General features: G+C 40.3%; 5 protein-coding genes and 1 pseudogene across 6 annotated transcripts; 2 read left to right on the forward strand and 4 right to left on the reverse strand.

The window, feature by feature from the left end:
* Positions 1 to 12,418: 12,418 nt before the first annotated feature.
* On the forward strand, positions 12,419 to 13,354 carry LOC133256619 (olfactory receptor 1J21-like). The gene has a single exon (XM_061431396.1). It carries the CDS (start codon positions 12,419 to 12,421, stop codon positions 13,352 to 13,354), a length of 936 nt encoding a protein of 311 aa, XP_061287380.1.
* Positions 13,355 to 20,171: 6,817 nt separating this feature from the next.
* On the reverse strand, positions 20,172 to 40,639 carry LOC133257506 (olfactory receptor 1J1-like). Its single transcript, XM_061433443.1, has 2 exons — positions 40,051 to 40,639; positions 20,172 to 21,116 (listed from the first exon to the last, which is right to left on the reverse strand). The coding sequence occupies exons 1-2, from the start codon at positions 40,552 to 40,554 to the stop codon at positions 20,172 to 20,174; spliced, it is 1,449 nt and encodes a 482-aa protein (XP_061289427.1). The 5' UTR covers positions 40,555 to 40,639.
* LOC133257505 (olfactory receptor 1N1) lies at positions 32,962 to 61,851 on the forward strand. The gene is made up of 2 exons (XM_061433442.1): positions 32,962 to 33,466; positions 60,914 to 61,851. The coding sequence occupies exons 1-2, from the start codon at positions 32,962 to 32,964 to the stop codon at positions 61,849 to 61,851; spliced, it is 1,443 nt and encodes a 480-aa protein (XP_061289426.1).
* A 5,662-nt stretch (positions 61,852 to 67,513) lies between these two features.
* Positions 67,514 to 68,546, reverse strand: LOC133256620 (olfactory receptor 1J4-like; annotated as a pseudogene).
* Positions 68,547 to 75,598: 7,052 nt separating this feature from the next.
* Positions 75,599 to 76,540, reverse strand: LOC133256566 (olfactory receptor 1J4-like). Its single transcript, XM_061431356.1, has one exon. It carries the CDS (start codon positions 76,538 to 76,540, stop codon positions 75,599 to 75,601), a length of 942 nt encoding a protein of 313 aa, XP_061287340.1.
* Positions 76,541 to 90,324: 13,784 nt separating this feature from the next.
* Positions 90,325 to 100,985, reverse strand: LOC133256567 (olfactory receptor 1J4-like). 2 transcript variants are annotated; one of them, XM_061431357.1, is made up of 2 exons: positions 98,624 to 99,130; positions 90,325 to 91,267 (listed from the first exon to the last, which is right to left on the reverse strand). In XM_061431357.1, the coding sequence occupies exons 1-2, from the start codon at positions 99,118 to 99,120 to the stop codon at positions 90,325 to 90,327; spliced, it is 1,440 nt and encodes a 479-aa protein (XP_061287341.1). In that variant the 5' UTR covers positions 99,121 to 99,130. The 2 variants fall into 2 exon arrangements, with proteins under 2 accessions (XP_061287341.1, XP_061287342.1); XM_061431358.1 differs by lacking the exon at positions 90,325 to 91,267 and adding an exon at positions 100,978 to 100,985 and having other exon boundaries at positions 98,111 to 99,121.
* Positions 100,986 to 109,246: the final 8,261 nt, after the last annotated feature.

Consider the following 109,246-nt stretch of genomic DNA (forward strand, 5'->3'; position numbering starts at 1 on the left):
CCAGTAATTTCACATCTGGGGTATTATCCAAGTAATATTTATTTGAAAAAAATTATATAAATTTATTCCATAGAAAATGAAAACAGTAATTTAAAAAGAGATATACACATCCAAATATTACAGCATTATTTACAATAGCCAAGATATGGAAGGAACCTAAGTGTCCATCAGTGAGTGAATGGATAAAGAAGATAATTGTATATATATCTGTGGGTGAAATGGGTAAAAGGCATCCAAGGTGTAATTTTCCAGTTTTAAAATAAAGAAGTCTTGAGGGTGTAATGTACAGCATGGTGACTATAGTTATTAATAATAATACTATATTGCATATTCAAAAGTTGCTAAGACTGTAAATGTCCACATCACAAGAAAAAATATTTTTGTAACTATGTATGAGGACAAATGTTAACTAGACTTATTGTGGTGATTATTTTATAATATATAAATATCAAATCATTATGTTGTACACCTAAAACCAATATAATATTATATGTCATTATACCCTAATTCTAAAAACTCTTATAAAAGTATAAAACAATTCTGATAAAAAACATCTCTTTTTAAAAACCTAAAGAGCATATTATCTTTCATGGTAACATTTTACGCTTGCCTTGAGAACCCCATGAACAGTATGAAAAGGCAAAAAGATAGGACACTGAAAGATGAACTCCCCAGGATAGTAGGTGCCCAAAGCTGTGAAAGATTGAGGGCAGGAGGATAAGGGGATGACAGAGGATGAGATGGTTGGATGGCATCATCAACTTGATGGACATAGGTTTGAGTGGACTCTGGGAGTTGGTGATGGACAGGGAGGCCTGGCGTGCTGCAGTTCTTGGGGTAGCAGAGTTGGACACGACTGAGCAACTGAACTGAACCAAGATTTTTAATGAGACAAAGATTAATAATTTTTACTGTACTTTCCAACCAGAGCCTTTATACTAGTATGATAAAACTGGCAGTGCTCAGATCAGATCAGATCAGATCAGTCGCTCAGTCGTGTCCGACTCTTTGTGACCCCATGAATCATAGCACGCCAGGCCTCCCTGTCCATCACCAACTCCGGGAGTTCACTCAGACTCACGTCCATCGAGTCAGTGATGCCATCCAGCCACCTCATCCTCTGTCGTCCCCTTCTCCTCCTGCCCCCAATCTCTCCCAGTATCAGAGTCTTTTCCAATGAGTCAACTATTTGCATGAGGTGGCCAAAGTACTGGAGTTTCAGCTTTAGCATCATTACTTAATCTATGAACATTATAATCTCTACAACATAGTTTTGGTCAGATTCTCAGTCACGGCTACTCTGCAAACACCCAAGGTAAAGGGAAATGCTTCTATTTAGGGTGCTGTAAGGGCACTCTGATGCTTGTACTTATATTTAGGTCTTTGGGTTTCTTGCTTGCTTGTACATACTCTTTGGGTAGTCAGAATCAGCAATCCCACCCCATAAACATTGTGATTATTGTGTTACATTAATGACTCTATGCCATAGTGAGCTGATATTCCAATGCTTTGTCCTCCATCTCTGTTATGTATCCAGCCACCACCAGTGATAATTTGAACAATCAGGATGCTGCTGCTGCTGCTGCTAAGTCGCTTCAGTCGTGTCCTACTCTGTGCAACCCCATAGACAGCAGCCCACCAGGCTCCTCCATCCATGGGGTTTTCCAGGCAAGAGTACTGGAGTGGGGTGCCATTGCCTTCTCCGAATCAGGATGCTGCCATATCCCAAAGGTTATCTACCACTTCTTGTCATGAAGGTGATTCAGGTGCTTTTCAAATATATGAGCAACCCAATCTCAGAATTCTGGTTTTAGTCTGTCTGTCCTTTAGCATGGACAATGCGTGCTATCAATTACTATTTTATGTAGTGTCCTGACAACAAACAATTATACACTCAGTTGGTGAGGAGATACCATTCATAGTTATGAACACAGAAGATGTGAAAGCACTGTCAGCATAGTTAACGCACTTAGTCATATCCAACTCTTCATGACCCCGTGAACTGTAACCTGTCAGCCTCCTCTATCCATGGAATTTTTCAGGCAAGAATATTGGAGTGGGCTGCCATTTCCTACTCCAGGGATCTTCCTTACCCAGGGATCAAACCTGTGTCTCTTGCATCTCCTGCATTGGGAGGCAAATTCTTTACTACAGCACCACTCTTAGTATAAGCCATGAGTATTCTAGCTGTGAGCAAGAGGCTACTTGAGATGAACTACAGCCTATAGGTACAGGACAAAGGCAAAACACACCCTACTCTGGCAGAGAAGAGGAAATCTCAGCCTCAAATCTCCTCCCATGGGTTAAACCTACAAGAAGTCAGAGGCCCAAGAATATCAGAAACAAGAAAACCTAGGTTTGAAATGACACTGAGATAGAAGGAAATAGTCCTAAATGTTATTGTTTTGAAAAATATAGAAAATAACCTTCAAATATATATCCAAAAATTCAGAGAAAAGAAAAATAGGTAAGTCACCTTGGGGCATGTATACTAAGTAGCTTCAGTCATATCTGACTCTTTGTGACACTATGGACTGTAGCCCACTAGGCTCTTTTGCCTATGGAATTCTCCAAGCAAGAACACTGGAGTGTTTTGCCATGCCCTCCTCCAGGGGATCTTCCCAATCCGGGATTCAAACCTGTATCTCCTGTGACTCCTGCATTGCAGATGGATTCCTTACCACTGAGCCACCTAGGAAGCCCCAAGTCACCTTGGTAGCAGTGTTAAATAGTTTAACTTGAGATGGAAAATCAGTCAAAGCAAGTGAAATAAAGTGAAATGTTCAGAGGGAATTGTTACAATCTACTGCATAAAGAAAGGCAATGCCAAAGAATGCTCAAAATACCACACAATTGCACTCATCTCACATGCTAGGGGCTTCCCTGGTGGCTCAAAGGTTAAAGCATCTGCCTCCAATACAGAAGACCCAGGTTTGATCCCTGGATCGGGAAGATCCCCTGGAGAAGGAAATGGTAAACCATTCCAGTATTCTTGCCTAGAGAATCCCATGGATGGAGAAGCCTGGTAGGCTACAGTCTACGGGGTCACAGAGAGTCAGACACGACTGAGTGACTTCATCTTCACCTTCACCTTCACATGCTAGTAAAGTAACTGCTCAAAATTCTTCAAGCCAGGCTTCAGCAATATGTGAACTGTGAACTTCCAGATGATCAAGCTGGTTTTAGAAAAGGCAGAGGAATCAGAGATCAAATTGCCAACATCCACTTGATCATCAAAAAAGCAAGAGAGTTCCAGAAAAACATCTATTTCTCTTTATTGACTATCCCAAAGCCTTTGACTGTGTGAATCACAATAAACTGTGGAAAATTCTGAAAAAGATGGGAATATCAGACCACCCGACCTGCCTCTTGAGAAACGTGTATACAGGTCAAGAAACAACAGTTAGAGCTGGACATGGAACAACAGACTGGTTCCAAATAGGAAAAGGAGTACTTCAATGCTGTATATTGTCACCCTGCTTATTTAACTTGATGCAGAGTAGATCATGAGAAATGCTGGGCTGGAGGAAGCACAAGCTGGAACAAGATTGCTGGGAGAAATATCAATAACCTCTGATATGCAGATGACACCATCCTTATGGCAGAAAGTGAAGAAGAGCTAAAGAGCCTCTTAATGAAAGTGAAAGAGGAGAGTGAAAAAGTTGGCTTAAAGCTCAACATTCAGAAAACAAAGATCATGGCATCTGGTCCCATCACTTCATGGCAAATAGATGGGGAAACAGTGGCTGACTTTATTTTTGGGGGCTCCAAAATCACTGCAGATGGTGATTGCAGCCATGAAATTAAAAGACGCTAACTCCTTGAAAGGAACGTTATGACCAACCTAGATAGCATATTCAAAAGCAGAGGCATTACTTTGCCAACAAAGGTCTGTCTAGTCAAGGCTGTTGGAGAAGACTCTTGAGAGTCCCTTGGACTGCAAGAAGATCCAACCAGTCCATCCTAAAGGATATTGGTCCTGGGTACTTTGGCCACCTGCTGCGAAGAACTGACTCATTTGAAAAGACCCTGATACTGGGAAATATTGAGGGCAGGAGGAGAAGGGGATGACAAAGGATGAGATGGTTGGATGACATCACTGACTCGACGGACATGAATTTGGGTAAACTCTGAGAGCTGGTGATGGACAGAGAGGCCTAACCTGCAGTGGTTCATGGGGTCGCAAAGAGTTGGATACGAATGAGTAACTGAACTGACTGACTGACTGCGTAATTAGTATTTACTTGTGTCCCTCCAAAATTCATACATTGAAACCTATTCCCCAATATGATGGTATTTAATGTTAATTAGGTTATGAGGGTGGAGCCCTCATGAATGGTATCAGTGCCCTGTAAAAGAGACCCCAGAGAGCTCCCTTGCCCCCTCTGCCAAGTCAAGACACAGCAAAAAAGATGACTATTTATGAACTAGGAAGCAGGCTTTCACCAGACACCAAATCTCTAGCATCTTGGTCTTGAACTCCCCAGCCTCCAGGACTATGAGAAAACAATTTTTGTTGCTTAAGCTCCCCAGTCTTTGGTATTCTGTTATAGTAGCCCAAACACATTAAGATATGCTCTTATCTACAAAAAGAAGAAATAAGATGCAAGGTGGCCAAGATGGCAGAGTAAGAAGACCCTGAGCACCTCTTCTCCCACAAGCACACCAAAATTACAGCTATTTACTGAGCAGCTATCTAAGATAATGACCTGAAGATTAGCAGGAAAGATTTTCCACAACTAAATATATAAAGAAGGAAACAGTGAGACAAGAAGGAGGGGAAGGGATGTGATATTGTCAAAATCCATACCTCTGGAGAGGTGACCCACAAAAGGGAGGATAATCACAATTGGAGAAGTTCTCCCCTAAAAGCCAGGAGTCCAAGCACCACTTCAGGCTTCCCAGCCTGGAGGTTCTGCACAGGGAAGACAGGCTCCCAGAACGTCTGGCTTTGAAAGCCAGCAGGGCTTGCATGTGGGAGAGGGCTGTAGGAAACAGAGACTCTACTTTGAAAGGGGACATGCTAAATCTCACATGATCTGAGTCCCCATGCAGAGACAATAATTTGAAAGGAGCCCCTCAGATTCATTTGTGGATCTTGGAGAACCTCCCAGAGAGACAGGACTCCATCTGGGAGCACAGAGGCTGGCAGCAGCCATTCGTAGAAGCTTGTTCTACCATAAGAAGACCAGTGCTGGCAAGTGCCACGTGGGGGTTCTCCCTCTAGTCCATTAGCACCAGAGGTTTACCCAACCACCAGTCTCAGGTCCCCCAACAGCCAGTGGCCTAGTTACCCCCACAAGTGGGCTGGCAGCAACCCAGGGATGACAGTAGTTACACCAGACCTGGCCCCATCCAGCCCCACCCAGTTGGAGCCAGCAGCCAACATATGAAGTAGAGCCAGGCAGCCAACTGGCTAAGGGAACAGTCTTACCTACAAGTTCCCTCAATAGCCAGTCCTTCCACAGCAGAAGGACTCACACAGCCCACATAGGCGGCATCCGTAGAACACATAGCTTAGATGGCTGGGGGGTAGCATGCTGTTAGGCACTTAGTGCATGTGGATAGTCCTATGTAGGATTACTTCTCCAATACTTGGAAGCATAACCAATGTACCTAATACATAGAAATAAATACAGAGAATTAGGCAGAAGAGGAGAAAGAAGAATATATTCCAAAAAAGGAACAAGACAAAGCCCCAGAAGAAGAACTAAGGAAAATGGAGATAAGCAATCTAACAGATAGGGTTCAAGGCAATGGTCACTGTCATTTAATCACTAAGTCATGTCCAACTCTTTGTGACCCCATGGACTGCAGCATGCCATGCTTCCCCGTCCTTCACCATCTCCCAGAGTTTGCTCAAACTCATGTCCATTGAGTCAGCAATGCCATCCAACCATCTCATCCTCTGTCACCCTCTTCTCCTCCTGTCCTCAATCTTTCCCGGCATCAGGGTCTTTTCATATCAGATGGCCAACGTATTGGAGCTTCAGCATCAGTCTTTCTGATGAAAATTCAAGGTTGATTTACTTGAGGATGGACTGGTTTGATCTCCTTGCAGTCCAAGAGACTCTCAAGAGTCTTCTCTAACACCACAGTTCAAAAGCATCAGTTTTTAGGCCCTCAGACTTCTTAATGGCCCAACTCTCACATCCATACATGACTACTAGAAGTGCCATAGCTTTGACTAGATGGACATTTGTCAACAAAGTGATGTCTTTGCTTTTTAATACACAGTCTGGGTTTGTCATACTTTTCTTCCCAGGAGCAAGCGTCTTTTAGTTATGTGGTTGCAGTCATCATCGACAGTGACTTTGAAGCCCAAGAAAATAAAGTTTGTCACTATTTCCTTTTTCCCCATCTATTGGCCATAAAGCGATGGGACTGGATGCCACGATCTTAGTTTTTTGAATGTTGAGTCTTAAGCCAACTTTTTCACTTTCCTCTTTCACCTTCATCAAGAGGTTCTTTAGTTCTTCTTTGCTTTATGCCATTAGGGTGGTACCATCTGAATATCTGAGGTTGTTGATATTTCTTCCAGGAATCTTAAAGATGATCAATGAAATTAAGAAAAGAATAGATGAACATGGTGAGATGCTTATGAGTTAGAAAATATAAAGAAGAGAAAAAAGAATACAAAACAGATCTCAAGAGTACAAAAACTGAAATAAAAATACACTAGAAGGAATCTATAGATCAATAGATTAGATAATACAAGAAAGTGGAAATTACCAAGGTGAACAGAAAAAAAAAGAAAAAGAATTTTTTAAAATGTGGATGAGTTAAGAGATTTCTGGGACAACTTAACGTTCACATTATAGGGGTCCCAGAAGGAAAAGAGAGAGAGAAAGAGTCGAGAACTTATTTAAAAAAATAATTTCTGAAAACTTCTTTTACCTGGGGAAGTAAACAGATATCTAGATCCAGGAAGTACAGAGACACTATACAAAGACACATTATAATTAAAGTGACAAGAATAAAAGATAATGAGAGAATGCAAAAAGCAACAAGAGAGGGCTTCCCTGGTGGTTCAGTTGTTAAGAATCCACCTTGCAATGCAAGGGACACCAGTTCGATCCCTGGTCCGGAAAGACCCCACATGCCTCAGAGCGACTAAGCCAGTGCTCCACAACTGCTGAGCCTGTGCGCCAGAGCCCATGCTCTGCAATAAGAGAAGCCACCTCAGCAAGAGCCCTGTGTACTGCAGTGAACAGTAGCCTCCCTCAGTGAAACCAGAGAAAGCCTGCGTGCGGCCATGAAGAACCACTTATAGTCAACAATCATAAAATAAATAAATCTTGTTTTAAAAATCAGGAAGAGAAAAGCAGCTAGTTATGTATATAAGACTAGCAGCTGATTAGTCAGCAGGAGCTTTGCAGACCAAAAGGAAGTAACATGACATATTCAAAGTTCTGAAAGAGAAAACTACAACCAAGAGTACTATATTCAACAAGTCTACCATTCAGATTTGAAGGAGAGACAAAGAATTTCACAGACAAGCAAAAGCTAAAAGACTAAAATGGCTTTCAAGAAATGATAAAGGGACTTCTCTAAGCAGAAAAGACCATAACTGGAAAAATGAAAATGACAAAAGGAAAAATCTTGTTGGTAAAGGCAAACATAAAGTAAAAAAAAAATATGTAAAATGGGCAGCTAGTGACACCTGTCATTAAGCACAGGAAGCTCAGCTCAGTGTTCTGTAACACATAGATGGGTGAGAGGGGGGTGGGTGGGAGGGAGGCCCAAGAGGGAGACGATATATACATATATATATATGTATATGTATGTGTATATATATATATATATATATATATGTAGCTGATTCACTTCATTGTACAGCAGAGGCTAACACAACATTGTAATGCAATTCTAGTCCAATAAAAATAATAAAATCACCAGACATAAAGCTGGTAGAAAGAGTAAAAGAAAAAGCAATAGAATCATCTATAGTCACAATAGGTAGTTCAGGGATGCACAAAATACAAGGATGTAAAATACGATGCAAAAAAATTAAATGTATCACATATGATATTATACGTGTTTCAATGCCATTCTCCCAAATCATCCCACCCTCTCCCTCTCCCACAGAGTCCAAAAGACTGTTCTATACATCAGTGTCTCTTTTCTGTCTCGTATACAAGGTTATTGTTACCATCTTTCTAAATTCCATATATATGCGTTAGTATACTGTATTGGTGTTTTTCTTTCTGGCTTACTTCACTCTGTATAATAGGCTCCAGTTTCATCCACCTCATTAGAACTGATTCAAATATATTCTTTTTAATGGCTGAGTAATACTCCATTGTGTATATGTATCACAGCTTTCTTATCCATTCATCTGCTGATGGACATCTAGGTTGCTTCCATGTCCTGGCTATTATAGCCAGTCCAGGTTCGATGCACAATACTGGATGCTTGGGGCTGGTGCACTGGGATGATCCAGAGGGATGGTATGGGGAGGGAGGAGGGAGGAGGGTTCAGGATGGGGAACACATGTATACCTGTGGTGGATTCATTTTGATATATGGCAAAACCAATACAATATTGTAAATTTAAAAAAATAAAACTAAATTAAATTTAAAAAAAATTAAATGTAGTTGGAGGGAGTAAGAATGCAGGGTTGTTAGACTGTATTCAAACCTAAGAGATCATCAACTTAATCATAATGTGTAAACGAACTGTAGTCCATTCCCCAGGGTCCAGTTGTGGTGACAAGACATAAAATCCCTCAATCTTTTGTTCAGAGAACAAGAATATTAAAGTGTTTCTGGTGTTCTTGAAATAACATGGAATCCAGAAACAAGAGACTTCAGTTAACTCACTCAAGCTCCAGTTTGGTTTGTTATAGACTCTGAAACACATTTTCCCCAATGTCAACTGAGAAAGCAAAAAGCTCTGTGAATCACCAAGTTCCTAAAAGTTGCTTTGTGGTTATTATCCATTATACCTCTGGGGTGAACTTTCCTATTTCCTGCTGTCAACAGACAGTTCTTCCCTCAAGGGAACCAAAGACAATGAAGGAATTATTTCCCATTTGTCTCTAGACAGGAACTAGCAGTGGGGTTTCCCCTCCCATCCCCAATCTGGTCCTCTCCATTATTCATAAATTTAAAAGCCACTCCCATTGCTCAGGGGATATAAGAAAATGTGTGTCAGCACGTTTATCTTATTTGGTTTTGAACTCTGAATTCTTCCCTTCGCAAGGCTTCTTCGATATCCTTAGAGCCTCCACTGTCTCAGTGTACAGTTTGTCTTCTAGAGAGAAATGGAAGAACATTCCCATGCCTTGTAGCTGAAGGTATATGTGCTAACCACCTAAGAGGCAAGAGTAGGAGCAGAATTTACTCAGTACTGTGATACATGTTCAGAGAAGGCAATGGCACCCCACTCCAGTACTCTTGCCTGGAAAATCCCATGGACGGAGGAGCCTGGTAGGCTGCAGTCCATGGGCTTGCTAAGAGTCGGACGCGACTGAGCGACTTCACTTTCACTTTCATGCATTGGACAAGGAAATGGCAACCCACTCCAGTATTTTTGCCTGGAGAATCCCAGGGACAGAGGAGCCTGGTGGGCTGCCGTCTATGGGGTCGCACAGAGTCGGACACGACTTACGCGACTTAGCAGCAGCAGCAGTGATACATGTTTGTGTGTGTGTCTCCAATATGTATTATTGATCCCTCTTGTAGTTCTACCACTTTTCTCACCAGCATATAACAGACAGTTCCATGTAGAATAATCTATCTCAAACTGATCCTCTAGCCAATCTTTGAGAGGGTAGGGAAAACTGTATCTCTTCTTACTTATCTTTCTTCCTCATTGTTGTCTTTTTGGCTTTTCCTCTAAATTTTATCCTAAATCTGTGATGATCTTCATTTCTGCTGTTATGATTCAGGTGTAAGTAGGTATTCTTTTGTACCTGAACTACTGCAATAACCTCCTGTTAAAATTTTTGCTAACACTCTTGCCTTGCTGTTAATGTAATCTGTTCTCTATCCAGTAGCCAGCATACAACTTAGAATTTTTCATCCACTCCTTTACTTAAATATTTTCATCAGTGTCTATTGCTCTGAGAATAGAATCAAAGCTTTCAATTACAGCAGAAAAGGTCTTAAATAAGCTGACTCCTAGATAATTCTCCAACCATGTAAGTTTCCTGTGCTTACATTGCTCCTGAATTTTACCTATTCCTCAAACACCACAGTCCTGTATTATCCAACCTAACTACAAAGCCTGTTTTTATAAGCTTTATTCAACAGGATTTTTATTATCTAGAATTCACTTTAAAGAACCCGTAAGAACAGACTTCCTCACCACCTTAGCTTGTAGTTTAACAAAATCACTGCAGATGGTGATTGCAGCCATGAAATTAAGACTCCTTGGAAGGAAAGTTATGACCAACCTAGATAGCATATTCAAAAGCAGAGACATTACTTTGCCAACAAAGGTCCATCTAGTCAAGGCTATGGTTTTTCCAGTGGTCATGTATGGATGTGAGAGTTGGACTGTGAAGAAAGGTGAGCGCCGAAGTATTGATGCTTTTGAACTGTGGTGTTGGAGAAGACTCTTGAGAGTCCCTTGGACTGCAAGGAGATGCAACAAGTCCACTCTAAAGGAGATCAGTCCTGGGTGTACTTTGGAAGGAATGATGCTAAAGCTGAAACTCCAGTACTTTGGCCACCTCATGCAAAGAGTTGACTCATTGGAAAAGACTCTGTTGCTGGGAGGGATTGAGGGCAGGAGGAGAAGGGGATGACAGAGGATGAGCTGGCTGGATGGCATCACCGACTCGATGGATGTGAGTCTGCGTGAACTCCAGGAGTTGGTGATGGACAGGGAGGCCTGGTGTGCTGCAATTCATGGGGTCACAAAGAGTCAGATATGAACTGAGCGACTGAACTGAACTGAACTGATTACTATCATGAATTTTAGCCTCCAATAGCATTTCTAGGAATTTATCCTACAGATATATAAGCTAATGTGAAAAAGGCATTTGAACAATGTTACTAATGAGGTATCATTGGAAATAGTAAAATATTAGAAACAATCTAAATGCCCATAGACAGCTAGTTAACACTTTTATTGTGATAAACTGATTAGTATTAGGGTAGTAATAATTAGCAACACTGAATGTGTAATTCATCTAAGGTAATAATATTAAGTAAATAGGATTTTTTAATGCAGTAAATTGGGGAATATAGAAATTGTAGAGATAACTTGAGTCAAATTGGGAGAACTGGTAGATAATGCAAACTTCAGTTAACCCCCAGCAGAAAAGATGAGTTCTGTTGTGAGATACTTTCTCAGCTCCCAAAGAGAGAGAGAGCTTTAGAATAAATGTGCTTATATAGTATACGGATTCTATTTTTCAGTCAACAGACCAACCACCATGTTCTCTTTCTCTATTATTTCATGAGCATTCACATGAACAAATCTAATTGACATGAAGAAGAAAGAAAAATGATAATGTTAACAAAGTGTTAAAAGTGTTAGAATACAACAAGGAAATATCAGTTATGAATCACTGGCATATAACTTAGGTTAGGACTGTGAAAGTTATTCAGTAAATTATATAGGCCAGATACTTAAGATGAGCTTTTTTTTTTTTTTTTTGGCAGATCCAGGACATGATTGGAAAAAGCCAAAGCATTTACTGGTGTTTTGAAAACTTGAATAAAATGATCTGGTTAGAACTGAGGGAATAAGTTTGGAATTTAAAAGGGAAACTGTTTTTTTTTTTTTTTCCTCCATGTCCCATGAAAATCTCTCTACAAAGAATGATGGCAGATTGAAAATCTTGAGGAATGGAAAGGCATTTTCTTAAGAGAAGAACTGATTATATTACATGGTGTGTCACTTGATCTTTTATGTTATTGACAAAGACTTCTGTCTTTAGTGCCTTCATTTGATCAGTTACATGTTTTCACCAAGTCTCCAAATCCCAATTTCTGGGCGATACAGAGCAGTCCATTGGTTTGTCTCATCTTGATCCAATCCAATCAAAGTATAAGCTAAAGTGTGTGAGAGGCATGTGGAAGGTTAAGAAAGGCCAACAGACCAATTGTAGAGTCTCTACTAGTATTTCTAATAACTGGTTACTGACATAGCCATGCAGGCTAATATTGTATTAATAATCTCAGATTTCTGTTATAAACTTCTGAACTCCTCAGGTTTGAGCCTGATTTGATATAATAATAATACTAATGTTATGTGGTTTCTCCAAAAGAAATAGTGCTGGTTTCTAGGTGGACATTTTTATCCAGACCATCACTAGTCCATAGTGGAGCAAAGAGCATGAGCCATTCAGGTTAAGATTCACGTACTGACTTGTTCCAAAGTATGTTTCATTATGTGATAGTCATAATGATTTCTCATGCTTCCACATTTTCGTCTCTTTTTTTCATCTCCAGCAAAAGAGACCATGGGGAGGGAAAATCAGAGCAGCATGTCCGAGTTCCTCCTCCTGGGGCTCCCCATCCAGCCAGAGCAGAAGGGTGTGTTCTTCGCCCTGTTCCTGGGCGTGTACCTGGCCACGGTGCTGGGCAACCTGCTCATCCTCCTGGTCATCAGGCTGGACCCTCACCTTCACACCCCCATGTACTTCTTCCTCAGCCACTTGGCCTTCACTGACATCACTTTTTCATCAGTCACAACTCCAAAGATGCTCATGAATATGCAGACACAGAGTCAATCCATCTCGTATGCTGGGTGCATTTCCCAGGTGTATTTTTTCTTAATGCTTGGGTGTCTTGACAGCTTTCTTCTCACCTCAATGGCCTATGACAGGTATGTGGCCATCTGTCACCCCCTCCACTACATCACAATTATGAGTCAGAGCCTGTGTTTCCTGTTAGTAATTGTGTCCTGGGTCCTGTCCTCTGCTAGTGCCATCTTACACACCCTCCTCCTGGCCCATCTCTCTTTCTGTGGAGACAATCTTCTCCCTCACTTCTTCTGTGACCTTGCCACCTTACTTAAACTGTCCACCTCAGATACCACAGTCAATGAGCTGTTTATCCTCACTGTGGGAGTGGTGGTCATTACCCTGCCATTTGCATGCATATTGGTCTCTTATGGTTGCATTGGGGCAACCATCCTTAGGGTCCCCTCCACCAAGGGACTCTACAAAGCCTTGTCCACATGTGGGTCCCACCTCTCTGTAGTGGCTCTGTACTATGGAACAATTATTGGACTGTACTTTTTCCCCTCATCTAATAACTCTAATGACAAGGATGTTATTGTGGCCATATTGTACACTCTGATCACTCCCATGCTAAATCCTTTTATCTACAGTCTGAGAAATCAGGATATGAAAGGAGCTCTGGGAAATATACTTAGTAGAGGAACATTTTCTTAAGGATAACCTTTGTTTCCCTATTAATTGAATCCCACACACATGCTGTGAGTATCCTTTCCTCTCTGATTAGTTATTTCTTAGTGAGTCTCGATGTGGCCTTCTATCTTCAGTCTCTGCTTCAGCTTGGACATAGCTTTCTTCTCTGTTTAATTTTTTGCTCATTATAGAGAGGGAAAGATTTTACAAATATACCTGCACAACTACCATTTCCTTCCCCTCTCCTTTTTTCTGTGGTATTCATTGTTCCACAAACATTGAAGAAAAAATTTTGTAGTCACAACTCTCACTATTTTGGTGAAGGGGTGTGGATAATTTACAGACCTTATGTAACAAAGCATTTTTCCCTTCTCAAGATAACAAAAATATTATTTCTGGTTGGCTTGTGATTTTATTTTTAGTTTAATTCCATAATACATTTATAAGTTCTCTTTTGAGTGACCTTAATTAGAAATCTAGTATTAATTCTATCTGTAATTTCTTATCAAATTATTACTATGGACTCTGTGGGAGAGGGAGAGGGTGGGAAGATTTGGGAGAGTGACATTGAAACATGTAGAATATCATGTAAGAAACGAGTTGCCAGTCCAGGTTCGATGCGCGATACTGGATGCTTGGGGCTGGTGCACTGGGAGGACCCAGAGGGATGGTGTGGGGAGGGAGGAGGGAGGAGGGTTCAGGATGGGGAACACATGTATGCCTGTGGCGGATTCATTTTGATACTTGGCAAAACTAATACAATTATGTAAAGTTTAAAAATAAAATAAAATTTAAAAGAAAAAAATTATTACTATATTTTTACTTTTAAAACAACCTCCTGTTACATTTTTAAAATCCCTATCTTTTAAGCTTTCATTGAAACATTTCTTTTTCTGTGGCTATCTTTTTTTCACAAATATAATTATATATATTTAAAGTGTACAATGTGAAAATTTGATAAACCAGACAACAATAAATGCTACATGGCATCACTTATATGTGGAAACTTTTTTAAAATGCTGATTTCATAGGAATAGAGAATAGAATGGTGGTTACCAGGGGCAGGGAGTAAAGGGAAGTGGGTAACGTAGGTCAAATGGTTCAAAGTTTTAGTCTGAAGAAGAGTAAGTTCTGAGGACCAAGTGTAGTGTGATGACTAGTTAATAACATGGCATTGCATACTTGAAAGTTTCTGAAGATAGTTCACAAGCATTATCACTACACACATGAAAAGATTAACTAAAGGAAGTGATAGGTGTGTTAATTATCTTAATCTTGGTAATCATTTCACAATATATATGTATTTCAAATCATCACATTGTGTACTTTTGTTTATAATTTCTTATAAAAGAAACACTTATCTGTATTATTCTCTATGGCTTTTTTGTTTATTTTCAGCATTATGTTATTATGAACAATGTAGCAACAAATATTTTTGTGCATTACTTATTGTGTATAAGCAAGAGATTATGTACATTATATACTCAGAAGAAGAATTATTGGATTGTAGATGTGTATGTTCAACTTAATTATCACTGCTAAATCTTCTGAAATAGTTGTACCAAGAAGTCAATTTGAAAAGACTACATACTGTAGGATTCTAGCTATATAAGATGCTAGAAGAGGCAAACTGTAGAGAAGACAAAAATTTCAGTGGTTACCAGGGGTCCAGAGTTTGAGGTGGGAGAAGGATAAATAGAAGAGAGGGGATTTTTAGGGCAGTAAACTATTCTGAATGATAATATACTAGTGCATACATGTCATCATATATTTTCCAAAAATTTTAAAACTGTACAACACAAAGAGTGAATTCTAAACATAACTATGAACTTTAATAAAATATATCGATGATGGTTCACTCATAACAAATGTACCAAATGGATGTAAGATGTTTATAATTCTCTCCCCACATAAGGGTGGGGGAGAAGTTCCTGGACATTTTCTGCTCAATTCTTCTTAGACCTAAAACTACTCTAAGGAATACTCTATTAATTTTTTTTAAAGTTATACTAATTTAAAACTCCATTGTCTGAATATGAGAGTCCCTAATATTTTACTTCTTCAACAATAAGTGAAGTGAAGTTGCTCAGTCGTGTCTGACTCTTTGCGACCCCATGGACTGTAGCCTACCAGGCTCCTCCCTCCATGGGATTCTCCAGGCAAGAGTACTGGAGTGGGTTGCCATTTCCTTCTCCATTCTTCAACAATACTTGATACTAATAAATTTCTAAAGTTTTTGCAATTCTGGTGAGTAGAAAATTATATCTCATTGTAGTTTTACTTTCTATTTTTCTGGTAATTGATGACATAGAGCATCTTATCTTATGCTTATTGAATGTTTGTGGCAGAGACGGCTAGCTGTCCACCAGAATTTCTGATCTCTTTCCCAACTGTGAAGCTGGCTCTGGGAGACAGCTGCCACATTTCCTGCTAATCTGGGTGTGGCTCCGTGGCATGTCCTCCCCACTGGAAAAGAATGTGTGCTATTTCCTGGCTGGAATTTTAAAGAAGGATGTGTGTCTTCTCCATTGTCTGGAAGCAGATTTATCTGCAGTCCTGAGAGATGGGTGGTCTTGGTCCCTCATTTACCACATAGTGAAATGCCATCTACCCACTAGAAAACCCACTTTGCAACATTTGAGCAGCCATCATTGTCCCTACTGGTACAAGATTTTCTTCTGTGAAATAAATGATTATGTCTTTTCCTGCTTTTCTGTTGAGTTATTTCTCTTTTTTAATTGCAGTACAGATGGACTTCATATAATCTTGAAATTAATCCTTTGTCACATTTGTATATATTGTAAATGCTGTCCATTATTGGAAGCTTGCTACTTTTGCTTCTTACTTTCTATCCATGTCTTAATTGTAAAGTGATTTGAGTTATTAACGTATCATTTTGTGATTTGCGTTATTGACTTTAAAGTGCTTCCTTGAGAAAGTCACCCTGAAAATGGCAACTGTTGTATTTTACAGACAACAAGAAAGGGATGTGACATCAGAAAAAGTGTAGGGTCTGAAGAAAGGTGGACTCAGATTTTTTGTCAGCATCATGAACGTGCATGCTGCTGCTGCTAAGTCACTTCAGTCATGTCCAACTCTGTGTGACCCCATAGACGGCAGCCTACCAGGCTCCTCTGTCCCTGGGATTCTCCAGGCAAGAACACTGAAGTGGGTTTCCATTTCCTTCTCCAATTCATGGAAGTAAAAAGTGAAAGTGAAGTCACTCAGTCATGTCTGACTCTTAGTGACCCCATGGACTGCAGCCTTTCAGGCTCCTCCGTCCATGGGATTTTCCAGGCAAGAGTACTGGAGTGGGGTGCCATTGCCTTCTCCATGAATGTGCATAAATAGTAGGAATACCCCACTGTAATATCCTCTAATACAATTTACTATAGGTGGGTTCAACATTAGGTGGGTCTGCCTTGTACAGGGTAGAGTTGTTTAGCAAGATAATCTACAACAAGACAGTTATGGTATGTGGGTTAACTGACTGTTACAAACATCACTCCGGTGGGGGATGTTGAGAGTCAGGGGGGCTGTAGGTGTGCTGTGACAGGGGTATATAGGAACTCCATGCTTACACTCAATTTTGCTGTAAACCTAAAACTTTTCTTAAACAGTAAGATCTATGATTTAAAAAAAAAAAAAAAAGACAGTTATGGTACTGCAGTGTCAGTGTCAATGTCTTTCAAACTCAAACATCAATTAATATCAACTGAATACACATGGACACTGGATGACGAACAGCTGTTATGTGCAAGGCATTGTCCAGAGTCCAGGGGAGGTTCGTGACTTTGGAAAATAGCAGCAACTGAGTGTCTAGAGTAAAACCCATGCCCCTGACCTTGTTAATACAGCACAAGAGCCTGAGCTAGGTGTCATCAGAATAGAATAATAGAATATCAGTAGTATATCTCTTGCTAACAACTGAACAGGCTTCAGTTTTTGTAGCACTTTGGACATCCATGCCTCAGTAGTGTTTTGTTCTAGCATTTGGTAGTATATTGTGTGATGTTCAGTGTGGTTTATATGAAATATATCTGAATTTTTTAAAAGCAAAAAAAGGTCTTCCCTGACTCATGTACATAAAGATAGTGTGACATTTATGTAGAAATTAAAAACTTTGCCTCTAGTTCTTGTTATTTTTTGGCTATACCACATGGTTCGTGGGATCTTAGTTCCCTGACAGAGATCGAACTGTGGCCCTGGGCAGTGAGAGTATGGAGCCCTAACTACTGGGTGCTCAAGGAATTCCCTGCCTTTAGTTCTTAAAACACATGGAGTTGTTTTTAATGCAGTAGGAAATAAAGATTTAGTGTAATGTTTCTTCATAGTAATAAGGAACTTCTAAAATTTAATTTTGAAAGAGTTCATCCTTTCTTCACTACTCTACGATAGATGTCCCTGACTAAAATTGAAAGTATTTCAATCTGGCAATTTCATCTCTATGCCATAAAATAGACTCAGATAAATGACGAGTAATTTTGATGTGGAAGTATCCCATAAGGATTTGCTCAGAAGAGCAGAACAAAGGTGCTTGCCTAGCCAACTATTGCAAAGCTGGAGAACGAAGGTCAGAGGAGAGGTCCTTGAAGGTTAAAATAGCCACAACTAAAGATTTCAGCCTAAAATGCAAAATAGATGGTTTTAAAAGTTTGATGGTTAGTAGCTGAAAAATCTCAAGAAATACTGACAAACTCCTCAAAATGTCTCAACCTGCTGCAGCCGTGCAGGCAGCTTTTAGAAGCCCACTGGGAAATTTCTGTGCACTTCACTTTTGCCTGTGTCTGCCTGTAATGTAATTACCTCCAGAAAGTAACACCTTCTCCTTTTCTGCCTTGTAAATTTCTTATGAGTTCTCATTGCAAAGCATTAAACTTGAACAATACAAAAAGGAAAAATCTGGAAATGTTTTCCAGCCTCACCATTACAAGGAGGGGAAGACTTAGCAGTGGGTGATGATGATGCTAAATTCGCAACAGACAGTCTAATAGTGCATAAGGACAAGAAAGGTGGGGTGGGATAGGAGGCTGCAAGTCCTAGGAAGAAGGTGAGGGATGTGTGATTCAAAACCACCCCAAATGAGCCCATTTTAGACCAGCTAACCTTGTGTCTCAGCTGGTAAATAATCCCCCAGCAATGCGGGAGACCCAGGTTCGATCCCTGGGTTGGAAAGATCCCCTAGAGAAGGGAAAGGCTACCTACTCCAGTGTTCTGGCCTGGAGAATTCCATGGAGTATACAGGTTTCAAAGAGTAGGACACGACTGAGTGACTTTCACTTTTCAAACTGCAGCTGGCCACAGAAGCATGAGTGAGACCAGCCACATCCAGAGAAACCGCCATTCTGAACTGAATCAGCCAAGCCTCAACCAACCCTCAGAATCATAAGTAACATAAACATTTTCTCCAAAAGAAACATCTTTACAAAAACCTCTCATGTCCTCCTCTTAGCACTTTTAGGATCTAACAGTCGAGATCCTTAGCCTCCTTCTAGTTTGGGAGTCTCAGGAGTTATGAAATTGATTATTGGACATTTCCTATAAACATCTTCACTTTATGTCTTCCAACTCACTTTGGTACCTGGTGTCTATCAGATCTTGGTTCCTCAGTGGAAACAGCCAGTTTGTTGTCCTGAAACACATTGCCCCCTCTACCAGTGATCATCAGGGTGAGATAGAATGTGTACGTCTGGATAATTCTGATTTGTTAAGTCTCAAGTAAAGAGACATCTTCTCTAGGAAGCTTTTCATGTATCCTCTACCACTAGGCTGAGCTAACTATTCCTCCTCAGGACACAGTGTCCCGCATACATGACTACAGTCCTTGACAATTCCAATGCAGGAGATGCAGGCTCGATCCCTGGGTCGGGAAGATCCCCTGGAGAAGGAAATGGCAACCCCCTCCACTATTCTTGCCTGGAGAATCCCATGGACAGAGGAGCCTGGCGGGTTACAGTTCATGGGGTTGCAAAGAGTTGGACATGACTGACCAACTAAACAATAACAACAAACCACTCTGGAGTCAGACAGCCAAGTTTCAATCCTTCTTTTCACTGTGATCCTAAAGTGTTCTCCACCTCTTTGAGCCTGAGTTTCTCAACGTGTCTCTGAGGGTTGCTGTCGGGATGAAAGGAGAAGATTTTATCACATAGTAAATTCTTTGACTGGCACCTGAAACAATAGAGGTGACATTTATTTTGTTGTTGATTATCTGCAAGGGTCTTGGAAGAAAGTAAGTGTGGGTTATATTCCTGAAGGACAAGAGAAGTACATTTATTATGTGGGAAGAGAAAAATCGAATATGTTCTGGGGAACTTCCCTGGTGGTTCCACTGCAGGGGATGTGGGTTCGATCTCTGGTTGGGAAACTTAAAAGAGCCTGCATGCCTTGCAGTGTGGCCAAAAAAAGTAAAATAAAATTATTTTTCTTTCCCTGCAAGTTTTAGCAGGACTCAGGGTCTCTGGATGCCTAGGTGTCTGGGTGCAGGAGGAACCATATTCTCACCAAAATGGAAAATTCTTTAGATACAGGGATGTGAACATTCAAGCACATTTTATAAAACTTTAAAATCTGGGGAAGAGCCAGCCCTGACAGCTTCCATTTAATGGCACCAGCCAAAGTGACATAGCATCCTCAATGTCCAATTAACCAAGAAAAGAGCAAATTAAGTTCTATAAAGCATATCCCACCTTATTATTCCCCCAACAAGTATAAGAATACTGTCAATAAAGATTTCTGAGTGACAGCTAAGAAAGGAAGACAAGGGAGCCATGTTTTCAATAATTTGTATTTACATATAAAAATAGAATCACAGGGACTGTTTATAAAGGAAGAGTAAATATCAGTTGGAAGAATATGTTCTCTTGCTCAAGAGTTTTCTCAAGGCCCCTTTCATGTCTTTATTTCTCAGGCTATAAATAAAGGGGTTCAACATGGGAGTGACCACTGTGTACATGAGTGAAGAAATTATGTTACTGTCATTGGTGCTGTTTGATGATGGAAGAAAATATACACCAATAATTGCCCCATAGTAGAGAGTCACTACTGAGAGATGAGAGCCACATGTGGACAAGGCTTTGTAGATGCCCTTGGCAGAGGGTACCCGGAGGATAGTGGCCCCAATATGGCCATAAGAAACCAGGATGCATACAAATGGAAGCATAATGGCTGTTAACCCTGCAGTGAAGATTACCAACTGGTTGAGGGAAGTGTCTGAGCAGGACAATTTGAGTAGGGCAGCCAGATCACAGAAGAAGTAGGGGATAGTGTTGTCAGCACAGAATGACAGCCGGGCTAGGAGAAGGGTGTGCAAAAGAGCACAAGCACAAGCAATGACCCAGGATCCAAGCACCAGCGTGACACAGACACTCTGGCTCATGATGGTGGTATAATGCAGAGGGTGGCAGATGGCCACATACCTGTCATAGGCCATCGTAGTGATCAGGAAGCTGTCCAGATCAGCAAGGAGTATGAAAAAACATGTCTGTGAAAGGCACCCTGCATAGGGGATGGATTTGCACTTAGTCTGCATGATCACGAGCATCTTAGGGACAGTGACAGATGAGAAAGTAATATCAGTGAGGGCCAAGTGGCTGAGGAAGAAGTACATGGGGTTGTGGAGGCGAGAGTCCAGCCTGATGAGCAGGAGAATGAGCAGGTTGCCCAGCACTGTGGTCAGGTACATGCCCAGGAACAGGGCAAAGAACACGCCCTGCTGCTCTGGCTGGATGGGGATCCCCAGGAGGAGGAACTCGGACACCCTACTCTGGTTCTCCACGGTCATCAGCTGGAGGGGATTAGTAGGGAAAGTTGAAGGGAAAAGGTGAATGTCTTGGGATACTAAGGTGATCATCGTGGCAGAGCATGATAAAGATGTTCTTTTGATTTAGGGAAGGTCTTCATCGATATTTTCTTATATTTGTACCATATTTTGCTGGATAAATGTAGCAAAAGTGTAGGTTTCTTTCTCAATCTGGTGCCAGACTCTGCGAACGACAATATTTACAGTTAATTTTTGTTAAATACTATCCTTATTCACTGTTCTTATAGCTTCCGTGTAGTAACTGATGTAATATTCTTCAGAATGGGAGCTAGGTAGGCACTATTAATATTATTATTTACACTTTCCAGATGGGGTACCTGAGGCAGACAGTCTCACAGACCCTGAGGTAAGAAGGGAAACTGGGATTTGGACCCAAGCATGTCACTAGGAGTCGGACACGACTGAGCGACTTCACTTTCACTTTTCACTTTCATGCACTGGAGAAGGAAATGGCAACCCACTCCAGTGTTCTTGCCTGGAGAATCCCAGGGATGGGGGAGCCTGGTGGGCTGCCATCTATGGGGTTGCACAGAGTCGGACATGACTGAAGTGACTTAGCAGCAGCAGCAGCAGCAGCAGCATGTTGACTTCAGAATTTGTTCTCTGGAAGCAAAACAAATTATTTGACATCAGAAATCTCTTTGCCCTTCATAATTTTGTATGTAATAATATGTTTAATTCTGCATCCTCTTCTTTTGTACACCCTCCATGATTACTTCTAATTTGTTCATTGGTTGTAGATCCAGAATCTATCAAAGACAATTAATGCATACACATTGTAAGTTTGTTGATCAAATACAAGATGTCACATCCAATTAAAATTTAATGGCAGCCTCTTTAAGAAAATTACATCAAGGATCATTGGAGTGCATGTGTCTTTTTTTTTTTTTTTTGATACAACATTTAATCCAAATTAAAAGTTTCCATGTATTTAGAATATCCAGTTTTCTTTCTTTCTTTTTCTTTTTTTTTACTTTACAATGGAGTGCATGTGTCTTTTTGAATTATGACTTTCTCAGCATATATGCCAGTAGTGGGATTGCTAGGTTATATGGTAGTTCTATTTCTAGTTTCTTAAAGAACCTCCATACTGTCTTCCATAGTGGCTGGATCAATTCATATTCCCACCAACAGTGCAGGAATGTTCCCTTTTTCCCCACATCGTCTCCAGCACTTATTGTTTGTAGATTTTTTGATGATGGCCATTCTGACCAATGTGAGGTGCAGATATAGGGAACAGACTTGTAAACACAGCAGGAGAAGGAGAGGGTGGGATGAAACTGAGAGTAGCACTGACATATATACATTAGCATGTGCAAAACAGCACAGGGAGCTCAGCTTGGTACTCCGTGATAGAGCGGTGGAATGGGGTGTGGGAGGAGGCTCAGGAGGGAGGGGATATATGTATACTTACAGGTGATTCATGTTGTTGTAGAGCAGAAACTAGCACAACACTGTAAAGCAGCTATCCTCCAATTAAAAAATAATAAATACATTTTAAAATACTAGTGTGAAGGAGGAAACAGATCAGCAACAGGGCTGCCACTGTTGGGGAATTGGGTGAGGAGCGTGCTGTGATGGGGGAAGAATAAACAGTGGTTTGGGAACAACCAGCAGGTTGTTAAAAGGTTGGACAAGAAAAAAACCAGAAACTTACATAAGGTCTTGTTCAAGACCCAGGCTTAATCCTAATCATTCAGGGGCCCCATGTTATTTATTTGCTATACAGTATGACAATCAAATAACACTCTAAAAGCCAAATGTAATTTTTAAAAGGAATTCTAGTCTTTTCCAGTGTCTCTAAAATAGCCTATGAGATATTTATCTACTTACCCAAATCAGTATTTATCCAAATTTCTATGAATATTTTAAATAAGAGAAGGTAAAAATTCACTACAGCCTATCAAACATTATTATAAAGCTATACCAGTTACAACAAATGATATACCTTCAGAAGCACAGATCAGTAAGGCAGTGGAGAGGAACAGAGAGTCTAGAAACAAAGACACATTTATAATGAGGACATGGCCTCATCATCGCTCTGTCAACTGGATTCCAAAGGACACCATGTACCACCACTTCCCCACCCCCAGCTGAGTGAAGGAACAGTGTATTAACAAACCAACCTAATCCAGTAGCCGAAAATCCATGTCAAATGATGTGATTTCAATGATTACAGCAAAGGAGCCAATGATTTCCCAATAATGTGGGAATGAGATGTCAGATTACCATATCTAAGAATTCTTTACCTTTAAGTCTCTTGAGAAACCTATATGCAGGTCAGGAAGCAACAGTTAGAACTGGACATGGAACAACAGACTGGTTCCAAATAGGAAAAGGAGTATGTCAGGGCTGTATATTGTCACCCTGCTTATTTAACTTATACACAGTACATCATGAGAAACACTAGGCTGGAAGAAGCACAAGCTGGAATCAAGATTGCCGGGAGAAATATCAATAACCTCAGATACGCAGATGACACCACCCTTATGGCAGAAAATGAAAAGGAACTAAAAATCCTCTTGATGAAAGTGAAAGTGGAGAGTGAAAAAGTTGGCTTAAAGCTCAACATTCAGAAAACTAAGATCATGGCATCTGGTCCCATCACTTCATGGGAAATAGATGGGGAAACAGTGGAAACAGTGTCAGACTTTATTTTTTTGGGCTCCAAAATCACTGCAGATGGTGATTGCAGCCATGAAATTAAAAGATGCTTACTCCTTGGAGAGAAAGTTATGACCTACCTAGATAGCATATTTAAAAGCAGAGACATTACTTTGCCAACAAAGGTCCATCTAGTCAAGGCTATGGTTTTCCCTGTGGTCATGTATGGATGTGAGAGTTGGACTGTGAAGAAGGCTGAGTGCCGAAGAATTGATGCTTTTGAACTGTGGTGTTGGAGAAGACTCTTGAGAGTCCCTTGGACTGCAAGGAGATCCAACCAGTCCATCCTAAAGGAGACCAGTCCTGAGTGTTCATTGGAGGGACTGATGGTGAAGCTGAAACTCCAGTACTTTGGCCACCTCATGCGAAGAGTTGATTCATTGGAAAAGACTCTGATGCTGGGAGGGATTGGGGGCAGGAGGAGAAGGGGACAACAGAAGATGAGATGGCTGGATGGCATCACTGACTTGATGCACATGAGTTTGAGTGAACTCCGGGAGTTGGTGATGGACGGGGAAGCCTGGCATGCTGCAATTCATGGGGTTGCAAAGAGTTGGACACAACTGAGCGACTGAACTGAACTGAACTGAAGTCTCCCAGAAACAGATGAAATATAGTTTGCTACTTAGTCCTAGAGGCAGAAGCTTTTCTGGCCAGATTTCTACCACCTCGGACCCAACCCCAACCCCCAAATGTTCATGGAGTGTGGGAAATGAGCAGTGCAGTACTCTTTCTAATATTCCCAAGATTCAGATTTTGGGGAACAGTTTTTCTTGGGGGAACATGCAGAGTTATGCCTGTGTAGTGTGATTTGCAGATCAACATTGAAACTTCTGTATCTCTACCCAGAATTCCACCCTTCACAGGCTGCTGGTACCTAAAATTCTTTCAGTTAGATAAAAACTTAAAGGTTCCAATTATAGATTAGGTTTAGAAATAAGTAATCCTGGGAGAGAGAGCCACAGGGATTCATTGAGACAGAATGACTGGAAATTGTTCATATTTGGGGGCCAGATTTGGGTGGCTGAACAAGGGCACTGACCTCTTCAGACAAAGTGAGGAGGGATAAAGTGGGGAAGTGTAGGAAGAATAAGAGTAGAGGCTGTAGACACTGAGGTCAGTTTACTGTCTTTCCAGTTTGGATGAATGTATACTATAGGGCTAGAAATAGCCAGATTGTTAACAAAATCTGATCTGGCACTTGATTTGCACCAGGTGATTTTCAAATACTCTTTACTTCTTCCCTAAACTTTTCCAAATAGGTATTCAGATCCTCATTAGAGAGGTGAGCATTGAATACAAAGGTATTCAGATCCTCATTAGAGAGGTGAGCATTGAGACTCAGTGATAAAACTTGCCCAGTCTTATAGCACTAGTATATGGTGACCCTGGGATTTGATCCCACGTCTACCTGGCTTCAAAAATCATATTCTTCCCACTGTATTACATGCCTTCATTAACTATATCCTCAGATAAGACAGTACTTGCTGTCTAAGAATATTCAAAAATACCGGGAAGTAAATCAGAAAGTTTGAGGATGAGTGGAAGATGTGTGGTTTCAAGATAAGTGCCTAGATGATCATGTCAACGGTACTGATAATAAAATTATAATAACAATCATCTTTTAGCCACATATTTATATAAATATAGATCTTATATTTATAAAAATAATCATCTTATAGCCACATATCTATGTAAATAACATGGACCAGCTGCTGTGATGTACTTTATATCGCATCATATCTAAAAGGACCACAAAAAGGCATCATTCTCACTTAACAGTTGGAAAGTTGGACTTACAAGTGTAAATAATTTGCCATAAATCATTCAGCAAGAAAATGATGGACAGATCATTTGGTTCCATATTTATCTGATTTCAAGCACGTGTTCCCAGTCACCATGCTACAATGACTCCAGAAAAGTCAACTGACAGAAAAGAGACATCTGGATGCATATTCCTCAGTAAAGAGAAAAATGTGAGATCTGTTATTTCCCCCAAAGCTTTTGAGTGGATATACTGCATCAGTCCTTACATAAATAATCAGAAGTGAATAGAGAGACTAGAAGGCCAGCTACTGAATTTATAAAGACAACTGCTTATAAAATGAATTTCTCAGGGTCCCAGTACAAAAGCAGATCAAATTCTGATCAGTATTTTTCATAGACTACCTAATTTCTATCAATAAGTGAAAGGTTAAGACAATTATGGTAAACATCTATTGGAAGTAACATCCTGTGGCCGATAAAATGAATTCATTAAACTTATAATATGATTTTTGAAGGAACATAATAGAAAGCTTCCCAGGTGGCACAGTGGTAAAGAATTCATCTGCCAGTGTGGGAGACACAGGACACTTGGGTTCAATTCCTGGGTTGGGAAGATCCCTTGGAGTAGGAAATGATAACCCACTTCAGTATTCTTGCCTGGAAAATTCCATGGACACAGGAGTCTGGCGGGGTACAGTCCGTGGGGTCACAAAGAGTCAGACAGGACTGAGTAACTGAGCACACACATGTGTTTACTACTATTTGCAAAAAAAAAAAATACTGATTATATTATTATTATTAAACCTGGAAGGTTTTGCTCTCAGCTTGCATGCATGCCAGATATCCATTGTGAAAAAGAGAACAATTTATTAAAGGGCAAGGTATAAATGCCAAGGAATTATGGTTGTTATGCCTAACTAAGTTATTGAGATGACACAACAAAATTATAAAAGTGCTAAGCACAGTATAATCATCTTCCAGATTTTGTACCGGACCATTCATTCATTCACACACACACACACACACACACACTACTGAGTGAAATCTATAAATACCACCCTTACCTAACTCAGGAGTGATGAATTCAGATACTCTGAGCTCAAAGGTATGACATGACCAAAGTGACTTAGCATGCAGCATGCAAGGGTATGAACTAATTTTTAATTTTCTGTCCAAAATACTTTGATCTGGAGAAAGGAAAAAGTCACGCACTCAGTCTTGAAGTGGGAGGAGGTACACTCTTCTTTTCACCAGATCCAAGGCAATGACAAAGGTATCCATTTTTAGCAGCTAGGTTGGGACCCAGGAGAACAAGGGTGTCAATTTCTCGCAAGGAATAATTTGGGAGTAATAAATGCACTTTTCTTAACCATTCCCAGTAGGCGTATCCTCTCCAGATACTACAGATAGTCGATTCCTTTGGGAATACAAATGAGGACTCATTATTTCAGATTCATTTTAAGAATGTTTGCATCTAGGGATTTATTTAACCCTCTCAATCATTTTTGAGGTAGATAGTAGCTTTCCCATTTTATTGCAATGCATACGTTCTTGGTCGCTCAGTCATTTCTGACTCTGTGTGGCCCCATGGGCTGTAGTCCACCAGGCTTCTCTGTCCATGAGATTTTCCAGACAAGAATACTGGAGTGGGTTTCCATTTCCTCCTCTAAGGGATCTTCCCGACCCAGGGATCAAACCCGCATCTCTTATGTCTCCTGCATTGGCAGGCGGATTCTTTACCACTGAGCCACATGGGTAGCCCTTTATTGAAATGAGAGTGGTTCAAAAGAAAATGATCAAATGAGGATTCAAACACAAACGAGCTAACTTCACATCTAAAGCCCTGTTCCATTGCACCATGATGCCTCTCTTCTCACAGTGGGCTCTGAATAGTGTGAATTTCTTCCTTCCACATTCAGTCTGGAACTGGGAGGAAAGTTGCTATTAATACTTGTCTCTGGGGAATAAAGACATTTAACAAAGAATCATTCATTTCTTCTTCTCAGAAATGGAATTTTTCCTTCTTATAGAAATAATTATACACCCGTGGTGGATTCATGTTGATGTATGGCAAAACCAATACAATATTGTAAAGTAATTAGCCTCCAATTAAAATAAATAAATTTAAATTTAAAAAAAGATATAAATTATAGACTCTTGACTCTTTTAGAAGAGTCAAGTTCACAGGAGAAGCTGCAACAAGATGGAATGATGGTTCTCAGGGGCTGAGGTTCAAGTGAAACGAGGAGACATAAATCAATAGACATAAAATTTCAGTTAAACAACATGAATAAGTTGTAGAGATCTGCTATAAAATATTGTATCTGTACAACAATATTATACTGTATACTTTAAAACACATTAAGAGAATAAGTCTCATGCTAACTGTTCTTATCACAATAAAATAAACATTAAAAATTAAAAAAAGAAAAAGAAATAATTGACTCCATACAGGGATTTTTGGGTGGTCAGTTGTGACAAATAACAGTAGTTGGCACATAATTAGGGCTTAAAATATATTCTTTAGCCATAAGTATTAGTGTGAGAAGCCATCAGTGTCAGAAATCTACTCCATTCAGACTGGCAAAAAAAAAAAAAAAAAGAGATACAGAATCAAGTGGAGGAGATAGCATTTTACTCAATATTTTCCAACAGTGTTTGTGTACTCATTGATAAAAATATCGTGTAACTACTATGTGTCAAGGGTTTTGTGAGGGACTCTGAATAAAGATTTGAAACCACATTTCTTTTCTCTAGAAGAGCTCCCGATCTACTGAGCAGGAGAGAAAAAACAGTGCGTGTCAAGTGTTGTAACAAAAGCAAGTGATGAGAGTTATGGGAGCACAGAGGAAGGGTGCCAAATCCAAATTCAAGGAGTCAAGTAAGGTAGGTTTTAGGAAGTTACAGATAAGCAGAGACCTAAGACAAAAAACAAGTAAAAGATGCCATGAAAGCGTGAAGACAGAGCACTTCAGAGAGAGAAAAATAGAGGAACAGGAAAAGGCATGGAAAAGAGAAAAGGCAAGAAATTCAGGAAACTATTCAGGAAAATTGAAAGGCTGAAATGTACACCTCATCAGGGGAGGAAGTTCAGGATGTGGCAAGAGAAATTAGCAGGAATGAATGGTGCAGAACCTTGGAAGTCATGTTGAATTATTTGCACTTTTCTACTCTTTGCCCTGTACTGAAAAAAGCTTTCCTTAGGATTATAATTAGGAAAATGTCGAATTGTGGTATAGTTTTAAAAGATAATAAGTAGTTATAGCTTAGTTTCTATCAACAAGTGACGGGTAAAAGTCACTGTGGTATACTCCCATTGGAATATTATGTAACTGTTAAACTGATACTTATGAAAATCTTATATGTCATTTTTGAAATAACATAATAGAAAATTTGTATATAGGCATATTTACAACTATTTGCAAAGATGCAGAGTATTATTTTCTTAAAACCTAGAATCATGTGCTCCAAAATGTTAAATAAAGTATTTTGTTGTTGAGAGCAGAGACATAAATGTATTTTAAAAATACTTCTGGCCATAATATTTATATTACCCTGCCTTTCCTTTATAAGTATTGAAAGTATTAGTTTTGTGAACATGGGAAAGGGAGAGTCCAGGAAGAAAAATCCATGGGTTGAGAAACTTTAAGAAGTGGAGAGGGACTTCCCTGGTGGTCCAGTGGTTAAGAATCTACCTGCCAACACAGGGGACACAGGTTCAATCCCTGATCCAGAAAGACGTAACATGCCACGGGGCCATTAAGTCTGAGAGTCACAACTACTGAAGCCCAAGTGCTCTAGAGCCCATGCTCTGCAACAAGAGAAGCCGCTGCAATGAGAAGCCCAAGCACTGCAACGAGAGAGTAGCCCTTGCTCACCACAACTAGAGAAAGCCCATATGCAGCAGTGAGGGCCCAGAAGAGCCAAAATTAAATAAGTAAACTAATACAATTATGTAAAGTTTAAAAATAAAATAAAATTAAAAAAAAAAAGAAGAGAAATGCAGGTTGAATAAAAGACCGTCAAAGATCATCTCAAGCTGTAAACACCACTGTGTCCTGTGTACCTCACTCCTAATGATCGCTAGTGGCACAACAAATGATCATCTTCTTCAAAAAGTCAATTTCAAAGAATCTGAAGCTGTTAAATTTTGAGTCAACTTTTCTGGGTCGTGTGTGTCAACATCCTTTCCCACTTCCAAGTTTGTTTCCATTGTGGGTTATTTTTCATCTATTTTCTTTCCTTCTTCCCCTCCTTCCTTCTTTCTTCCCTTCTTTTTTCCTTCCTTGAGAATTGTTTTTATTTGATGTAACCAAACCTAAGTTTGTCAAGAAAGCAACAAAACCTCTAAAGAAAAAACTGCCTCTTGCCAGTTTGCATTGCATGATGACCACTAGAGAGATTAAACACAAAATCATTTCCTTTGGGTTACCTGGTGGGTATAGCCCAATAAAAGCCTTTTGAGTGGGATAGAGTTCTAAGTTCTCAGACACCACTTGGTCATTTGGCTACCTGGACCTCACTGGAACCAGTAATTTTTTTAAAAATAACTCTCTGGAGTTTATCTTACACCAAAATGTGAATAAAGCTGGGAAACAGAAGCTGAAACAGAAAGAAGACTGAGGGTGCCTGAGATTCTTCCTCCATTGGTTCATTCTATAAGATTCCAACACAAACATCCTTCCCATGGGACAGATTTCCTAGAGGAACCAAGGGGGAAATTGGGCAATTAACCCAAGTCTGACGGACATCTTTAAACTGTAAACTACAAGTTCATTTCCCCATCCCCTAGGGTTCCTTCCTTGGCTAGTTATACTTCTCAGTTCATAAATGTGGGGCTGGTAGACAGGAGTGAGAGTCTGAGCTTATAGCTTTTCTTTTTGATGCTCAAGAAATGTTGATGGCTTTGGAAGCTGATATTCAGGTCCCCTAAAGACAATCTCAGGACATATTTATCCACCTCACACTGGGTCATAAATGCACTTAAGGTCAGTACTGGGGACAGAATGGATATTTTTTTTTCTCTGCAATATGTAAGTTAAAATATGGGTATGGATGAGGAGAAATCAGAAAGCTGATTTGGGCATGGAAAAGGGAAAGAGAAAATAAGAGAGAGTATGGAGAAGGAATAGAGACTTGGAGTGTCAAAGAATGAAGATGCAGAGGCAGAGAGAGTAAGAACTGAGAGAGAAAGTAGGAGAAAATGAAAGAAAAATAAAGTGAAGGTGGGAACAGGAAGAGAGAAAAAAGCAAAAGGAGAAAAGTGAATCAAGAGATAAAACAGAGATTCAGAGAAGCAGAGTCTTTCAGGAGGAATTCTACTTGCTTTGGGTCCTGACAGAGTCCAGTTGCTGAATGCAGGAGAACGGATGTTTTTGAGTCGCCATTGTGACCAATGGCAAATGCTTCCAATGAGATAGTAACCTCATGTCCTTACATACTAGGTAGGAGTTTGTTCTGTGAAGCTATTGTTTTTTGTGGTATACAAGGTGAAAGTTAGGGAAGGACCCAGGGATTTTGTTTCACTTTGGTACCCAAATAACCAAAGTATTTGAGTATGTTTGAAATCCTCCCATTATTGGTATAACTGTTTCTTATTTCCACTCAAAGAAATTGCCACAAATTTAGTAACTTAAAAAGCCCACATATTTATTGTCTTACAGCTCTGAAGGTCTTTGACTTGTTGGCATTTCTCCTGAAGACTCTAAAGGAGAATTGTCTCCATGCCTTTTCCAGCTTCCAGAAGACACTTGCATTCATTGCTTGTAGCCCCTTCCTCCATCTTCTATGCCAGGAGCATAATGTCTTAAAATCTCTGACAAACTTCAGCTTTCCACTTCTACATTTAAAGACACCTGTGGGCCCACAAGATAATCCAGGGTAATCTTGTATTAAATCAGATGATTAGCAGCCTCAATTCCACCTGTAGCTTAATTCCTCTCTTGCCATAGACACAGGTTCTGGGTACTAGAACATGGACATCTTTGCAGGTTACTATTTCTGCTTACAATCACCAACTAGAAAGTGTATTAAAAGACAGGACCATCTAATAAGGAGATGAAAGTTTGGGATACAGCTAATATTTCACTTACTTTGGCATCTTTTGATAATAGTCCTTATTTTTTAATGAGATGTTATTATGTTGCATAGAGAGGAAAGGGAATGTATTAAAAATGATATACTTTGTATATATAGGGCTTCCCTTATAGCTCAGTTGGTAAAGAATCCACCTAAAATGCAGGAGACCCCGTTCAATTCCTGGGTTGGGAAGATCTTCTGGAGAAGGGATAGGCTACCCACTCCAGTATTTTTGGGCTTCCCTTGTCTGCCTGCAATGCGGGGGACCTGGGTTTGATCCCTGGGTTGGGAAGATCCCCTGGAGAAGGGAAAGGCTACCCACTCCAGTTTTCTGGCCTGGAGAATTCCATGGACTGTACTTTGTACACTTTGTATATATGATGCTACATCATCCCTTAGCCTTCTGTCTAGAAAATAAACCATAAATAAATTTGCATTAAATATTTGCTGGGAGTCTGATTGGTCTTTGATTTCTTAACATAACATAGGATCCCAGAGAATGTACAACCACCAAAGGGGAGGGAGTCTAAATGACATCAAATGGAAATCTGTCTTTCCAGGAAAGATGGAACAGAGATGTCAGCAAGGTTGAGGATGATGGGGATGAGGAAGAAGAGATTGGAAATGTAGGAGACACACATAGATTTCTTAGGGTCTCTAAACCATATTAAGGTTGTTTCACTTCATCATAAGATCCATGGGAATCCTTTGAGAATTTTTAAACAGGGGAAGTCATCTAGGTTTTCAAAAAAGTAATATAGGTTTTTAAAGGAATCTCTCTTTGGCTGCAGGAGGGAGAATGGATTAACATAATCCAGAGTTTCTTAAGGACGCTCTCTGAATTGAAAAAAATACAAAATATGTGTATATGATGAGTGCTCTTTAGCAAATACAATACTTTTTTTTATCCTTTCATATGAAAAGTATAACTCCCATACAAAATTTAACAGTGGTTGTTGAAGTCAATTCTTCTAAAGGTTGCTGTGCAATGGTTGATGATCCTCACCACAGAGCACTCATGGGGCAGTAAAATGGCTGTGTCATCATGTACTCACCCTCAGTGACACAGATACATGAATGCTATTTTGCTAGTGAATCAAGAAAAGATGGCTCTCTTTAACGTCCCTCGTTGGTAATTTTTTCTAATTCCCTTATGTGTCAACGTATAAGGAGTATATAAGAAATACGTTGTTTCCTACTTCCCAAAATCAGATATATATTTTTTACATGACTGATAAAATTATTTCAGAGACCTTCATATTCTCAACCATTCTTCATCTGCAGCAGACAGGAGAGGAGCATGAGGAGGGAGAACCAGAGCAGTGCGACCGAGTTCCTCCTCCTGGGGCTCCCCATCCGGCCAGAGCAGCAGGGCGTGTTCTTCGCCCTGTTCCTGGGCATGTACCTGACCACGGTGCTGGGCAACCTGCTCATCCTCCTGCTCATCAGGCTGGACCCTCGCCTGCACACCCCCATGTACTTCTTTCTCAGCCACTTGGCCCTCACTGACATCTCCTTCTCATCTGTCACTGTCCCTAACATGCTAATGAGCATGCAAACCCAGGATCAATCCATGCCCTATGCAGGGTGCATAGCACAAATGTATTTTTTCATATTTTTTACTGATCTGGACAGCTTCCTTATTACCTCCATGGCGTATGACCGCTATGTTGCTGTATGTCGCCCCCTTCACTACACCACCATCATGAAGCAGGAGCTGTGTGCCTTCCTAGTGGCCGGATCCTGGATCCTGTCTGGTGCCAGCTCCCTTTCTCACACTCTCCTCCTGACCCAATTATCCTTCTGTGCTGACAACACCATCCCCCATTTCTTCTGTGACCTTGGTACTCTGCTCAAATTGTCCTGCTCAGACATCTTCCTCAATGAGTTGGTCATGTTCACAGTAGGCGTGGTGGTCATTACTCTGCCATTCACATGTATCCTGGTATCTTATGGGTACATCGGGGCCACCATCCTAAGGGTCCCTTCAACCAAGGGGATCTGCAAAGCATTGTCCACGTGTGGCGCCCATCTCTCTGTAGTGACTCTGTACTATGGGTCAATATTTGGGCAGTACCTCTTCCCAACACTGAGTGATTTCATTGACAAGGACATCATTGTGGCTCTCATGTACACGGTGGTCACACCCATGTTGAACCCCTTTATCTACAGCCTTAGGAACAAGGACATAAAAGGGGCCCTGGGCAAACTCTGCAGTAGAGCAATGTTTTTCTTACAGTGACACCCAACTTTTATTTAAATCAGAACCTCATTTTGATTCATCTCTTGTATTGGATTTTTCCATTTGAATATAACTCAAAGCTTTAATGTCGCCAAACCCTAAGAAAAATGATGGCATGTTGTATTTACTTGACAAATGTTCATTGACCAGAATTTCATTCCCTTATTAGCAGTACTCTCCTGGTGTGGAGAAAAAGGAAACCTCTGCACTGTTGGTAGAAATGTAAGTTGGTTCAGTAGGTATGGAAAACAGGATGGAGAATTTCCATATGATTTAACAATCCCACTCCTGGGCATATATCCAAACAAAACTGTAATTCAAAAAGATATATGCACCCCTATCATGTTCATAGCAACACTATTCACAATAGCCAAGACATAGAAACAACCTAAATGTCCAGCAATGTTTAGATGAAGGGATAAAGAAGATATATATATATATATATATATATATATATATATATATATATACATTGGAGTACTACTCAGCCATAACAAGAATGAAATAACACCAGTAACAGCAACATGGATGGACCTAGAGATTATCAATTGTACTTACATGAAGTAACTCAGAAAGAGAAAGACAAATACATATGCTACCTTTTATACATGGAATCTAAAATATAACACAAATGAACTTATTTATGAAACAGAAACAGACTCACAGACATAGAGAACAGACTTTTGGTTGCCAAGGAGAAGAGAAATGGGGGGAGAGATGGACCAGAGGGTTAGCAGATGTAAACTACTATATATAGAATGGATAAACAGCCATATCCTATTATATAGCACAGAGAACTATGTTCAGTACCCTATGATAAACCATATAGTAAAGAATATTTTTTAAATGTGTATCTATGCACAACTGAATTACTTTGCTGTACAGCAGGGATTAACGTGACATTGTAAATCAACTATACTTCAATAAAAATTTTTTAAAAAACCCAGTACTCTCCTTTGGAAACAACTTTTGATCAGAAAATGCTATATTAATTTTATTACTTATTTCTACAACTTGGGGGCATTAACAATACAAAAATATACAGGTCATTTAGTTATCTTTTATTTGAGGAGGATTTTGGAAACCGATATATTTTAGGCCCATAGTTTCAGGATTTCACACCCCAAGAATCTAAAGAATTACCTATATTATTACACTACACTCTTATGCAGACAATGCAGGATTTTCTTTTTGTCTTTATGGGTCTATTAAATCATAGAATCCAAACTGTCACTTAAATAAAAGGAAACGCATAACTTTCTGCCTGTGGTATAAAATGTTACAAAAATAACTCTGATGATAGGGGAACCTGGAGGAGATCCAGACTGGCCAGGAAGTTCCCCTTTGCCAGCACAGTGTGGTTGACATTGATTAGCCCCCAAACACAATCAGCAATGAAAGCACACTTAGTGCTGGCCTCCTTTGTATGTATACTGAAATGCACTAGATTATCCCAGTGCATAATCTCTGAAAACATCATTGACTTTTGTTAATATCACTGCAGATTCAGCACTCTCTATCCTTCCTGGACTTCTTGCTTTCCCAAATAAAGAATGAAAGCAAGGCTTTTCAAACTTTAACATGCCTAAGAGTTCCTGGAAAGCTTGTTAAAACAGAGATTCCTGAATCTATCTCCATGAATTCCAATTATGTAGTTGTGGGACGAAATCCAAGAATTTGCCTTTCTAACAAGCCCCCACACGATGTGGACACTGCAGATTTGTGAACAATGGTTTGAAGATCAGTGAAAAACTAAACTATGGAAGTGGTGGGATGCAGGCTTATAACATCTTCCAAGAATTCTTTTTTTTTTTAATTTAATTTAATTTAATTTTATTTGGGTAGAGTGAAACAAGAGAACACTTGGATTATTTGGGGAATAGAGGAATCAGTGGTTCATGGTGATATTTTCAGATTAATTCTAGCTACAGTAAATTCCTTTTTTCAATTTCTAATAGAAGAGGATCTTTCCTGAGCTATCAGATTCTCTTCTCTCTTTCACACTCACTACAGACATATCAGACACTGCTGATTGTATATTCAATGAAAAAAACCCAAAGCTTTGAAAAAAATTGCATCCTGTGTTCATTGGTAGCTTCTTGTTTACATTAAGCTACGTGGAATTTCAGTGTGACTTGCAACTTTGCTAATGTCACTCAAAAACATTTTAATATTTTATTTTTTAATTTATTTTTCATTTGGAGGAACACTGCTTTACAAGGTTGTGTTGGTTTCTGCTGTACAACAATGCTAATCAGCCATAATTATACATGTATCCCTTCCCTCCTCTCCCCCATTTTAATATTTTAAACTAACAGCTATTTCACATATGCTGCCAAAAACTGTACATCTGTTATAAAGAATTAGTTGATTTCAGAGCATCTGTACCTCCACAAAGGGACCTTTGAGTTCTTTTTTAATAATTAATTATTTTTGGCTATGCTGGGTCTTCATCGCTTTGCATGGGCTTTCTCTAGTTGCAGCAATCAGGGGCTATGCTGTAGTTGTGGTGTGCAGGTTTCCCATTGCGGTAACTTCTCTTGTTGCAAAGTACAGGCTCTACGCACATGGCTTCAGCAGTCGTGGCTCAGGTGCTTAGTGGCTCAGGAGCTTGTTGCTCCAGGGCAGGTGGAATCTTCCCGGACTAGGGATCAAACCAGTGTCCCCTGTATTGGCAGGCAGATTCTTATCCACTGGACCACCAGAGAAGTCCCATTTGAGTTCTTGACAGGACACTAAAAATGTTTTGTTGTATGATGCTATTCATGTTTAAAAGCCCTCATCTACCTTGCCATGTTTCTTGACACAGCACAAAGGATAGGACTTGTCTTGAGTCCAATATTACAGGCACTGAGGCTACTTTACCCATCTTTTCCCTTTCTCTTTGTGTGTATGTGTCTGCCCTATGTAAAATGCAGTATATTTATCCAATTTTGTACATAAATATAAGACTAATTAGTATGCAACCAGCATCTGGAGTGACATTTAAGGCTAAGGTGATGTCCCCAACTCTAGTCTGTTTGAGGTATGAAGATGGAAGTCAGAAATTTTGGTAGAAGCTTAATATTTGATACACATGTAGTATATTTTGATAGCAACTTTCTTTTATTATTCATTTATTTCATTCTTTAAGCTCTGATTTAGGTAATCCCTTAGGTGAATGGGGCTTCCCTGGTGGCTCAGAGGTTAAAGTGTCTGCCTGCAATGCGGGAGACCTGGATTCAATCCCTGGGTCAGAAAGATCCCCTAAAGAAGGAAATGGCACCCCACTCCAGTATTCTTGCCTGGAGAATCCCATGGACGGAGGAGCCTGGTGGGCTACAGTCCACGGGGTCACGGAGTCGGACATGACTGAATGACTTCACTTTCACTTTTAGGTGAATGAAGACAATCTGGCTTTGTTGTCTCTCTTTCCATGGGGTTCAACCTAGACTTCCATTCTTCATGTATTTTTATGGATATTTTCTTTTTTTTTAATTTAAATTTATTTATTTTAATTAGAGGCTAATTACTTTACAATATTGTATTGGTTTTGCCATACATCAACATGAATCCACCACGGGTGTACACGTGTTCCCAATCCTGAACCCCCCTCCCACCTCCCTCCCCATACCATCCCTCTGGGTCACCCCAGTGCACCAGCCCCAAGCTTCCTGTATCCTGCATTGAACCTGGACTGGCGATTCGTTTCTTATATGGATATTTTCAAAGTTCATGCTTCTCTTTTCAAATGAGCAAGCCACAGGCACTGGGGAACTAAGACAATGGAGCTCTTTAAAATAGATGCTTTGGAGATATGAAAGTAACCTTAATCAGACAACTGACACAAGACATTTCAAGTGTAATATAATTGTTAATAAAGTTTCACAATGAATCATTGTGTTAATTCAATAAGAGATCAACTAAAACTTAAAAATTGTAAGTGGATTGATGTATTGATGCTGTGTACATTCTATGTATTGATATGTATAGAGGCAGAAATGTAGATATTACAATACAATAAAACTAAATTATTATAGAAAAGGAAAGCTATAAAATACCATGTAAAATAAGTCCCATTTATGTAAACATAAAATGTTATGAATAAAAACCATTTTAGAAGGATAAAAAATGAATAACAGAAGTGTGAAGTACTGTGTATCCTTTGTTTTCATGTCTATGTTACTGTATTTGGATTTCCATCATAAATCAGATTTAATTTTAAAAGCAGCAAATCAAAAAAGAATTTCCACTTAGGAGAAAAATCCCTCTTCACTTCCCAAGCTGTGACTTAACTAGGAGAAGCAGTAAGCTGGAATAAATACTCAGAAAATATATGATGGATTGAATTGCATTTGTTTCTAGTTATTCTCTCGTCCTAGTGATTCTTTACATAAATAGTGAATTCTAGTTATTATTAATGATAGCTCTTGTGTATTAAAATGAGCAATTAACATCACTAGTAGAACTTAAGTTTCTAGTCTTATTTCCTGAGAAACTATTAGTTCTTTTTAAAACAGCTTTATTGAGGTATATTTGACATATAAACATTGTATGTATTTAAAATGTACAGCTTGATATTTTGGTAGGTATATGTTGGAAATCATCACCATAGTCAAGTTAATTAATGTATTTATCACCTCCATATAATGGCCATTTTATTTTTGTATGTTTGGTGAGAAGACTTAATTCAAGAGCCACCTTCATAGTACATGACAAGCGCACAATACAGTGTCATTCACTGTAGTCATCTTGCCGAATATTTGATCTCAAAAAACTCACTCATCTTGCGTAACTGGAACCTTGTACATTATGCTAGGTGAAATAAGTCAGACACAGAAAGACAAATACTGTATGATTTCACTTCCTTGTGGCATCTAACACAGTCAAATCATAGAAGCAGAGAATAGAATGGTGGTTGCCAAGGGCCCAATGAAAGAATGGAAATGCCTTCTTTGTTAAACACCTAATTTTTTAATGTCTTGATAACTTTCCCTTAAGTCAGTCTGAAAATAGTGGAGTCATTCAAATGACGGAGTTCAGTTCAGTTCAGTCGCTCAGTCGTGTCCAACTCTTTGCGACCCCATGAATCGCAGCACGCCAGGCCTCCCTGTCCATCACCAACTCCCAGAGTTCACTCAGACTCACGTCCATCGAGTCAGTGATGCCATCCAACCATCTCATCCCCTTCTCCTCCTGCCCCCAATCCCTCCCAGCATCAGAGTCTTTTCCAATGAGTCAACTCTTCGCATGAGGTGGCCAAAGTACTGGAGTTTCAGCTTTAGCATCATTCCTTCCAAAGAAATCCCAGAGCTTATCTCCTTCAGAATGGACTGGTTGGATCTCTTTGCTGTCCAAGGGACTCTCAAGAGTCTTCTCCAACACCACAGTTCAAAAGCATCAATTCTTCGGTGCTCAGCCTTCTTCACAGTCCAACTCTCACATCCATACATGAACACAGGAAAAACCATAGCCCTGACTAGACGGACCTTTGTTGGCAAAGTAATGTCTCTGCTTTTGAATATGCTATCTAGGTTGGTCATAACTTTCCTTCCAAGGAGTAAGCAACTTTTAATTTCATTGCTGCAGTCACCATCTGCAGTGATTTTGGAGCCCCCAAAAATAAAGTTTGACACTGTTTCCACTGTTTTCCCATATATTTCCCATGAAGTGATGGAGAGCAGGGGCTAATTCAGATACCAGGATTGGCCATCACTGTCATGATAAAAAGATGGTTTTCCCACTGCCGAAGAGTTTACTCAAAGCCTCATTCATATCTTTATTCCTCAAGCTGTATATGAAAGGGTTCAGCATGGGAATAATCACCATATAGAGAATGGCAGCCTTGCTCTCCCTCTCCGCAGAGTGAGTTGATGGAGGAAGTAAATACACACCCATAAGAGACCCATAGAAGAGCAGGACCACTGTGAGGTGAGAACTGCACGTCGAGAAGGCCTTCCACCGCCCTCCAGGAGATGAGATGCCAAACACAGCCCAGGAAATGCGGACATAGGAGAGGACAATCAGCAGGAGGGGAGCAGTGAGGAACATGAGGCCCATGGTGATGATCATCAGCTCATTAATGCGGGTATCTGAGCAGGCAAGCTTCAGGAGAGCACTGGGATCACAGTAGAAGTGGGGAATGGCCTTGTGGGCACAGAAGGCCACACGGGTCAGCAATAGTGTGTGTGTCAGTGCAGGACAGTTGGTTAGCGCCCAGCATATGCTCAACATTAGTGCACAGAGCTGGGGACTCATAGCTGTGCTGTAATGAAGTGGCTGACAGATGGCCACATAGCGGTCATATGCCATCACTGCCAGAAGTAAGTTGTCAAGGCCACCAAACACGAGGAGAAAATACAGCTGTGCAAAGCACCCAGAATAGGAGATGCTCTGACTCTGAGTATGCATGTTGACCAGCATTTTGGGGATGGAGGCAGAAGTGAAGCAGGCGTCTGTTATTGATAGGTTGGCCAGAAAGAAGTACATGGGAGTATGGAGGTGAGGGTCAGAGGTGATGGCCAGGATGATGAGCAGGTTTCCCATCATAGTGACCAGGTACATGCCCAGGAAGATGACGAACAGGAGAGTTTGCTCCTCTGGCCACTCAGAGATCCCTAGAAGGAGGAAGTCTGAAAGGGTGGTTTGGTTCACTCTGCTTGGTTTTCCCATCCTTTGTAGTTTTGCTATCTGTGCAGATAAAACCCTTCCACGTGTCAATATTTAAGTATTAGATCAATTCACAGATAATATCTGTGTAGCCCAAACTGTTTCAGGAAAAAAAGAAGTGGTCCTTGCCCATGAGAATCTCTGGATGCCATTATGATGTGAGAGAAAACACACATGGGACTTTAGAGAACCGGCAAACCAATACCCATGCAAACTGAACCATGCCTTCATAGCTGTATATAATAGGGTCCTTAGGAAAGTGATCAGTTTGACCAGAGAAGTCCATGTTGGAAATTGGAGGAGATAAGAATTGAGCATATCCTTAAAGGCAAGATTGGAAAAGTCACTTTTGCTCACCAAGTAAAAAGGAAATGCATGATCTTCCTTGCTGCCCCTCCCCCAACACACACCCCTTGACATACACCATAGACAAGATAATCTATTTCTACTTGCCTCCTCAATCCCTAGAACTTGACCTCACCTATTTAGCTCCACTCCCTGTACTCTTACCTTACTGGAAGCACAGATATATGGGCTGAGGCCAGGGAGCGTCTGTGATGTTCCATTCTCTGTATCCACAGTAGACAAACAAGACAGGGCTGCCAACCCTTGACCCTCATCACTCTCTCTCCTTTTTCCCTGAACTCTTCCCCTATTGCACATCTAGACATTTGAAAACTGATATTTCTCTCCCCCTAGCCTCTTGGACATGAACATGATCAGTAGCTGTTTGTAGATGCTTGCTATGTTCCAGCCAACTTGATGGCACTGTTTTGTTCTTTCAAGTCTGGTAGGTATTATTCTCCTCCACAATTCTGCAAATGGTGCAATTGAGTCTTAGAAATATTTGATGTACTCAAGATCAGAAAGCTAATGAATGTGATTCAACAGCAGGTGTGTCTGGCTCCAGTGTCTGTGCCTTCCATTGACACTTGTACTCTAAATCTCGGATGTTTCTTTTCAGCAAAGGGAAGGTAGAAGGAATCAGTGTCTGGTTCTCTGGGCTTAAAAATGGCCACTCTGATCTTCAGTTCTCCTAGGATTTAGAGCAAGCTTGTATAAGATGTCATTTCATGTCCTCCCTAACCTTATTAGATTTTGTCACTGTATTAGTACTCCATTTGTTCTTGGTTTATAGAGAGGCTTCTAATCCTAGGCAGACATTTAGATCAGCTACCCTAGAAACTATTGCCCGGTACTTGGGCTGGAAAGGGAGGTGTTTGTACAAGTGTGTGTGTTTGTCCCCTACCCTTCCAGATTCTCTCACCTATCGGAGCATAGGTTGGTTTCAATCATTTTCAGATTCTCCAGTTCCCTCTTGTGGGTGGGAAGTTCACAATAAGGAACTCCTTGAGACCTTTCTGACCTTGTAAATCTGGGGTCTATTGAGTCCAGGAGTCACCAGGAATACCTGGAGTGTATAATGCATTTTTCAGACCTGGCAAGACAGGAGCCTTTCTTACGGTTTTAAAGATCCCTAGAACATCATCCCCAAAGTGCTCATTAGAGCCAACCTCAGTGTCCCTTTTCAGCCTATTCTCTAGCCATCTCTGCTGGGGTCCTGGGAGAATAGAGGACATCTCTTTCCCAGGGGTTAAGCTCTCAGATGGGGAACTTGGGGGTGAGATTCTGAGGCCTTTAGCTGGGATGCTATGCACTCCAGCCTGACCAGCAGTCCTCCTGGGAACTCTTGCCTCTGCCCTGGACCATTTAATGCCCGTCCCAGGTTCTAGGTTAAACTGGATTGAGGGAGACATTAAGAGCTTAAAATATAATGGTCCTGCTGGTGATTTCTCTAAATGGACTGTAGCCTGCCAGGCTCCTCTAACCGTGGGATTATCCAGGCAAGAACACTGTAGTGGGTTGCCATGCCCTCCTCGAGGGGATCTTTCCGACCCAGGGATGGAACCCACATCTCTTATGTCTCTTGCATTGGCAGGAGGGTTCTTTACCACTAGTGACACCTAGGTATTACCTCTCTAAACAGAGTAATGCTAAGAAGCAACTCCCCCAAGTCCTAAACTTTCAGTTACATAAGGCAGCCTATGTAGAACACACCAGCCATAATATCTGATACATAACCACAGCAGAAATGTAACATCTTCAGTATTGTCATTAATACTAGTAGTACTGGGACTTCCCTGCTGATTCAGTGGTTAAAATTTCACCTTCCAGTGCAGGAGGCATGGGTTTCTCCCTGGATAGGGAGTTAAAATCCCACAAGCCTCAGGGTCAAAAAACCAAAGCATGAAACAGAAACAATATTGTAAAAAATTCTATAAAGCCTTAAAAAATGGTTCATATAAAACATCTTTTAAAAAATACTGTAGTCCTTACTGCGCACTTTCATTAAATGATCTCAAGTAATACAAGTTTATTAGGATAAAGAAATATTGTTATCCCTACTTTACAGTTGAGAAAACTGAGGCCCAGTGAAGATAATGACTTGACTGACTAAATGGAGAGGATGGAATTCCAATCTAGGTCTCCACAACTCTAGAGCCCACATTTTTTTTTTTTTTTTTGAGACAGATAGTGCAGGGTGTAGTGCTGGCAGACTGGAAAGGAGAGAGAAGTAGAAAATCAGAACTTGGATGGAGACCTAGAGATGGAGAGTGTACACAGGGAAAGGGAAGAAGGAAAAAAGAATGGAGTGGCTTCAGTCCATGCACTTAACCACCATAGTTTGTGCCAGTACCATTGCTGATTTTTATTTCAGTTCAGTTCAGTTGCTCAGTCGTTTCTGACTCTTTGTGACCCCGTGAATCCCAGCACGCCAGGCCTCCCTGTCCATCACCAACTCCTGGAGTTCACCCAGACTCATGTCCATCGAGTCAGTGATGCCATCCAACCAGCTCATCCTCTGTCGTCCCCTTCACCTCCTGCCCCCAATCCCTCCCAGTATCAGAGTCTTTTCCAATGAGTCAACTCTTTGCATGAGGTGGCCAAAGTACTGGAGTTTCAGCTTTAGCATCATTACTTCCAAAGAAATCCCAGGGCTGATCTCCTTTAGAATGGACTGGTTGGATCTCCTTGCAGTCCAAGGGACTCTCAAGAGTCTTCTCCAACACCACAGTTAAAAAGCATCAATTCTTCGGTGCTCAGCCTTCTTCACAGTCCAACTCTCACATCCATACGTGACCACTGAAAAAACCATAGCCTTGACTAGATGGACCTTTGTTGGCAAAGTAATGTCTCTGCTTTTGAATATGTTATCTAGACTGGTCATAACTTTTCTTTCAAGGAGTAAGCATCTTTTAATTTCATGGCTGCAATCACCATCTGCAGTGATTTTGGAGCCCCCAAAAATAAAGTCTGACACTATTTCCACTCTGTCCCTATCAATTTCCTATGAAGTGATGGGACCAGATGCCATGGTCTTAGTTTTCTGAATGTTGAGCTTTAAGCCAAATTTTTCACTCTCCTCTTTCATTTTCATCAAGAGGCTTTTGAGTTCCTCTTCACTTTCTGCCATAAGAGTGGTATCATCTGCATATCTGAGGTTATTGATATTTCTCCCGGCAATCTTGATTCCAGCTTGTGCTTCTTCCAGCCCAGAGTTTCTCATGATGTACTCTGCATAGAAGTTAAATAAGCAGGGTGACAATATACAGCCCTGACATACTCCTTTTCCTATTTGGAACCAGTCTGTTGTTCCATGTCCAGTTCTAAAAAACTGTTGCTTCCTGACTTGCATATAGGTTTCTCAAGAGGCAGATCAGGTGGTCTGGTATTCCCATCTCTTTCAGAATTTTCCACAGTTTATTGTGATCCACACAGTCAAAGGCTTTGGCATAGTCAGTAAAGCAGAAATAGATGTTTTTCTGGAACTCTCTTGCTTTTTCCATGATCCAGAGGATATTGACAATCTGATCTCTGGTTCCTCTGCCTTTTCTAAAACCAGCTTGAACATCTGGAAGTTCATAGTTCACATATTGCTGAAGCCTGGCTTGGAGAACTTTGAGCATTATTTTACTAGCATGTGAGATGAGTGCAATTGTGTGGTAGTTTGAGCATTCTTTGGCATTGCCTTTCTTTGGGATTGGAATGAAAACTGATCTTTTCCAGTCCTGTGGCCACTGCTGAGTTTTCCAAATTTGTTGGCATATTGAGTGCAGCACTTTCACAGCATCATCTTTCAGGATTGGGAATGGCTCAACTGGAATTCCATCACTTCCAGTAGCTTTGTTCATGGTGATGCTTTCTAAGGCCCACTTGACTTCACATTCCAGGATGTCTGGCTCTAGGTCAGTGATCACAGCATCATGATGATCTTGGTCGTGAAGATCTTTTTGTACAGTTCTTCTGTGTATTCTTGCCACCTCTTCTTAATATCTTCTGCTTCTGTTAGGTCCATACCATTTCTGTCCTTTATCGAGTCCATCTTTGCATGAAATGTTCCCTTGGTATCTCTAATTTTCTTGAAGAGATCTCTAGTCTTTCCCATTCTGTTGTTTTCCTCTATTTCTTTGCATTGATCACTGAGGAAGGCTTTCTTATCTCTTCTTGCTATTCTTTGGAACTCTGCATTCAGATGCTTATATCTTTCCTTTTCTCCTTTGCTTTTCGCTTCTCTTCTTTTCACAGCTATTTGTAAGGCCTCCTCAGACAGCCATTTTGCTTTTTTGCATTTCTTTTCCATGGGGATGGTCTTGATCCCTGTCTCATGTACAATGTCATGAACCTCAGTCCATAGATCATCAGGCAATCTAGCAGATCTAGTCCCTTAAATCTACTTCTCACTTCCACTGTATAATCATAAGGGATTTCACTTAGGTCATACCTGAATGGTCTAGTGGTTTTCCCTACTTTCTTCAATTTCAGTCTGAATTTGGCATAAGGAGTTCATGATCTGAGCCACAGTCAGCTCCTGGCCTTGTTTTTGCTGACTGTATTGACCTTCTTCATCTTTGGCTGCAAAAAATATAATCAATCTGATTTCGGTGTTGACCATCTGGTGATGTCCATGTGTAGAGTCTTCTTTGTTGTTGGAAGAGGGTGTTTGCTCTTGGTCAAGAAAATGACCAGTGCATTTTCTTGGCAAAACTGTATTAGTCTTTGTCCTGCTTCGTTCTGTATTCCAAGGCCAAGTTTGTCTGTTACTCCAGGTGTTTCTTGACCTCCTACTTTTGCATTCCAGTCCCCTATAATGAAAAGGGCATCTTTTTTGGGTGTTAGTTCTAAAAGGTCTTGTAAGTCTTCATAGAACCATTCAACTTCAGCTTCTTCAGCATTACTGGTTGGGGCATAGACTTGGATTACTGTGATAGTGAACGGTTTGCCTTGGAAACGAACAGAGATCATTCTGTCGTTTTTGAGATTGCATCCAATACTGCATTTCAGACTCTCTTGTTGACCATGATGGCTACTCCATTTCTTCTGAGGGATTCCTGCCCGCAGTAGTAGATATAATGGTCATCTGAGTTAAATTCACCCATTCCAGTCCATTTCAGTTTGCTGATTCCTAGAATATCGACTTTCACTCTTGCCTTCTCCTGTTTGACCACTTCCAATTTGCCTTGATTCATGGACCTGACATTCCAGGTTCCTATGCAATATTGCTCTTTACAGCATAGGACCTTGCTTCTATCACCAGTCACATCCACAGCTGGGTATTGTTTTTCCTTTGGCTCCATCCCTTCATTCTTTCTGGAGTTATTTCTCCACTGATCTCCAGTAGCATATTGGGCACCTACTGACCTGGGGAGTTCCTTTTTCAGTATCCTATCATTTTGCCTTTTCATGCTGTTCATGGGGTTCTCAAGGCAAGAATACTGAAGTGGTTTGCCATTCCCTTCTCCAGTGGACCACATTCTGTCAGCCCTCTCCACCATGACCCACCCATTTTGGGTGGTCCCACATGCATGGCTTAGCTTCATTGAGTTAGACGAGGCTGTGGTCCTAGTGTGATTAGATTGACTAGTTTTCTGTGAGTATGGTTTCAGTGTGTCTGCCTTCTGATGCCCTCTTGCAACACCTACCATCTTACTTGGGTTTCTCTAACCTTGGGCTTTGGGTATCTCTTCACAGCTGCTCCAGCAAAGTGCAGCTGCTGCTCCTTACCTTGGACGAGGGGTATCTCCTCACAGCCGCCCCTCCTGAATTTGAACGTGGAATAGCTCCTCTAGGCCATCCTGTGCCCGTGCAGCCACCACTCCTTGGACGTGGGGTTGCTCCTCCCAGCCGCCGCCCCTGGCCCCGGGCATGGGGTAGCTCCTCTTGGCCACCGCCCCTTGGGCATGGTGTCCTCCCGGCTTCTGCCCCCGACCTCGGACGTGGGTTAGCTCCTCTCGGCCATGCTATGTGCGCTGGCGCAGCCGCCCACGCTATGTTCATGAGCAATATCACTGGTACAGAATAATCTCATTTTCTATGTGAAAATCTCATTTTCTCTGTGTGTGCCTTTGGTTACTAGCAAGATCAACTGTTTTTTTCTTTTTCATTTGATTTTTAACCATGAGTAATTATTCTTCAAATTATCCTTTTAATATATTTGTCTTTTTCCTACTGGGGTGTTTGTGCTTTTAAAATGGATATTAAATGCAATAAAATAAAATTAAAACATTTTATTTGGGGTGTTTTTTATGTCCTTGCCATTGAATATTTATAGAAGTTTTTAAAATTAATTAATTTATTTTAATTGGAGGCTAATTACTTTACAATTTTGTGGTGGTTTTTGCCATACATTGGCATGAATCAGCCATGGGTGTACATGTGTCCCCCATCCTGAACTCCACTCCCAGCTCCCTCCCCATCCCATACCTCTGGGTTGGCCCAGTGCACCGGCTTTGAGTGCCCTGTTTCATGCATCAAACTTGGACTGTTCATCTATTTTTATAGAAAATTTTTAAATTATTTTTTAGTCAAAATTGACAGATATTTAGCTTTGTATTTTCCCCATTACTTTTATACTAAAAAAGTACTTTCCATCCTGTAGATCAAGGAAATTCCATTTAGTTCTTTCTTCTAGTTTTAAACACTACACTAAGTTTTTCATTTACTTGCAATTTATGTTGCTGTGGAGTGAGAAAAAAGTATCTAGCTTTACTTTTAATTTTTCACACGTAGCTAGTTTGATTGAGGGCATGAGAAGCAGGTGACAGAGGATGAAATTGGATGGCATCATCGATTCAATGGACATGAGTTTGAGGAAACTCAGGGAGATAGTGAAGGACCGGGAAGCCTGGTGGGCTGCAGTTCATGGGGTCACAAAGAGTCAGCAGTCATGACTGAGTGACTAACAGCAGCAACAGTTTTATCAGTACCACTTTTTAGTAACTCACACATTCTCCATTTGTTTGTTGGGTCTGAGCACCTATACCTGGCCTTTCCATATATGTCTGGGCTACTCACAGCACAGCAGCGGGCTTCAGAAGTGGGTCATTTTGAGAGCAAACCATCTAAGAAGTCATGATGGAAGCTGCAAGGTCTTCATAAAACCTAGCTTTGGAAACCTGAGAATCTCATTTTCACTGTCTTCTATAGAGCAATCAATCACTAAGGCCAGCCCAGTGACTAAGGGAAAGAAGTTAAGCTCCATCCCTCCATAGGAAGTATAGGAAAGAATTTGGGACCCTCTTTCAATTAGCACAGCCTGACTCAAATTATTTATATTCTTGACTCAAATTATTTATATTCTTCCCAGATTCAGAATAGACTTGTTCCTTCCGAAAAGCCTCAGAATCCACATGGACTACAGACTTGTCTAACTCAATGAAACTATGAGCCATGCAGTGTAGGGCCACCCATGATGGACAGCCACCCAAGATGGATGGTCATGGTGGAAAGTTCTGACAAAACATGGCCCACAAGAGAAGGGAATGGAAAGACACTTCAGTATTCTTGCCTTGAGAATCCCATAAACAGTAAGAAAAGGCAAAAAGATAGGAACTGAAAGATGAACTCCCCAGGTTGGTAGGTGTCTGATATGCTACTGGAGAACAGTGGAGAAATAACTCCAGAAAGAATGAAGAGATGGAGTCAAAGCAAAAACAACACCTAGTTTTGCATATGATTAATGATGGAAGTAAAGTCCTATGATGTAAACAACAATATTGCATAGGAACCTAGAATGTTAGATCCATGAATCAAGGTAAACTGGAAGTGGTCAAGCAGGAGATGGCAACAGTGAACACTGACATTTCAGTAAAGTGAACTAAATCAACTGGAAAGGGTGAATTTAACTCAGATGACCATTATATCTACTACTGTGGGAAAGAATCCCTTAGAAGAAATGAAATAGCCCTCAAAGTCAACAAAAGAGTCCAAAATACAGTATTTGGGTGTAACCTCAAAAACAACAGAATGATCTCTGTTCATTTCCAAGGCAAACCATTCAATATCACAGTAATCCACACCTATGACCCAACCAGTAATACTGAAGAAGCTGAGGTTGAACAGTTCTATGAAGACCTACAAGACCTTCTAGAACTAACACACAAAAAAGGTCGTTTTCATCATAGTGGACTGGAATGCAAAAGTAGGAAGTCAAGAGATATCTGGAGTAACAGGCAAATTTGGCCTTGAGTACAAAAGGAAGCAGGGCAAAAGTTAACAGAGTGTTGCCAAGAGAACGCACTGGTCATAGCAAACACCCTCTTCCTACAGCACAAGAGAAGACGCTACACATGGATATCACCAGATGGTCAATACTGAAATCAGATTGATTAATTACATTCTTTGCAGCCAAAGGTGGAGAAGCTCTATACAGTCAGAAAAAATAAGATTGGGAGATGACTGTGGCTCAGATCATGAACTCCTTATGCCAAATTCAGACTTAAATTGAAGAAAGTGGGGAAAATCACTAGACCATTCAGGTATGACCTAAATCAAATCGCTTATGCCTGTACAGTAGAAGTGAGAAGTAGATTCAAGGGATTAGATCTGATGGACAGAGTGCCTGAAGAACTGTGAACAGAGGTTCATAACATTGTACAGGAGGCAGTGATCAAGACCATGAAACTGGAGTACAGAGTGAAGTAAGCCAGAAGTAGCAGATGGTAACAATAATGTGTACGAGACAGCAAAAGAGACAATGATGTATAGAACAGTCTTATGGACTCACATGTATGAAACGAGATGCCAGAGGTTCGATGTGGAAGTTGGGATGACCCAGGGTTCAGGATCAAGACCATTTCCAAAAAAAAGAAATGAAAAAAAGACAATATGGTTGTCTGAGGAGGCCTTACAAATAGCTGAGAAAAGAAGAGAAGTGAAAAGCAAAGGAGAAAAGGAAAGATATACCCATTTGAATGCGGAGTTCCAAAGAATAGCAAGGACAGATAAGAAAGCCTTCCTCAGGGATCAGTGCAAAGAAGTAGAGGAAAACAATAGAATGGCAAAGTCTAGAGATCTCTTCAAGAAAATTAGAGATACCAAGGGAACATTTCATGCAAAGATAGGCACAATAAAGGACAGAAATAGTATGGACCTAACAGAAGCAGAAGACATTAAGAAGAGGTAGCAAGAATACACAGAAGAACTATACGAAAAAGATCTTCATGACTGTGATAACCACGATGGTGTGATCACTCACCTATAGCCAGATGTCCTGGAATGCAAAGTCAAGTGGGCCTTAGGAAGCATTCCTATGAACAAAGTTAGTGGAGGTGATGAAATTCCAGTTGAGTGATTTCAAATCCTAAAAAATGATGCTGTGAAAGTGCTAGACTTAATACGCTAGAAAATTTGGAAAATTCAGCCATGGCCACAAGACTGGAAAAGGTCAGTTTTCATTCCAGTCCCAAAGAAAGGCAATGCCAAAGAACACTCAGACTATGGCACAATTGCACTCATCTCACACACTAGCAAAGAAATACTCAAAGTTCTCCAAGCCAGACTTGAACAGTACATGAACCATGAACTTCCAGATGTACAAGCTGGTTTTAGAAAAAGCAGAGCGACCAGAGATCAAATTGCCAACATCGGTTGGATCATGGAAAAAGCAAGAGAGTTCCAGAAAAACATCTACTTCTGCTTTATTGACTATGCCAAAGACTTTGACTATGTGGATCACAACAAACTGTGGAAAATTCTTCAAGAGATGGGGATACCAGACCATCTCATCTGCCTTCTGAGAAATCTGTATGCAGATCAAGAAGCCACAGTGAGAACTGGACATGGAACAACAGACTGGCTCCAAATCGGGAAAGCAGTACATCAAGGCTGTATACTGTCACCTTGCTTATTTAGCTTATATGCAGAGCACATCATGCAAAATGCCGGATGGATGAAGCACAAGCTGGAATCAAGATTTCTTGGAGAAATATCAATAATCTTAGATATGCAGATGACACCATCCTTATGGCAGAAAGCGAAGAAGAACTAAAGAGCCTCTTGATGAAATTGGAAGAGGAGAGGGAAAAGGTTGGCTTAAAACTCAACATTCAGAAAATGAAGATCATAGCATCTGGGCACATCACTTCATGGCAAATAGATGGGGAAACAATGGAAACAGTGAGAGACTATTTTCTTGGGTTCCATAATCACTGCAGATGATGACTGCAGCCATGAAATTAAAAGATGCTTGTTCCTTGGAAGAAAAGCTATGACCAACCTAGACAGCATATTAAAAATCAGAGACATTGCTTTGCCAACAAAGACCCATCTAGTCAAAGCTATGATTTTTCTAGTAATCATGTATGGATCTGAGAGTTGGACTATAAAGAAAGCTGACACCAAAGAATTGATGCTTTTGAACTGTGGTGTTGGAGAATACTCTTGAGAGTCCCTTGGACTGCAAGGAGATCAAACCAGTTAATCCTAAAGGAAATCAGTTCTGAATATTCACTGGAAAGGCTGATACTGAAGCTGAAACTCCAATACTTTGGCCACCTGATGTGACAACTGACTCATTGGAAAAGACCCTAATGTTGGAAAAGAATGAAGGCAGGAGGAGAAGGGGATGACAGGGCTGAGATGGTTGGATGGCATCACTGACTCAATGGACATGAGTTTGAGCAAGCTTCGGGAGTTGGTGATGGACATGAACACCTGGTGTGCTGCAGTCCATGGGGTTGCCAAGAGTCAGACATGACCAAGTGACTGAACTGAACTAAAAAAGCCTCAGAATCTCATTCCATTGCAACATGAGGTCAAGGTCCAAGATCTTGTCATCTAAATGAGGTCCAAGTGGAAAAATGTCTCCTTAGATGCACCCCTCTATGTATTGTTCCTTTCAGTCTGAAGACCTTGGACTTAATTTCCTCTACACATATACCCAGTACAAGAGTGATGCAGACATGGGATAACTACAATGGAAATCATCTGGAAGTGGGAGAGTAGACAGGGAAGCAAGCGGGAAACTCAAACCTGTGTTTCATTCATTCTCATTGCTGCTGATATTCATTAATGGAAATTACCATAATTCATCTAATCTATTGTTGATAGCTATTTAGGTGATTTTCAGTTTGGTATTTTATGAATAGTGCTGCTATAAACATTTTTATCCAGACCTTTCGAGGAATGTGTGTACACATTTTGGTTGGATATATGTTTAATAGTAGAATTTGGGAATCCTAAGGTTTGCATGGTTCAGCTTTAGTTTTTCAGAGTGATTGTTCTATGGTGTTGACAGTGGTTATGAGATTCTGGTTGCTCCAATCTCACTAACTTTTGGTACAGTCTTTTTCATTTTAGCTATTCTGATAGATGTGTAGTAGTAACACATTGTAGGTTAAATTTAAGCTGTCCTGATGACTAATGAGGTTGAAAACATTTTCATGTGTTTTAAAAAATATTTGATATTACATTCTGATATATTTTTAAATGTATTTTGGAGTTTCTTTCTATTCCTTGATTTGAAAAGGGTTTTATATATATATATATATATATATATATATATATATATATATACACACACACTGGTATACAATATTTTGTGAAATGCATGCATGACACATGTCTCCTTCTTGCCTGTGTGTTGAGTTTTCACTCTCTTACTGGAACCTTTTGAAAAATAGAAGTTCTTAATTTTATTTTTGTTTTATTTTATTTTTTTAGAAGTTCTTAATTTTAATATGGTCCCACTTATTTATTTACTTTCAGTTAGTCTGTTTGTGTCCTATTTAAGAGATAGCTGCATACTTCTTTATTAGAAAGATATTTGTGTTTTCATCTAAAATTGTGTTGCTTTGTCTTTTATTTGTATATGAATGTAGTTGGAACTGATTTTTTATACAGCATGAGGTCAGGATCAAATTAATTTTTTTTCATTTGAATATCTTATTAACTGATAATTTTGTGAAAAGCATATAAATTTGAAGTGCTAACTACAATGAATTTTGTACTGGAACTGCCTGGAAGCCCTGTGTTTATAGAAGGAGCTGTCGATTTTGAGTTTCACTGTAGGATTATCTGGCTGGGAAAACTTTCGGGGCAAGGCCAATGCCAGTATCCTTAGTTATTTTCTGCTCAGCTACTTGAATGTCAAAGAAATTCTTACACTATTCTGTATTCACGATATAGGTCTTTAGGTTTCAGGATTCATCATTTGGTGTTATATAGACATTACTTTGCCAACAAAGGTCTGTCTAGTCAAGGCTATGGTTTTTCCAGTGGTCATGTATGGATGTGAGAGTTGGACTGTGAAGAAAGCTGAGTGCTGAAGAATTGATGCTTTTGAACTGTGGTGTTGGAGAAGACTCTTGAGAGTCCCTTGTACTGCGAGGAGATCCAACCAGTCCATTCTGAAGGAGATCAGCTCTGGGATTTCTTTGGAAGGAATGATGCTAAAGCTGAAACTCCAGTACTTTGGCCACCTCATGTGAAGAGTTGACTCATTGGAAAAGACTCTGATACTGGGAGGGATTGGGGGCAGGAGGAGAAGGAGATGACAGAGGATGAGATGGCTGGATGGCATCACTGACTCGATGGATGTGAGTCTGAGTGAACCCCGGGAGTTGGTGATGGACAGGGAGGCCTGGCATGCTACAATTCATGGGGTCATAAAGAGTCGGACACGACTGAGTGACTGAACAGAACTGAACTGAACTGATAGTCATGTATATATTTTTCTGGGCTCCAAAATCACTGCGATTGCAGCCATGAAATTAAAAGACATTTACTCCTTGGAAGGAGTATTATTAAAAAGCAGAGACATTACTTTGTCAACAAAGGTCTGTCTAGTCAAGGTTATGGTTTTTCCAGTGATCATGTATGGATGTGAGAGTTGGACTATAAAGAAAGCTGAACACTGAAGAATTGATGCTTTTGAACTATGATGTTGGAGAAGACTCTTGAGAGTCCCTTGGACTACAAGGAGATCCAACCAGTCCATCCTAAAGGAGATCAGTCCTGGATGTTCACTGGAAGGAGTGATGTTGAAGCTGAAACTCCCATACTTTGGCAACCTCATGCGAAGAGCTGACTCATTGGAAAAGGCCCTGATGCTGGGAAAGATTGAGGGCAGGAGGAGAAGGGGACAACAGAGGATGAGATGGCTGGATGGCATCACCAACTCGATGGATATGGGTTTGGGTGGACTCCAAGAGTTGGTGATGGGCAAGGAGGCCTGGCGTGCTGCAGTTCATGGGGTCACAAAGAGTCAGACACACTGAGCGACTGAACTGAACTGATAGTCATGTAAGGGCTTCCCACGTGGTGCTAGTGGTAAAAAAAACGCCCTGCCAATGCAGGATAGGTGGGTTCCCTCCCTGGATCAAGAAGATCCCTTGGGGAAGGAAATGGCAACCCACTCCAGTATCCTTGCCTGGGGAATCCTATGGACAGAGGAGCCTGGCAGGCTATGTTATAGGGTTGCAAAGAGTCAGTCACGACTGAAGGACTTAGTGCGCATGCACGCGTGCACATGTGCGTGTGCACACACACACACCCACACACACACACACAGAGTCATGCAAAAGGCTTCCCTGGTGGTGTTAGTGGTAAAGAACCCGTCTGCCAATGCCTGGTGGCTCCGACGGTAAAGAATCTGCCTGAAATGTGGGAGACCTGGGTTCAATTTCTGGGTTGGGAAGATCCCCTGGAGGTGGGCATGGCAACCCACTCCAGTATTCTTGCCTGAAAATCCCTATGGACAGAAGAGCCTAGTGGGCTGCAGTTCATGGTGTCGCAAAGAGTAGGACAGGACTGAGCACCTAAGCACAGCACAGCCAATGCAGGAGACACAAGAGAGTTGGGTTTATCCCTGGGTGGGGAAGATCCCTTGGAGGAGGGCATGGCAACTCACTCCAGATTCTTGCCTGGAGAATCCCCATGGACAGAGGAGCCTGGAGGGCTACAGTCCACAGGGTTGCACAGAGTTGGACATGACTGAACTTAGCATGCATGCACATAGTCATGTAATTCTCGTTTTTGTATATGATTCACTAATCTGAATTTTATGTGACAACTCCTAGTCACAACTTCTCCAGAAAGTAAAACTACCAACTTCTGCTTGGATAGAAGAAGACAGTATTCCAGTAGTGAGGAGTGAAAACTAGAATCTAGAGATTCAGTCTCTGAAATAGCTATCACCTCTGAGTTTATTTCATATACCCAGAGCTCCCAGGTTCTGTTTTTTTGTGGATTCTTCAGTATTGACAAAATTGATTATTTTATTTCATCTACCACCAGCTTAGTATCTAGCTTCTTCATGTCTGTTAACCCACTCACCACTGTCAAAGATAAATTACACATGTGGAGTTAAAGAAGCAAGGAAGATTTTATTCAAGAATACTGCAATTGAAGAGACAGACTGAAGTCAATTCTGCTGAAACAAAAGGCAAGGGGATTTATGAGAGCCGGGATTAGCTGGTTGAAAAGTATCGGAGGGTGTTATAAAGAAGGTAGGTCAGAGATATAGGCCATCTATTAATATGTTTGCTACTAGGCATCTATTGAAGTTAGGTTCCTACCCTTTCACAGAGATGGGGAGACAGGGGTGTTATCTTTATTGATAATTACATTTCAAAGGGATAGCTCCCAGAACCTTGAGAAAGACATTCGTAAGGTATAAGAACAGTATAACAGAAAAGAGCCTGGGAGATTTACAGCCCAAAAGGGCTAAGAAAGAACTTTAAAACACAATTTTTCTAAAGTTAGATGTTCTAAAAAATGGGATGTCAGCAGTCTATAGTCAGGAAAAAACTGTCTAACATTTAGTCAAGTTGAGGAAAGAAAGAGCGTTTTGATCACCACTCACTCATCCCTTTGCTTTCCAGCTTCTGACATTTTACTACTGTTTGCTTTCCACTCTTCTCTGCCTTCATGGGTTTTATGTCTTTTTTTAAAAAGTCACTTAATATCACATATGAAACGAGTCGCCAGTCCAGGTTCGATGCATGATACTGGATGCTTGGGGCTGGTGCTCTGAGACGACCCAGAGAGATGGTACAGGGAGGGAAGAGAGAGGGGGTTTCAGGAGGGGGAACACGTGTATACCTGTGGCAGATTCATGTTGATGTATGGTAAAACCAATACAATATGGTAAAGAAATTAACCTCCAATTAAAATAAATAAATTTATATTAAAAAAAATTTTTTTTAAGTCACTTTATTTTTAGTAGGTTTGAGGGGACAGTAAAATTGAATGCATGGCTCTAATATAACATCTTTAACCAGAAGTTCAAGAATTCTTTAAATATGTCATATGCCGCTAAACTGCACATGTGAATACAGGCAGTTTCTGGATTTCTTTAAAGGAGGAGCTTAGGGGCAGGAATCTTGTTGCAAGGGGGCAGCTAGGAGACTTTACATAGAAAGTGGCATTTTTGTCATGGACTGCAATTACAAATCAATACAAATAACACCAATCCTTAATGCTACCATTTAACAAGAGAAAGCAGTAAAGCTTCCAAGTTGTTTTAATGAAGCCAACACTGTACTAATTTAATCTATTATATGAGATACAGAGGAGAAACTGGGCAATTATGACTGTTCTAACAAGGCTCTGGGGAACTCTTTCCCATGACGCCCTGTCTACATATGGCCAATGTAGAGCCCTGTTCAGCCTCTTCCTGGTATAGTCTGATGCATCCTCTCCATTTCTGAGTCCCTTGTTCAGGTTTCAAAATATAAAATATTTCAAAATTTCTGTAGACCTGAGTGGGGTCAGTGTACCATGTGCCGCTGCTGCTGCTAAGTCACTTCAGTTGTGTCCGACTCTGTGTGACCCCATAGACGGCAGCCCACGAGGCTCCCTCATCCCTGGGATTCTCCAGGCAAGAGTACTGGAGTGGGGTGCCATTGCCTTCTCCGGTACCATGTGCCCCAGACAGTCTTAAATACTCTTCCTTCTGGGCTTCTCTGTTCCAGCTGGCAAAGGTAACTGTGATTGCTCTAAATTCCCCTTCACACCTAGCCATGGCTTGCCTTTGCAATCTTTTGCTGATTTCTTGGGCTCCTTACTGGGAATTCTGGTATTTCTTTCTCTCCCTTCCTCACCCTAAACTTGTTTATAACATCAGTTTAGCAATCTGACTTATGTTTCTGGATATTTGCCAATTGTATTTATTATTCTTGATCCTAAATTCTGATTCCACATAATCCCATCACAAAGGTTGTCAGGAAGAATCTGAGCTCTTTCCTCCTTCCTTCCAAATTAAGGATAACCACAGTGCCTTCTCAGAGAAGGCAATGGCAACCCACTCCAGTACTCTTGCCTGGAAAATCCCATGGACGGAGGAGCCTGGTGCGCTGCAGTCCTTGGGGTCGCTAAGAGTCAGACACGACTGAGCGACTTCACTTTCACTTTTCACTTTCATGCATTGGAGAAGGAAATGGCAACCCGCTCCAGTGTTCTTGCCTGGAGAATCCCAGGGATGGGGGAGCCTGGTGGGCTGCCGTCTCTGGGGTCACACAGAGTCGGACACAACTGAAGCGACTTAGCAGCAGTAGCAGCAGCATAGTGCCTTCTTCCTGGTAACTGGTATAGCAGTAAGAAGAGAAATGAGACAAATAGTTGCAAACTAGTAAGCCCTGCCTTTGGAAAAATCCTCTCCATCAAGGTCAAGCCATCTTTTACCTGTTGGCAGACACAGTAGGTGAAGAAGCAGCAGAAGTAAGTAAAGGGAACTTATCACTCTGGGGTGACAAAGCCAGAGGTTGGCCCAAGGATCAAGGTCTGGATGAAGGCTGCGAAAAAGAAGAACCAAAGAATAGGACAACAGAATCAAAGCCCAAGATAAAGGGCAGGGTTGACAATGCAGAGTTTTGCTCTGATGTTAAATGGTCAGTGCTGCAGGTCAGGAAGCAACAGTGAGAACTGGACATGGAACAAGAGACTGGTTGCTCTTTTTGTCTCTCAGAGCTGTAGAGTTTTTTGAGGTTATAGTCAGGATGAAGGCTGAGAAACTCTTTTAGGGAAAGAAGAACCAAAGAATAGGACAACAGAATCAAAGGATAAGGCCCTTTATAGGAAAAAAAAAAAAAAAAAAGCCTCTTTATGAAGACAAAAGTAAAAAGCAGGCTTAAAGCTCAACATTCAGAAAATGAAGATCATGGCATCCGGTCCCACCACTTCATGGGAAATAGATGGGGAAACAGTGGAAACAGCATCAGACCTTTCACTGCAGATAGGACAACAGAATCAAAATAAACCTCCTTGGAAAAAAAAAAAAAAGCAAAAAAAGCAGAGTTGACAACAAAGGTTCATCTAGTCAAGGCTATGGTTTTTCCTGTGGTCATGTATGGATGGAGAGTTTTGACAATGGAGAGTTTTAGACCCTTTGTTGAGGATTTGAAATTTTTCTGATGTTAAATGGTCAGTGGAAGAGTTGACTCATTGACTCTGATGCTGATGAGATGGCTGGATGGCATCACTGACTCAGTCTGAGTGAACTCTGATTCACGACTGAGTGACTGATCTGATCTGATCTGATTGATGAAGAGAGCACTAAGGGAATAACCTGATTCAGGCTTACACACTGTCAGATATAGTGAACCAAATGCAACTCCATCCTAAGATAACTTACAGTCCCCTTGAGAAGCTTTGTGGGGATGAGTGGACTTTCTCACTAAAGGCAAGGTCTGCAGTCAGGAAAGGATAAAATTGTCTAGTCACTCAATCTGTATCATTCTCCTCTCAATGAGATACACAATCATTTGGGTCTTAAGAATCTGTCACTTTCCAGAACATGGTTATTAGAATGTGCCCATTCAGGGGAGTCCAATCTTTGTGAGGCATCGTATTCTCCATGGAAAGATGGAGTAGGAGAAAAATAACTTAGTTTGTGGTTTTGTTGTCTCTTGGGAAAAGTTATATAGTTCTGAGATACATTCCTAAATTAGTATAGGGTTCAGGAATAAATAAATATGCAATAGTGTTCAGATATTCTTCATGTTCATGAAGTATTAACTTCAAAATATGAATAATGTTTCAGTAAATCTTCTTGTCCATCTATTGGTAACTTTTTCTTTAAGTGTGGAGTTTGAATAAAAGTTAAGAATAGGAACATATTTAGACCTGCAAGATACTGATAACAAAACAAACAAAAAATAATGATAAACATAACTGCCTTAACAGAAAGGGCAATAGCCAGAGAGGCTGAATATCCCGGTTGTCATTCCATATCTTCCTCTAAAGCACAGCGTAAATTATTTCAATAACTTTATTTTTGAACTTTAGCTTATTCATGTGTGAATCAAATGGAAGAGTTAAGCAAAATTATTTATTCTTAGTCTCTGAAAAAGTGAAAGTGTTAATCACTCAGTTGTGTCCAACTTCTTGTGACCCATGGATTGTAGCCCGCCAGGCTCCTCTGTCCGTGGAATTCTTCAGACAAGAATGCTGGAGTGGATTTTCCTTTCTTTCTCCAGCGGACCTTCCGGACCCTGGTATGGAACCCGGGTCTCTTGCATTGCAGGGAGATTCTTACCATCTGAGCCACGAGGGAAGCCCTTCTTAGTCTCTGTTGAGCATTAAAATACTTGAGAATTTAGTTTTTGTTTTTAAATAATACCCAATATTTAAACTGGGTAACCAGACTATATCCTAAAAAATTTAACTCAGTAAATCTGGGTAAGTCTGAGGAGTCTGTGTTTTTTAAAAGCGTCTCATCTGGTTATGATTGTGACCAATGTTTGGGGATCTCTAGACCATATGATCTTGTATGTGTGTGTGTGCTCAGTCATTCATTCATCTCCAACTCTTTGTGACCCCACAGACTACAGCTCAGCAGGCTCCTCTGTCTATGGGACTTTCCTGACAAGAATACTGAATTGGGGACCATTTCCTCCTCCAGGGGATATTCTTGACCCAGGGATTGACTCTGCATCTCCTTCGATTCCTGTATTGGCAGGTGGATTCTTTACCACTGAATCACCCAGGAATGCCATATGATCCTGTAGGTTCTATCTAGTTCTTAAATTTCATTATTCTTCTATGAAAAATAAGTATGTAAGATAGAAAAACCACAAGGTGAGGTTAAAGATTCTAAAATAAAAATACTTCTGGGTCATCCCAGTGCACCTATGGCGGATTCATGTTGATGTATGGCAAAACCAATACAATATTGTAAGGTAATTAGCCTCCAATTAAAATAAATAAATTTAAATTAAAAAATAAAATAGAAATACTTAGAGATAAAATATAAATATAAAGTATAAAGATAAAATATAAAATAAAATATAAATAGAAAACCACTTTCTATCTATATTGATTTACTATTCAGTCTCTGGCATCTAGTGCATGGGTTTGAATTCTAGCTCCAATATTTGCAAATTGTTGGTGCAAATGATTCAAGTAATCTTAGCCTCAGTTTTCTTCAACACACAGCCTTAAGCATAACAATCTCTCCTTCCTTGTTTTGTTTAAGGGCTAAAGCAGACAGTCTGTATGAAGTGCTTAGTTGAGCACCTGACATGTAGCAAGTGGACGCAAATGTTAGCTGCAGGATGACCCTATGCCAATGATGAAAACTGAAAGGCAGGTGAAAAATTCGCTCCATAGTTTCTATTTCAGAAGAAAAGATAAGAAAATAATGCCCTTCAGTTTAAAATGAGATATTGTGAGGGCTTTAAAAACAATTTTTTATGGAATTCAGGAGCTATCAACAGAGTATAAGATTTAGCTCACCTCCACCTACGCATGTATCCATGCTACTAAAAATGATGACACTGATACAGGGCTGCAGAAGTAGACCAAAACTTTGTAAGACTGAAGCTGAATATGCCCAGAGACTCCCTAAAAGAATCATTTCTGTATAAAAGATTGACCAGAGGGAAGAGAGAGGAAAGAAAAAAAGCTATGATATTCATAAGGAGGAAAGAAAGAAGTATGATCAGATTGGAGATGAAGTCCAGATTGGGGATGAAAATGAAATAAAATGGAGATTTGGGAGTTGGGAAATTTGACAGACAGCACAGGCAGAGTTCTAGAAGAAATCCAGCATTCTAACTCTCCTCCTACCTTCCAGGTGCAGCAGTCATGGAAAACCAAACCAGAATTTCTGAATTTTTCCTGCGAGGAATACCTGGCTCGCCAGAGCAACGGCAGTTACTCTTTGGAATTTTCCTGTGTATGTATCTTGTCACCTTGACGGGGAATGTGCTCATCATCCTGGCCATCAGCTCTGACCCACACCTCCACACCCCCATGTACTTCTTTTTGGCCAACCTGTCTTTTGTTGACATGGGTTTAACATCCTCCACAGTAACCAAGATGCTGGTAAATGTACAGACACAACTTCATACCATCTCCTATGTTGGCTGCCTCACACAGATGTACTTCTTTCTGATGTTCGGTGATCTGGACAGCTTCTTCCTGGCCGTGATGGCATACGATCGCTACGTGGCCATTTGCCGCCCTCTCCACTACTGCACGGTTATGAGTCTGCGAGTCTGTTCCCTGCTGCTTGCACTGTGTTGGATCCTCACCCACATTGTTGCCTTGACTCACACCCTCCTCATGGCTCAGCTGTCCTTCTGTGTTGTTGGGGAAATAGCTCACTTTTTCTGTGACATAATTCCTGTCCTGAAGCTGTCCTGTTCTGACACCCGCATCAATGAGTTGATGGTCTTTGCCTTAGGAGGCACCGTGCTCATGGTCCCCTTCATATGCATTGTCATCTCCTACATTCACATTGTATCTGCCGTTCTGAGGGTCCGAACGCCAGGTGGGGGTAGCAAGGCCTTTTCCACCTGCAGTTCCCATCTCTGTGTCGTCTGTGTCTTCTATGGGACCCTGTTCAGTGCCTATCTGTGTCCTCCATCTGTTGCCTCTGAAGACAAGGACATTGCAGCAGCTGCAGTGTACACTCTAGTGACCCCCATGCTGAACCCCTTCATCTACAGCCTACGAAACAAGGACATGAAGGTGGCCCTTAAGAGGCTCCTCAGTCATAGGAGAATTACTGCTTCTTAGCTCTAGTGATAGTAACTTTCAGTGAAAAGACATAGACTTGAAGTCAAACTTGGCTTCAGTTTTGATCTGCCACACAATAGTCATAAAAGTTACCTAACCTTGCTGAAACTTAGACTTCTCATCAGTAAAATGGAAATGTAATCTCTATTTAATAATGTGACTTGGAGGATTAACTAAGATAAACTAGAAAATGTGTGTAGTATACTGGCTCATAATAGGATGTTTTTAATAAATGATGGCTATTATTATTAGCATCATTCTCAATCTTCATCCCTCTTTCACTGAAAAGGTATAAAAATCTTTTCTTTGAGATCCATTCATTAAACAAATATACACCAGACACCTATTATGTGGGGGGAGGTTTAATAAGTTCTGGAAATAGAACCCTGAACAAGACACTGACCTTGCTTTCATGACACTTTCATTCCAGGTTGTTAATTTGTCAATCATAAAATTGGTGGTCATCTCTATGTTTATAGCACTAAGTGGAGGTTTGAACAAAAGAAATAAAGAGTAGAAGTCCATTCTAGGAGATGCAAAATAGGTAAAGACTTCTCTGACAGAAGACTGATATTTCAATGTTTAGGTTTCCATGATGGTTACTTTATATTCCATGGTTTGCCAAAATTTCAACCAGGAATGATGATTGAGTTCCATGGGCTGCCTCTTCACCCTACTTATGGGCCAAAATGTTCAATGCCAAGCATCTTTTGTGTGACCTGAAGGAGTGACACTGCAAACTTTTCCTTATTTACTTTCAGGTTTGTTGTCAGATCTAAAAGGGGCACCAAAGCTTAAACAATTGCAGAGATAGGGGAAAAACCAATCTTTTTATGGGCACGTAAGTTTCCTCTGCCTTTAAGAATCTTAAACACATTAAAAATATTATTGTTAAAAATAAAGACCATAAAATTTTGACTCCTCACATCCTCCTGGTGTGATCAGGAGTCTACTGGCTACCTAAAACCCCTCCCCAAAGCAGTTTGTTTCTCATACTCAGTCTGTCTTAAAATGTCTCACAATACCTATATGTGTAAATTAATTTTCATTACTGAGCATCCTTCATGGAATTAAACTCTCCCAGCCTTCAGCAGTGGAAGGCACAAATGTGAATCATTTCAAGCAGCACGCCTCATTTTAGTACTTGACGATTCCATTTGTTTGCTGATTGGAGGTGGGGCTTCTGTTCCCTCGAGATCTCCTTTCTGGATAGTCTCTCTAGGGTCCTTGACTCGGTGAGAGGGGCTTTCTTTTTTTCCCTTTTTAGTAATGAAGCATGATTACTCTGCAATGTTGTGTTACTTTCTGCTATATAATGAAGTGTATCAGCTACATGTATACATATATTCCTTCCCTCTTGGACCTTCCTCCCACCCCTCTAGTTCATCACAGAGCACCAAGCTGAGCTCCCTGTGCTACACAGCCTGTTCTCACTAGCTACCTATTTTACACATGGTAGTGTATATATATGGGAGAAGACAATGGCACCCCACTCCAGTACTGTTGCCTGGAAATCCCATGGATGGAGGAGCCTGGTAGGCTGCAGTCCATGGGGTCACTAAGAGTCAGACATGACTGAGCGACTTCACTTTCACTTTCCACTTTCATGCATTGGAGAAGGAAAAGACAACCCAATCCAGTGTTCTTTCCTGGAGAATCCCATGGACAGAGAAGCCTGGTAGGCTGCAGTCCATGGGGTCACACAGAGTCAGACACGACTGAAGCAACTTGGCAGCAGTGTATATATGTCAATCCTAATCTCTGAATTCATTCATTGCAGCACAATTTACAATAGCCAGGATACAGAAACAACCTTAATGTTCAATGACAGGTTTATGGGTAAAGAAGATGTAGTACATACATACAATGGAATACTACTCGGCCATAAAATGGAAAAAAATTGGTTCACTTGTAGAGATGCAGATGGACACAGAGTCTGTCATGTCATATGGAATGAAGTAAGTCAGAAAGAGAAAAACAAATTCATATATTAATGCATATTTGTGGAATCTAGAAAAATGGTATTTTCAGGTCAGGAACAGAGATGCAGACACAGAGGATGGGTATGAAGAGGACCTTCTCAAATAATCAGATCTGGAGCTATTGAAGCCCCAGAGTCCTTCTGTCCCATCTTCTTATCAATGACTGTCATTTCATTTTCTTGTCATCTATTATTTTGCAGACTATGGGGACCTGATAGTCTAGTCTCACTGAACCATTAACCTCTAGCGTTCTTTCTGTCCTTTGAATTGGCAAGAAAATATCTTCTGCCCCTCTTGATTGGCTCTTTTAGGAAAGGCATCTCTGGCAGGGTTCTAAAGCTCATGTTGACAAATCACATGGACAAGACAGGGGCTAGGATGTGAGATTACTGAACACAGCATCCAACCAACCTTGCCATCCATGACCCTTCTGATACTCTGAACCTGTTGCTCACACTGGCCCCCATCAGTTCACCTTCTCTACTCATTCTGACCCTCAGGTAATCTTAATCCAGTAACAATGCAGTGCACATAGGAACCCTGTTGGGTGGCTGGATTTACATTTATCCTACAGGTCCCAAACAGACTAGATGAGACTGGGTTCCCCACAACCAGGATAGTTATCGCTGTATTTAAATTTCCAAACTTATTTATCTCCTGTTACATCCTATCATCCAGACCCCCATCTCTAAATTCAACCTTCAATTATTTTAGGTCCCCAATTCAAATAAGGTTAATGTGATATTGACATTAAAACAATTCACACTGGATTACAAGTCACTTCTAACTCTGCATTTTGGTAGTGTCATCTGAGAAAGAAGTGCTTTTGATTGGGATCTGTTCATGGGTGGGTGATGAAGAGTTTCTGGTCACCCCTTCACTATTCAAGGTACTTGCCTTCCTCTTGCTTGGAGCCCTTTTATAAAAAAGCAGGTAGTCAGAAACTTATTCTCTCTCCCACTTAAGACTATTACAGTGTAGACAGCCCTGGCATGGCTGAGGGAAAATGCTTCAAATAAAGTTCATACTTTCAAAGAGATTTTCAGAAGTTTTATATACATAACCAAATCAATATGGTGAATACCAGCTTGCTTTGGACTGTTCACAACCAAGGAAAGCCAATCTAGCATAGCAGGTGGTGATAAAACTCTTCCCAACAAGCAAGTGCCTTTGACATTTTTTGAGAAAAATCCACTAAGAGCACTGTCACCCATCCATGACCAAAAATGTGAAGAACAGCAATGACCTCTTTAGGGAATGAGCCAGAGACAACCAGGTAGATGATCAGGGATCCAAAACAGAACTCTAGTGCCAACAGGGATGCTGAGCCAGGCACTCATGGGTGTGTCCAGGCCAAATATGCTGTGTGTCCACAGCATATTTTCTCTAGGACAGCACAAAAGGCTTCAGCTCTGTTCAGGTTTGGGTTCTGGAACTGGAGGATACTAAGCCTGCAGACACAGTAACTCCATGTCTGTAGCTTAGTTGTTCAGGGTTGGGGTAGGGGACAATTTTGTCCTTCCACAAAGTCAACTGGGATGTTGAATAGCAGCTTCATCAGCTCCAGGGGCTTCCCTAATGCCTCAGCTGGGAAAGAATCTGCCTGAAATTCAGGAGACATAGGAGATGCAGGTTCAATTCCTGGGTTGGAAAGACCCCCTGGAGAAGGAAATGGCAACCCACTCCAGTATTCTTGCCCAAAAAGTCCCATGGACAGAGGAGCCTGGTGGGCTACAGTCCATAGGCTACTCACAAAGAGTCAGACATGACTGAATATGAGCACATCAGCTCCAGGTCAAGGATCACTCTCTGAGTGAATGTCAAACAGGTAGAGAGTAAGATACTCTTCTGATCTCTTTCCTCATCTACTCAGCCACCAACTTATCCATTGCTTCTTGGTCATTTGGTTCTAGCCTCATCAGCCGAGATGTGTAACTGTGTCCTTAGGAGTGCAGATTACCTTTGTATTGGAAATATAATCTCTATTCTATGATTCCAAGTTGGCATAATTCAGGAATATTTATGCAAATTTTCCTCCAAAATTCACCTCTGATGAATCAGTAGGGAAAGCTAATATTGATTATTCTTGGTCAATTGTAATGCTGACCAAATTTAGTATTTAATTTTTAAATCAAAAATACATTAAATGTTTTATAATATTTTAATTTACACAAGAGAAATTGATATTTAGAGGAGTTAAGTGAGTTGTCTGAGGCCGTACCCTATGGCAGATACAACTTACTTGAGCTCTGTCTTTCCCACATGCTCTTCTCTTACAGCTATGTGGTGCTGAGCCTCAGAAGCAGATTTGATCATGGTTGTCCTTAAATGACTGCAGCCTGAACAAAGAAAACTATGTGATCCTTCACTGGATGTCAAAGAAAATAGATTACTTGGCTTATAACACAAACCTAGGTTCCCTAAACTGAGTACAAATGAGTTTCTGGGAGACATATTTTGACATTGAATGTGACATGCTCCAAATTCAGTGTGGGCAACAGAAGACTCCAGTCCCAGTCTGGACTGAGCAGGTGTCTCCTTGAAACTCATACATGCAGTCAGAAAAATCCATAGACTTTGTTTCAGTGTTTCTAAATCAAGAACAAGCTTTGAGTCCTAAAGTGGAGGAACTGAACTCATATCTGTAGATTGTTTCCTGAAGCAATAAAGGCTACTATACAGTTTCTTCTCCTGATCCACCATTATTACCACCACCAAGAAAAACTGAAAAGAACGCTGAAGGGAAAGTGAGGAAATTAAAGGAAATACATTACAAATCCCAAGCTTTCTACACTGTGGGAGCCTTGTTAGACAGTATCTTCCAGCAGGTCATAAGAACCCCATTTCTTTCTCTCCATCCTCTAGGAATCACCATTCTGGTCTCTGCTTCTATGAATTTGACTATTTTAGATTCCATTTATAAGTGAGATCATGAAATGTTTTTTTTTTTTAATTTGACTTATTTCACTTGGCATAATGTACAAAGTTCCAGTTATGCAGATGTATAACTTCTCGGGAGGTCCAAAGTATGGCAAGAGGACTATAGTTAAACATACTATATTGTATGGCTTTTCTGGTGGCTCAGCTGGTAAAGAATCTGCCTTCAATGCAGGAGACCTGGGTTTGACCCTTGGGTTGGGGAGATCCCCTGGAGAAGGGAATGACAACCCACTCTAGTATTCTTGCCCGAGAATTTCATGGACAGAGGAACCTGATGGGCTACAGCCCATGGGGTCACAAAGAGTTGGACATGACTGTTTAACTAACACACACATACTGTATGCTTGATATTTACTAGTAAAGTGGATAATAAATTACATCTTCTCAACAAACACACACACAAATGGATTAAACTGATAACTATGATGATGAATATGTGAACTTGATTGTAGTGGTTATTTCACAATGTATATACATCAAAATATCAAATATAAACATTAAATATTTACAATGTGTATATGATGATTTTAGCTCAACAGATATGTTTTAAAAAGAACTAATAAATTCCTGAGAAATAAGACTAGAGACATAAGTATTACCAGTTGTGTAGTTTCTCAATCTAATACACAAGATCAAAAATCAAGAATATCGACTCAGAATCCATAATTTATACTAATAAATTGTAAGGGAACAATAACTGTAAAAGAATGCAATCAAGTGGTCAAACATTCACTGAGTATTCATTTCTTGCCAGGCTCAAATGTAGCAATGTAGGATCTGGGGTTTGTGTGAACACACGTGGCTGTTACAAAGATGAGCAAACACCGAGACAAGACTTTCACCCTGTGCGAGAGTCTCTCCAGGGCCTCCTTCATGTCCCTGTTCCTTAGGTTATGAATGAAGGGGTTCAGCAGTAGAGTGACCACTGTGTACATCACAGAGACAACGGTGATCTTGTCCCTGGAGGTGCTAGATGAGGGGAAAATATACAGCCCAATAATTGTTCCATAATACAGAGACACCACAGAGAGGTGAGAGCCACATGTGGACAATGCTTTGCAGATCCCCTTGGTGGAGGGGACCTTCAGGATGGTGGCCCCGACGCGGCCATAAGAGATCAGGATGCATACTAGTGGGAGGACGATGACGGCCACTCCTGCTGTGAAAATGGCCAGCTCATTGAGGGATGTGTCTGAGCAAGAGAGCTTCAGCAGGGCACCAAGGTCACAGAAGAAATGGGGGATGCTGAGGTCAGCACAAAAGGACAGCCGGGTAAGGAGGAGGGTGTGACACAGGGCACTGGCACAGGAGAGAATCCAGGATGCAGTTACTAGTAAGGTGCACAGCCCCTGTCCCATGATGGTGGTGTAGTGGAGAGGGTGGCAGACGGCCACATACCGATCATAGGCCATCGAGGTGAGCAGGAAATCATCCAGATTAGTAAAAAATAGGAAAAAATACATCTGTGTTACACATCCAGGATAGGGGATGGATTGATCCTGAGTCTACATGTTCACGAGCATCTTAGGGATGATGACAGATGAGAAGGAGACGTCAGTGAGGGCCAAGTGGCTGAGGAAGAAGTACATGGGGGAGTGGAGGTGAGGGTCCAGCCTGATGAGCAGGAGGATGAGCACATTGCCCAGCACCGTGGTCAGGTACATGCCCAGGAACAGGGCAAAGAACATGCTCTGATGCTCTGGCCAGATGGGGAGCCCCAGAAGGAGGAACTCGGACATGCTGCTATGATTCTCCCTGTTGATGCTCTTCTCCTGTCTGCTGGGAATGAAAGGACAGTGAAAGAAGCACATTTTGATTGCAGCAGACATATATAAATGAGTCCTTTCTCTTGGTGAATATGTCAGTGTCTGTCTGCATTGCCATGTCCCTGCAGAAACCCCTAAGATGAATGGTATTACCATGTATAATGAGGGAATTTACCAACCAAGAAGAGTTTGATACAAAGGAGATACTGGCCCAGTGGCATTTTTCCATCACCTCAGTAAACAGAAAGTGTCACACTGTCTTAGCAGAGAAATAGTAAGTTAAAAACCTCCCTAATTTCTCTTCTATTTCTGTACATATAATCATAGGGTTTAGACCTTCAGGCTGTGACATATTGAGGTATTGAAATCTGACTTCAAAGTCCTTTCATATATCAAGTATAAGGAGGATGTTTCATCAACAAATTCTCAAAGGAAAGTGGGTCAAAAATACACAGCCAAGGAATTTCCTGGCAGTCCAGTGCTTAAGACTTCACCTTGCAAGTCAGGGAGTGTGGGTTCAATCCCCGGTCCATGTATAAAGATATCACATGCCTTATGACTAGAAACCAAAACATGAAGCAAAACAATGTGGTAACAAATTCAGCAAAGAATTTAAAAAATGATCCACAGGAAAAAATTTCTTTAAAAATAAATAAGCAAATATAGTCAGTTCCATTATGTATAAAGGTTGAAGAAAGAAGCTTAACTGTCAACTGAGCTCAGAGTATCTTAGAACTCGATCTTGCAATATCACTGCTCTATGAAGTAAAAATATTACTGGCAGTTACAGTACTTTATAGCAGTTTCACTTCAGTTCAGTTCAGTTGCTCAGTAGTGTCTGACTCTTTGAAACCCCATGAACTGCAGCACGCCAGGCCTCCCTGTCCATCACCAACTCCTGGAGTCCACCCAAACTCATGTCCATTGAGTCAGTGGTGCCATCCAACCATCTATCCTCTGTCGTCCCCTTCTCTTCCTGCCCTCTATCTTTCCCAGCATCAGGGTCTTTTCAAATGAGTCAGCTTTTTGCATCAGGTGGCCAAAGTACTGGAGTTTCAGCTTCAACATGAGTCCTTCCAGTGAACACCCAGGACTGATCTCCTTTAGGACGGACTGGCTGGATCGCCTTGCAGTCCAAGGGACTCTCAAGAGTCTTCTCCAACACCACAGTTAAAAAGCATCAATTCTTCTGTGCTCAGCTTTCTTTATAGAAACTCTAACATATATACATGACTCCTGGAAAAACCATAGCCTTGACTAGACAGACCTTTGTTGACAAAGTAATGTCTTTGCTTTTTAATATACTGTCTAAGTTGGTCATAACTTTCCTTCCAAGGAATAAGCGTCTTTTAATTTCATGGCTGCAGTCACCATCTGCAGTGATTTTGGAGCCCCTCCAAAAATAAAGTCGGCCACTGTTTCCCCATCTATTTGCCATGAAGTGATGGGACCGGATGCCATGATCTTAGTTCTCTGAATTTTAAGTTTTAAGCCAACTTTTTCACTCTCCTCTTTCACTTTGATACTAGTACTCAAATTTATCATTCTCCAATATCCTCCTGATTCAACAAAATCCTCTTGTTGAAGAGTTCCCTAATCCAAAATAAAAACAGTTGCTGCCAAGAGGTGTCAAAGAGATATGCCCTGATATGCTTTCTCCCTTCATCTTTAAGAACTAGTAATAAAGGTATCATAAGCAAGAGCACAGAGAAGTGCTGAGCACCTGTATACACACACACACACACACACACACACACACAAATACACACCTGCTATTGGTGTAGGAGACCCAGTTCTTCTCTGAACTTTATGCTCAAGTAATTGAGCTACCTTGGGTAAGAACTGGTTTTGCAGACTCTTTGTAGGACACCTGGAGACCAGATTTATCCACTTCTGTGGTCCTGAACCACTCACCAGCATCAGAGAAAAAAGAGCTAGACCCTCAATTCACCAACATCAGAAATGGAGATATAAAGACTGCTCTGTCCACCAGGGTGGGGATCCAATTGGACAGGGCTCAAAGCTCTATGTTAGAGATATGCATTAAACATGTATTTATTGCTCAGTTTTCTTGTTTCTCCCTCCAGAACACATGCCCTAGGGCAGTGGTTCCTAAACTTTGATGTTCCCTAGAATGTGCTGAGGAGCTTATTAAAGATGCAGATCCCAGTGCCATCTCCAGTGATGCTCATTCTTGAACTCTATGGCCAGGGAATTCTGACACACATTGTCCTAAGGGCTGACACTGAGAAAGCAGTGTCCTTAGGAAGAACATCATGATTATGCCCTGTGGGTGTGAGCCCAAAGGAGATGTGGAAAGACCCCCTTATTGACCCTTCTTACAAGCTTAAAGTTTTCCCTAGTTAAGTCAAAGCTTGGCATGTGAGGATGGAGTTTTCTCCCAAGTCGAGATGCCTTCTTAGTTTGTTGCCTTCTAAGTAAATCTGCTTCATGGTAGAGATCCAAATACAATATGAGAAAGTCAAAGTATTTCCCTTGTCTTTTTTTCATTTTTTTATACTTCTAAAATGGTTTTTATTAAAAAAAAAAACTTTATATTTACATTTGTTGTTCTATCAAAGTGTTAGTTGCTCAGTCATGTCTGACTCTTTGCAACCCCATGGACAGCAGCCCACCAGGCTCCTTTGTCAGTGGAATTCTCCAGAGAAGAATATTGGAGTTGTCGTTCAACTCCATTTGTTGTTTTCAGTTGCTAAGCTCTGTCCACCTATTGCAATCCCATGAACTGCACCATGCCAGGCTTCCCTGTTTTTTGCTATCTTCCAGAGTTTGCTCAGATTCATGTTCATTGAGTCAGTAATGCCATCCAACCATCTTATCCTCTGTCATCCCCTTCTTTTCCTGCCCTCAATCTTTCCCAGCATCAGGGTCTGTTCCAGTGAGTTGACTCTTCACATCAGGTGCCCAAAGTATTGGAGTTCAGCTTAAGCATCAGTCCTTCCAATGAACATTCAGGGTTGATTTCCTTTAGGATTGATGTGTGTGATCTCCTTGCAGTCCAAGGGCCTCTCAAGAGTCTTCTCCAGCCCCACATTTCGAAAGTATCAGTATTCGGAACTCAGTCTTCTTTATGGCCCAATGCTCACATTTGTCCATTACCACTGGAAAACCAATACTTTGACTAAATTACATTTTTTAGAATAATGATGTCTCTGTTTTATAATGTTCTATGTAGATTTGTCATAGCTGTTCTTCCAAGGTCAAGTGTCTTTAATTTTCATGACTACAGTCACCAAATGAAGTGATTTTGAACCTAAGAAAATAAAATCTGTCACTGTTTCCACTTTTCCCCCATCTATTTGTCATGAGCAATGGGACAGGATGCCATGATCTTTGTTTTGTGATGTTGCATTTTAAGCCAGCTTTTTCATTCTCCATTTCCACCCTCATCAAGAGGCTCTTTAGTTCCTCTTTGCTTTCTGCCATTAAAGTGATGGCATCTGCATATGTGAGGTTGTTGATATTTCTCCCAGCAATCTTGATTCCAGCTGGTGATTCATTCAGTCTGGCATTTTGCGTGATGCATTCTGTATATAAATTAAATAAGCAGGGTGACAATATACAGCCTTTATGTACTCCTTTCCCAATTTGGAAACCATCAGTTGTTCTATGTCCCATGCTAACTATTGCTTCTTGACCTGCACACAGGTTTCTCAGGAGACAGGTACTCTGGTATTTCCTTCTCTTGAAGAATTTCCCACAGTTTGTTGTGATCTACATAGTCAAATGTTTTAGCGTACTCAGTGAAAGAGGAGTAGATGTTTTTCTGTAATTCTCTTGATGTTTCTATTATCCAACAGATGTTGGTGATTTGATCTCTGGTTCCTCTGCCTTTTCTAAATCTAGCTTGGACTTCTGGAAGTTCTTGGTTCACATACTGCTGAAGCCTAGTTTGAATGGCTTTGAGTATAATCTTGCTAGCATGTGAAATGAGTGCAGTTGTACTGTAGTTTTAACATTCTTTGGCCTTGCCTTTCTTTGGGATTGAAATGAAAACTTCCATTTTTTAGTCCTGGGGCCACTGGCGATTTTTCCAAATTTGCTGGCATACTGAGTGCAGCAGTTTAAGAGCATCATCTTTTAGGATTATTTACATAAATGGGATTTATTTTGCACGTTATCTTAGAGTTTTCTTTTCCTAAAATATATTTGTTGCAATAATACTTGCAAGTCTACTTCTATGCTTATCAGTGCATAGAATATATATAACATCAATACATTAATCTTATAAATTTTCAAATTTTTAGTTCTCTCTTGCTGAATTAACTGATTCTTTAACAAAGGTTCTCTAATTCTTCAATAAGGTAAAAGTTTTAAAAATATTATAGTAAATCCTGAAGTCTTCTCCTATGTCAGTTGTCTGATCAAGATTACTTTATTATCTCCAAAGCATCCATTTTAACAGGCTGCATTGTCTTAGTTCCCCCATGCCTGTGGCTTGCTCCTTTGAAGAGAAAACAACCAAACTTTGAAAATACATGAAAAATGGAAGTCTAGGTGGAAGCCCATGGAAAGAGAGACAATAAAGCCAGGCTCTTTTCATTCACCTAAGGAATCATCTAAGTCAGAGCTTATGGAATGAAATAAATAATAATGAGGAAAGTTACATCATAATATTTTATACATGTATCAAATATCCAAGTCTTTCAAAATATTGTGATTTCCATCTTTACACCCCAAACAGACTAGAGTTGTGGACATCACCACAGCCTTGCATGTCACTCCAGCTACTGGTTACATACTAATTAGTCTTCTGCTTCTGTATAACGTTGGTAAACGTATCACATCTTGCATAGTGCAGGCACACACACACAAAGGGACAAGATGAAAAAACAGGGTAAAAACCTGATGCCAAAAAAGGACACATATGTAGTATGTCGATAAGAGAGATAAAATGAATAGTATAAACTAATCTAAAAGAAGGCCAAAAAGAGGGAAAAGAAAGCAAAAAATCTTTCTCCAAATCTATTTGTACTAAGTGAGCTTTGCAAGGTAGCAGGATTACAAAGCTGATGAATAAAGAACAAAAATCAATGATACTTTATATCCTAGCAGTGAGCACTGAGAATTGAAGTTTTAATATACTAACTAAAACAGTTTAAAAAAGCAAAATATGCTTATGGATGAATTTACCAAAATACTTGTATGTTAAAAACCACAAACTCATTCATGGTAAATTTAAAGAGGATGCAAATAAATACAGATACACTTTACACATAGACTGGATAACTCAATATCATTATGGAGCCCGGTCTCTCCTCCAATTGACAGGGTCAGTGCAATCAAAGGCAGTATATATCAGTAGCCCATTTGCAGAAACTGATTCTTAATATTACATGGAAGCAAAAGGGAAGACAAGAAAATCTTAAAATGAAAAGGAAACTGTCATACTTAGTTTACCTAATTTCAAATTTTTTATGCTCCATAGCAAGCAAAATAAAAATAATTGCATGAGAATAAGAATATAGATGAATAGAACAGTGAATATTTTGAAATAGATCAATACACAAAAGGTCAATTAATAGTTTTCAATGCACCAAGGCAATTAATGTGGCAAGCATAGTGTTTCAAGAAATGGTACCAGCATGCTTCAGTATCAATATGTCTTAAGTGCACATGGACTCTTGTGCTGCTCTGCATGCAAAACATAACTGAAAATGGGTCAAATGTGTAAGAACTATAACTATAAAACTATTTTGAAGAAAACTTTGGACAAAATTTTGGTAAATGTAGGGTAGGCAGTATATTCTTAAATAGGACACAAAAGTCATGAACACTAAAAGGAAAAGAGAAGAATCTTGATTTCAAAAAAATAAAATGCATTTGCTGTTCCAAAGAAACTTTTTAATAAAAATTTTTTGGGCTACAGTTGCATAACAATGTTGTGTTATTTTCTGATCTCAGAAAAATGAATCTGCCATATGTATATATATCTATAGCCCTGTTTTTTGAATTCCCTCCCCCTTTAGGCCACCACAGAGCTTTGAGCAGAGTTCCCTGTGCTGTACAGTAGATTCTCATTAGTATTTATTTAATGCACAATAGTAAATGTCCATTGACAGAGGAATAGATACAGAAGAGGTGGCACATATATACAATGGAATATTATACAGTCACAAAATGTAACAAAATTGTGCCATATGCTGGCATGTGGATGGGTCTACAAAGTATCTGGGTCTGACATACAGAGTAAAGAGAAAATTAAATATTGTATGTTAATGTCTATACATGGAATCTAGAAAACTGGTAGTGAGGAACTGATTAGACAGGCAAGAATAGAGATGCAGACATAGAGAATGAATTTCTGGACACAGTTGAAAGAGGAGTTGCTGTTATTCAGTCACATGTCTGACTTTCTGCAAGGCCATGGACTGCAGCATACCAGGCTCCCCTGTCTTTCACGTAGTATGCTCATAGGGAAGGAGAGGGTGGAAAAAACGGAAAGAGTACCACTGACATATGTACACAACCATGTGTAATTAGATTGCTAATGAGAAACTGCTACATAGCACCGGAAACTCAGTGCAGTACTCTGTGATGACATAGAGGGCTGCAAAACATGGGGAGGGCAGGGAGGGAGGCTCAAGAGGGAGAGAATATATGTGCTTATACCTGTTTCACACTATGGTATAGCAAAAAAAAAATATTGCAGAACAATTATCCTCCAATAAAAAATAAATAACAAAGTAAATAAATTTTTAAAAAAGAAATAAGTTCCCAGGATATAAGGGGAGAGACTAAGTACTACCAGCTATATATTCTCAGCCTTATAGACAAGATCAAAAATCAAGAACATAAACTCAAAATTCACAGTTTATGCTAATGAACTGTTAGGAAATAGACAATAAAAAACAGACAATAATAAATAGACAATAAAATAAATAGACAATAATAAATAGACAATAAAATAAATAGATAATAAATGCAATACAACTATCAAACATTTACTGAATATTTATTCAATGCTGGGATCAAATCTAGGGATATAGGATCTGAGGTTATGTGAACACACGTGTCTGTTACAAAGACAAGCAAACATCATTGAGACAAGACTTTCGCCCTGTGCAAGAGTCTCTCCAGTGCCCCCTTCATGTCCCTGTTCCTTAGGCTATAAATGAAGGGGTTCAGCAGTGGAGTGACCACTGTATACATCACAGAGGCAATGGTGCTCTTGTCCCTGGAGGTGCTAGATGAGGGGAAAATATACAGCCCAATAATTGTTCCATAATACAGAGACACCACAGAGAGGTGGGAGCCACATGTGGACAATGCTTTGCAGATCCCCTTGGTGGAGGGGACCTTCAGGATGGTGGCCCCGATGCGTCCATAAGAGATCAGGATGCATACTAGTGGGAGGATGATGTCGGCCACTCCTGCTGTGAAAATGGCCAGCTCATTGAGGGATGTGTCTGAGCAGGAGAGCTTCAGCAGGGCACCAAGGTCACAGAAGAAATGGGGGATGCTGAGGTCAGCACAAAAGGACAGCCGGGTCAGGAGGAGGGTGTGACACAGGGCGTTGGCACAGGAGAGAATCCAGGACACAGTTACTAGTAAGGTGCACAGCCCCTGTCCCATGACGGTGGTGTAGTGGAGAGGGTGGCAGATGGCCACGTACCGATCATAGGCCATTGAGGTGAGCAGAAAATCATCCAGACCAGTAAAAAATAGGAAAAAATACATCTGCATTATACACTCTGCATAGGGGATGGATTGATCATGAGTCTGCATGTTTATCAGCATTTTAGGGACAGTGACAGATGAAAAGGAGACGTCAGTGAGGGCCAAGTGGCTGAGGAAGAAGTACATGGGGGTGTGGAGGCGAGCGTCCAGCCTGATGAGCAGGAGGATGAGCAGGTTGCCCAGCACCGTGGTCAAGTACACGCCCAGGAACAGGGCAAAGAACATGCCCTGCTGCTCTGGCCGGATGGGGAGTCCCAGGAGGAGAAACTCTGACACGCTGCTCTGGTTCTCCCTCCTCATGCTCCTCTCCTGTCTGCTGGGAATGAAAGGACAGTGAAAGAAGCACATTTTGATTCCAGCAGGCATATATAAATGAGTCTTTTCTCTTGATGAATATGTCAGTGTCTGTCTGCATTGCCATGTCCCTGCAAAAAGCCCTAAGATGAATGGTATTACCATGTATAATGCAGGAATTTACCAACCAAGAAGACAGTTTGATACAGAAAAGAAACTGGCTCAGTGGCATTTTTCCATCATCTCAATAAAGAGAAATTATCACAATGTCTTAGCAGAGAAATAGTAAGTTTAAAACCTCCCTAATTTCTCTTCTGTTTCTGTACATAAAATCATAAGGCTGAACCTTCAGGTTGTGACATATTGACCTACAGAAATCTGACTTCAAAGTCCTCTCGTATGTAAAGTATAAGGAGGACATTTCAACAATGTGTATGTTTCAACAGAGTATAAGGAGGATGTTTCCTTCGAATTCTCAAAGGAAAGTGGAGCAAAAATGCACAGCCAAGGAATTTCCTGGCGATCCACTGCTTAGACTTCAACTTCCAAGTCAGGGGGTGTGGGTTCAATCCCTGTTCCAGGTATAAAGATATCACATGACTTACAGCTAAAAACCAAAACAGGAAACAAAACAATATGGTAACAAATTCACCAAAGAATTTTAAAAATGATCCACATAAAAAAATTCTTTAAAAATAAATAAGAAATAAATGGCCAGTTCAACTATGTATAAAGGTTGAAGAAAAAGAAGACACTTACCCATCAGTGGAACTCAGAGTATCTTACTAGCATTTGTATGTATTTTTACTGGTGCTCATATTTATCATTCTCCAATATCCTCCTGATTCAACAAAATCCTCTTGTTGAAGAGGTCTCTAACCCAAAACAAAAACAGTTGCTGCCAAGATGTGTCAAAGAGATATGCCCTGATATGCCTTCTCCCTTGTCTTTAAGAAATAGTAATAAAATGTATCATAAGCAAGAGCACAGAGAAGTGCTGAACACCAGTATACAGACACACATACACATACACACACCTGCTATTGGTGTAGGAGACCCAGTTCTCTGGCTTTAAGCTTGAATGATCTAGCTGCCTTGAGTAAGAACTGGATTCTCAGAATTCTGTAGGACAACTGGAGATCAGATTTATCCACTTCTGTGGTCATGAATCACTCACCAGCACCAGAGAAAAAATAGCTTGATCCTCAATTCACCAATGTCAGTAATGAAGACGTGAAGTCTGTGCTCTGTCCACCAGGGAGAGGACGCAAGAGAACAGGGCTCCAAGCTCTTGGTTAGAGACATTAAACATGCATTAAACATGTATTAATTGCTCAGTTTTCTTGTTTCTCCCTCCAGGACACATGCCCTAGAGCAGTGGTTCCTAACTTTAATGTCCCCTAGAATCCCCTGGTGAGCTCATTAAAGATGCAGATCCCAGCTTCAGCTCCAGTGACATTCATTCTTGAACTATGTGGCCAGGGAATTCTGATGCATGTGGTGTTAAGGGCCGATGTTGAGAAAACAGTGTCCTTAGGAAGAAGGTCATGATGAGGCCCAGTGGCTGTGAGCCCAAAGGAGATGAGGAATGAACTCCTTACTGACCCTTCCTACTAGTTTAAAGTTTCCCCTAGTTAAGTCAAAGCCTGGGATGTGAGGATGGAGTTTTCTCCCAAGCCGAGATGCCTTCTTAGTTTGTTGCCTTTCAATAAATTAAAGCTCAACATTCAGAAAACTAAGATCATGGCATCCAGTCCCATCACTTCATGGCAAATAGATGGGGAAACAGAGGAAACAGCGGTTGACTTTATTTTTCTGGGCTCCAAAATCGTAGATGGTGATTGCAGCCATGAAATTCAAAGATGCTTACTCCTTGGAAGGAAAGTTATGACCAACCTAGACAGCATATTAAAAAGCAGAGACATTACTTTGTCAACAAAGGTCTGTCTAGTCAAGGCTATGGTTTTTCCAGTAGTCATGTATGGGTGTGAGAGTTGAACTGTAAAGAAAGCTGAACACAGAAGAATTGATGCTTTTGAACTGTGGTGTTGGAGAAGACTCTTGAGAGTCCCCTGGACTGCAAGGAGATCCAACCAGTCCATCCTAAAGGAAATCAGTCCTGGGTGTTCATTGGAAGGACTGACGTTGAAGCTGAAACTTCAATCCTTTGGCCACCTGATGCAAAGAGCTGACTCATTTGAAAAGACCCTGATGCTGGGAAAGATTGAGGGCATGAAGAGAAGGGGATGACAGAGGATGAGATGGTTGGATGGCATCACTGACTCAATGGACATGGGTTTGGGTGGACTCTGGGAGTTGGTGATGGACAGGGAGGCCTGGCATGCTGTGGTTCATGGGGTCTCAGAGTCAGACATGACTGAGCAACTGAACTAAACTGAAGAGTTTGATCAGACTCACATTCACTGAATTAGTAATGCCATCCAGCCATCTCATCCTATGTCATCCCCTTCTTTTCCTGCCCTCAATCTTTCCCAGTATCAGGGTCTTTTCTAATGAGTTGACTCTTTGCATCAAGTGGCCATAGTATTGGGGTTTCAGGATCAGTCCTTCCAATGAATATTCAGGGTTGAGTTCCTTTAGGATTAACTGTTGTGACACATTGCTGTCCAAGGGACTCTCAAGAGTCTTCTCCAGCACCACATTTGGAAAGTATCTATTTTGGGCACTCAATCTTTTTTACAGTCCACCTCTAGCAGACGTACATAACTACAGGAAAACCACAGCATTGACTACATTACCTTTGTTGGAAAAGTAATGTCTCTGCTTTTTAATATGCTATGTAGATTTGTTATAGCTGTTCTTCCAAGGTCAAGTGTCTTTAATTTTCATGACTTCAGTCAAGGAATGAAGTGATTTTGAACCCAAGAAAATAAAGTCTGTCACTGTTTTCAATTTTCCCCCATCTATATGCCATGAAGCAATGAGGCAGGATGCAAGGATCTTTATTTGTCCATGTTGAGTTTTAAGCCAGCTTTTTCATTCTCCTCTTCCACCCTCAGCAAGATGCTTTAGTTCCTCTTCACTTTCTGCCATTAAAGTGATGGCATCTCTATATGTGAGGTTGTTGATGTTTCTCCCAGCAATCTTGATTCCAGCTAGTGATTCATCCAGTCTGGCATTTCGCATGATGCATTCTGTATATAAATTAAATAAGCAGGGTGACAATATACAGCTTTATGTACTCCTTTCCCAATTGGAATCAGTCGGTTGTTCCATGTCCCATGCTAACTATTGCTTCTTGACCTGCACACAGGTTTCTCAGGAGGCAGGTAAGGCGGTCTGGTATTCCCATCTCTTGAAGAATTTTCCAGTTTGTTGTGATCTACACAAAGGCTTTAGCATAGTCAATGAAAGAGACGTAGATATTTTTCTATAATTCTCTTCATTTCTATTATCCAACAGATGTTGGCGATTTGATCTCTGGTTCCTCTGTCTTTTCTAAATCTAGCTTGGACTTCTGGAAGTTCTTGGTTCACATACTGCTGAAGCCTAGTTTGAATGGCTTTGAGTATAATCTTGCTAGCATGTGAAATGAGTGCAGTTGTACTATAGTTTTAACATTATTTGGCCTTCCTTTCTTTGGGATTGAAATAAAAACTGCCCTTTTCTAGTCCTGGGGCCACTGGGGAGTTTTCCAAATTTGCTGGCATACTGAGTGCAGCAGTTTAAGAGCATCATCTTTTAGGATATATTTACATAAATGGGATTTATTTTGCATGGTATCTTAGAGCTTTCTTTTCCTAAAATATATTTATTGCATTAATACTTTCAAGTCTACATCTATGCTTATCAGTTCATAGAATATATATAACATCAATACATTAATCTTCTTAAATTTTTAAGTTTTTAGCTGCTCTCTTGTTGAATTAACTGGGTGATCCATTAACACAGAATCTCTAATTCTTCAATAAGGTAAAACTTTTAAAAATATTATAGCACACCCTGAAGTCTTCTCCTGTGTCAGTTGTCTGATCAAGATTACTTTATGATCTACAAAGCATTAATTTTAACAGGCTGCATTGTCTTAGTTCCCCCGTGCCTGTGGCTTGCTCCTTTGAAGAGAGAACAACCAAACTTTGAAAATGCACATGAAAATACATGAAGAATGGAAGTCTAGGTGGAAGCCCATGGAAAGAGAGGCAATAAAGCCAGACTCTTCATTCACCAAAGGAATGATCTAAGTCAGAGCTTATGGGATGAAATAAATGAATAATGAGTAAAGTTACATCATACTATGTTATACATGTATCAAATATCAAACTCCTTCAAAATATTGTGATTTCCAACTTTACACCCCAAACAGACTAGAGTCGTGGACATCACCACAGCCTTGCATGTCACTCCAGCTACTGGTTACATACTAATTAGTCTTCTGCTTCTGTATAACGTTGGTAAACATATTACATCTTGCATAGTGCAGGCACACACACACACAAAGGGACAAGATGAAAAAACAGGGTAAAAACTGGATGCACAAGAAAAGACATATATGTAATAAGTCAATAAGTAGATGAAATAAATAGTATAAATTAATCTAACAGAAGACCAAAAAAGAGGGCAAGAAAAACAAAAAATCCTTCTCTAAATATATTTTTACTAAGTGAATTTTGCAAGGTATCAGCATTACAAAGTTGGTCAAAAAAGAACAAAAATCAATGATATTTTATATCCTAGCAGTGAGTACTGAGAATTGAAAATTTTAATATACTATTCGTAACAGTTTAAAAAGTAAAATATGCATATGAATGAATTTACCAAAATACCAGTAAGTTAAAAACTACAGACTAATTCATGGTTAATTTAAAGAGAATGCAAATGAATAGAGATACATTTTGCCCATAGACTGGATAACTCAATATCATCATGGAGCCAGGTCTCTCCTCCATTTGATCTATAGGGTCAATGCAATCAAAGGCAGTGTCCCTCACTGTGAAGAAACTTTTCATCCTTAACCTAGATGTTTTATCATCAATGCTGTATAGATGGAGAAGTCTTGAGGCTACTGTAAGAATAAGACTGAAAACCAGAGGCAGGAGGCTTAAGTCCAAATCCTGAGAACACCAGAGAAATCCTGACTCCAGGGAACATTAATTGACAAGAGCTCATCCAAAAGCCTCCATACCTACACTGAAACCAAGCTCCATACAAGGGCCAACAAGCTCCAGGGCAAAACATACCACGCAAATTCTCCAGCAAGACAGGAACATATCCCTGAGCTTCAATTAACAGGCTGCCCAAAGGGCGATGGCACCCCACTCCAGTACTCTTGCCTGGAAAACCCCATGGATGGAGGGGCCTGGTTGGCTGCAGTCCATGGGGTCGCTAAGAGTCGGACACGACTGAGTGACTTCACTTTCACTTTTCACTTTCCTGCATTGGAGAAGAAAATGGCAACCCACTCCAGTGTTCTTGCCTGGAGAATCCCAGGGACAGCGGAGCCTGGTAGGCTGCCGTCTATGGGGTCGCACAGAGTCGGACACGACTGAAGTGACTTAGCAGCAGTAGCAGCAAAGTCACTCCAAACCCACTGACATCTCATAACTCATTACTGGACACTTCATTGAACTCCAGAGAGAAGAAATCCAGCTTCACCCACCAGAACACCAAAACAAGCTTCCCTAACCAGGAAACCTTGACAAGCCACCTGTCCAACCCCACCCACAGTGAGGAAACTCCACAATAAAGAGAACTCCACAAACTGCCAGAATACAGAAAGGCCACCACAAACACAGCAATATAAACAAGATGAAGAGGCAGATAAATACCCAGCAGGTAAAGGAACAGGATAAATGCCCACCAAACCAAACAAAAGAGGAAGAGATAGGGAATCTACCTGATAAAGAATTCCGAATAATGATAGTGAAGATGATCCAAGAACTTGAAAACAAAATGGAGTTACAGATAAATAGCCTGGAGACAAGGATTGAGAAGATGCAAGAAAGAGGGTCGGACATGACTGAGCGACTTCACTTTCACTTTTCACTTTCACGCATTGGAGAAGGAAATGGCAACCCACTCCAGTGTTCTTGCCTGGAGAATTCCAGGGACGGGGGAGCCTGGTGGGCTGCCATCTATGGGGTCGCACAGAGTCGGACACGACTGAAGTGACTTAGCAGCAGCAGAAGAAATAAAAAGAGTCAATATATAATGAATAATGCAATAAATAAGATCAAAAACACTCTGGAGGAAACCAACAGTAGAATAAAGGAGGCAGAAGATAGGATAAGTGAGGTAGAAGATAAAATGGTAGAAATAAATGAAACAGAGAGGAAAAAAGAAAAATGAATTAAAAGAAATGAGGACAATCTCAGAGACCTCTGAGACAATGATAAATACCCCAACAGTCAAATCATAGGAGTTCCAGGAGAAGAAGACAAAAAGAAAGACCATGAGAAAATACTTGAGGAGATAATAGTGAAAACTTCCCTAAAATGGGGAAGGAAATAATCACCCAGGTCCAAGAAACCCAGAGAGTCCCAAACAGGATACACCCAAGGTGAAACACCCTAAGACACATATTAATCAAATTAACAAAGATCAAACACAAAGAACAAATACTAAAAGCAGCAAGGGGAAAACAACAAATAACACACAAGGATAACAGCTGATCTTTCAACAGAAACTCTTTAGGCCAGGAGGGAATGACAAGACATACTTAAAGTGATGAAAGAAAATAACCTACAGCCCAGATTATTGTACCTAGCAAGGATCTCATTCAAATATGAAGGAGAAATCAAAAGCTTTACAGACAAGCAAAAGCTGAGAGAATTCAGCACCACCAAACCAGCTCTCCAACAAATGCTAAAGGATCTTCTCTAGACAGGAAACACAGAAAGGATGTATGAACCCAAACCCAAAACAATAAAGTAAATGGCAATGGGATCATACTTATCAATAATTACCTTAAACGTAAATGGGTTGAATGCCCCAACCAAAAGACAAAGACTGGATGAATGGATACAAAAACAAGACCCCTATATATGTTGTCTACAAGAGACCCACCTCAAAACAAGAGACACATACAGACTGAAAGTGAAGGGCTGGAAAAAGATATTCCATGCAAATAGAGACCAAAAGAAAGCAGGAGTAGCAATACTCATATCAGATAAAATAGACTTTAAAACAAAGGCTGTGAAAAGAGACAAAGAAGGACACTACATAATGATCAAAGGATCAATCCAAGAAGAAGATATAACAATTATAAATATATATGCACCCATCAGAGAAGCACCAAAATATGTAAGACAAATGCTAACAAGTATGAAAGGGGAAATTAACAATAACACAATAATAGTGGGAGACTTTAATACCCCACTCATACTTATGGATAGATCAACTAAACAGAAAATTAACAAGGAAACACAAACTTTAAATGATACAATAGACAAATTAGACCTAATTGATATCCATACGACATTTCACCCCAAAACAATGAATATCACCTTTTTCTCAAGTGCACATGGAAACTTCTCCAGGATAGATCACATCCTGGGCCATAAATCCAGCCTTGGTAAATTCAAAAAAATTGAAATCATTCCAAGCATATTTTCTGACCACAACGAAGTAAGATTAGATCTCAATTACAGGAGAAAAACTAATAAAAATTCCAGCATATGGAGGCTGAACAACACGCTGCTGAATAACCAACAAATCACAGAACAAATCAGAAAAGAAATCAAAACATGCATAGAAGTGAATGAAAATGAAAACATAACAACCCAAAAACTGTGGGACACTGTAAAAGCAGTCATAAGGGGAAGGTTCATAGCAATACAGGCATATCTCAAGAAACAAGAAAAAAGTAAAATCAATAACCTAACTCTATACCTAAAGCAACTAGAAAAGGAAGAAATGAAGAACCCCAGGGTTAGTAGAAGGAAAGAAATCTTAAAAATTAGGGCAGAAATAAATGCAAAAGAAACAAAAGAGACCATAGCAAAAATCAACAAAGCCAAAAGCTGGTTCTTTGAGAGGATAAATAAAATTGACAAACCATTAGCCAGACTCATCAAGAAACAAAGGGAGAAAAATCAAAGCAACAAAATTAGAAATGAAAATGGAAAGATCACAACAGACAACACAGAAATACAAAGGATCATAAGAGACTACTATCAGCAATTATATGCCCAAAAAATGGACAACTTGGAAGAAATGGACAAATTCTTAGAAAAGTACAACTTTCCAAAACTGAACCAGGAAGAAATAGAAAATCTTAACAGATCCATCACAAGCACGGAAATTGAAACTGTAATCAGAAATCTTCCAGCAAACAAAAGCCCAGGTCCAGATGGCTTCACAGCTGAATTCTACCAAAAATTTAGAGAAGAGCTAACACCTATCCTACTCAAACTCTTCCAGAAAATTACAGAGGAAGGTAAACTTCCAAACTCTTTCTATGAGGCCACCATCACCCTAATACCAAAACCTGACAAAGATGCCACAGAAAAAGAAAACTACAGGCCAATATCACTGATGAACATAGATGCAAAAATCCTTAACAAAATTCTGGCAATCAGAATCCAACAACACATTAAAAAGATCATACACCATGACCAAGTGGGCTTTATCCCAGAGATGCAAGGATTCTTCAATATCTGCATATCAATCAATGTAATACACTATATTAACAATTGAAAAATAAAAGCCATATGTTTATCTCAATGGATGCAGAGAAAGCCTTTGACAAATTCAACATCCATTTATGATAAAAAAAAAAAAACCTCCAGAAAGCCTGAATAGAAGGAGCATATACCTCAACATAATAAAAGCTATATAAACCCACAGCAAACATTATCCTCAATGGTGAAAAATTGAAAGCATTTCCCCTAAAGTCAGGAACAAGACAAGGGTGTCCACTTTCACCATTACTATTCAACATAGTTTTGGAAGTTTTGGCCACAGCTATCAGAGCAGAAAAAGAAATAAAAGGAATCCACATTGGAAAAGAAGAAGTAAAACTCTTAGTGTTGGCAGATAACATGATCCTCCACACAGAAAACCCTAAAGACTCCTCCAGAAAATTACTAGAGCTAACCAATGAATATAGTAAAGTTGCAGGATATAAAATCAACACACAGAAATCCCTTGCATTCCTATACACTAATAATGAGAAAATAAAAAGAGAAATTAAGGAAACAATTCAATTCACCATTGCAAAGAAAAGAATAAAATACTTAGGAATATATCTACCTAAAGAAACAAAAGACCTATATATATAAAACTACAAAACACTGGTGAAAGAAATCAAAGAGGACACTAACAGATGGAGAAATATACCATGTTCATGGATTGGAAGAATCAATATAGTGAAAATGAGTATACTACCCAAAGCAATCTATAGATTTAATGCAATTCCTATCAAGCTACCAACGGTATTCTTCACAGAGCTAGAACAAATAATTTCACAGTTTGTATGGAAATACAAAAAACCTTGAATAGCCAAAGCAATTTTGAGAAAGAAGAATGGAACTGGAGGAATCAACCTGCCTGACTTCAGGTTCTACTACAAAGCCACAGTCATCAAAACAGTACGCTACTGGCACAAAGACAGGAATATAGATCAATGGAACAAAATAGAAAGCCCAGAGATAAATCCACGCACCTATGAACACCATATCTTTGACAAAGGAGGCAAGAATATACAATGGAGAAATGACAATCTCTTTAACAAGTGGTGCTGGGAAAACTGGTCAACCACTTGTAAAATAATGAAACTAGAGCACTTTCTAACACCATACACAAAAATAAACTCAAAATGGATTAAAGATCTAAACGTAAGACCAGAAACTATAAAACTCCTAGAGGAGAACATAGGCAAAACACTCTCTGACATAAATCAGAGCAGGATCCTCTATGACCCACCTCCCAGAATATTGGAAATAAAAGCAAAAATAAACAAATGGGGCCTAATTAAAATTAAAAGCTTCTGCACAACAAAGGAAACTGTAAGCAAGGTGAAAAGACAGCCTTCAGAATGGGAGAAAATAATAGCAAATGAAGCAACTAACAAAGAATTAGTCTCAAAAATATACAAGCAACTCCTGCAGTTCAACTCCAGAAAAATAAACGACTCAATCAAAAAAAAAAAAGGGGGGGGGGGGCCAAAGAGCTAAGCAGACATTTCTCCAAAGAAGACATACAGATGGCTAACAAACACATGAAAAGATGCTCAACATCACTCATTATCAGAGAAATGCAAATCAAAACCACTATGAGGTACCATTTCACACCAGTCAGAATGGCTGCTGTCCAAATGTCTACAAGCAATAAATGCTGGAGAGGGTGCGGAGAAAAGGGAATGCTCTTACACTGTTGGTGAGAATGCAAACTAGTACAGCCACTATGGAGAACAATGTGGAGATTCCTTAAAAAAAAACTGGAAATAGAACTGCCATATGTCCCAGCAATCGCACTGCTGGGCATACGCACTGAGGAAACCAGAATTGAAAGCGACATATGTACCCCAATGTTCATTGCAGCACTGTTTATAATAGCCAGAACATGGAAGCAACCTACATGTCCATCAGCAGATGATGGATAAGAAAGCTATGGTACATATACACAATGGAGTATTATTCAGCCATTAAAAAGAATACATTTGAATCGGTTCTAACGAAGTGAATGAAACAGGAGCCTATTATACAGAGTGAAGTAAGCCAGAAAGAAACACAGCTATACAGTATGCTGCTCCTACTGCTGCTAAGTCACTTCAGTCATGTCCGACTCTGTGTGACCCCAGAGATGGCAGCCCACCAGGCTTCCCCATCCCTGGGATTCTCCAGGCAAGAACACTGGAGAGGGTTGCCATTTCCTTCTCCAATGCATGAAAGTGAAAAGTGAAAGTGAAGTCACTCAATCGTGTCCGACTCTGAGCAACCCTATGGACTGCAGCCTACCAGGCTCCTCCGTCCATGGGATTTTCCAGGCAAAAGTACTGGAGTGGGGTGCCATTGCCTTCTCCGCCAATACAGTATACTAACGCATATATATGGAATTTAGAAAGATGGTGATGATAACCCTGTATGCGAGACCGCAAAAGAGACACAGAGGTATAGGACAGTCTTTTGGACTCTGTGGGAGAGGGCGAGGGTTGGATGATTTGGGAGAATGGCATTGAAACATTATAATATCATATGTGAAACGAATCGCCAGTTCAGGTTCAGTGCATGATACAGGATGCTCGGGGCTGGTGCACTGGGGTGACCCAGAGGGATGGTATGTTCAGGATTGGGAACACGTGTACACCCGTGGTGGATTCATGTTGATGTATGGCGAAACCAATACAATATTGTAAAGAAAAAAAAAAAAAGATTGAAGGTGGGAGGAGAAGGGGATGACAGAGGATGAGACGGTTGGGTGGCATCACCATCTCAATGAGCATGAGTTTGATTAAACTCTGGGAGTTGGTGATAGACAGGGAGGCCTGGCGTGCTACAGTACATGGGGTCACAAACAGACACAACTGAGTGACTGAACCGAACTGAACTGAAAAGGGAAGACAAAAAATGTTAAAATGAAAAGCTAAATGCCATACTTAATTTATCTAATTTCAAAACTGTTTTTATAATCCAAAGCAAGGAAAATAAAAATAATTACATGAGAATAGGAATATAAGTCAATGGAACAATGAGTAATTTTGAAATACATCAATACATATAAGATCAATTAAGAGTTTACAAATGCACCAAGGCAATTTAACATGGCAAGGATAGTGTTTTAATAAATGGTACCAGTATGGTTCAGTATCAATATGTCTTAAGTGAACATGGACACTGCTGCTACACCACAGGCAAAACGTAACTCAAAGTGGATCAATTGTTTAAGATCTATAACTATAAAACTATCTTCCAGAAAAACTTGGACAAATCTTAAAACGTGGGGTAGGCAATATTTTCTTAAATAGAACACAAAAGTCATGAACACTAAGAGGAAAAGAGTAGAATCTTGATTTCATAAAAATAAAAAGCATTTGCTCTTCCAAAGAAATTTTTTTTTAAAGTTATTGGACTATAGTTACTTAACAATGTTGTGTTATTTTCTTTTTTCAGAAAACTGAATCTGCCATATGTACCCCCTCCTTTTTTTTTCATTTCCTTCCCCTTTAGGCTACTGCAGAGCTTTGAGTAGAGTTCCCTGTGCTATACAGCAGGTTCTCATTAGTTATTTCTTTTATGCACAGTAGTAAATGTCCAATGACAGAGGAATAGATACAGAAGAGGTGGCACATATATACAATGGAATATTATACAGCCACAGAACGTAACAAAAGTGTGCCATTGCCGGAACATGGATGGGTCTATATATTGTCTGGGTCTGCAATACAGAGTAAAGAGAAAAATAAATATTGTTTGTTAATGTCTATATATGAAGTCTAGAAAAATGGTAGTGATGAACCGATTTGACAGGAAAGAATACAGAGGCAGACATAGAGAATGAATTTCTAGACACAGTCAGAGGTGGAGTTGTTATTCTGTCACTAGGTCTTGTCTGACTTTTTACAACCCCATGGACTGCAGCATACCAGGCTTCCCTGTCCTTCACAGAGTTTGCTCAGAGAGAAGGAGAGGGTGGGACAAACTGAGAGAGTACCATTGTCATATATACACTTCAGTTCAGTTCAGTTCAGTTCAGTTGCTCAGTCATGTCCGACTCTTTGCAATCCCATGAATCGCAGCACACCAGGCCTCTCTGTCCATCACCAACTCCCGGAGTTTATCTAAACTCATGTCCATCAAGTCGGTGATGCCATCCAGCCATCTCATCCTCTGGGGCCCCCTTCTCCTCCTGCCCCCAATCTCTCCCAGCATCAGGGTCTTTTCCAATGAGTCAACTCTTCAAGAGGTGGCCAAAGTATTGGAGTTTCAGCCTCATCATCAGTCCTTCCAATGAACACCCAGGACTGAGCTCCTTTAGGATGGACTGGTTGGATCGCCTTGAAGTCCAAGGGACTCTCAAGAGTCTTCTCCAACACCACAGTTCAAAAGCATCAATTCATCGGCACTCAGCTTTCTTCACAGTCCAACTCTCAAGTCCATACATGACTACTGGCAAAATGATAGCCTTGACTAGACAAACCTTTGTTGGCAAAGTAATATCTCTGCTTTTCAATATGCTATCTAGGTTGGCCATAACTTTCATTCCAAAGAGTAAGTGTCTTTTAATTTCATGACTGCAATCACCATCTGCAGTGATTTTGAAGCCCCCAAAAATAAAGTCCAATGCTGTTTCCACTGTTTCCCCATCTATTTCCCATATATACACTACCATGTGTAAATTAGATTGCTAATGAGAAACTGCTCCATAGCACAGGAAACTCAATGTAGTACTCTGTGATGACCTAGAGGGCTGCAAAGCATGGGGAGGGTAGGGAGGGAGGATCAAGAGAGAATATATGTATACTTAGAGCTGATTCACATTGTTATATAGCAAAAAGCAACAAAATATTGTAAAGCAATTATTTTCCAATAAAAAGTAAATAAAAAATTAAATACATTTTAAAAAGAAATAAATTCCTAGGAAATAAGAGGAGAGATGAAGTACTACCAGCTATATAAATGCTCAGCCTTATAGACAAGATCAGAAATCAAGACCAGAACTCAAAATTCATAATTTATGCTAATGAACTGATAGGAAATAGACAATAATTGTAAAGGAATGCAATTCAATTATCAAACATTTACTGAATATTTATTCCATGCTGGGCTCAAATCTAGGGATGTAGGATCTGAGGTTTTGTGAACACTCACGGCTGCTATAAAGACTAGCAAATGTCATTGAGACAAGACTTTTGCCCTGTGCAAGAGTCTCTCCAGGGCCTCCTTCATGTCCCTGTTCCTTAGGCTATAAATGAAGGGGTTCAGCAGTGGAGTGACCACTGTGTACATCACAGAGGCAATGGTGCTCTTGTCCCTGGAGGTGCTGGATGAGGGGAAAAAATACAGTCCAATAATTGTTCCATAATACAGAGACACAACAGAGAGGTGAGAGCCACATGTGGACAATGCTTTGCAGATCCCCTTGGTGGAGGGGACCTTCAGAATGGTGGCCCCAATGCGTCCATAAGAGATCAGGATGCATACTAGTGGGAGGACGATGACGGCCACTCCTGCTGTGAAAATGGCCAGCTCATTGAGGGATGTGTCTGAGCAAGAGAGCTTCAGCAGGGCATCAAGGTCACAGAAGAAATGGGGGATGCTGAGGTCAGCACAAAAGGACAGTTGGGTCAGGAGGAGGGTGTGATACAGGGCATTGGCACAGGAGAGAATCCAGGACACAGTTACTAGTAAGGTGCACAGCCCCTGTCCCATGACGGTGGTGTAGTGGAGAGGGTGGCAGATGGCCATGTACCGATCATAGGCCATTGAAGTGAGCAGAAAATCATCCAGACCAGTAAAAAATAGGAAAAAATACATCTGTGTTACGCACCCTGCATAGGGGATGGATTGACCCTGAGTCTGCATGTTGATCAGCATCTTAGGGACAGTGACAGATGAAAAGGAGATGTCAGTGAGGGCCAAGTGGCTGAGGAAGAAGTACATGGGGGTGTGGAGGCGAGCGTCCAGCCTGATGAGCAGGAGGATGAGCAGGTTGCCCAGCACTGTGGTCAGGTACACGCCCAGGAACAGGGCAAAGAACACGCCCTGCTGCTCTGGCCGGATGGGAAGTCCCAGGAGGAGGAACTCGGACATGCTGCTCTGATTCTCCCTCTTCATGCTCCTCTCCTGTCTTATGGGAATGAAAGGACAGTGAAAGAAGCATATTTTGATTGCAGCAGGCATATATAAATGAGTCCTTTCTCTTCGTGAATATGTTAGTGTCTGTCTGCATTGCCCTGCAAAAACCCCGAAGATGAATGGTATTACCATGTATAGTGAGGGAATTACCAACCAAGAATTGAGTTTGATACAGAAGAGAAACTGGCACAGTGGCATTTTTCCATCACCTCAGTAAAGAGAAAGTATCACACTTTCTTAGCAGAGAAATAGTAAGTTAAAGACCTCCCTAATTTCTCTTCTGTTTCTGGACATACAATCATAAGGTTTGACCTTCAGGTTGTGACATATTGACCTATGGAAATCTGACTTCAAAGTCCTTTCACATGTAAAGTATAAGGAGGACTGTTCAACAACAAATTCTTAAAGTAAAGTGGGTCAGAAATACACAGCCAAGGAATTTCCAGGCAGTCCTGTGGTTAATACTTCACGTTGCAAATCAGGGGTTGTGGGTTCAATCTCTGTTCCATGTATAAAGAAATCGCATGCCTTATAGCTAAAAACTGAAACACGAAACAAAAATATATGGTAATAAATTCAGCAAAGAATTTTTTAAATGATCCACATCAAAAAAATTCTTTAAAAATAAATAAGCAACTAAATAGCCAGATTCCATTATGTATAAAAGTTGAAGAAAAATAAAGGAAGCTTACCTGTCAACTGAATTCAGAATTTCTAAGAGCTCAATCTTGCAATATTGTGCTCTATGAAATAAAAATATTACTGGCAGTTATGTATATATTTTTACTAACACTCATATTAATCATTCACCAATATCCTCCTGATTCAACAAAATCCTCTTGTTGAAGAGTTCCCTAATCCAAAATAAAAACAGTTGCTGCCAAGAGGTGTCAAAGAGATATGCCCTAATATGCCTTCTCCGCTCATCTTTAAGAACTAGTTTAAAAAAGTATCATAGCCAGAGCACAGAGAAATGCTGAACACCTATATACAGACACACACACACATACAAATACACACCTGCTATTGCCGTAGGATACACAGTTCTTTTCTGAACTTTATGCTTGGTTGATCTAGTTGCCTTGAGTAAGAACTGGTTTTGCAGCTTCTCTGTAGGACACCTGGAGACAAGACTTATCCACTTCTGTGGTCCTGAACCACTCACCAGCATCAGAGAAAAAAGAGCTTTATCTTCAATTCACCAACTTCAGACATGAAGATGTGAAGACTGCTCTGTCCACCAGAGAGTGGATCCAAGGGGACAGGGCTCCAAGCTCTTGGTTAGAGACATGCATTAAACATGTATTAATTGCTCAGTTTTCTTGTTTCTCCCTCCAGGACACATGCCCTAGGGCAGTGGTTCCTAAACTTTGATGTTCCCTAGAATGCCCTGGGGAGTTTATTAAGGATGCAGATTCCAGCTCCAACTCCACTGATGCTCATTCTTGAACTCTGCAGCAAGAGAATTCTGATGTACATGGTCCTAAGGGCTGACACTGAGAAAACAGTGTCCTTAGGAAGAACATCATGATGACGCCCCATGGGTGTGAGCCTGAAGGAGATGTGGAAAGACCTCCTCACTGACCCTTCCTACAAGCTTCAAGCTTCCCCTAGTTAAGTCAAAGCTTGGGATGTGAGGATGGAGTTTTCTCCCAAGCCGAGATGCCTTCTTAGTTTGTTGCCTTTTAAATATATCTGCTTCACGGTAGAGATCCAAATACAATATGGTAAAGTCAAAGTATTTCCCCTGTCTTTTATTCATTTTTTATACTTCTAAAACAGTTTTTATTCATAAAACCTTACATTTGTTGTTGTTCTATCAAAAGGTTAGTTGCTCAGTCATGTTGGACTCTTTGCAACCCCACGGACTGTAGCCCACCAGGCTCCTGTCAGTGGAATTCTCAAGGCAAGAATATTGGAGCTATTTTTCAACTCCAATGTTGTTCAACTCCAGTTGTTGTTGTTCAGTGTCTAAGCCATATCTGACTCTTTGCAACCCCATGAGTTTCAACATGCCAGGCTTCGCTGTTTTTTGCTATTTTCCAGAGTTTGCTCAAACTCAAGTTCATTAAGTCAGTAATGCCATCCAACCATCTCATCCTCTGTCATCACCTTTATATCCTTCCTTCAATCTTTTCCAGCATCAGGATCTTTTCCAGTGAGTTGACTCTTCACATCAGATGGCTAAATTATTGGAGTTTCGTCTTCAACATCAGTCCTTCCAATGAATATTCAGGATTGATTTCCTTTAGGATTGACTGGTGTGATCTCCTTGCTGTTCAAGGGACTCTCAAGAGTCTTCTCCAGTACCACATTTGGAAAGTATCAATTTTGCCACTCAGTCTTCTTTCTGGTCCAACTCTCACATCCATACATGACCACAGGAAAACCACAGCTTTGGCTAAATTACCTTTGTTGGAAAAGTGATGTTTCTGCTTTTTAATAGGTTGTGTAGAAATGTCATAGCTGTTCTTCCAAGGTCAAGTGCCTTTTATTTTCATGACTGCAGTTACCAAATGAAGTAATTTTGAACCCAAGAAAATAAAATCTGTCACTGTTTCCACTTTGCCCCCCATCTATTTGCCAGGAGCAACAGAACAGAATGCCATGATCTTTGTTTTGTGAATGTTGCATTTTAAGCCAGCTTTTTCATTCTCCTCTTCCACCCTCATCAAGTGGGTCTTTGGTTCCTCTTCACTTTCTGCCATTAAAGTGGTGTCATCTGCTTATGTGAGGTTGTTGATATTTCTCCCAGCAATCTTGATTCCAGCTGGTGATTCATCCAGTCTGGCATTTCGTGTAATGCATTCTGTATATAGATAAATAAGCAGGGTGACAATATACAGCCTTTATGTACTCCTTTCCCAATTTGGAACCAGTCAATTGTTCCATGTCCTGTGCTAGCTATTGCTTCTTGACCTGCACACAGGTTTCTCAGGAGGCAGGTAAGGTGCTCTGGTATTTCCATCTCTTGAAGAATTTTCCACAGTTTGTTGTGATCTACATAGTCAAAGATTTTAGCATACTCAGTGAAAGAGGAGTAGATGTTTTTCTGTAATTCTCTTGATATTTCTATTATCCAACAGATGTTGGTGATTTGATCTCTGGTTCCTCTGTCTTTTCTAAATCTAGCTTAAACTTCTGGAAGTTCTTGGTTCACATACTGCTGAAGCCTAGTTTGAATGGCTTTGAGTATAATCTTGCTAGCATGTGAAATGAGTGCAGTTGTACTGTAGTTTTAACATTCTTTGGCCTTGTCTTTCTTTGGGATTGAAATAAAAACTGCCCTTTTCTAGTCCTGGGGCCACTGGGGAGTTTTCCAAATTTGCTGGCATACTGAGTGCAGCAGTTTAAGAGCATCATCTTTTAGGATATATTTACATAAATGGGATTTATTTTGCATGGTATCTTAGAGCTTTCTTTTCCTAAAATATATTTATTGCATTAATACTTGCAAGTCTACATCTATGCTTATCAGTTCATAGAATATATATAACATCAATACATTAATCTTCTTAAATTTTTAAATTTTTAGTTGCTCTCTTGTTGAATTAACTGGGTGATCCATTAACACAGAATCTCTAATTCTTCAATAGCACTGGGGCAACCCAGAGGGATGGTATGGGGAGGGAGGAGGGAAGAGGGTTCAGGATGGGTAACACATGTATACCTGTGGTAGATTCATTTTGATATATGGCAAAACCAATACAATATTGTAAAGTTAAAAAATAAAATAAAATAATAAAAAATAAGGTAAAACTTTAAAAAATAATATAGTACACCCTGAAGTCTTCTCCTGTGTCATTTGTCTGATCAAGATTACTTTAAGATCTCCAAAGCATTCATTTTAACAGGCTGCATTGTCTTAGTTCCCCCATGCCTGTGGCTTGTTCCTTTGAAGAGAGAACAACCGAACTTTGAAAATGTCCATGAAAATACATGAAGAATGGAAGTCCAGGTGGAAGCCCATGAAAAGAGAGGCAATAAAGCCAGACTCTTTTCATTCACCTAAGGAATCATCTAAGTCAGAGCTTATGGAATGAAATAAATGAATAATAAAGGAAAGTTGCATCATGATATTTTATACATGTATCAAATATCAAATTCCTTCAAAATATTGTGGTTTCCAACTTTACACCTCAAACAGAGTAGAGTTGTGACATTACCACAGCCTTCCATGTCACTCCAGCTGCTGGTTACATACTAATTAGTGTAATTCGTGTTTATGTATAATATTGGTAAACATACTACATTCGCATAGTGCAGGCACACACACACAAAAGGACAAGATGGAAAAAAGGGGTAAAAACCTGATGCTCAAAAAGAGACATATCTATGTTGATAAGAGAGATCAAATGAATAGTACAAACTAATCTAAAAAAGGCCAATAAAGAGGGAAAAGTAAAGAAACAATCTTTGTCCAAATCTATTTGCAGTAAGTGAGTTTTGCAAGGTAGCAGCATTACAAAGTTTGTCAATAAAGAACAAAAATCAATGATACTTTATATCCTAACAGTGAGCACTGAGAATTGAAAATTTTAATATACTATTTATAACAGTTTAAAAAGCAAAATATACATATGGATGAATTTACCAAAATACCAGTACATTTAAAACTACAAACCCATTCATGGTAAATTTAAAGAGAATGAAAATGAATAGAGATACACTTTGCACATAGACTGGATAGCCCAATATTGTTATGAAGCCAAGTCTCTCCTCCAACTGATCTATAGGGTCAGTGCAATCAAAGGCAATGTATCAGCAGCCTACTTGTAGAAAGTGATTCTTAATATTATATGGAAGTTAAAGGGAAGACAAAAAATCTTAAAATGAAAGCAAAATGCCATAATTTACCTAATTTCAAAATCTTTTTATAATCCATCGAAAGGAAAATAAAAATAATTGCATGAGAATAGGAATATAGATCAATAGAACAGCGAATAATTTTTAAATAGATCAATACAAATAAGGTCAGTTAATAGTTTACAGTGGACCGAGGCAATTTAATGTGGCAAGCATAGTGTTCCAATAAATGGTGCCAGCATGGTTCAGTATCAATATGGCTTAATTGAACATGGACTCTTGAGCCACACAATATGCAAAACATAACTCAAAATGGGTCAAATGTGTAAGAACTATAGCTATAAGACTATTTTGAATAAAACATTGGACAAAATCTTGGTAAAAGTGAGGTAGGTAATATTTTCTTAAATAGGACACAAAAGTCATGAACACTAAAAGGAAAAGATAGAATCTTGATTTCATAAAATAAAATGCATTTGCTCTTCCAAAGAAACTTTTTTTTTAAAAAGTCATTGGACTACAGTTGCTTAACAATGTTTTGTTATTTTCTGATCTCAGTAAAATGAATTTGCCATACGTCAAGGCTATGGTTTTTCCAGTGGTCATGTATGGATGTGAGAGCTGGACTGTGAAGAAAGCTGAGCAATGAAGAATTGATGCTTTTGAACTGTGGTGTTGGAGAAGACTCTTGAGAGTCCCTTGGACTGCAAGGAGATCCAACCAGTCCATCCTAAAGCAGATCAGTCCTGGGTGTTCATTGGAAGGACTGATGCTGAGGCTGAAACTCCAATACTTTGGCCACCTCATGCGAAGAGTTGACTCATTGGAAAAGACCCTGGTGCTAGGAGGGATTGGGGGCAGGAGGAGAAGGGGATGACAGAGGATGAGATGGCTGGATGGCATCACCGACTCTATGGACATGAGTTTGGGTGAACTCCAGGAGTTGGTGATGGACAGGGAGGCCTGGAATGCTGCAATTCATGGGGTTGCAAAGAGTCAGACACGACTGAGCAACTGAACTGAACTGAACTGTATACCCCTCTTTTTAAAATTTCCTTCCCATTTAGGTCACCACAGAGCTTTGAGTAGAGTTCCCTGTGCTATACAGTATATTCTCATTAGTTATCTATTTTATACACAGTAGTAAATGTCCACTGACAGAGGAATAGATAAAGATGTGGCACGTACATACAATGGAATACTATACAGCCACAAACAAAACTGTGCCATTGCTGGGACGTGGATGGGTCTACATAGTGTCTGGGTCTGACATATAGAGTGAAAAAAGTCAGAAAGAGAAAACTAAATATTTTATGTTAATGTCTACATACGGAATAGAGAAAAATGGTAGTGATGAAGCGATTTCACAGGCAAGAATAGAGAGGCAGACATAGAGAATGAATTTCTGAATACAGTTGGAGGAGGAGTTGTTGTTACAGTTGCTAAGTCTTGTCTGACTCTTTCCAAGACCATTGACTGCAGCATACCATTCTCCCCTGTCCTTCACAGAGTTTGCTCAGGGGGAAGGAGAGGGTGGGAAAAACTGAGAGAGTACCATTGACATACATACACTACCATGTGTAAATTAGATTGCTAATGAGAAACTGCTCCATAGCACAGGACACTCAGTGTGGTACTCTGTGATGACCTAGAGGGCTGCAAAGCATGGGGAGAGTTGGACGGAGGATAAAAAGAGAGAGAATATATGTATACTTAGAGCTTATTCATGTTGCTATATAGCAAAAACCAACAAAATATTGTAAAGCAATTATCCTCCAATAAAAATAAATGAATAATTAAACACATTTTAAAAAAGAAATAAATTCCCAGGAAATAAGAGGAGAGACATAAGTACTAAGAGCTATATAAATTCTCAGCCTAATAGACAAGATCAAAAATCAAGAACCTAAACTCAAAATTCCAAATTTATGCTAATGAACTGTTAGTAAATAGACATAATTGTAAAGGAATGCAATTCAACTATCAAACATTTACTGAGTATTTATTCCATGCTGGGATCAAATCTAGGGATATAGGAGCTGAGGTTTTGTGAACACACATGGCTGTTATAAAGATAAGCAAACATCATTGAGACAAGATTTTCGCCCTGTGCGAGAGTCTCTCCAGGGCCCCCTTCATGTCCCTGTTCCTTAGGCTATAAATGAAGGGGTTCAGCAGTGGAGTGACCACTGTATACATCACAGAGGCAATGGTGCTCTTGTCCCTGGAGGTGTTGGATGAGGGGAAAAAATACAGTCCAATAATTGTTCCATAATACAGAGACACCACAGAGAGGTGGGAGCCACATGTGGACAATGCTTTGCATATCCCCTTGGTGGAGGGGACCTTCAGGATGGTGGCCCCGATGCATCCATAAGAGGTCAGGATGCATATTAATGGCAGGATGATGACGACCACTCCTGCTGTGAAAATGGCCAGCTCATTAAGGGATGTGTCTGAGCAGGAGAGCTTCATCAGAGCATCAAGGTCACAGAAGAAATGGGGGATGCTGAGGTCAGCACAAAAGGACAGCCGGGTCAGGAGGAGGGTGTGACACAGGGCGTTGGCACAGGAGAGAATCCAAGACGCAGTTACTAGTAAAGTGCACAGCCCCTGTCCCATGACGGTGGTGTAGTGGAGAGGGTGGCAGATGGCCACGTACCGATCATAGGCCATTGAGGTGAGCAGGAAATCATCCAGATCAGTAAAAAAGAGGAAGAAATACATCTGTGTTACACACCCTGCATAGGGGATGGATTGATCCCGAGTCTGCATGTTTATCAGCATCTTAGGGACAGTGACAGATGAGAAGGAGACGTCAGTGAGGGCCAAGTGGCTGAGGAAGAAGTACATGGGGGAGTGGAGGCGAGTGTCCAGCCTGATGAGCAGGAGGATGAGCAGGTTGCCCAGCACCGTGGTCAGGTACACGCCCAGGAACAGGGCAAAGAACATGCCCTGCTGCTCTGGCCGGATGGGGAGCCCCAGGAGGAGGAACTCTGACACGCTGCTATTTTTCTCCCTCTTCATGCTCCTCTCCTGTCTGTTGTGAACAAAAGGATAGTAAATTTTCACTACAGAGGCAGATAATAATGAGTCCTTTCTGCTGGTGAATGTCAGTGTCTGCCTGCTTTGCCATGTCCCCGCAAAACCCTAAAATGTATGGCATTACCACATAAAACAGGGAATTTACCAACCAAGAAGAGGTTTGATACAGAACAGAAACTGGCTCAGTGGCATTTTTCCATCTTCTAGGAGAGAGGCCACCTTTAAGTCATAATTTGCAGCTGTGTCTTTTCAGCAAAGAGAAAATGTCACAGCATCTTAGTAGAAGGATAGATAATAAGTTAAAATCTCCCTAATTTCTATTCTGTTTCTGTACATTTAAGAACAATCCTATGGTTTAACCTTCAGCTTGTGACATAATGATTTTTTGAAATCTGACTTCAAAATCCCTTCCTAAGTAAAGTGTAGGGAGGAAGTTTCAACAACAAATTCTCACAGGGAAGTGGATCAAAAATACATTGCCAAAGTTTACATTATGTATAAAGGCTGAACAGAAAAGAATCATATCTCTTGATTGAACTCAGAGGGTCTTAGATCTCAGCCTTGCAATATCACTGCTTTACAAACTAAAAATATTACTGTCAGTCACATATTTTTTTACTAGTACTCATATTTATCATTATCTAATCTTCTCTTGATCCAACAAACTCTCCTGACCCCATGAATAGGCACACCCATAATAAAAAGAGTTGTTATCAAGAGTCAAACTGAGAAGCCATGATATGCCTTCTCCCCTTGTCTTTAGGTACTAGCATGAGAACTGACATAAATAAGAACACCTGTGTACATACACACACACAAACACTCACACAAATACGCACCTGCTATAGGGAAAGGAAACCAGTTCTGCTCTGAACTTTATGCTAATGTGATCTGGCTGCTGAGAGTAAGGACGGGTTTCTCAGTTTCTCCTTAGGACACCTGGAGACTAGATGTGGCCAATTCTGTGGTCCTGAACCCCTTACCAGCATCAGAGAGAAAAAGTCCATACACCTTGGAGTTCGTCTCTAAGGAGTTCATCTCCAAGTTCAGAAATGGAGTGTGAACACTATCATCTGCCCAACAGGGAGAGGACTCAAGGGGCCAGACACCGAACTCCTGGTTAGAGACATGCATTAAACATAGATTAATTGCTCAGTTTTCTTCTTACTCTCCCCAATACAGATGCCCTCGGGCAGTCGTTCCTAAACTTTGATGTGCCACAGAATCCCCTGGGGAGCTTGTTAACGTTGCACATCCCAGCTCCACCTCCAGTGATGCTCTTTCTTGAACTCTGCAGCCAGGGAATTCTGATGCACATGGCCCTAAGGGCAGATTTTGAGGAAACATTGTCCTTAGGAAAAGCATCATGGTGATGCCCTGTGGATATGAGCCCCCCAAAAGATGTAAAAGACCTCCTTACCCTTCCCTACTAACTTAATATTTCCCTGAGTTAAGTCATAGCCTGGTATGTGAGCAGGGATTTATTTTCCAAGTGGAAATTCCCTTTTGATTTTCTGCTTTTCAAATTAATTCTTCTTCATGATGGAAACCCAAATACAATAACATAGATATGAATGGAAAGAAGTACGTCAAAGAACTTCACCCTTCTGTTATTCATTTATCCTTCTAAAGTGGATTTTATTCAAGAAATTTTATATTTACATAAACAGGATTTATTTTATATGGTATTTTATAGCTTTCTTTTCCTATAAGAATATATTGCAACAATATTTGCATATCTACTTCTATGCATATAAAGAATACATATAACATCAACATGTCAATGTACTTAAATTTTAAACATTTTAGCTGCACTATTGCTGAATAGTTCTGATGAACCAACTCATTGCAAAAGACACTGATGCTGGGAAAGATTGAGGGCAGAAAGTGAAGTGGGTGACAGAGGATTAGATGGTTGGATGGCATCACCAACTCAATGGACATGAAAAGTGAAAGCAAGTGAAGCCCTCAGTCGTGTCCAACTCTTTGTAACCCCATGGACTGTAGTCCGCCAGGTTCCTCTGTCCATGGAATTCTCCAGGCAAGAATACTACAGTGGGTAGCCGTTGCCTTCTCCAGGGGATCTTCCCAACCCAGGTATTGAACCCAAGTGCCCTGCATTACAGGCGAATTTTTTACCACCTGAGCCACCAGGGAAGCCCAAGAATATTGGAGTGGGTATCATATCCCTTCTCCAGTGTATCTTCTTGACCTAGGAATTGAACTGGTGTCTCCTGCATTGCAAGCAGATTCTTTACCAGCTGAGCTACCAGGGAAGAGTTTGAGCAGCTGTCAGAGACGGTGAAGGACAGGGAAACCTGGCATGCTGCAGGTCCATGGAGTCACAAAGAGTCGGACACAACTTAATGACTAAACAACAACAAAATTGTTGAATTAACTCAGTGATTCTTTAATAAAAAATCTTGAATTCTTTAATAAAGTTAAACCTTACTAAAGATTATACTATGCCTTGAAATCTTCTCTGTGTCAGTTGTCTGACTTTCACATCTCCAAAGCATCCAGGCTCCATTATCATGGTTCCCCCATACCCGTGAGGAACTTCATTCTCCTTTGAAAAGAGAAGAACCTAACTTTGAAAATGTCCAGGAAAAATACATGAAGAATGGAAGGTTAAATTGAACTCTGTGAAAAGAGAGGTAATAGAGCCAGATCGTCTTAATTCACCTAAGGGATTGCTTCAGTCAGAGCTTATGGAATGAAATAAATAAACAGTAAAGTAATTTGCTATTGTAATATTCTATAATGTATCAAATATCAAACTCCTTCCAACATTTTGATTTCTGTCTTTACACCCAAACAGAATAGAGCTGAGGACATACCACAGACTTAAATGTCACTCCAGATGCTGGTTACATATTGCTTAGTGTTATGTTTATATATAAAGTTGGTAAAGATATTACATTTTGCATAGTACCAGCACACATGCAAAATGACACGATAGAAAGACTGGGATAAAAACCAATGCTAAAAAAGAGATATACCTAATAAGATAATAATAGAGATAAAATGAACAAGTAAGAAATAAACTAATCTAAAAGAAGGCAGAAAAAGAAGGGAAAGAAAACAAAAAAGAATTTCCCTCCAAATAGGTTTCACTAAGTGATTTTGCAAGGTAGCAGGATTACAAGGCTGATGAACAAAAACCAAAAAGCAATGGTACTTTGTATCCTAGCATGGAGAATTGAAAAAAAAATTTTTTTTTCAATTTTTTATTTTTTATTTTTAACTTTACAATATTGTATTGGTTTTTGCCATATATCAACATGAATCCACCACAGGTATACATGGGTTCCCCATCCTGAACCCTCCTCGCTCCTCCCTCCCCATACCATCCCTCTGGGTCATCCCAGTGCACCAGCCCCAAGCATCCAGTATCGTGCATCAAACCTGGACTGGCAACTCATTTCATATATGATATTATACATGTTTCAATGCCATTCTCCCAAATCATCCCACCCTCTTCCTCTCCCACAGAGTCCAAAAGACTGTTCTATCCATCGGTGTATCTTTTGCTGTCTTGAAAAATTTTAATATACTATTTATAACAGTATAAAAACTGAAAAATACATATGGATGAATTTACCAAAATAGCTGCAATACTAGTATATTAAAAACCACAAAATATTTATGGTGAACTAAAGAGGAAGCAAATAGAGATATACCTTGCACACAGACTGGATAACTCAATATTATTATAGAGCTGGCTCTCTCCCCCATTTGACCTACAGAGTCAACTCCATCAAAGCCAAAAACATTAGCAGCCTACTTTTTGAAGATATTTCTTAATTTTACACAGAAGTGAAAGGGAAGCCATAATAATTTAAAATGAGAAAAAAACTGTCAGACTTACTTTACCTAATTTCAAAACTTTTATAATCCATAGCAAAGAAAATAATAATATTGTCATGAGAATAGGAATATAGATCCATAGAGTAGTGAATAATTTTGAAATCAGTCAATACACACAAGGTCAATTAATAGTTTATGAATGCACCAAGGCAATTTAATGTGGCAAGGATATTGTTTCAGAAAACGATGTCAGCATGATTCAGTATCAATATGTCTTAAATGAACATGGACTTTTGGCTGCACCACATGCAAAACGTAACTTGAAATGGAGCAATTGTGTAAAACCTATAAGTATAAAACTATGGTGTAGGCAACATTTTCTTAGATAAGACACAGAAGTCATGAACTCTAAAAAAAGAGAAGGAAAAAAATAAAAAATAAAAAAATAAAAATAAAAATTACATTAATAAAAACATTTCAAAAAAAAAAGTAGTCTTGACTTCATAATAATAAAATGCATATGCAATTCAAAAGAAACTCTTCTTTAAAATTTTTTATTGGAGTATAATTACAATGTTGTATTAGTTTCTGCTCTTGAGGAAAGTGAATCAGTCATATGTATACATTTCTGCTGTTGTTCGGTTGATCGGTCATGTCCAACTCTTTGCGACCCAATGGACTGCAGCATGCTAGGCTTCCCTGTCCCTTACCATCTCCCGGGGCTTGCTCAAACTCATGTCCACTGAGTCAATGATGCCATCCAACCATCTCATCCTCTGTTGTCCCATTCTCCTGCCTTCAATCTTTCCCAGCATCAAGGTCTTTTCCAATGAGTCAACTCTTCATATTAGGTGGCCAAAGTATTGGAGCTTCAGCTTCAGCATCAGTCCTTCCAATGATTATTCAGGATTGATTTCCTTTAGGATGGACTGGTTTAATCTCCTTACAATCCAAGGCACTCTCAAGAGTCTTCTCCAACACCACAGTTCAAAAGTGTCAATTCTTTGGCGCTCAGCTTTCTTTATGGTCCAACTCTCACATCCATGTCTGACTACTGGAAAAACCATAGCTTTGGACGGACCTTTGTTGGCAAAGTAATGTCTTTCCTTTTTAATATGCTGTCTAGGCTGGTCATAGCTTTTCTTCCAAGGAGTAAGAGTCTTTTAATTTCCTGGCTGCAATCACCACCTGCAGTGATTTTTGAGCCCAAGAAAATAAAGTCTGTTAGGGTTTCCATTGTTTTCCCATCTGTTTGCCATGTAGTGTTGGGACCGAATGCATGATCTTAGTTTTTTGCATGTTGAGTTTTAAGTCAGCTTTTTCACTTTCCTTTTTCACCTTCATCAAGAGGCTCTTTAGTTTCTCTTGGTTTTCTGCCATAAGGGTGGTGTCATCTGCATATCTGAGATTATTGATATTCCTCTTGGCAATGTTGATTCCAGCTTGTGCTTCATCCAGCCTGGCATTTCGCATGATGTACTCTGCATAGAAGTTAAATAAGCAGGGTGACAATAAACAGCCTTGATGTACTCCTTTCCCAATTTGGAGCCAGTCCATTGTTCCATGTCCAATTCTAACTGTTACCTCTTGACCTGCATTCAGGTTTCTCAGGAGGCAGGTCAGGTGGTCTGGTATTCCCATCTCTTGAAGAATTATCCAAAGGTTGTCGTGATCCACATAGTCAAAGGCCTTAGCATAGTCAATGAAGCAGAAAAGAAAGTAGAAAGAAAGTGAAGTCACTCAGTCGTGTATGACTCTATGAGACCCTGTGGACTGTAGCCTATCAGGTTCCTATGTCCATGGGATTCTTCAAGCAAGAATACTGGAGTGGGTTGTCATTTCCTTTTCCAGGGGATCTTCCTGACCCAGGGATCAAACCCGGGTCTCCCGCATTGCAGGCAGACACTTTACCCTCTGAGCCACCAGAGAATGAAGCAGAAGTAGATCTTTTTCTGAAATTCTCTTGCTTTTTCTATGATTGAACAGATGGATGTTGGCAGTGTGATCTCTGGTTCCTCTGCCTTTTCTAAATCCAGCTTGAACATTTCCAAGTTCTTGGTTCACGTACTGTTGAACCAATCTAGCTTGGAGAATTTTGAGAATTACTTCGCTAGCATGTGAAATGAGTGCAACTGTGCAGTTGTTTGAAAATTCTTTGACATTGCCCTTCTTTGGAACTGAAATGAAAACTGACATTTTCCATTCCTATGGCCACTGTTGAGTTTTCCAAATTTGCTGGCATATGGAGTTCAGCACTTTAACAGCGTCATCTTTTAGGATTTGAAATTACTCAGCTGGAATTCCATCACCTCCACTAGCTTTGTTTGTAGTGATGCTTCCTAAGGCCGACTTGACTTTGCACTTCAAGATGTCTGGCTGTAGGTGAGTGATCACACTATCATGGTTATCTGGGTTATTCAGAATTTTTTGTATAGTTCTTCTGTGTATTCTTGTCATCTCTTCTGAATATCTTCTTCTTCAGTTAAGTACATACCATTTGTGTCCTTCATTGTGCCCATCTTGGCATGACATGTTCCACTGGTATTTCTAATTTTCTTGAAGAGATCTCTAGTCTTTCCCATTCTATAGTTTTCCTCTATTTTTTTGCATTGTTTACTTAGGAAGGTTTTCTTATCTCTCCTTGCTATTCTATTTAATATATAGTAGTATTTAACATAATACTCGAAGAGGGCAATGGCAACCCACTCCAGTACTCTTGCCTGGAAAATCCCATGGTGGAGGAGCCTGGTAGGCTGCAGTCCATGGGGTCGTGAAGAGTCAGACACGACTGAGCAACTTCACTTTCACTTTTATGCATTGGAGAAGGAAATGGCAACCCACTCCAGTGTTCTTGCCTGGAGAATCCCAGGGATGGTAGAGCCTGGTGGGCTGCCGTCTATGGGGTCGTACAGAGTCAGACATGACTGAAGCGACTTGGCAGCAGCAGCAACACAATACTACTATGTATTAAAATACAAAAATTTAATATAACACTACTATATTTTAAATATAACAGTTTAGCATGGGGAACTGTATAGCACAGGGAACTCTTCTCAATGCTCTGTGGTGGATTTCCTTTCCATTTAGGTCACCACAGAGCACTGAGAAGAGTTCCCTCTGCTATATAGTAAGTTCTCAGTAGTTATCTTTATAATACATAGTACTAAATGTCTGGTTGCTTTTTTTTTTTTTTTTTTTTTTTGATCTCTGGTTCCTCTGCCTTTTCTAAACCCAGCTTGGACATCTGGAAGTTCTCAGTTCACATAATGCTGATGCCTAGCATGCAGGATTTTGAGAATAATCTTACTAGCATGGGAGATGAGAACAAATGTCTGGTGGTTTGAAAGGAAAGGAGTAAGACAAGGCTGCTTATTGTCACCCTGTTTATTTAACTTATGGGCTGAGCACATCATGAGAAATGCCAGGCTGGATGAGTTACATGCTAGAATCAAGATTGGCAGAAGAAACATCAACAATTTCAGATAGGAGGATGATACCACTCAAACGGCAGAAAGCAAAAAGGAAAAAAAAAGAACCCATTGATGAAGGTGAAGGAGAGAGTGAAAAAGCCAGATGAAATCTAAATATTAAAAAACTAAGATCATGACATCCAGCCCCATCACTTCATGGCAAATAGAAGGGGGAAATGTGGAAGCAGCGACAGATTTCCTCTTCTTGGGCTCTAAAATCACTGCTGATGGTGACTGCAGCCATGAAATTAGATGATTGCTTCTTGGCAGGAAAGTTATGACAAACCTAGCATGTTAAAAAGCAAAGACATCACTTTGCCAGCAAAGGTCTGTATACTCAAGGCTATGGTTTTTCCAGTAGTCACATACGGTTGTGAGAGCTGGATGGTAAAGAAGACAGAGCGCCGACCAACTGATGTTTTCAAACTGTGGTGCTGGAAAAGACTCTTGGGAGTCCCTTGGACAGAATGGAGATCAAACCAGTCAATCTTAAATGAAATCAACCCTGAATACTCATTGGAAGGATTGACACTGAAGCTCCAATACTTTGGTCACCTGATGTGAACAGCTGGCTCACTGGAAAAGACCCTGAAGGTGGGAAAGACTGAAGGCAGAAGGAGAAGAGTAAGACAAGGGTAAGGTGGTTCAATAGCATCACTGATACAATGGGCATGAACTCCGGGAAACTCCAGGAGATGATGAGGGACAGGGAGGCCTGACATGCTGCAGTCCACGGGGTCACAAAGAGTCAGACATGACTGGGCAACTGAACGACAACAACAGTAAATGTATATGACAGAGGAATAAATAAAAATGTGGTACATAACTGTTAGTGGGAATGTAAATTGATACAGCCACTATGGAAGATGGCATGGAGATTCCTTAAAAAACTAGGAATAAAAACACCACGTGACCCAGCAATCCCACTCCTAGGCATATACCCAGAGGAAACCAAAATTGAAAAAGACATATGTAAACCCAGTGTTCATTGCAGTATTTGCACTATTTACAAAAGCTAAAACATGGAAGCACCCTAGATGTCCATCAACAGATGAATGGACAAAGAAGATGTCGTACATATACACAATGGAATATTCAGTTCAGTTCAGTTCAGTCACTCAGTCTTGTCTGACTCTTTGTGATCCCATGAATCACAGCACGCCAGGCCTTGCTGTCCATCACCAACTCCCGGAATTCATTCAAACTCATGTCCATTGAGTCAGTGATGCCATCCAGCCATCTCATCCTCTGGCGTCACCTTCTCCTCCTGCCCCCAATCCCTCCCAGCATCAAGGTCTTTTCCAATGAGTAAACTCTTTGCATGAGGTGGCCAAAGTATTGGAGTATCAGCTTCAGCATCAGTCCTTCCAAGGAACACCCAGGACACAGCTCCTTTAGGATGGACTGGTTGTATCTCCCTGTAGTTCAAGGGACTTTCAAGAGTCTTATCCAACACCACAGTTCAAAAACATCAAATCTTTGGCACTCAGCTTTCTTCACAATCCAACTCTCACATCCATACATGACCACTGGAAAAACCATAGCCTTGACTAGATGGACTGGACCTTTGTTGGCAAAGTAATATCTCTGTTTTTTAATATGCTATCTAGGTTGGTCATAACTTTAATCCAAGGAGTAAGCGACTTTTAATTTCATGGCTGCAGTCACCATCTGCAGTGATTTTGGAGCCCAGAAAAATAAAGTCTGACACTGTTTCCACTGTTTCCCCATCTATTTCCCATGAAGTGATGGGACCAGATGCCATGATCTTCGTTTTCTGAATGTTGAGCTTTAAGCCAACTTTTTCACTTGCCTCTTTCACCTTCATCAAGAGGATTTTTAGTTCCTCTTCACTTTCTGCCATAAGGGTGGTGTCATCCGCATATCTGAGGTTATTGATATTTCTCCCGGCAACCTTGATTCCAGCTTGTGCTTCTTCCAGCCCAGAATTTCTCATGAGGTACTCTGCATAGAAGTTAAGTAAGCAGGGTGACAATATACAGCCTTGACGTACTCCTTTTCCTATTTGGAACCAGTCTGTTGTTCCATGTCCAGTTCTAACTGTTGCTTCCTGACCTGCATATAGGTTTCTCAAGAGGCAGGTCATGTGGTCTGGTATTCCTATCTCTTTCAGAATTTTCCACAGTTTATTATGATCCACACAGTCAAAGGCTTTGGCATAGTCAATAAAGCAGAAATAGAGGTTTTTCTGGAACTCTCTTGCTTTTTCCATGATCCAGCGGATGTTGGCAATTTGATCTCTGGTCCCTCTGCCTTTTCTAAAACCAGCTTGAAGGTCTAGATGTTCACGGTTCACATATTCCTGAAGCCTGGCTTGGAGAATTTTGAGCATTACTTTACTAGCGTGTGAGATGAGTGCAATTGTCCATTAGTTTGAGCATTCTTTGGCATTGCCTTTCTTTGGGATTGGAATGAAAACTGACCTTTTCCAGTCCTGTGGCCACTGCTGAGTTTTCCAAATTTGCTGGCATATTGAGTGCAGCACTTTCACAGCATCATCTTTCAGGATTTGAAATAGCTCAACTGGAATTCCATCACCTCCACTAGCTTTGTTCGTAGTGATGCTTCCTAAGGCCCACTTGACTTCACATCCCAGGATGTCTTGCTCTTGGTCAGTGATCACACCATGGTGATTATCTGTGTTGTGAAGATCTTTTTGTACAGTTCTTCTGTGTATTCTTGCCACCTCTTCTTAATATCTTCTGCTTCTGTTAGGTCCATACCATTTCTGTCCTTAATCGAGCCCATCTTTGCATGAAATGTTCCCTTTGTATCTCTAATTTTCTTGAAGAGATCTCTGGTCATTC

This window comes from Bos javanicus, chromosome 11 (genome assembly GCF_032452875.1).
Source record: "Bos javanicus breed banteng chromosome 11, ARS-OSU_banteng_1.0, whole genome shotgun sequence".
Classification (NCBI taxonomy): domain Eukaryota; kingdom Metazoa; phylum Chordata; class Mammalia; order Artiodactyla; family Bovidae; genus Bos; species Bos javanicus.

Coding starts and splice junctions, on each gene's coding strand:
- LOC133256619 (XM_061431396.1), top strand. CDS start 12,419: ATGGGGAGGGAAAATCAGAGCAGCATGTCCGAGTTCCTCCTCCTGGGG.
- LOC133257505 (XM_061433442.1), top strand. CDS start 32,962: ATGAGGAGGGAGAACCAGAGCAGTGCGACCGAGTTCCTCCTCCTGGGG. Junction 33,467..60,913: donor CCTGACCCAATTATCCTTCT/GTGCTGACAACA, acceptor CAGGTGCAGCAG/TCATGGAAAACCAAACCAGA.
- LOC133257506 (XM_061433443.1), bottom strand. CDS start 40,554: ATGGGAAAACCAAGCAGAGTGAACCAAACCACCCTTTCAGACTTCCTC. Junction 21,117..40,050: donor ACACACTATTGCTGACCCGT/GTGGCCTTCTGT, acceptor AATCCCCTCCAG/CTGATGACCGTGGAGAACCA.
- LOC133256566 (XM_061431356.1), bottom strand. CDS start 76,540: ATGAGGAGGGAGAACCAGAGCAGCGTGTCAGAGTTTCTCCTCCTGGGA.
- LOC133256567 (XM_061431357.1), bottom strand. CDS start 99,120: ATGAAGAGGGAGAAAAATAGCAGCGTGTCAGAGTTCCTCCTCCTGGGG. Junction 91,268..98,623: donor ACCCTCCTCCTGACCCGGCT/GTCCTTTTGTGC, acceptor ACAGGAGAGGAG/CATGAAGAGGGAGAATCAGA.